The 144,179-nt window shown below is 37.8% G+C and overlaps 2 protein-coding genes across 2 annotated transcripts; both read left to right on the top strand.

Annotated features, from left to right (window-relative positions):
- The first annotated feature begins 51,420 nt into the window (after positions 1–51,420).
- On the top strand, positions 51,421–128,260 carry LOC140231031 (E3 ubiquitin-protein ligase arih1-like). Its single transcript, XM_072311184.1, has 14 exons — positions 51,421–51,834; positions 54,438–54,590; positions 60,125–60,193; positions 66,595–66,687; positions 84,108–84,163; positions 88,709–88,882; positions 91,773–91,815; positions 92,409–92,558; positions 93,367–93,419; positions 117,158–117,215; positions 117,895–117,978; positions 118,447–118,623; positions 119,249–119,361; positions 121,036–128,260. The coding sequence occupies exons 1-14, from the start codon at positions 51,604–51,606 to the stop codon at positions 121,118–121,120; spliced, it is 1,539 nt and encodes a 512-aa protein (XP_072167285.1). The 5' UTR covers positions 51,421–51,603; the 3' UTR covers positions 121,121–128,260.
- Positions 128,261–129,838: 1,578 nt separating this feature from the next.
- Positions 129,839–139,940, top strand: LOC140230488 (cytochrome c oxidase subunit 5A, mitochondrial-like). The gene is made up of 4 exons (XM_072310643.1): positions 129,839–130,024; positions 136,673–136,911; positions 137,397–137,528; positions 139,376–139,940. Exons 1-3 carry the CDS (start codon positions 129,946–129,948, stop codon positions 137,526–137,528), a joined length of 450 nt encoding a protein of 149 aa, XP_072166744.1. The 5' UTR covers positions 129,839–129,945; the 3' UTR covers positions 139,376–139,940.
- The last annotated feature ends 4,239 nt before the right edge of the window (positions 139,941–144,179 follow it).

Raw genomic sequence — 144,179 nt, 5'->3', positions numbered from 1 at the left:
ATCTCGCTTGTGAATGTTGTTAGGCAAAGCTAGTTCCATTGGGAAATTACATGGCGCCCTATAGGTTACAAGTATCAAAACAATTACTGTCGTGGTAGGTGGGAAATGATTAGAAAACATTAGAACGTTACTCTTAGATATAGGTGCATATCACAACCGTCTGAGCATCTATTCTCAAAAAAAAACTTCAAAGAGATAAAAGACAACACCTGATGATGGCAGCTCTCTCCGAGTTTGAGATCAAACTTTTGAAAATGCGAGATCACTATAGCTGCTAAAGCTAGAGGCCATGGAATCAGACCCATCCTATGTAGAGCGTGTAATTCCCTCCCTCTAAAACATCACACCCGAAATGTTGTCTGTATCGCCAGCCTTCTAATCATAACACATCAAGTGCTATCTTGGATTTGGCGTGAAGAGAGCGGTGGCAGAGTGCGTAATGGTAGTCGACAATTAAAACCCCCGAGGAAGCTGATCACACACGAGCCATCTCGGTCAATGAAAGACGATGCAGTCCCATATAGGAGAAAGAGAGAGCTGCTTTCTTTTAAAATCCCGCTCAGCAATTGCTCAGCTAGATTAGCTCTACTTTGGTGGCAGTTGTTGGATCGTGGTCCTGAAAGGGTTAATAAAAACCAATTTGGTTGTGTACGCCATTGACCTAATCACGCCTTAAGCGACCACGATTGAAGAGATCGCTGACCGTTTGTTGCCGATGTGTATCCTCCCACAGCCCCTTTATTCATTAGTCTTTAGCATTAGTCTGGTTCCAAGACATTGCTTGCTTCTGTCGTTATTACGACAACAACAACAACAATAACAAGAAACTTAATGAAGCATTTTCTGGCTCTCCCCTCCCCCCCCCCCCCCTCAAAAGTGTAATAGTATAGCCTTTGTAATTAACTCCTGACAGGGAATAGCCTATACGATACAGGCGACGCAGATATTGAAAGATCATCATTGGATTTAAACTGTGTTCCGTCGTTCACCGTTCTCATTATGAAAGGTCTCCTTATGGAAGAGTTACTGCATAAGCACCGGGATAATTTTATGGAGGCTTGTACGCGGCAATGAGATGTGTCGATCTCATATTCATATCTGCCGGATAAGCTCTCTATGCTGATATCATTGTGATCAAATTTGTACTCAAAAACAGTGGAAAAGACTCATGGTACAAGCGTTGAATTACTCACATCCCACGGTCAGACGGTTTGACAAAATTCAAATGCTTTGTGAGTTGTTGGTTTGTTTGGTTTTTTTTTTTTCATGATGACGTAGATTTAACGTATCCATGGAGTGACGTTAACGACAAGCAAACTTCCTGTCTTTATATCAGTCCCTTTACACATGCCTTCGTGTTATTTTTTTCACAGAATTTACCACTAACCTAGCTCGAATAGAATTAAGTATATAATATGAGTTTTGGCTTGGCTTGGTTTATTTCTACATTCAATCCAGAACAAATTCAGCATCATTTCAAAGATACAAAGAATAACAAATGCAATGATCAAAATGATTTTCAAACATTACACAAAAGATAAGCATGTGCAATAGTATAAACTGTGCAATTAACATATACAAAACATGTAAATAAGATCAATATACAGTAGATATTTTTGCAGTGAACATAACAGATGATTGAAAGCAGGAGACCGCCATCGCGAGCAGATAAGATGGAAATGGATGGGGCCTCGTAACAAGAATATTCGGCGCGACTCAAATCTCTTGAGAGAAATTCAGTAATCAAGTGGAACAATGCATTTGCAGGTGTGTGTGCAAAATACAGTTGATTGAAAACAAAGATAAAGAATGACTGGTACAGGCCTTTTATGTACATTATATATATATATATATATATATATATATATATATACATACATACATACATAAAAGTCAAAAGCTCGGTATCATTAAAGGCAATAGGTGTGAACGACTGCAACGACCGCTAGCTGTCCCTTCCTGTCAAGACCCCCATTATATATATATATATATATATATATATATATATATATATATATATATATACTGCACAATTCTGGTTCCGGTATATCAAATGGTGGGGAATTATGTGCTGACTTGTCCATATGCTGACGAATCAGCGCTCTCCGTACATGTGACGACAGCCTTGTGTCCTTGGAGGCGGTGAACGCGGGTCGTTTGGAGAATGTGTCGGAACGCCCTTCGGCGCGGCGACGCGAAGTCCGGCCAACCGCGGTTCAGTGAAGGCGACGGATCCAGCCCTGTGTAACCGGCGTTGTTGTAGATGGGGGTGTGTCCGGGCACAGGCTCCGACGGCGGCTTTAATAACAAGAGACACCTGTGGAGTCTCGGCCCGGTGAATGTGCGAGCTTCCAGACTTTACCCATGTGGACGAAGCTCCACCATACCCTAAACAGCCGTCTGGAAGGGCATGTTATGAACGACATCTTACAGGACAACATTACTGTCTTGCAATATCAATCTTTATAACACAATTATCTTATTACTATCACCAAATCACTAAAATTATAAATGCCTTATAAACGCACTCAAACACCCTACTTAAGCCACTTATATAACAAATACAATAAACCTCACAGAAACTTCTCAAATGCACCCTAATCTCAGGATATACAACAAACAACTGAATCTAAAACACCCTCATCATTACAATTCACGACGAGGAAACATGCTTCCACATACACTCTACACTTCAACTTCAACTTCAACTATCAAAATGACTCTTTCACAACATATATATCTTCAACTTTCAGCATATCGGGTTCCAATGCAAAACAGGTGACCCTATATCAACTTTCTCAAATCAAATTATACTATATCCCTATCACAACCGCAATTAATGAGTGAGGATTTCTAAACTGTCCTGATTCCAGATTGGGTATGGCTTGACGCCAGAATAAAACAGTGCAATAGCAATTAATTTATGGGCAAACTCAAACTGTTATTGACATTACAAAATTATAAATAAAACCTGGAACTAAATTTGGGCCTTGGACACATCAGCTCAGCCATCATTGCTTGGCGAGGGTTCTGTATTCTGGTAAGACAGGGTGTGGCAGCTTCACTGTCTTGTGGGTCTGCCTATATACACTGACTTAGCTTAACAACTGTGCATCTCTAGCTCGCACTCTGTGCTAAGAACAATAGTTGTCGAACACCTGTGGGATTCCATCCACCTTACAAATTAATTCCTATTCAAATCAACTCGCTCTCCGACTGAAGGGGTATTTAAATAAGATTTTAATTATATATATATATATATATATATATATATATATATATATGTGTGTGTGTGTGTGTGTATGTGTGTGTGTGTGTGTGTGTGTAAAGAATGGGGAGCATAAGTTTATTGAATGCCAATTAAGTGTATTAAGGCATAAATAGTTGGACAAGACTATGTTATAGGGAAAACAGAGTTTTCACTACATAAAAGACAAGTTGAAAAAAAAAAACATACCGACCCGCACGCCAAGAATAGGACTTCGGAACGATACAGAGACGTTACAATAAATTGCCCTAATACAGCTTACTAGTACATGCACATTTCTTTACAGTATTACTTAAATTGCCCGCACTTTATCTGAATGACGGGAACTACTAATCTCAATAAATGAAATCAAGAGGAAGAAAGACAGAAACAATAAAATTAATCCTGGTCTCGTAGTCAATGAACTAATGAACTGACTGGCAATTATACTAATGTGAAACCAATTGACGGACTTGTAAGCTGTGACACAAGTGTACAAATACAGACTTGTTGGAGAGCTTTATGTGGAACGTGTGTGTTGTACTTCATACGTGCTAGGTAGTTTAATCATCTAATTGATGGCTAAAGTAAGACATGGTCGCAGCGCGTAATCACGATATTCCGCCAGAAATCACAGCAACGCTGAAAATAAAGATGACTTATAGCACAGCAGTCGCCGTAATGAACTACACTTGCATCTCATCAGAATAAAGAAGACACGATATCAAGCTAAAGTTAAGCAAAGACTAACTGTTGGTCATCTGTGATACGTAAAGTTAATGATTGTTGCCAATTTGAAACGAAGAGTTCATACACCTTCCTGGATGGAACATCAATATATAAATTACATTTCCCCCCCCCCCCAAAAAAAAAAAATAAAAAATAAAAAATCAACGAAATATTATTATATTCCTGTTCCGCCAGAAGAACAGTTATCATACATATGTCCCTAAAATTTCCCGCTCCCCTATATTCCACATTTTGATTATATTTTCACTATCTTATCCTAAATTATGAAAACATATGTTACTGCTCTTTGTTTTTTGTTTTTTTTTTTATTTCCTTCACTAAATATTTTTTTTTATACCAATCTTCGCAAAAAAATTTCCCTTTACACAAGTAATACTTATTATCAAAAGATAATTTGATTAATCTTCCCGTCCTATTGCAATTCTCAATTTCTTACCATGCCCTCAAATTTTCTAAATGAAACAATGATGTTTTAAGCTTTGATAATTTGATATCATAATCACACCCCAAAAATAAAGAAATATTCCTACAACTGTTCAAAATATGTAATAATAAAAGAGTCTCCATCCCATTCGATTCGCACATGCGTGTAAAAGTCACTTTAACCATATATTTCTGTTGGTTTTAACAAGTAATTCAAAATTAGTCATTCTGAGGCCACCCTCACTAAAATCCTGATAACAAATAACCCTTTTAATTCAATCTTTACCATTCCATATAATTTCAGTATATTATATATATATACATTATATATATATATATATGTATATATATATATATATATATATATATATATATATATATATATATATATATATTAATCTCCGCCACTACCCACTTTGGAACCTCTAAAGACGAAGATACATAAGTCAGTTTAGACAAAGCATATGTCTTTGACAAGCAAATGTACTTTTCCCACGACGGTTAAATCTCTTTGCCTCCACCGTTGCAAAAGTCCTTGAATTGTGAATTTTACGCAATATCTATTCATAATTAAATTCTTCTCTGATCTTAGTATCCAATGAACAATACACCCTAAAAATCTTTACTTTAGTAACACATTTCCATGGGTAATTTTATAGAGCCCCACCCCTTTCCTTCCCTATCCTCAATACATTTTTTTTTCAATATATATCTTAATACCACTTAACTCATAAAAATCCATAAATATTTCCTGTGTTCCAATAATCGACGACTTATTTCTAATAAATAAAATTATGTTTTCAGCGATATCAAACTTTCCGAACCTCAAAATTATCAAAATGAAGTCCTCTAATTACATCATCCCTTCTCACAACCTGTGTCAGAATTTCGATTACCAACAAAAAACAAATATGGTTACAGTGGGTCACCCTGCCTCACCCTTCGTTTGATATCAAAATAACCTGTCGAAACCCCTTCATTTATAACACAACTACTAATTACATTGTACAGAGTTTTCACCGAGGAATAAAACGACTTATTATACCAAACCCAGATAATTTTGATGCCTTGAATAGAAATTTGTGCTAAACTGAATCAAATACTTTTTCATAATCAACTGCTATCAAACACGCCTCTTACTCATGGTAATTATTACAAAGGAAAAAAAAATCATGCTATCTATAAGAAACGCAAAGCCTCTAAGTTTGGTTTAACTTTACGCCCACTTACATGGTATGTAATAGACCTGTTATTTATATAACCCACCTGATCTACATGAACAATTTCATATGAAAATCCCTTTATTCACTTTGCCGTTATTTAAGAAAGCATCTTGCAATTAGTATTCAACAAAGTAATCGACCTAGAATTTTTATGCTAAAATGGATCTTTTGCCTTCTTTTTCAACCAATGGTGTTACACCTTGTTTTGAGACGCTGGGCGGCTGCTAAGTAATATTTTTCTCAAACGCTTCATTAAAAACTTGAACCAATAAACTTCCTATCTGGGGCCAAAATGTAAGATAAAATTCAGCAGTGAAACCGTCCCTAGCAGGTTTATCTAATTTCATCCTTTTTAACGATTCCCTACATTTTCCTTAACTTTCCTTTCACAATGAATCTTACTTTTTCATTTGATGGAGGGATATCTTATGAAAAAAAATAATCATACACTTTCTCTAAACTCATTACACAAAATACATTTTCGAAATGCAAATTTCTGTAATCAATCGCAATTTTACGCCGTTATCTTTGATTGCTTTTTCTATTTAATCACTTCTCCTTTATCATCACACATTTCCCCGTATAACTATTTTTGTTTATCTAACTTATTCTGTTCACCCTCTCCATGCCAAATCTCTACTAAGCTGTTACATGAATGAACTTGGATTTGCAATTCAAAAGCTAACCTTTGTTATATTTTAATATGTTGCCGTTTGAACAATGTAACCATGGTTTTGCATGGTATACTATGCATTCTGTTGTCTTGGGCCTCCCTTTTTCTTTTGTTTTTTCTTTTTTTACTGAGTTGAGGATTCATTGCTATTGCCTTTGACGTATGAATTCGCAAAATTTCTATAATCAGAATCTGAATAAAGGGCTTAGATCTAATGCTTATAGTTGATTGTATTCATTCGCTACCCCCGTTGACGTTTTCTAATTGTAATTAATTAAGATGAAACGGGGGCGTAATGGGCGTCATCAAGTATCAATGTCGTCTATATCATTGAATCAGTTTTGGTACAGATAGTTTGCAATTACGTCGTTAGTCCTTCTATTGGACGCCATTCCTACCCATGCCTAATAACTATAATGTCGGCAATGTGGCATATTGCTCATTATCACGGATGACATTCCTCAGTACTTAAACAAATCCAGTCAGCGCAGATGTCTTCATTGTGTCACTGATGTTCCCGACAACAACAACAATAACAACAAAAATGCACACATTTTGATCTAATGTTGATGGTAACCGAACTTATTTCATATTTCTGTTCACATGTTCCGAAAAAAAAAATAAAACTACAATGGACCGGTCTAATATTGGGTATTCATATTTTATGCATGCCTCTGTCACTAATGTTACCCGGGGTTACGGGGTAATTATTATGCTTAGAATGATGGTAAAGTATAATTATGTATATTGTCCCCCACCTGAGGATGTGTAAGCATTCATATTGTCTTCTAGTATTTTCATTTCTTAATATAATAGCCTCTTTATCTGTATACACAGAATATTCCAGCATTTCCGTAAACATACAATATTTGGTAAACTTAACCTTAATGTTGTATTATGATGAAATTTATGCATTCAATTCTGTAATGTATTTACATGTTTCTGTTGGAAATAGAAAAATAGATGAATGAATGAATGAATGAATGAATGAATGAATGAATGAATGAATGAATGAATATTCACCTCTCCTATGCGTATTTATGCAAGAATTAAGCGCATGACTGTATTCTGCAGGTTACACGCTCAACGACAGAACTTGAAAGTTGATAGTCGATAATTACCATGATGCGCGTATATTGTAAGTGGGACGAGTGTCGGTGCAGATCGTGCCACAGAACATACTTTGCGCATCTATCATAACAGAACCCGTTTGCGACTTGATGTTTACAAACGTCGCCACGAAATGTCTCTCAATATTATGGTGTAAGCGTTACGGTTTTTATTTCGTCCATAATGCATTGCTGTATCACTTTCAGATGGCAGACACCTCTTCCTTTCTCTCTCTCTCTCTCTCTCTCTCTCTCTCTTACTACTGTATCTCTCGCTATCTATATTTATCTGTATATGTTTCTTTTCTCTCTTACAACCAGTTGGTATATGTTTTCCGTTCGTGTTATATCGCCAATTAAGAAGCAGTGCTCAGAAACAGGACGCGCGATAAGGGTCCATTACAAACCCGCCGTGTTGCTCCCCCCGGGACAGGGGATACATTTCCGTTCAGGTGTGACGCTGTCATTACACATTTTGCCGCAACGTGGAAGAAATTTGCGTGATATTTACGTTCGATATCTCCACTGTCCCCTCCCCAATCAGTCCACCCTACTCCCTACCCAATCATCCAAATAATACAAAACAATACAAATCTAACAAACTGCGAGTAGGGATACGTGTATCCGGGATAACTAAGGTCCGTGAATATACACTCAAAACAACGTCACAGGGATAACCCCCAACCTATGTGTTGTCCCCAAAACGGCTTGAATGAACGACAGACTTGAGAAAAACGGAACAGGTTGGACATCTTTCTAGGAAAGGAATGAGGCTGAAGAGAGACCTAACGCTCGGTGACTTAATGGCCTAATGGTTTCGTTGGTTAGATCGACAAGCAAATGCGTAATCACTGTCGCAGTATACCCTCGCTATCGTCTGAGCTGCTTCCTATGTTTCGGTTAACATCACTCGGGAATCAGAATTCTAATTTATGGGAATTATCGGAGCTTCCGTTTCCTCGTTTTATCGCTCTTCAAACATCGGTGCACGTGTCAAGTCAAATATCAAGTTGTCAAATTATACTTCCATTTTTCATGTACGGTCATATATAAGTTTCCCATAGACTAGAAGCGCAAAGATGGTCGTAAAGTTCCTTTTTGATTGGAAGTCCTGTATACATACTCCATTGTAAGTGCACATTACTACAATTGTCTGATTCGAACAAGATATTTCCTGGAATCCTGTGATGTTGGATGAATATAAGACTAACATAAAAACAAAACCTACAATAATGACAACAGCGATAAAAACAGAGTATATCAGTTCCCTACGGACAACTTTTGTTGTTGAAATTTGACATTCAAAACAACAAAGGATAATGATAAATATTAAGTGAGGTCCGAAAAGAAAGTTCATGAAACAGAACTTAAATTTTAATGTTATGAAATGGATGTGTCTATTAATTCATATGTTCATGGATTTATATTAACGCATAAATGTTTTGTCATTGAATAGCGACACTCAGTCTGTAATATCATATAAAATTATAACAATTGTTAAAAAAATATCTGGTGGTATGACATTAACTTATCGAACGTGGCCTCTTCTTCCCATTGGAGACTGTCCTGACGTTGCTTTCGTTGAAATTCACATTAGGTTTGTTTTGGACACTTTTGCACACAAAGCGGGCCAAAAGAAATGCACCAAAAAAGAAAAGAAAATCTATCCGTTAATTTATTTCAATTTAGAGATAAGCTTTCCATGTTTCAAATACTGGAGACTGTCCTACTGTTGCTTTCGTTGAAATTCACATTAGTTTTGTTTTGGTCACTTTTGTACTCAAAGTGTGCCAAAAAATATACAAAAAAAGAAGAAAATCTATCCGTTAATTTATTTCACTTTAGAGATAACCTTTCCATGTTTCAAATACCTGATGTAATTCACTCTTATACTTGTTGAGCTGGGTTGTGAAAAGATACAGTCCATTATCTTTTGAGAACATGTGAAAGTTATTTAAACTTTCTCGCGTAAAGGAAATGATAAATATTGAGGTTGCACCTCAGACACACAAGGTAGAATATGCTGTATGTCTTTCATTCTACTGACGTTTTTTGAGTTCATAAAGAAGAAAATTCATACACCTACAGACACGCTAACACCCATATACACACACATACAGAGGTAAACAAACAGGCATACACATCCATGTTTATAGATACATACGTATTCGCGTACAACCGGAAACTCATGGTTCCCTACGCGTTGCATTAACTCCGACGCCAAGCGTCGGCTGAGAATGAGAAGGGCGTTAAGTTGCCACTAAACCCATAGGTGTTCGAGGCAACTTAACGCCCTTCTCATTCCTAGCCGACTCGGTCCCTATCGTAAATGGTTTCAAACGAAAAAGAGAAGAATTCAATTGAAAACAATGATTCATGACTCGATACAAACATATTGATACAATAGAAGTGCTTTCCAAGCAATGTTTCCTCACTATTCACCCTCCCCCCACAAAAAGGAAAAGAAAAGACAACCTGGAAAGTATCTTAAATAAACAAGATGCAGCGAGACGTAAAGAAGAAAAAAGGACTATAGGCCTACAATAAAGTGACTGATGCAAAGACGGAATAAGGTTCACCAAAAGCAGGTTTGCAAGAAAATGGAGAGAGATCAGAGAGACAGAACAATTTGGTCCATAATATTACGTGATCTGTTTTATTGTTCTTACATTATAGGCTGGATGCGAAGTACATCCGGTATTCTGTACCCTGCTGTCAACTCATCTTGTGAAGAGTGTCTCTGCTCACTTTGAAATTGATTCTTAAAGGGGAAAATCCAGTCAAAATATAAGTTTGTCTGATAAGAAAGAGTAAAATATTACGAGTGAAACGGTGTAATTTTTATCGAAATCGGATGAAAAATAAGGAAGTTATGACATTCTCAAGTTTCGCTATTTTTTCGGAAAACAGTTCTTGAACGGTCGATATGAATGTGTAATTTGCAAAGTGAGCATGTCATCCCCTCACAACTTACCATAAAAGTTTGTACAGAAAATTTTGAAATTTCCAGTTTTTCATTCAAATGCAATTATACCCGAGGCTCAAATTCTCGTATGTCTAACTGATCACTATTCTGAAGTTATTCAACCAGGAATGACATCATGTTTCAGACAATGATAGAAACATTGAGTTTTTGTCATTTTTTTTACACGATCAGTGGAAAATTATGAGGTTATGACATGGTTAGCTCACTCCTTTACATATTCATATCCACTGTACAAGAACTGTTTTGCAGAAATTAGCAAAACTTCGAAATGTCATAACTTCTGTTGCGACACGGATTGTCGCCCCTACACGGATTGTCGCCTCCTGCTCGGGGCGACAATCCGTGACGGGCGCTGGCGGCACGGATTGTCGCCCCCTACACGGATTGTCGCCTGGCGACAATCCGTGACGCTTGTGCAGTTCCCAGTTTTTGACCTCGAAGGCGACAATCCGTGTCGGCAAAAAAAATTGTTGCGACACGGATTGTCGCCCCGTCACAGATTGTCGCCCCGGGCTCGGGGTGGTTCCTCCGGTGTTAAGCTTTGGTGGGATGGGTATCACTGGTAAGTTATGCGTATGTGTGTGTGTGTGTGTGTGTCTGCGTGTGGGTGTGTGTGCGTGTGTGTGTGTGTGTGTGTGTGTATTGTGAGCTGCATGATATGTGATGTGTATGATTTGTTGTGTGTGTGTGTGTAAGTGTGTGTATGTGTGTGTGTTTGGAGTATAATAATACAATATGTAGAAACTGTGCATGTGTGGTGGTCATAGTGGTAGTGGTTTGTTTGTCTGTGTGTATACGTGTGCCTGTATGCTTACGTGTGTATGTGGAATATAGCGGCGCTACTCTGGCAATACAAACGCCTTCAGAGTGTATGAGCACGTGTTTAAAAAATTCACACCAGCGTTGATCTAAAAATAGTAAGTAACCAATATCAGCGGTGAGGCAGGCTGGGCGAGAGAGAGACCGAGAGAAAATACATACGAGGGAGGTACCCTCCCCAAATGTTATTGTCTTTGTTCATTTTTCACTGCAGTCATTTTCTTCCATCAGTCTTATAAACTAGAACGTCCATACCACTATTCTTTGTCCCAGAATAGGTTTGGCATGCTTTATGCATGAGCGAATAATTTCCACACGCCGTAAAAAATTTGTCAATCGTTAGTTGATTTTAGCACAAACGAACTGCCATTGCACACCGCTAATACATACGTAATACAAACAAACACCAACAAACACTCAAACAAATCCTCATAATGCAATGAACCAACTCAACACTTTTTTCCTTGATATTCATTGATTTCATTCATATCATTCATAAATCGACTCATTCTGGGTGTAACATGAAAAAAAAAGTTACAAATGGCAATTCGAAACAGAAACAAATCCATTTGTCAATTTATACCACAAATAATCTCACTTCAACATAGATAACTCGATTATAGACCAACCCTACTAACAATTTCTTCACGAAAAAGTTTTGACATGTAGGGCCCTACCAAACCTATATTCCTTGAATACATTGGTTTGGATCATGTAACACCTTCTTACTTACAAGGGCTTTTATACATAAAAAAAAAACCACACAAATACGTTACACGAATCTAGAATGAAATCAGTCATAAAAAACCCGACCACCCCCTCCCCTCCCCATCCGAAACAAATCTAGGGCCTACATCTATCCTAAATATTAAATCCTACCAATATCTGTCATACCATTTATAACTATCCTTCTTCAAATCCAATCCCCAACCCACCAACCCCTGATTAAACAAAACCTACATCATCCCACACCCACATTCACCAACCCAAATACATACACACACACACACACACACACACACACACACACACACAAACGGACACTAAATTATCATGTGCACGCGCACATACACACTTCCTTGAAACCTCACCATGACTTTTTACATGGCATGTTTGCATGGATGTAGCCATGTAAGTTATGTGTTAGTATTTCAATGATTATGTCCAAAACGATATTACCCAGTAAAATGTGCTTCGAGGGCGGGCGACAATCCGTGCCGCCAGCCCCCTACACGGATTGTCGCCAGGCGACAATCCGTGTAGGGGGCGACAATCCGTGCCGCCAACGCCCGTCACGGATTGTCGCCCCGAGCAGGAGGCGACAATCCGTGTAGGGGCGACAATCCGTGTCGCAACAACTTCCTTGTTTTTCATCCGATTTCAGCCAAATTTTTACCATTGAACTAGTAAGAAAATGACTGAAAAGACTCCTGTTCTAAGAATTCTTACATTCAAATTTAGTGCTCTTGACTAAGAGCATGTGCAATGAAAGGGACAGGTTTATGTATAAATTACTTGTAGTGAACAGACATAAAGCATTATTCCATTTTTTATATATATTTTCATTTTTGTCGCGTTTTATGTATAAGTGTTCTAATATTGAGGTTAAGTTCCTTTTGATTTATAAAATGTCGCTTCGAAAGAACAGTTTGTGTGTGGAAAATGTTATCAAAAAGATATCACCCTAATAACCGTTTGTAGGACCATGTCACATTGGAAGTTTATGTATAGTATTGCATTGTATTGCATTGTATTGTATTGCATTGTACTGTATTGTATTGTATTGTATTGTATTGTATTGTATTGTATTGCACTGTATTGTATTGTACTGTATTGTATTGTATTGCATTTATTGTATTTCCCATCATAAACAGACACACAATCAAACAAAAATGTAATACTTTAACGGAGGGATGATAATACTCAACGCAGTTTTCGTAACAGCGTTGTTTTACAGAGGGGTCCCTCTAAAAAAAAAAAAAGATAAAATAAACAAATAAACAAATCAGATTTAGAGTTACACACCAAAAAAAATATAAACGTTTTCATTCAGATTTATATTTCAGTTGGGAATTATTTTCAATTACAAACTTTGACGAAGAAAAGTAACATACAAAAAAAAGAAAGATCTATTTTCAAGTCAAAAAGAGAAGGGCATATTATATAGTTTATAAGGAAACGGAAATAGATATAAATATGATGTATCTTTAAGTATGTTTGTTTCGAGATATGTATATTCGAAAACTGTAAACAACACAAATTTTATACACAATTTTCCCAGGGTTTCATAGAGTAATTTATGCAGCAGATTAAGTGATAGTTCCACCTTAGAGTTTTGCTGTTGACAGATGTTGATTATGAAGATGAAATACCACAATATGTTTAATTGTGTCCGACTAGACATGAGACATGGAAAGAGTTTGTATATGAGAACATGGAGATTAGATGTGATAGATTCCTGAGGAGATGAAATCGCAGTCCGTCATTCTTCAAGCCTGTAATACATTGTATACGGAATTCATGGCCTAGAAAAAGCAACAAACAAACAAACAAACAAACAAAGCAAAACAAAACATGATTAACCGAGCTAAAAGGCAACTGTCGAATTGTGTGCTACGCCTTCTTTTGCAAACATTACGAACGATAAATCACATCGATAATGCACTTTATGAGGCACAACATCGCTACGAGATGAGTATAACAATGTGCCATGGAATGTAAACTGTCGATTGTAATGGGTAAGCAAATATATTTCAACTATGGACAGCACTATATAGTGCGTATCAAAAAAAAAAAAAAAAAAAAAGGTAATCCAACTTTGGAGGGCTATTATTTTATAATTGTCAGCTATGGAGAGCACAATGTTAGTTGTGAGGAAAGGGGAACTCTTCCTCTTTCCATCGATACCCAATTATGTTGACAAATAAAACATCATGCATGACTGAGCACATGAACTTTAAAGACAACAATGACAAATTGCACTTTTTCCAAGTTTGCGTGTTATTGCGAAGGAACAATGCATGTCTCACTGCATATGGATGAGATCTGTCAATGAAAGTGGTCAAATCATCAGCCCAGCCTGCATGACTGCAGATTCGTGTTTTAGGGTTTCTTCTTATGTTTCATGGCTCATAACCGCTCATAACCTTCAACATGGCCACGTTATGGATAACATGGTCCTTCCTATTAAGGCAAAACCATTATCCATTTTACTTTCTCCATATTCAAGACACGGTTTGTCACTGGGAGCTATGTGTTGAATATGAACAGAGAAAATGGACTGTGTGGGTTGGCCCCAGTGGGAGCGACTAAGTTATTGGGACAAAAGGCCATGTTAAAGGTTACGGACCATAAAATATTAGGAGTAAACCTAAACACAAACCCTAAACACAAACCTGCATTCGTGCAGGTTATCCATGCAGTGTCAGCTATGGAGAGCACAATGTTATCCATGCAGTGAGACATGCATTGTCCCTTCACAACAACACGCAAATTTGGAAAAATTGCAATTTGTCATTGTTGTCTTTAAAGTTCATGTGCTCAGTCATGCATGACAATTGTCAACATAATTAGGTATCAATGAAAAGAGGAAGAGTTCCCCTTTCCTCACAAGCAATAATGTGCTCTTCATAGCTGACAATTAAGAAATGGTGACCCTCCAAAGTTGGATTACCTTTTTTTTTTGATACGCTCTTATGTGCCATATCACTCAAGGAAAAAAAAAATCTTCCTGGTTTTGTCGTGCATTCGGCGATATAAAGCACTTTTTACTATTTCAGATAAAGCATTACAAGACAGTGATGTCAAAAAAAAAACCAATCCCATAAGGCACATTTTCTGTTTGTTCTTGGCACTAAGAACATTGTATAACATAAGATCGTGGCGCGAAGACATAATATTAAGTAATGAAGGTGCTTATACGGCGCAGGTCTCCCCTCCCCCGCACACACACACAAAATAATGATATTGATAGTCATTCTACTGTGGCCCTTGAATACCGGAACTTGAGATACGACAATCTTTGTGATTGTAATAGCTCTGATGTTCTCCCTTCCGCTACTCACTACTTTTCGGGGTTTTCACGGGAAGTCTTTCCTTTTGTGCATCACGAAATCGAGCATGTAACGAATTCGAATGAGACAAAATGCTGAAACAAGTCCTTTCAATCGACATAGCGTGTTATTTTAAGAAGTGCATAAATTGGACACAATAAAGGGAGCAAATCTTAAAAGCAGTCCCTTCTATAAAGAGGTTCTAGAGAGAACGGAAGACAATTTAGTCCACTTGTTCTTAACAGCCTGATTCGGCACCGACGACTTGCCAGAAACGTGTAGTTCATTTCAAACCGCCACCAGCCTTCCGGAAGCAGTTCAAACGCAACAGGAAGAAACAGCGCTCTTCCTTGAGAAACTTGCATACCAAACAAAAGATATTCGGCATGTGATACTTTCACTTGTTTTCGTTCTTATTCGATTCCAATTCCAATTCCAATCCCATTTCCATGTCCAATATATCCAAAACAAAACAAAACAAAAACACTAAACAATAATACATTAATGTGACACAAATGTTACAGGGCCAGTATACTCGTGGTTCCGTTACACACAAGAAATTAAAGGAATACAACAGCAAATTCAAAAGAAAGCCGTGATCAAAATTTGAATTACGTAGGAACCGTTACACAAGAAATGAAACTAAAAAGCTGTTAATGTTTTGGACCTTCCTTTTTGAATTTAGAAAGTGGAAGACGGGACAAACAAAAAGTTGGGAAATGCATAGACCGTCATGGACGCCCAAATTTTGCATTTTGAAGGCTCCTAAAAAGAACACACACATACGCACCCGTACACACACGCATTGTCAAAAGTGGTACTTTTAATATTGTCTTAATCTGTATGAATATCAAAGGTTTTGGGCAAGTGAACAATACTTTGGCTTATTGTCATTTTGTCAAAGATTGTGACCAAAATTCCGTTGGACATTGGAAGTACCGGATGGTTGGATGTCGGAAAATTTGGCTGCAATACAAATCAAATCCTTGGAGACAGGTGGGATGTTAAATTCTCGTCGACTTTGACCTTTCAGCAAATTTCAGAGCGTTCAATGGGCAAAGGTAAAGCGCTGGAATGTGGTGGGTGGGATGAGTCCACTGAAGTGGCTATCCTATTTGACCAAGCAAGCCAGGTCTCTCATGAGACCGTATGGAACACGAAGGCACCATTTATTCTGGCGGTCGCGGCCGGATATTGGCTCTGAAGACGGCAATCGCATGTTGTCTTGATTAAAATGAAAGGATCGGTAATATGTCAAAATAATGACCGATCATTCAACTCAAAATCAAATCAAAATCAAAAAGAAGACATACGTTACATCTGGGCACAACAATGCTATAAAGAAAAAATAGTAACGAATATCGGTATACATAGTTCTGCATAGGTCGATTTGATGGTGTTGTTGTTGCTGTTGTTGTTGTTGTTGTTCAACGAGAAATGTCACCTTTCGTCTCTTAATTGTATTTTTTCGAAGTCAGCAGCTCCTTCATTACATCCGACAAGGGTTTGCATTGGCAGACGACACTTTGACTTTTGCTCTCCAGATTCTTTGCTAGTACCTTTATAATATTCTAGACAACGGCATGTGTTATTGCGAGAGCAAACAGAGAACTCAGAAATTGGAAGGGAGAAAGGTATATAGTGTTACAAAGAAAAATTTATATGCTTGAGTGTAATATCTATCGGTATGTACCATATGAGAATGTATTATTTCTCATAGAGGAAAAAACGACTTTTATATTCTCGTGGAAATGCATTTGTTGCAAATATTGGCTTCTGTCTAGCAAAAACATTTACATTTTCATGTCTGCTTGATTATGTCTCACTTTAGTTCGATATCAGCTTCCTGTAATGAAGTAAAAAGACTTTTAAGGTCTCTTTGAAGCACTTTTCGACACATCGCTTCTTCTAAAAAACACGTATTGTTTATGATAAATTAAACCCAAAAATGCACCACAATTCTGATTGTTCCCACTATCAACATGTGTATAAGTGCCAGACGTAATAATGTTCGTCATACTGTATGGACCTGGAAATAATGTATGATGTCGTTGTTTAACACTGGGGCTTTGTAACCTGTTTTCTGCGTCACCCAACCTCATTTCCCGGTGTATGTAGCTCACTGTTAGCACAGCCCACATGCAGAAATATTGATTGGCGTTCCGTCAATATGGAGGCATAGAAGATATACATGTCGTCATCGTTCGTGAGATACTAGAAATATTCGATGTTGTCGTAAGCGATATCCACTTCGGGATCTTTTTCCATCCTAGTGGGGCTACGGTACTGTATTTTCAAGGTGGGATTATGATACAGCAGAGATATGACATTGGAACTAAAACGCAGTGGTATAAACACTCGAGGTAGTGTAAGAACCCCGGTCTGTGTGACTGTGATCATAGTCGTTATACTCTCCCTCTATTTCAGTATACCTCTCTACTCCCCCCCCCCCCCTCTCTCTCTCTCTCATATATATGTATATATATATATATATGTACATATATATATCACAGTCTTCTCCACTGTTTCCTTGTGTTTTACTTTGTAATACCTTTCTTCGGGTTTTGTACACTTATTTGGAGCCTATTAGGCAGCACAAGTTAAATATTCTTTATTAGCCTTTATGAAGTTGAAAATCTATGGCTTTATGGGTTGAGGAGCAGGATATAAAAAGACGTAAGATATTAGACCGGTGATTGGTTAGAAGTGGTCATGGGTAGGGCCTATAGACAGCGCGTGTGTAAGTAACTATCATGTTTGAGCCGTATCACGTCCCGAAAGAGAGTTATGTACACATGCATGATGCCACAATGTAATTTTGATCATGGAGGTCATATCTCCTTTAGTCCATGTGATAGCAGCAAGAAATAAGGAACAATCTCGCTTTACAGTTCTTTATATGAGACTTTTTTTCCTTTTCTGATGGAAGTGCAAAACTGCTTCACAATGTTCAACTCGTCTCTAATGAATGGAGCAAAATTAGATTTTTTTTATATTTTCTTTCCTAATTGGACAGACATAAGAAAAATAAGGAAAGGGGTTTTCATGTTTAATAATAATGTCGATCCATGCAGAAGTGATGACAATGAGCCAGTTCCACTTTGCGTATGAGCAGACAATGAATCAATTAGCCAGAAAATGAGGTGGAATCACTCAGTTATAGCATACAATGGACTGGAATCACTCTTGAAAATTTGAGTTGCAGAAATGGTGCTGGTGAGATCTGCGACGGTAATGTGATGCGCCTCCTCCCCGTTTGGACAATGGAAACAGCTGTCACACGCGTGTGCAGAATACAATTTCTGTGCCTAATAGCGACGTCTTAGCGTTCGCGTCGCAGATACAAAGCTCGGCTGTGCGTCATCGTGTTGGGCTTTATTTTCTTCATGGGAAACTTGTCAAAATCTGTGTATTATACGTACCACCGTGTGCTTAAATCGTGGACAACCACGAGTACACAAAGACATTCTTAATGGAACAATTAAGATTATGGCACTCATTGGTTTATGAAGGCACATCAAAGACGATAAAATTTGTCTTACACAGTTCCTTGGCGTCACTGCAGTCTTGTTTCACCATCCTACGCACAATCACTGTCCATGCGATTTGGAAAACGTAAATGTATCTATAGATAAGCTTTGTCGTCCCTGGTTACATTATATTCATCCCTCATATTGCCTTACTAGATTATGGTATTCTTGTGTGGGGAAATACATATTAAACACTCTTAGATAAATTACTTCTGTTACAAAAGAAGTCACTCCGTATTATTATGTCACACTGCATTTTTGTCTCATACTGACCCGTTATTTTTTGAAAACAAAATGATAAAAATCAAAGATTTATATTTGTTTAATTTAGGACAATATAATTTATGTATAGTTATAATAAAAATAATCTCCAAATATATTTGAAACGATGTTTCCAAGAAATCAATCCGTTCACAATTATCCAACAAGGCAATCGAATGAATTCCATTTGTTATTTTTTAGAACTTTGATGGCTCTGAACACCTTCATCTACGATGAGCCAAAGTACTGGAACTTACTTCCCAACGATATAGTATCAGCAAAAAACTTTGAATTCTTTCAAGAACAAATTAAAATCATTTCTATTGAAATATTTTGATATACAACCGAATAAGTTCGTTTTTATTGTCTCAATCAAGTCATCTTTTTTTACAAGCATTAAGCAATTATACAGAAATCTTTTTTATAGGTTTTCCCGGCCAATTTCGCACTTTTTTCATTCCAATTCCTAATTGCTGCATTCAATTTAGCACAATTTAGACTAGACGGCATGTTCGGTATTTCAATTTTATAATCTTTTCATTCAAATTCATTTTGGAGCATTCAAATTACCTTTTACATCATTCGAATCAGCACTTTTTCAGTTCAAATTCGTAAGACAAGCACCATTTCGCAAATCGTTCATTCAATTTAGCACGATATAGTCACGTGATCACGTAAACGCTGCGCTCGTTCATTCGAATTCATTCTTGGGCATCCAATTTCGCATTTGCTGCAGTCAATTTAGCAGACACGTTTATGCTTTTATTCTGATATCACCTTTGCAACAGTACTTTCAAAATAAGTGTATGTGTTTATAATGTTCGATAGCATTATTTTCATTCACAGATACATTGATCTTAAGTTTGTTTTGTCAATAATTGGGAGAAGGAGGTTTCAATTTACATGATTATTTCTTTCATCTGCATGTTTCATTATTTTCATTTGGTGGGTGCTAGATTGCGTTAATTATCATTAGGAATAAATAAAAGTTCTTGGATCAGCTCTAGCCATCAATTTGTCAAGGTTATTACCCTCAGATGCTTCTATGATTCTTTCCCTGTTTTCTTGAGAGATACGCCTGTATCTAACTCGTGCTGCCATGACTGGACATAAGAAAGTGAAGTGAATCTATGGTACTGGTGCAAGCATGGCATGTATAGTTCTGATAACATGTATGGAAGAAGAGGGGCGTTACAGAACAACAAACTTGAGTTATTTAGGGTCAAAGATACCTTTACTATATACTTAACAGTGTGTGGATGAAACAAAAATTCACATATAAATACGTATAAATCACGGTTCTCACCTTTTCAAAATAGAAATAACATTACGCCAATTTGAATGAATATGTTTGGAATTTGACTGCCCATACGCGAAATTGATTGACTGAAATACCATTTTCCGCCAGTGCCGGCGAATTTGAATGACTGAAGAGCACGTGCCAATTTGAATGCCCGTTTTACGAATTCGAAAGGCACATGTGCGAATTTCATTAACCGAAATGCTAAATTGAACAAACAAGTTGCAATTTTGAATGACAGAATGTGCAGTGACGAGGATTTTCGCTAAATTGAATGAACGTTTTATCAAATGGACTGACAAAAGTGCGAAATTGGCCGGGAAAACCTATATTAGAGAAAATAATCTGTCAAATATAAGTCCTCCTTTTTTTTTTGTATGTCCGCTCTTCTGTATTTGAAGAGTTTGTTTGCAAAAAACCGATAAGTCCATATTTGCCAAATGGAGATATTTGCGATTAAAGGTCAAGAAAAATAAAGAGAATAATAAGAAAAAATTTGCTTCTTTTGACCATAACTAAAAAAATGTACCTTTATATGTAGTGACCAATATATCATTTAAAAGGTATTATTTTGTACTTTATGACAGAGACCGTACTTCAAAATCTTCAAAAATGGACTTATCGGTTTTTGCGAACAAACTCTTCATTTATACCGGTATAATGTATACCCAATCCTTCGTAATATCAATCCAGGGGGCGTCTTATCATTACACTTACATCATGAACTCCAGTCTGCTTGTGTCAACGATGGCACGTGTTGTAGTTTCATTGTTTCCCCTTTTTTCTTCTTTTTCTTTTTTTTTTCTTTTTTCCTTCCAAAGTGGATTTCATGTCAGTTGACATTGGTTTCTTTGATTTTGTTTCATTAAGTCATTATTTTGTTCTGTTATGTATTTTCCTAGGGTCCCATAACCTACAAGCTTTGCATTTTTTAGTGGGACCCTCCATTTCCATTCAATCCTTGTATCATGCATATGTATATACCTTAGAAAATGAATTTATGTTGCTATACTCGTGATCACATGTACGTTTTTGAAATTGTTACAAAAAAAAAATTCCCTGTTTATTTAATGGAAATGAAAAAAAAAAAAGCTATCATTTTCAATTGATTTGCTTTGTTTGTTTGTTGCTTTTTTTTATTTTGAACACATAACTACTCAAAGTCCCCTATGGACTCAATCGATATAGAAAGAAAGAGGGAAATAGAGGGAAGAGATTCTAACAGATATCTACTCACCTTTTGTATCATTTTTGAACGTGTTTAACATTTTTTTTTCTCGAACGGTGATTGAGCAGCAGCATTTTTTTTTTATTAGTAGTGTTTTATCTCCATATCATCTTTGTAAATTATAATCGCATATTATATTCTGAAGCCCGCATACTCTTTCAAGGTGCAAGTTCCAATATCCAACTTTATGATATGCACTATATTGTGTTGTGCCTCCTTGGTTGAACGTGTTCCATTTCCTAAGGGTGGGATTTCACGGAGCACGCGAACGATTTGCGAAGGACGCGAATGACAAAATCCAACATTCGGAAAAGTTTTTCTCCGAATGTTTTCCGACAATGAAGCCGGAAACTATTCTTGCGCAATTTGTGCGAAGTTCCCACGACGTATGTGCGATTGTCGTGTGTATCATTGCTAAAGTACAGCATGTTACGTACACGAAGAACACGCGACGGAAATGCGAACAACGAAAAATTTTCAATAATCATGGGAGAAAATGTAGCAAGGAGAGGTGGAAGCAATAAAAAAAAAATCAACTCAAATCAGCTTTCTTGAGTTGATTTTTTTTTTCTTTCCTCTATTTCTCTTTTCGTTTTCTCTCATTTCTCTATCGTGTGTTTGCCTACATTTTTTTCCCCTAGGACGTATCTCCACTAGTAAAGCATTTGATCTTTTTTTTTTTTTTGCAGTTCCTCCAACACATAATCTCTATAGTTCAAATGAAATTTACATACTTAACATTGATTTTAAGTATATTCTGCGATTTTTTTTTTGTATATCAAATATTCTTTCTCTTTGCTAGTCTATAATTTCTTTTGTTACTATAGTTGTTAATAATTGTTTGATGTTTAGATGTATGCTACGATTTCTATTTGCAGAAAACGTACAGGGCATACATCCCCCAAACGTGCGCTAAACGTTCGCGAGAATGTCTCAAAAGGTACGCGAACAGTTTGCGATTACGTCGTAAAATGATCGGAAAAACTTCGCAGATTTCGCGTAACATACGCGAGACATTCTCAGAAGTTTCGGAGTCTGTTTGGGGTTTCACGAACATTTTGCGAACATCGCGCGTGTCTTGCGAAGGTCTTGCGCATATGACGAAGCTTTAAAGACACTTTCGAGAACAATTCACGAGCAAATCCCGACTAAGTGTGCGGAAAAGGTTCGCGAAAAATTTCAAACTTTTTTGAAATTCTCGCCGAAGTAAAAACGACATTCGCGAACAATTGACGACGCTTCCGAACCCTCACGTTTGTTTGGCGATCTTTTGCAGACTAAAATGCGAATGCTGGATTTTGCCATTCGCGTCATTCGCAAATCGTTCGCGTGCTCCGTGAAATCCCACCCTTAGGCTCTCATGTCAGTACTCCAAAGTCATTGCTCCGTGCTCCGAGTCTAATGATGCCGCCCTCCACGGCAGGGCACTCTACAATGACTATGTCACAGATGGTGCAATACTTAGTACAGGTGTAATTCATTGTGCGATATAAAATGCCAGTGGATATTAATTTCTATCGGGGTGAGCCGTGGTGTAGCGGATCATTCACTTGAGCCCACAGCAAATGATCTCAAACCCACTCAAACATTGCATGACTTGCGATGTTGGGTTGTCCGCTGCACTGTATTCGACACTCATCCTTTTGCCATTTTTCTTTCACGTCATGAAAATTTAACAAAAATACAAACCCTAAGTTTTCTCTTAATTTACTGTGCATTAAGTTAGGTAATATACACAAAATAGTTACAAAGGTCTTATATACAGTGAAAGAAGGAATAATGACAGTTCATTGAATCCTATCTTCCACTTCTTTACCTGAACATTTACCTTAACATTTGTGGGGTTTTTTTTTTCTGGAATTACATTCATGGTGATGGACCTAATGATCGTTTTTCCATTATTTTCCCCCTTCTTTTCTTTTTTTTATGTTCTACATAAATAACAAAAGCTAGGAGACTCTATAGATTCAGTTCCTTTTACTTAAATAAGAGTAGAATTTAACATAAAAAATATTATGACCTAACTCATGAATATCTCAGAGAGCGTCGTGAGAGAGAAAGAGAGATAGAGAGGGAGGGATGACAATATAATTATCTTATCTTATCCTTTTGTAAAACGTTTTCCCGAAATATACAAATATTTTCCATTCAAAATCGAAATTTTAAAAAAAAAAAGTCCTTTCTTTTATTTCCGCAATAGTCAAGGGAGAGGTATTCCTATACAATGTGTTTCTTTATCAGTAGATTTCGAAAGGGATGTAACAAACGAGAAATAAAGGGAGAGGGGGAGAGAGAGAGGGATAATCATCTTGCCTTCTTAAGTTAATAGTCCCATCTTTCGTTTACATCAAAATGTCTATTTCTGGTCCATATTCAATTTCACAGTATGTCACATTGTCTAAAAAAAAACAACAATAATAATACGCTTATAGCGATATATTACCAGTAATAATATGTTTTAAGTATGTCTCTACATCAACTGCATATACGCCTTAAACTTATATTGTGGTGCTTTGACACCCTTTGTTCCAAACAGCCAATTTTATGTACTGGTACTCCTGCAGAACATGTTCCACAGAAAGGTTCGTATGATGCGTTCGTACGAATTCATGAATTCGTAGAGATCCGATTCCTAAATGGGGCATAATACCTTAATTAAGGGCCTTCTTACGAAGTTCGCACCTACGCCATTTCATTCGCAAAAACAACCTTCTTGAGAAACAATGCACAAATTGTGTACTTACGAGCAGCTTACGAACGTCTTATGAACGCTATATACGAGTCGTTCGTATGAACCCCGTTCATAAGGTTTTCTTCCGAACGCCGTAAGAGCCCACTGTCAATAACTTAAGGGGTTTTTTAGATCACCTTAAAAATTTGAGGCTTCTAGAATTGTCTCGTGACTCTACGCAATCTACAAACATCTTGTGTGGTTCTTACATTGTTCTTACGATCACGCGTTCGCACGTCCTCCATACGAAAAGGGGGTGTCGTAGACGATGTGAGAAAAATATTGGACAAGGCCATCAACCAGGCTGTGAACTTGCAACAGTATAAGAAAGGTCTACGAACGCTGGTTTAGTACGGCTTTCTTGACAAGATCTTACGAAATGGTCTAAAGGTCGTTCTTACGGCGTTCGTATAGCAGTTCGTAAAGACATTCGTTACTGAACCTTCAGCCAAATCAGAACCCTTTATTATGGAGGGCTCTGAATAAAAACGATTATTATGCCCTCTACGGCAGCACATCTTACAATAATTAACGTGTCACTGATGGTGCAATAATTCATGGTTGTATAAAACGCCAGTTGATAATAATTTCTATCGGGTTGTTTACATCAAAATGTTTATTTTCTTGTAGATGATTTCCGAGCATTATTAATGCAATAATGTCCAAATTCGATAATGGTGATGGAGCAACATCAATATGTTTGTATAATATGCTGCTCGAAAATTACCTGTATGTATGTCTTTAATGCGATAAATGTCTTATGTTAGTTTGGAACACGTTGTTCCAAAAAGCCAAGTTTATGTATTCCTGCAGAACGCGTCCCCGATATACAGCACTTACTAACCACAACCAAGTACAATCATGTCGCCCTCTACGGCAGCCAACACTAAATTGACAACAATGTCGATGGTGCAATAATGGAATGGGTGTGATAAAATGCCAGTTGATAATAATTTCTATCGGGGTGAGCCGCGGTGTAGCGGATCATTCACTTGAGCCCACAGCAAATGATCTCAAACCCACTCAAACATTGCATGACTTGCGATGTTGGGTTGTCCGCTGCACTGTATTCGACACTCATCCTTTTGCCAATTTTTTCCTTTTATTTAACCTTTTTTTAATTAGAAAAAAAGATTAACTTTATTGAGAGTCAGTTTCTTTTATAGATAGATAGATAGATAGATAGATAGATAGATAGATAGATAGATAGATAGATAGACAGATATAGATAGATAGATAGATAGATAGATAGATAGATAGATAGATGAAAAGAGAGAATAAGAAATCTTCTCGCCTTCTCAAATCAAATAGTGTCTTTTATTTACATCAAAATGTCTATTTCTGGTCGATGATTTCCTAGCATTAATGCTTTTGATGATGTAGCAACATCAATATGTTTCATGTAGTATGCTGTTTAAACATTATTGTATGCAGGGCTCGACACTAACTTTTTGGTTTGGTGACCCGATGGGGCCACCAAAATCCTCAATTTCAAATTTTTGGTGGCCCGAGAGAAAAATTTGGTGGCCCCGAAAAAAAAAAACAATAAAAAAACATTAAAGTCCTGGTTTTTTTTTTTGAATGAGTCAAATATCTAAGTTTTCCCGTCATAGAGTAAGAATTGGAAGTTGGACATACATCTACTCATAAAATAACCTCAACAAACTCGCAACACTCACTTTCAGGCACTCATTCAGTCCTTTTCATCCATCCTTTAAACAAATATAACTGCTAATTTCCGGCGCAAAAAGTTACGAATTAATTGACGTACTATTCCCAAAATTTTGGTGGCCCGAGGCGGGCCACCAAATTTGCCCTTTTTTGGAAATTTGGTGGCCCGACTTTCAATTTTGGTGGCCCCGGACCACCGGGCCACCGTTAGTGTCGAGCCCTGCTGTATGTATGCCTTTATTACCATAAATGTTTACACTGTTGTTTGAAACATGTTGTTCCAAAAAGGCCAAGTTTACTTGCAAAACGCGTTACTATAATGATTATGCAGCACTAAGTTTAGTCGTGGTTCAGCCAAGTACAATCATGTCGCCCTCTACGGCAGCCACCACTAAACATTGACAACAATGTCGATGGTGCAATAATGGAATGGGTGTGATAAAATGCCAGTTGAGAATAATTTCTATCGGGGTGAGCCATGGTGTAGCGGATCATTCACTTGAGCCCACAGCAAATGATCTCAAACCCACTCAAACATTGCAAGAGCGATGTTGGGTTGTCCGCTGCACTGTATTCGACACTCATCCTTTTGCCATTTTTTTCTTTCACATAAAACTGAACAAAAATAGAAATCCTCAGTTTTCTCTTAATTTACCGTGCACAGACATTGTAATACACACAAAAAAAAAGTTACAAAAAGTCTTAAGAGAATGAAATATGACAGTACATATTTTCATCTTCCACTTACTTACCGGGACATGATTGTATTCTACCTAAACGTTATTTTAGAGATATCAATTTCTGGAATTACATTCATGGTGCTGAACCTGATGATGATCATTTTGCCATGATTTTCCTTCCTTCTTTCCTTCCTCCCTTCCTTCCTTGCCGAAACAACCCATTAATTCCCTTCAAATTCGAAAGAAAAAACACTTTTCTTCCATTTGTTTCCACATTGTTCAAGGGAGAAGTGATCCTAAACTAAATCTTGACCATTAAAGTTCTGGTAAGGGTTTGAGAATCCGTCTTGCATCATTTCATATTTGCTTGTTTCATATCGAAAGAATCTACCACTAAGAAACTTACCCGGCTGACGCGATTTGCCGGGATGATGAGTTGTTTTGGAGTATTTTGAGATCAAAAATGAAAGCCGGTATACAGACTTATTATATTCCAGAAGGATCCAAGCTAGCTCGGTCTCCGGGACAACTCGGCCGCATTACAGACCATTATTTACACGCAGTTCGTGAGCGCCTTGACTGTGACCAGTCAGAACGCGAAGCGCTCTCATAGTACAACACTGTACAATCCAGAGAGACAACTCGGCCCAGCCGTCAAAGCGAGGCCGAGCTGTCCCCGAATCCGAGTTAGCTTGACCCCGCTCTGAGATTGCGACTCCGGCAAACATTTTTTTTTTTTTGGTTAATGTTTCTCATTTTCATCTTTACCCAACGAATATCTTGTTATTACAGCGTTATTCTACACATTTCTTAGGCATACGTGTACATTCTGGAGCGAAATTCGACAATTCTGCAGGCGTACCAGAACTATGTTTTATCTTTAAAAGAAAACTGTACTGACATTTTCTAATTGTCTGATAATTCTAATCTACATTTTTTGATGCCTACTACCGGAAAGAGAGGATTGTAAAACCCAGGATAAGCCTGTAATGATTTTTTGAAAAAAAATGAAAACGAGCAAGCCATGGAACGATCCACACAGGTGCTCTTGGTGAACAACCACCGAACTAAAGCATATGTGCCTTAACATGAAGCCAAAATTGCCAAACAGGCATTCATGCATTCATACTACATAAAACAGTGTATACTCTTTGGTATGGGAGTACTGATTTCACATAATATACGTCACTTAGAAACATCAGACACACATTCAACACACACTCCCACACGCATACAGCACACACTCCCACACACACACACACCCACAACAAACACACACACAACAAACACACACATAGTACGCACACACACGTACACACCAAACCACATTTTTTTCCAAATTCCAACACACATACACACACACACACACAACACACAGTGTATTGTGTGTGTGTGTGTGTGTGTGCGTGTGTGTGTGTGTGTGTGTGTAGGAATTTGAAAAAAAAAAGTGGTTTGGTGTGTACATGTGTGTGGGTATGTGTGTGGGTGTATGTGGGAATGTGTGTTGTATGTGTGTGGGAGTGTGTGTTGTATGTGTGTCTGATGTTTCTAAGTGACATATATTATGTGAAATCAGTACTCCCATACCAAAGAGCATACACTGTACCTTTCTGCAATCTTAAGGAATGCATGAATGCCTGTTTGGCAATTTTGGCTTCATGTTAAGGCACATATTTGACACATTAGAGCAAGTCCTTTTTTCATCAAAACACATATGGACAAATATTGATTTTCCTTAAAATTAGAATGATTTTTCCAGCCCAACCCCATCTTCGAAACTGTACTTTACGTGTATTACTATAGGCACTTCCGGGTTCAGTCTTCTGGTAGTCGACCTCTTTGAAAATGGCGGCGGGTCGTTCAATTGGCCCCGCTTCTGTATGCGAGCGCGCGCTCTATTACATATATACAACCTCTTTGGCCAGACCCTACCTACCTGCTGCGCACGCACAGACTGAAGTTAGCCATTTAATATCATGCGACAAATCTTTCAAGTAATCTGGGGCAATAAATAAATTTACAAATCATTTGTGGTAAGTTGAATGAAAAATGTAGTTCCTATATCACACAAGTCGCAAAAATCATTACACTTTTGAGTTTAGTTCTCGCGTAAATTCCCCGTTCGCACAGTACTAGCCGGCTAACTTCAGTTCTAGATTGTGCATCTTGCGTTCGCCAAGATCTCTTGCGAAGAGTGAGTTTTTTTTAGTGACGACTTGAAAGTTGACGTCAATATTGAAATTTGAGATATCTACATGGATAGAACAGTACACAAGCGCCGCCTGCTAGCTAAATTAGGCCTAAGCGTCGTCTGCTACTCGATACGAATTAACGCACGCGTATGCGAGCACTTGTAATCAGTAATAGTGAGAGCACCTGTGACATCATAACATCCGGGCTCGTCAGCTCATTAGCATAATTCTCACCTAAAAAGTTCCATTTTTAACATTAAATTACGGACTTAATCGTTATGAAATTTTGATTCTGTTTGCACCGCTGGGTCTTTTAGAATTAAAAGAACAACATATAAAAAAATAAAAAACGGGTAAAATGCCCTTTTAATGCAATAATGTCTAAATGTACACACGTCTATGATGATAGAGTTATGCAAGGCTGACACTTGCACGACTTTTGGCCACGATTTTGTCGTGGCATTTTGGGGCACGAACTGGGAGGCTCCCGTACTGTTCACGACTAGTTCACGCATAGTTCACGACGAGTTCACGACGAGTTGACGAATAGTTCACGAATGCGTGCCCATCAGTGTCCACATTGACACGAACTGGCACAACGAGTTCACGCATAGTTTGCGCATAGTTTGCGCATAGTTTACGCACTTCCCGCATTGGCACGACGAGTTTGCGCAATTCGGACGGTGTCGTGCCGACTTGGGCACGCTATATAAAAAGCTGGCCTCCTCTGCTTTGCTCTTCCTCGTGTCTGCTTTGTTTTAGGCATGTTGTCTCTCTATGTGATATAAGTTGTCTCTTGGCTGGCGATCTCTGGAATGGCGAGCATTGTCCAAGAAGCCCTATATAATACCCCCGCACCGACGCGAGCGCCACTGTCGCGCAGTAGTCGTGAACTGCTCGTGAACTGTTCGTGAACTGCTCGTGCGCAAACTGTTGGTGAAGTGCGTAAACTATAAGTCGTGAACTGCTCGTGCCATCAATGCGTGAAGTACACGTGACCGTGTCAGTGGGAAGGCACGGCCACGCTGCGACGTGCGTGAACATGTTCACCAATTCGTGAACATGTCGTGAATTACTCGTGAACTCGACGTGAGCTGTTCGTGAACTATTCGTGGCAGTTCATGACAATCGTGGCATGGCGCGCACTGCCACGCACTGGCACGCATCCTCCCGCATCTTCCCGCGAGTTCACGAACAGTTCGCGAACAGTTTGCGCATAGTTCACGACCCGGTCGCGAAATTTTGTCGTGACCAAAATTTTGAACATTCCCAAATTCTCGTCCCGACATGGCACGCAGTCACGACGGGCTTACACGCACTTCACGGCAGTCTTGACTAGTTTGCGCACTGGCAAGACTCGAGTCGTGCCAATGCGTGCCACAGAATCGTGCAAGTGTCAGGTATGTCTCAACATCAACTGCATGTAGGACCTACGTCTTTGTGACGATGAACGTGTGTTGCTTTCAAACTTTTTGTTCCAAACAGCGTATTTGATGTACTCAGGACCTGCAGACCGTGTTCCAGTATTCCACGTCCTTTGCAGAGCAGTTCATAATGGAGGGCTCCGAACAAAAACGATCATTGCGCCCTCTACGGTAGAGCGTGTTACAATAACCGTGTCACTGATGGTGCAATAATTCACGGTTCTATAAAACGCCAGTTGATAATGCTTTCTAACGGGGTGAGCCGTGGTGTAGTGGATCATTCACTTGAGCCCACAGCAAATGATCTCAAACCCACTCAAACATTGCAAGACTTGCGATGTTGGGTTGTCCGCTGCGCTATATTCGACACTCATCCTTTTGCCATTTTTTCTTTTATTCTATCTTTTTTAATAAAAAAAAATACGGGTTATTTAGATTCAGTTCCTTTCATTGATAGATAGATAGATAGATAGATAGATAGATAGATAGATAGATAGATAGATAGATAGATAGATTCAGACATACATACACACATACATGCATACACACGTCACGTAAACATATACATACATGTATACATAGTTACTATACATAGATGAATAGATGGATAGATAGAGAGATAGATAGATAAAAAGAGGGCATGAGAAATCTTCTCGCCTTCTTAACTCAATTCCTGTCTTTTGTTTACATCAAAATGTCTATTAAACTGGTCGATGATTTCCGAGCTTTAATGCAATAATGTCTAAATTCTAAAAGTCTAAATGGTGGTGTAGCAACATCAATAATAGTTTCATGTAAGTATGCTTTTTGATCATAACCTGTATGTATGCCTTTATTGCAATAACAATGTGTACAATGTTGTTTGAAACACGTTGTTCCAAAAAGCCAAGCTTTCCTGCAGAACGCATTACTATTACTAGAGATTGTAATTTGTAATCACTGACAAATTAAGGTGATCCGATTTTTTTTTTTTTACTCAATGATTCAAGTCCTGATCGCAATAGGCATGACCATGCAGGTTTCATCTGTGTTCAGAGACATTGGCCGTGTGATGTTTGGATTCTCATTTAGAAAAGGGAGTCATATCTGCCATCTTTGGTACCAAATCTGTATACACTATAACGAAGATACAGCAACAAGTACATATGACCTTTGACCCCACTTTGCACAACCTAGATGGCATCTGAGCAAAAATTGGTTATTTTGTGAAATGATTCTTGTAACATGATCTTTGCGTGTGCAAAATATGGGAAAAGATAAGACATGTATCACCAAGATACAGGATGAAACATTTGTGACCTTTGACCCTAATTTACATACCCAAGATGTTGTCCGATCAAGTAGTTGTTATTTTATGAAATAATGTACGTGACATGAACTAAACATGTGCAAAATATGGGAGTGATAGGGGCTGTTTTTCTTGAGTTATTGCAAAGAAAGTTGCAGAAATATAGAAATATCTCAGTATATCAAAGATAAGCTTTATTTTCAACCAAGTACTTTAACAGGATCCCGACATCATATGAAAAAACAAAGGGCACGTAACGATAGCGCAAAATGTCACAGTAGTCGTTTCAGCCAAGTACAATCATGTCGCCCTCTACGGCAGCCAATACTCCATTGACAACAACGCCGAAGGTGCAATAATCGAAAGGGTGTGATAAAATGCCAGTTGATAATAATTTCTATCGGGGTGAGCCGCGGTGTAGCGGATCATTCACTTGAGCCCACAGCAAATGATCTCAAACCCACTCAAACATTGCATGACTTGCGATGTTGGGTTGTCCGCTGCACTGTATTCGACACTCATCCTTTTGCCAATTTTTGTCTTTTACATCAAAGCTTAACAGAAATATACAGATACTCAGTTTTCTTTCAATTTACTGTTCGCAAACGTTGTAAAACGCAACAAGAAAAGAAAAAGGGTTACAAAAGTCTTAAGAGAAGGAATTTTGACAGTACATGTATCTTTCCCTGTTTGAACATGTATTCTACCTATTTTTTTTTTTTTTTATTAAGATATATCAATTTCTGGAATTACACTCATGGTGATGGACCTTCTGATAATCTTTTTGCCATTATTTTCCTTCTTTTCTTCCTTGCCGAAACACTCCCTTCAAATTTGAAATAAGAAATACTCATTTTCCATGCTAGAATTAACGTCAAAATGTCGTTTCTGGCCGATTTTCAATATCAGAGCATTCATAACAATGCAAAGGTACGTTTAATGGTGATACAGTACCAGCAATAATGTTTTAAGTGTGTCTCAACATCAACTGCACGTAGGGCCTACGTCTTTATGACGATGAATGTGTGTTGCTTTCAAACTTTTTGGTCCAACAGTGAATTTGATGTGCTCGGGACCTGCAGACCGTGTTCCAGTATTCCACGTCCTTTGCAGAGCAGTTCATAATGGAGGGCTCTGAACAAAAACGATCATTGCGCCCTCTACGGTAGAGCGTGTTACAATAACCGTGTCACTGATGGTGCAATAATTCACGGTTCTATAAAACGCCAGTTGATAATGCTTTCTAACGGGGTGAGCCGTGGTGTAGTGGATCATTCACTTGAGCCCACAGCAAATGATCTCAAACCCACTCAAACATTGCAAGACTTGCGATGTTGGGTTGTCCGCTGCACTATATTCGACACTCATCCTTTTGCCATTTTTTTAATTCTATCTTTTTTAATTAAAAAAAAAATACGGGCTATTTAGATTCAGTTCCATTCATTGATAGATAGATAGATAGATAGATAGATAGATAGATAGATAGATAGATAGATAGATAGATTGATAGATAGATAGATAGATAGATAGATAGATAGATTCAGACATACATACACACATACATGCATACACACGTCACGTAAACATATACATACATGTATACATAGTGACTATACATAGATGAATAGATGGATAGATAGATAGATAGATAGATAGATAGATAGATAGATAAAAAGAGGGGATGAGAAATCTTCTCGCCTTCGTAACTTAAATCCTGTCTTTTGTTTACATCAAAATGTCTATTAAACTGGTCGATGATTTCCGAGTTTTAATGCAATAATGTCTAAATTCTAAAAGTCTAAAATGGTGATGTAGCAACATCAATATGTTTCATGTAAGTATGCTGTTTGAGCATAACCTGTATGTATGCCTTTATTGCAATAAATGCGTACAATGTTGTTTGAAACACGTTGTTCCAAAAAGCCAAGTTTTCCTGCAGAACGCATTACTATTACTAGTACAATTTACTGTCACAGTAGTCGTTTCAGCCAAGTACAATCATGTCGCCCTCTATGGCAGCCAATACTCCACTGACAACAACGCCGATGGTGCAATAATCGAATGGGTGTGATAAAATGCCAGTTGATAATAATTTCTATCGGGGTGAGCCGCGGTGTAGCGGATCATTCACTTGAGCCCACAGCAAATGATCTCAAACCCACTCAAACATTGCATGACTTGCGATGTTGGGTTGTCCGCTGCACTGTATTCGACACTCATCCTTTTGCCAATTTTTGTCTTTTACATCAAAGCTTAACAGAAATATACAGATACTCAGTTTTCTTTCAATTTACTGTTCGCAAACGTTGTAAAACGCAACAAGAAAATAAAAAGGGTTACAAAAGTCTTAAGAGAAGGAATTTTGACAGTATATGTATCTTTCCCTGTTTGAACATGTATTCTACCTATTTTTTTTTTTTTTTTATTAAGATATATCAATTTCTGGAATTACACTCATGGTGATGGACCTTCTGATAATCTTTTTGCCATTATTTTCCTTCTTTTCTTCCTTGCCGAAACACTCCCTTCAAATTTGAAATAAGAAATACTCATTTTCCATGCTAGAATTAACGTCAAAATGTCGTTTCTGGCCGATTTTCAATATCAGAGCATTCATAACAATGCAAAGGTACGTTTAATGGTGATACAGTACCAGCAATAATGTTTTAAGTGTGTCTCAACATCAACTGCACGTAGGGCCTACGTCTTTATGACGATGAATGTGTGTTGCTTTCAAACTTTTTGGTCCAACAGTGAATTTGATGTGCTCGGGACCTGCAGACCGTGTTCCAGTATTCCACGTCCTTTGCAGAGCAGTTCATAATGGAGGGCTCTGAACAAAAACGATCATTGCGCCCTCTACGGTAGAGCGTGTTACAATAACCGTGTCACTGATGGTGCAATAATTCACGGTTCTATAAAACGCCAGTTGATAATGCTTTCTAACGGGGTGAGCCGTGGTGTAGTGGATCATTCACTTGAGCCCACAGCAAATGATCTCAAACCCACTCAAACATTGCAAGACTTGCGATGTTGGGTTGTCCGCTGCACTATATTCGACACTCATCCTTTTGCCATTTTTTTAATTCTATCTTTTTTAATTAAAAAAAAATACGGGCTATTTAGATTCAGTTCCATTCATTGATAGATAGATAGATAGATAGATAGATAGATAGATAGATAGATAGATAGATAGATAGATAGATAGATAGATAGATAGATTGATAGATAGATAGATAGATAGATAGATAGGTAGATTCAGACATACATACACACATACATGCATACACACGTCACGTAAACATATACATACATGTATACATAGTGACTATACATAGATGAATAGATGGATAGATAGATAGATAGATAGATAGATAGATAGATAGATAAAAAGAGGGGATGAGAAATCTTCTCGCCTTCGTAACTTAAATCCTGTCTTTTGTTTACATCAAAATGTCTATTAAACTGGTCGATGATTTCCGAGTTTTAATGCAATAATGTCTAAATTCTAAAAGTCTAAAATGGTGATGTAGCAACATCAATATGTTTCATGTAAGTATGCTGTTTGAGCATAACCTGTATGTATGCCTTTATTGCAATAAATGCGTACAATGTTGTTTGAAACACGTTGTTCCAAAAAGCCAAGTTTTCCTGCAGAACGCATTACTATTACTAGTACAATTTACTGTCACAGTAGTCGTTTCAGCCAAGTACAATCATGTCGCCCTCTATGGCAGCCAATACTCCACTGACAACAACGCCGATGGTGCAATAATCGAATGGGTGTGATAAAATGCCAGTTGATAATAATTTCTATCGGGGTGAGCCGCGGTGTAGCGGATCATTCACTTGAGCCCACAGCAAATGATCTCAAACCCACTCAAACATTGCATGACTTGCGATGTTGGGTTGTCCGCTGCACTGTATTCGACACTCATCCTTTTGCCAATTTTGTCTTTTACATCAAAGATTGACAGAAATATACAGATACTCAGTTTTCTTTTAATTTACTGTGCGCAAACGTTGTAAAACGCAACAAGAAAAGAAAAAGGGTTACAAAAGTCTTAAGAGAAGGAATTTTGACAGTACATGTATCTTTCCCTGTCTGAACATGTATTCTACCTATTTTTTCTTTTTTTTTAAGATATATCAATTTCTGGAATTACACTCATGGTGATGGACCTTCTGATAATCTTTTTGCCATTATTTCCCTTCTTTTCGTCCTTGCAGAAACACTCCCTTCAAATTTGAAAAGAGAAATACTTTCTTTCCATTTATTTCCACATTGGTCAAGGGACAAGTAATCCTACCAAACGCTAGAATTAACGTCAAAATGTCGTTTCTGGCCGATTTTCAATATCAGAGCATTCATAACAATGCAATAGTTCTCAATGCACATACGTTTAATGGTGATACAGTACCAGCAATAACGTTTTAAGTGTGTCTCAACATCAACTGCACGTAGGGCCTACGCCTTTATGACGATGAATGTGTGTTGCTTTCAAACTTTTTGGTCCAACAGCGAATTTGATGTACTCAGGACCTGCAGACCGTGTTCCAGTATTCCACGTCCTTAGCAGAGCTGCGGCACTTCATAATGGAGGGCTCTGAACAAAAACGATCATTGCGCCCTCTACGGTAGAGCGTGTTACAATAACCGTGTCACTGATGGTGCAATAATTCACGGTTCTATAAAACGCCAGTTGATAATTCTTTCTAACGGGGTGAGCCGTGGTGTAGTGGATCATTCACTTGAGCCCACAGCAAATGATCTCAAACCCACTCAAACATTGTAAGACTTGCGATGTTGGGTTGTCCACTGCACTGTATTCGACACTCATCCTTTTGCCATTTTTTTCTTTTATTCTATCTTTTTTAATAAAAAAAAATACGGGCTATTTAGATTCAGTTCCTTTCATTGATAGATAGATAGATAGATAGATAGATAGATAGATAGATAGATAGATAGATAGATAGATAGATTCAGACATACATACACACATACATGCATACACACGTCACGTAAACATATACATACATGTATACATAGTGACTATACATAGATGAATAGATGGATAGATAGATAGATAGATAGATAGATAGATAGATAGATAGATAGATAGATAAAAAGAGGGGATGAGAAATCTTCTCGCCTTCGTAACTCAAATCTTGTCTTTTGTTTACATCAAAATGTCTATTAAACTGGTCGATGATTTCCGAGCTTTAATGCAATAATGTCTAAATTCTAAAAGTCTAAAATGGTGATGTAGCAACATCAATATGTTTCATGTACGTATGCTTTTTGAGCATAACCTGTATGTATGCCTTTATTGCAATAAATGTGTACAATGTTGTTTGAAACACGTTGTTCCAAAAAGCCAAGTTTTCCTGCAGAACGCATTTACTAGTACAACTGTCACTGTGTGTGTGCTCTATCTAAATACCGTATATTACATTGGGTTGAACCATGATATTGGTATGTGTGTGCGTGGTTGGAGGTGTATGTGTGTGTGTTTGAGTGTGTGTACGTGGATGAGTTAGTGTGCGGTACAGGCGCGCGTGTATTGTGTAGTTATTTGAGTTTGTTTGAAGAATATGAGGTATTCATCAATATCATATGAGCTCCCTCGTGGAGACGTAATGAGCTCCTTTGTGAAGATTATGAGCTCCCTCGTGGAGACAATATGAGCAAGGGCGCCGGAAGCGGGGGGGCAGGGGTGGCACTTGCCCCCCCAAACAAAATGTTGGGGGGGCAAAACGAGTTTTTGCCCCCCAAAGTGCCCCCTGTAACAAATAATTAATCACTGATTTAAAGACCAAAATGAACAATAAAGGCATATTTCTTGTCTAAATGTTGTAATTTCGTAACTGAAAATGTAAAAATTTTCGCCCCTAACGGGGCGAAAATTATAATACACTAACAACAAACATTATTGTATCTATACACTAATAGTAACTTATAAGTAAATTTAATGTATAGCCTCGTGTCCTCGAGTGTGCCCGCTGAAACATACCTTTAGTACATTTTTCATTTTCTTCTTTGCTTTCTAGCAGTATAAGAATATTTTTTTATTGTTCGAACGATGCGATCATGTTTAAGCTTTTAATGAGTACATTTCAGATAAATTGCAAAGTGAAAGTAGCTCGCTCGTTCTGCCCGTACTTATAGTAAAATGAAAAGTCTTCATAAGTTATTATCATAGTCCTTCGCAGTGATTTCTTTTACTGGGTTTAATGCCTCAGAAATTTAATTTAAAATGCTGTATAAAAGCGACTTTTATACTCTGTTTTTACAAAAAGTCCCTACCGTGGGAGGGGGTATCCCCCTCCCACACCCTCCCCCGCTCGGTCGCTTCGCTCCCTCGACGAGGATCTCACACCATCACATAATATACCCCCGTATTTTAAGATCATAGTCCTTCCAACTGTTTTTTTTTTTCAATATGTTAATTCCCTAGAAATTTGCTTTTAAATGTTCTATAAACGCGACTTTTATACTCTGTTTTTACAAAAAGTCCCTACCGTGGGAGGGGGTGTCCCCCCTCCCACACCCTCCCCCCGGGCCGCTCGGTCGCTTCGCTCCCTCGACGAGGATCTCGCACCATCACAGTATTAATGTACTCCCGTATGTTATGATCGTAGTCCTTCCAACTGATTTTTTTCAATATGTTAATTATCTAGAAATTTGCTTTAAATTCTCTGTAAACGCGACTTTTATGCTCTGTTTTTACAAAAAGTCCCTACCGTGGGAGGGGGTATCCCCCCTCCCACACACTCCCCGCGCTCGGTCGCTTCGCTCCCTCGCCGAGGATCTCACACCATCACATTATTATGTACTCCCGTACGTAATAATCATAGCCCTTCGCACTGATTATTTTTCACTATGTTTAATTCCTTAGAAATTTGCTTTTAAATGGTCTATAAACGCGACTTTTATACCCTGTTTTACAAAACCTCCCTACAAGGGGGGGGGGTATCCCCCTTTCCACCCCCCCCCCCCGCTCGCTTCGCTCCCGCGCCGAGGATCTCACATCGTCACATAATGTGCCCCCGTTGAGATTTTGCCCCCCCAAAACCAGAAGTGTTCCGGCGCGCTTGAATATGAGCTCCCTCGTGGAGACAATATGAGCTCCCTCGTGGAGACTTGGTATATATTTAATATTCTTGTTTATATCTCTATAAGATTTATAATGTTTGTTTTATGTTAAGTGCTGTCTGGGGCAAATTATTTGTATAGGGCCCCATTTTCTCTCTCTCTCCTTTCGTTCTTTAAAACAACAACAACAACAACTGTCACAGTAGTCGTTTCAGCCAAGTACAATCATGTCGCCCTCTACGGCAGCCAATACTCCATTGACAACAACGCCGATGGTGCAATAATCGAATGGGTGTGATAAAATGCCAGTTGATAATAATTTCTATCGGGGTGAGCCGCGGTGTAGCGGATCATTCACTTGAGCCCACAGCAAATGATCTCAAACCCACTCAAACATTGCATGACTAGCGATGTTGGGTTGTCCGCTGCACTGTATTCGACACTCATCCTTTTGCCAATTTTTGTCTTTTACATCAAAGCTTAACAGAAATATACAGATACTCACTTTTCTTTTAATTTACTGTGCGCAAACGTTTTAAAACGCAACAAGAAAATAAAAAGGGTTACAAAAGTCTTAAGAGAAGGAATTTTGACAGTACATGTATCTTTCCCTGTTTGAACATGTATTCTACCTATTTTTTTTTTTAAGATATATCAATTTCTGGAATTACACTCATGGTGATGGACCTTCTGATAATATTTTTGCCATTATTTCCCTTCTTTTCTTCCTTGCCGAAAAACTCCCTTCAAATTCGAAATGAGAAATACTTTCTTTCCATTTATTTCCACATTGGTCAAGGGACAAGTAATCCTACCAAATGATATAATTAACGTCAAAATGTTGTTTCTGGCCGAGTTTTCAATATCAGAGCATTCATAACAATGCAATATGTCTCAATGCACATATTACGTTTAATGGTGACACAGTGCCAGCAATAATTATGTTTTAAGTATACATGTCTCAACATCAACTGCAAGTAGGGCCTACGTCTTTATGACGATGAATGTGTGTTGCTTTCAAACTTTTTGGTCCAACAGTGAATTTGATGTGCTCGGGACCTGCAGACCGTGTTCCAGTATTCCACGTCCTTTGCAGAGCACTTCATAATGGAGGGCTCTGAACAAAAACGATCATTGCGCCCTCTACGGTAGAGCGTGTTACAATAACCGTGTCACTGATGGTGCAACAATTCACGGTTCTATAAAACGCCAGTTGATAATGCTTTCTAACGGGGTGAGCCGTGGTGTAGTGGATCATTCACTTGAGCCCACAGCAAATGATCTCAAACCCACTCAAACATTGCAAGACTTGCGATGTTGGGTTGTCCGCTGCACTATATTCGACACTCATCCTTTTGCCATTTTTTTTTAAGTTTATCTTTTTTAATTAAAAATGAATACGATAGATAGATAGATAGATAGATAGATAGATAGATAGATAGATAGATAGATAGATAGATTCAGACATGCATACACACGTCACGTAAACATATACATACATGTATACATAGTTACTATACATAGATGAATAGATGGATAGATAGATAGATAGATAGATAAAAAGAGGGGATGAGAAATCTTCTCGCCTTCGTAACTCAAATCTTGTCTTTTGTTTACATCAAAATGTCTATTAAACTGGTCGATGATTTCCGAGCTTTAATGCAATAATGTCTAAAAGTCTAAAATGGTGATGTAGCAACATCAATATGTTTCATGTAAGTATGCTGTTTGAGCATAACATGTATGTATGCCTTTATTGCAATAAATATGTACAATGTTGTTTGGAACACGTTGTTCCAAAAAGCCAAGTTTTCCTGCAGAACGCATTACTATTACTAGTACAATTTACTGTCACAGTAGTCGTTTCAGCCAAGTACAATCATGTCGCCCTCTACGGCAGCCAATACTCCACTGACAACAACGCCGATGGTGCAATAATCGAATGGGTGTGATAAAATGCCAGTTGATAATAATTTCTATCGGGGTGAGCCGCGGTGGAGCGGATCATTCACTTGAGCCCACAGCAAATGATCTCAAACCCACTCAAACATTGCATGACTTGCGATGTTGGGTTGTCCGCCGCACTGTATTCGACACTCATCCTTTTGCCAATTTTTGTCTTTTACATCAAAGATTGACAGAAATATACAGATACTCAGTTTTCTTTTAATTTACTGCGCGCAAACGTTGTAAAACGCAACAAGAAAAGAAAAAGGGTTACAAAAGTCTTAAGAGAAGGAATTTTGACAGTACATGTATCTTTCCCTGTCTGAACATGTATTCTACCTATTTTTTTTTTTTTTAAGATATATCAATTTCTGGAATTACACTCATGGTGATGGACCTTCTGATAATCTTTTTGCCATTATTTCCCTCCTTTTCTTCCTTGCAGAAACACACCCTTCAAATTTGAAATGAGAAATACTTTCTTTCCATTTATTTCCACATTGGTCAAGGGACAAGTAATCCTACCAAACGCTAGAATTAACGTCAAAATGTCGTTTCTGGCCAATTTTCAATATCAGAGCATTCATAACAATGCAATATGTCTAAATGCACATACGTTTAATAATACAGTACCAGCAATATGTTTTAAAGAAGAAATTTATAGGAAATAATATTATATAAATTTACTGTTTTCCATCATTTAATGTTATTTTGATTAATTTCTGACATAAATCATGCAATATTACAAGTTGTCTCTGCTTTGAATATAAGAATCTTTATTTTTATCAAATTTGAGCTCTGGAAGAAGTTCGATGCGGCTACGAAAAGTGCCAAATCTGTGACGTCACCACGTGTGTATGCAACCCAGTAGGATTTACGTATCTACAGGCAAACTGTATGCACTTTTCAGGGAATTGGTGTGAAATTTGTTGTCAATCTAGAATAAATCGGCCGCCAAAACTATCACGTCGTGAAATTGTTTGTTTGTTTGTGTTCATTGGAATCATATTTTACACCCATAAATTTACGGAAAAACAAAGTTTTAAAAGCACAAAACCTATCGTCAGCTCAAGATTCACGATTGCCGTGATCAGCTGTTCCTTCGTACAGCCACAACTTGCTGTTATTATTGACAGTCTAACAAAACGGGAAACTGCAACATTTCCGTGCTGAGCAGCAGTCACGATACACGTGTTGCATGCAAGCATGCACCGCTGCTGCAGCGATCCCCATAGCATAACACGTAGGTTGCTTGTAAACAAGGGGGTCCTCGGCGCAGTTGACCAATCGTGAACACGTATTTCGATCACGTGTCTTGGTAAGCAACAAGGCTGTTTACGCGTCTGGGAGACGATTTGCATAAACTCACGCATGTTTCAGACGAATTTATGAATGAAAGTGAGTAGCATGACATCTTGTCATGACCATACAATTTGGAATAAGCAGAGGTAGAGCTTTCTGTAGGTACCAAATGTGTCAGGGTTCAACGCAGAATATCTATAATTACGATCGCCAAAAGGACAGTCATTTTCGCCGTAAGCGAAGGCGATTTGGTCTTTAGACGTATATTTCGGCCAACATTTGAGATTGACATCCCACTTTTCTCTTCAAAATTCCACATTTTGTAGGTTTTATTTCGAAATGTTGTTGATATCAATCAGAAACTAGAAAATTTCCCCTACAACGTGATATCAAAATATCAATTTGGTCCCTGAGGGAGTTTTTGACCTTTTTCGGGCTGTAACGCGAAATCACATTTGCCGAGAAGTTTCGGTTTTTGCCAGAGCGGGTCTCATACGATAGCCGTAACGGCAAAATTCAGCTCATACACATTAGGTGACGTCGCTCAAATCCGATGTTTCTTGTAGCGAACGGAGCTACGTGGTCATGGAAATTGGGTGTTTTTTCAATCTCAAAAACAGTTTGGGGGTAAAGTTACATCGTCTAAAAGACTATCCAGTTTTGTTAACTATAGCTTCTTAGCTTTCCGTAGATATCAAACTTGTCATATTTCTAGATTCTCTATATAAATTTCTGCTTTAAGTATACATGTCTCAACATCAACTGCATGTAGGGCCTACGCCTTTATGACGATGAATGTGTGTTGCTTTCAAACTTTTTGTTCCAAACAGCGAAGTTTATGTACTAGGGACCTGCAGAGCGTGTTCCAGTATTCCACGTTGTAATCATTGAACTAGTTCTGTGGTTATGATGGAGGACTTTGAACAAAAACGACCATTACGCCCTCTACGGTAGCACATGTGACAATGACCGTGTCACTGATGGTGCAATAATTCATGGCGCAATAAAGTGCCAGTTGACGGTGAATTCTATCGGGGTGAGCCGTGGTGTAGTGGATCATTCACTTGAGCCCACAGCAAATGATCTCAAACCCACTCACACATTGCAAGACTTGCGGTGTAGGGTTGTCCGCTGCACTGAATTCGACACTCATCCCTCTTGTCATATATTTTTTTTTTTTTGATAAGAAAAAAAAAAAGGTACGGACTATTCAGTCAGTTCCTTTTATTGAAAGAGCCGCTGCCGCAGCGATAGATAGATAGATCATAGATACAGATTATATACATACTTGCATACACACGTACGCATATACATAGATGAAATGGGTGGATAGATAGGCAGATAGATGGATAGATAGATGGATAGATAGATAGATAGATAGATAGATTAAAAGAAAGGATAACAAATCTTCTCGCCTTCTTAACTCAAATCCTGTCTTTCGTTTACAGCAAAATGTCTATTTCTTGTTGATGATTTCCGAGCATATTTTATATATGACTTAGTAAGAGGGAAAGAGAAAAAAAAACCAGGAGATTGAGACAAAATCGTATTATTAAAGATAGAAATGTATGTTTTAGAATCAAATACTGTATTGTATATTTTAATTCGTTTGTGTGTGTGTTTGTTTGTTTGTTTTTTTTGTCAATTTGTTCGTGATTGCGTAACTAGTTGTTGAGTGTGTCTTTTATTATGTAAGATGACTGTATTTGCATGTTATCCTGTATTGTCCTTTGTCTTATGTCTCTTGTTTAATCCACGCTGGAGGCAAGCTAGGTCTGTTATGTCACATTGTTCATTCATATAATAAAAAAAGAACGTTGAACAACAACAATGCAATAACAGGGGCGGATCCAGGAATTCCATAAAGGGGAGGCGCCTTCGCAAAATTAAAGGGGGCGCACGCACCCCCTCCCACATTTATTTATTTTTATTTCTTTTGTTTTAATCAAAAATAAAGAGGGGGCGCGCGCCCGGTGCCCCACTCCCACCCCTGGATCCGACACTGCAATAAATTGGTGATGGAGCGACAGCAATAATACAAATGTATATGTTTCATTTATTGTATGCTGTTCGACCATTGCCAGTATGTACGCCTTCACTATAAATAATGTCTTGTTAGTTTGAAACACGTTGCTCCAAAAAGTCAAGTTTATATACTCCTGCACGTAACTATTTTTATGCAACGCGTTACCTCATTATGCAACACTTTTCAGTCGCTTATGTCGGCCTCTACATAAGGCAGCCGACATTCCATTAACAATCACGCCGATGGTGCAATAAAAAAAGTGTGATAAAATGCCAGTTGATTTTAGATCGCGCTGGGGTGAGCCGTGGTATAGTGGATCATTCACTTGAGCCCACAGCAAATGAACTCAAACGCACTCTAACATTGCAAGAGCGATGTTGGGTTGTCCGCTGCACTATATTCGACACTCATCCTTTTGCTTTTTTTTTTGTCCATGTTCTATTATAACAAAAGCTAGGGACTACTTAGCTTCAGCTCATTTTAGTTTATGAAATAAGGAGAATTTTAGAGTTATGACATGATTTAAAAAGTAAGGAGAATTGTAACAATCCATATCGTCCAGAGGCCGTTGGCCAAGTGATGCTCACTGCTTATCTATTACAGTGTTATATCCTTCACCTGAGCGTATGGTATTAGATACAATGAAATACAAGTTTAATATTATACACGTAGTTATCCATTTCTTTTGAGTATCCTTGTTTGTAATTTGATGTAAAAGTTGTTGATTTTATCATAATGATTTCATATGAACAACTTCGGTGGAGAAATAAAACAAATTGAAACTTTTGAAGATCTTTAGAGAGAGACTTGTGGAAGAGAGGAGATATTATCTCATCTTCTCTTTTCTTGCTAGGAAATACGTTTTTCTTTACCGAAACATACCAATCTTTTCCCTTCAAAATCAAAATCAAAATTACTTCCACATTATTGTCAAAGGACAAGTAACCCTGCAACATGTAACTCTTGTAGGGTCAAGAGCGTTTGAACGGAGCGTTTATGTAGTACATAAATCGACAGATCCTTGTGTAGATTTGTGGAATATAGTATTGTGGTCCTTGGGCAGAGATTATAGTTTGAAAAACGTCAAACAAATTACACTGAACAATGATGATGACAGTATTATCAGGGAGGTGGGAAGAGATATCCACCTCCCATGGTATAATATAGGAGCCTCACATATTTCAGAAATGCAGCAGGGTAATTGCCATAGTGCTAGCTTGCAAGTTCACCTGTGTGTAATCTATGCATGCCTTCTTCTTTTGTTCTGCTTAATTCCTTGACCCCAAACTCATGCATTCTTATGGTGAGGCTGCCATGTCATCATCTTTGTTCATTGCAATTATTTTTGTTATAAAACATTCTTTTTCTTCATCCTAATCATTATAAATCCTGAAACTCTGTCCTCAGTATAACTAATTTAAAGTTGTTCAAATGTAAAAATCTGAAAATCATCCGGAGGTCTCCTTTAATGATCTCAAACCGCGCTCAAAATAATTATTTGCTCGCAATACCCTTTACGTTGTTTTACAATAAAAATTTATCGGCCGATTTCGTGCAAACTATGGATGAAATGATAATATCATGGCCTCACAAATCCTCAAATTGATATTAATTGATATTAAGAGTTACAAATTGATATGAAATAAGTTTCATAAAATTTTTTGTCCACATTTTTTTTTTTTTTTGTTCAAAAGGGAAAACTCTCAAACTGAATACCTGCATTTTGAGAAGTGATTTTTGTCATTAGAAGGGCCGACTGTGAAAGTTGCTATGGTTCGAAGAAAATGAAAATGTGAATTCATAGGATATTAATTTTGTTTTATTAATATAGAACTTTTAATAACCTATCCGGTGATGACATCACTTTTTGTCAAATTTGCACGTGTGATCCTCGCCAATATTACTGTTGTTGCAGACGTAAGGGCCTATCATACGGTAGAGCTACAATATGCATGTACTCGTATTATTAGTATCTCCTCACTTCTGTGTTGAAATCAACATAACCCAGAGAGGTAAGACCAATACTAGAACGTATATTCCTCGTTTGCTTGCGTGACTTACAGCAAAGGTTGCACGTACGTGCACGTCATCGCGTGACGTGGGACCATGGGTATTCAATTCAGGGCAAGCTCCTAATTATAGCAACCACGGACATGGAGGTACCTCAAGCACAGAAGGAGATCCCATACTAGTAGTATTCATCTCTATGCAGCGGGTCAGCAATAACGTGTGTGCATAGACGAGCAATGTTCGAGCGGGTTTGTGTGTCTGTATGTACAGTACCTTGCCTAAGTCGAAATCGCATAAGTCGCGACACAATAAAAAAGTCCCGATATTTGCCTTTGTTATTCCTTGAAAATTTCCCCGTCTTATCTATAAGTCGACAACTCGCGTAAGTCGACCTGATTTTCAGTGCCAACTGAGCTGAAATACGTGTTAATTCCCTCGTCTAAGTCGACATAACTTTTCGCTCAAAATCTTATCGCCATTCTCTGAAAAAGAATTGTTTTCCCGCTCCGATTCGCTGCGTTTCTACTCGGTAATTCGCTAGTGTACGGCGCGGTAGCGTTCGCGCCATGCGTCCATTGTCTTGTATGCCAGAATATAGGAAGGACATACACTCATTTACACTGGAGCATTACATGTAGTACCCAAGACAGTTCACTTTACCCCTTTTCTCCCTCTCGTTTTTCTCAAAACGCACACAAATTTTGTACACTTATATGTCCCGGTATAGGTATTCATTATCCGAACATGAAATATAGGTGTTTTTGTAAATCCGAATATTCTATGAACGTTGATTATTCCGAAGCGGTATTAATAATCATATGAAACTAGAACATAATTGTTACGAACCTGAAACTCATTTGCGTTTAAACGCAACATTACAAATCAAATGCAAGTCCATCAAATCACACGCAACGATGTATTTAAACGCAAGAGCGTCGCAGAGAAGACTTGCGGTTTTTGTACGAAACTAGAAACTGCGTTTAAATAAATCTTTATACATCTACGGAAGTGCCTTATTGTTGAAAAGACTTGCATTACTTTTTTCATTTCGTAAGCAAAATTAAAAATTAAACGCAACTCTGAAAATCAATTTAAGTCCACCAAATCACATGGCACGCTTAAAAGACTTGCGTTTGATAATCACACGAAACTAGAAAATTGTAGGAAACTTAAACTCAATTGCGTTTAAACGCAACACTAAAAATCAAATGCAAGTCCATCAATAATCACACGGAACGCTGAAAGACTTGCGTTTGACAATCATACGAAACTAGAAAATTGTAGGGAACTTTTTTTTTAACTCAATTGTGTTTAAACGCAACTCTAAAAATCAAATGCAAGTCCATCATATCACACGTAACGCTGTATTTAAACGTAAGTGCGTTGCAGAGAAGACTTGCGGTTTTTGTACGAAACTATAAGAAACTATGTTTAAACGCATCTCTAAACATCTACGGAAGTGTGTTATTGTTTAAAAGACTTGCATTATTTCTTATTTCGTAAACAAAATTACAAATTAAATGCAACTCTAAAAATCAAATGGAAATCCATCATATCAAACGGAACGCTGAAAGACTTGCATTTGATAATCACACGATACTAGAAAATTGTAGGGAACTTATTTTAAAACTCAATTGCGTTTAAACGTAACTCTAAAAATCAAATGCAAGTCCATCAAATCACGTAACGCTTTATTTAAACGTAAGAGCGTTGCAGAGAAGACTTGCGGTTTTTGTACACGAAATTATAAGAAATTGCGTTTAAATGCATCTCTAATCGTACGGAAGTGTGTTATTGTTTAAAAGACTTATCGTAAGCAAAATTAAAAATTAAATGCAATTCTGAAAATCAACAAGTCCATCAAATCACACGCCCCAGAACACTGAAAAGACTTGCGTTTGATAATAACATGAAACTAACTAGAAAATAACTAGAAAATTGTATGAAATTTAAACTCAATTGCGTTTAAACGCAACTCTAAAAATCAAATGCAAGTCCGTCAAATCACAAGCAACGCTGTTCTTAAAACGCGAGAGCGTTGCAGAAAAGACTGGCGGTTCTTGTCCGAAACTAGAAACTGCGTTTAAACGCATAAAATTGTACGGAAGTGCGTTATTGTTGAAAAGGAACGGAACTTTCGCCGTGACCGAGCTTAGTCTGCACTTGCAGGGGAAAGACATCGCAACATTTACACGTTTCAAACTACCGAAACGCATGCTGCTTCACAAAATGTCAATGAAAAAATGATAACGAATTATTGTTAAAGTTCGCTATGCCGAAGTTTTAAATCTCAGTCCAAAGTTAAATTAGTCCGACAATGGTAAGAGGTTTATTTTTACGAAGGTTATAGTAGTCCGAAAGATGTCGTTTTCGGATGAACAAACTTTTCTTCTTCTTTTTATTTCAGACAGGCCCGCGCCGTTCAGAGCGGTAATGTTGCGAATCGGAGCGCGAGAACAATTTATTTTCAGAGTATGGCAATACAAATTTAAGCAGAACAAATATGGCAACTTAAGAAAGGAAAATCACACATATTTCAACTCAGTCGGCACTGAAAAATAATCTCGACAGAATCATGCGAAATCACACGCATATCTTTCCAGCAACGCACTTGAATTTAAATCGCAAAGTTTAATGCAATTTTGGGGAATTTGCCTTTGATATTTCAAATCAAGTTTAAAACGTTAAGTGTCTAGCAACGGGCCTAGATTTCCGATCCCGCTCTCTCAAAATCTCTCTAGAGATTTGGGAATTGTGCGTTGTCGTTACTAACTCGCGCAATATTTATGCATGAACTAAAACATTATTGTTGCTCATGTCAGTAGGCATGTTTTGGCGGCAAAAGGAGTAAGATATGGGTAGCGATCCGCATCGTGATCCAAATCTTACTCTGAACAGGAAAAATTAATTTTCATTTATAAGTCGACAAAATGTCGACTTACGCATAAGTCGACATTCGCGTAAGTCGACGTGTTTTGCTCAGTCCCGATTATGTCGACTTACGCGAGGTTGACTGTACTGTACGTGTGTAGTTCTGTGGTGCACATCAGAGGAGCATAGCTAGCACCATAGAGCTGTATTATACGTACTAGAGTGCGGACTCGTCATACGCGCGCACGTTAAGGCTCTGTGATCGCATGGAGCCCGATCCGCCATTAAAGAGTGGCAAAACTTCAGTACAGTGCGAATCGCTTGTGTATTAGCAATGTACCGTTGCGTTGACAACCGGGGTTGACAACGCCGGATTTGCTCCTTTTCAAGACGTACACGCGATGAAAATCAACGATTTGAGTGATAATTTGATAATCTCATTCACAAAAACCACGCGTTACGCAATATAATTGCTATTTTTGATGTAAATTCAAGCTAAATAATCTCCTCAGTAGTGTATCAATTTTCATACGCTGAGCGCTGATTGTTCATCGCGGACACAAGTGCAGCTACGCAGCTAATTAGCTCGGATTGATCGAGTGGTGAACGCGACTCGGGAGATTATTCGTAACCCCGGGGGCGGTAATCAGTGGCATAGCTAGGATTTTTCCAGTAGGGGGCACTGGGGGCCTCGCAATTTTGTTCTAGGGGGCACCCTGAACTGCTACTGTGATTATTCGTTTATTCAGCATATTTTTTTTTTCAGGGGGTGGGGGTGGGAGGCACACGGTGGCATACAATTTTTTTTTTTGGGGGGGGGGGTGGTGGGGGCAGATCCCCCATACCTACAGCCCTGGGGACGCTGCCATTACAAGTCCTGTATAAACAATGCGTGTAAAAGGGGTTGTTTCTACGGACGGGCGATGTACGCGCGTATAGTGAAAAGGGTAGCAAAATCGCTGAAATCAAAGGAAAAGGCCATACTTTTACAAAAGTATCTAGGCTACTTGGAAAAAAGGTAGCTTCAGAGTGAATTTGGTGTATTTTGAGATCAAAGGATCATCACTTTTACACACACACGCACACACGCGCGCACACACACACACATACCTAACAAACATAAATACACACATGCTCGTCCATAACAAACACAAGTAGGCCTACACACACACACACACACACATACACATCCATAACAAACACAAATACATGCACACACACACACACACACACACACACACTTGAAGGCCCCCACCTCAACCTTAATTAGGAATACAATAATTTGAATGGGACAGTAGTGAATTATATTCCTGCACACACAAACACACACGCACACACTCTCTCTCTAGCTCTCTCTCTCTCTCATACACACACACAAAGTCCTGAACATAATATTGGATCACACAAATGAATACATGTACTACAGAGCATAATATATTCTATGCATTTAATCCTGTCATTGGATATTAATTCTCAAATTATTCGACATACATCATAAATGGTTATCAGAAAATCTGTAATACAAAATACAGAATTATTTTAAGCCCAAACGCACTGGCGATATCGTCTGCATGCACAATTTTGGCAGATGCAGTGCGTGTGCATATCAATGGACTTGCCACTCTCACTTGCCACTCTTAGTAATGGCGGCGAGCTCTCCATGCAATCATAGCGATTTAAATGAGTACGCCCTCTAGCTCTATGTAAATGCAGCTCTATGTAAATGCAGCTCTATGGCTAGCACCGATAACTACACAGGCAGTCAGACGCACGTACGTTGACGTGACAGTAAACCCGAGTAGTGCAACAATAGAACTACACCGACATACAAACGTACACAGAGGCGCTATCATACAACATACTACTACTAGTACTGTAGGCAGCAGCATACAGTAGATAGCAGCACGCAGCTAGCTGGATACAACAGCCTAGTCACAGCAGATGTATTTGCATTGTGTATAGCTGCGGAGCTGGAGGAAGGGGCATCCCTCAAAGATAATGTCGGGTGAAATGTCGGGTATTCTGACTCAAATCAACTTGTGTCAAAACAGCTCAAAATTTTCCGGCGGAGTCGTGTGCTTCTACTAGATCAAGAAAGAAGTAAAACAGACAACGAACTGTATGTTAGCCCCTCTCAGCTCAGATTTCTTCAGGAGCCTAGAACATAACAATGCACTAACTAGTCACTGTACGTAGGCTATATGTTCTCCAGTCACGATCGGTGTGTATCCAGACTCCCGAGCGAGTGCTAACCGTTTAGAGATGGATGTGTGATATTGAATTTATGCGGATGGACATTTGCATTTTCTCCTGCTTCCAAGACCCTGCCTGCTCTCTGGATAGTTCCAGAAACCAGAAGAGAACTGATAACTTCATGCTAGAAGCTGATGTTGTGTGTGCAGATACTGGTAGTCTAACACTAATAACACTTAACAGTAACAGAACAATGCAACCATAATAAAGTTGATAAACTACACCACGCCACACCAGTCCAGTGCAGTGCCAGTGGACTTTTGCTTGTTGGGTCCACCGACCGAACTGCAGTCAAACAAAGTGTCGTACGGCTTGGGTTTAATAGATATAGAAACATCTCAAGACGAGACCAGCAGTGCCGGCAGTGGGCATTTTGGAGTGAGTGAACTGAAGGTATAAAAGAAAGCACCTCCAAAAACAGCACAAAGAAAATTCGGTCAGATCCAGCCAGGTAATTTGCACCACACCTTGATCACTCTCTACTAGCTAGCCAAGCCAGTCCAGTGCAAATATGGATGAAGACGAAGGCTTCATGATGGGTGAGGAAGATGAGCTGGAATACGATGATGATGATGATGCAGGATCCAGTGACTTTGGTGACCACTTTGAAATGGAAGAGGATGATGCCTCCTACAGCAGAGAGAGAGAAGAGGATGATGATTTTCAGTATCAGGTTTTAACACCAGATGACATTGTGCAGCTGATGGTAGACACTATACGTGAAGTCAACAATGTAGTGAAGGTAATAATATGTGGGCACTGATAATGTACGTTTGTATTCATGGAGATGTCTCAAATTCTACAAGACAAAATGGCACCAAAAGCACAGGAAATACTTCAGAGCTTATTTCCAGTTGCTCTGGTAAATCTTACCAAAATTATCACCAGGACTAAAGAAAGCATGCCAATTGCCATTGATATATTGATGTTGACTTGCGTATCATTACTCAAAACGACTCGCTCTTTTGGAGCTATCTATGCTGTGTGCGCTCACTGCTGCTGGAAATAAGCTCTTGTATTTTCTGTGCTTTGGATGCAATTTCTCGCTGCAGAATTCAAGATATCTATTATACAAAAGTACATTCATAGCACCAAAATGTATGGAATTACGCCATTTACTAGATTAGGTGGTCCCTCACTGTATATTCCCTGTATTCCCAAAGTACCATCTATGAATAGTGTGATATAGATCTAGTACCCGAGAATTATTGCAGGTACAGTAATGTACAATGTGATATACAACTGTACAATTTGTAATTGGTTACTTCAACAGGAAAGATAGAAAATCTGTACTTAGAATCTACATGCCTACTTTTTTTCTTTTTTTTTTAAATAAAGAGCCGATTGAAAATACACTAAAGGTAGGTATTGATTCAGTCTCTATTATTAGATTATGAAAATACACAGGTTTATAATTTACTACAAATGTACATTGTTGTATGTGTATGTACTATAGCAAAGGAATGCATGATATGTGTATGCACAGTGTACATACAGACTGTATGTAATGTTGTACAGTCATTATCATATGGAGCCAAAAAGAGGTTTATACATTGTATTGTATGATCCAAATGTATACATGTAGTATGACAGTTTTTTCAGGATGTATTTCAAATTGAGACTTGTTATTGAATGTCAATTCAGTAAAGGAAGGAAAAGCTTAGAAATATGCTGAAAAACAGATAGGACTTACACTGTACTGGTACTGGGCTACATGTGCATGCATACCAAAAGGGTACTGAAACCAAAATAGAATACTATAGGACGGTACTAGTAAAAAAAAAAAATAAATAAATAAATAAAATAAAAAATTATAGAAGGCAGTGTGGTACAATGTGCAGTAGATCTACGCGTGCACTTGCATACAAAAATCAAATGAATGCTGTATGCATTGCCACAGGGGGTCAATTCCAGAGTTCAGTACCATGAAGTAGACTGTTGACCTCTTGTTGATTCTGATGTATGTTATGCAATGTACATTGTACACGTTGTACATTGTACATATGTACATGGTGTATGTGATGGGCATGTTACAATGTACAGATGTACAATGCCTGTGTTTACAGTGTACAACGTTTGTATACCTTCATGACTCATCAACGGTACCAGTATTATTAGAGCTGGTTATGTACACATTTTGTACATTGTATGGTAGATTTACAGTATTAAATGCAGACTAGTTAGATCTGGTGTAGGCCCTACAAGTGTACACTTTTTACACTGTATGCAATTTTACATGGACTTTATACTGCATGATGAACATCTCCATCTTTCAATCACACATTGTAGCCATGAACATAATTGTACTGTTGCATTTTTGTCTGTCCATGTTGCTTACAGTGTACATTACACACTGAGTCTATGCTATAAAACATAATGTACAATAGAATTTTAGAGTTGTTATATCTTTTCTCATCAATATTACGCCGTTCAGTTGAAAAAAGAGCAAAGTTTCAATGAGAATTCATTGCTTGACCGTCAGATGTTAGTACATCAATGTCTGTCTAGAATTTATTGTTGTGCTAAAAATTTTCTTTTTGGCAAATATACATTATTCTAATAAATTGCTTCTTTGAAGCAATTTGGGGGCATAACTATCTCTCATTAAAGTGTTCTAAAAGATGGTACCGTATGTACAGTTTGTATTGGGGGTTAATGCACATTGGAAACAGAACATAAAGTGATATCCCTGAAATGTACATTGTTTTGTACGCTGTACTCTTTTAATGTGGAATTAGACTCATGAAGCATTTAAACTGTTCTCATGCACAGTTTGTTGTTTACAATGCTTGAATGAATTGTAAATGAGGGCACTTTATTTGCTTTTATGTCTATGAGAATGTACAACTCACAATATACATGACTTGATGTGGGTTTAACAACTTGAAGACATGTCCATAAATACAACTGATCCCTGCAAAATGTAGCCTATTTAAATATAATGTATTCTGTAACATCTCAAATGACCTGTAAAGCAAAGCTGTTGTTGGCAGATGTACCAGCACTTTTGAGTTAGACAATTTTAAACTTCAATGTACACTGTATGCTCCAGAATGGGCATTGCAGAAATTTATGGTCATTTGAGATTTTAACAGAAAAGTCGTTAATCAAGTATGTATGTAAATTTTGAAAGGAGGAATCTTTAGTACCAAAGTGAAGGTGATATGATTACTGAAAACCTGTCGACACGAAAGAACTACCACATAGGAATACAATGTACATTTGTAGTACATTATATAATATGAACTGTACGTGCACAACGTATGTCACAGAATGGTGTGCATGTTCTGATGTTCCAACGGACATTGTAACTGTTTTGTGGTTTTCTTTCATTTCTTCACAAAGATCCCAGCCACTGTCACACGGATACTCCTCAACCACTTCAAATGGGACAAGGAGAAGCTAATGGATAGACTGTATGGAGGCGACCCAGATGCGGTATTCACTGAGGCTCATGTCATCAGCCCATACAGGAAAAACTATGCCAGACAACCCAAGGTATCACAATGCATGGCAGTTATTACGATCCTGTACTACTTGAGGGGAACCTGCCCCAAATGTCTAGTAAATTTAAAGATTTTTTTTTCTGAATAAAAGAAAAGAAAAGAAGAAATTTTGTGTGTGTACATGTAGTCATGAGCTAACTTCTTTTTCTTTATTTTTATGCGAAAATAGTGAAAATTTGATGTGCAAAAACAGATGAAGACCTTTGTTCTAAAAATTACTTCTCAGTCACATGGCCCAAAACATTAATGTTGAAATGCATTGTACATTGTACCCAAAGAAAAGAACTGCAGAGCAGATGTAAATCCTTTCTCATTAAAATTGTCTTGTCTGTTTTGATATAATTTGTTACAATTTTCTCTGATGTAGTAATGTTGCTTCTTTTTTTTTCCTTTCTATTTTTGCCTGTCTGCTAGTACGACAATACAATGTACTGTATAAATGTATGTTACATGTACATTGTATTTGTGGTTAAATCCTGTCACTCATCATGTGAACTACGTAATGTACACAAAACATTGTTTACTTTCATAGTGAGCTTATATAATATGCATGTTGTAGTACAGTTATAGTTAATCCCCTTAATTTTTCAGTCCATGCAGAAAAAGGGTAATAGTTCATCAACATTTTTCAAAGTTTTACACAAGCAGTCATCACAGATTGTATTCATTAAAGGACAAGTCCACCTTCATATACATACAGTTGAACCTCTCGTATCCGGACAAGGCGGGACCGGGGCTCATCCGGATAAGGGATTTGGCCGGATACGGGAGACTCAATGCTTTGTACATATACATACACATGTACTGATGTAGCCCATTGTATAGTACCACATGTAGTAATGTGTATGCTGCAACCTTTTCATAATTGTTACACTCAGTAACAGACCCCAAAATAGAGGTGTACAGTGTATGTTAATGTTGGAAGTAATATGTAATTCATGTGTGTTTGTGTAGGAGTTCTCAAGGAGTTGGGAATCCCCCTTTCCTCCTGTAATTATAAAAAAAAAAACAAAAAAAAAAATCATGGCGAGATTGCGTCCATATAATAGAGAGATCCGGATAAAGGGAGGCCGGATAAGAGAGGTTCAACTGTATATGGATTGAGTGAATGCAACAATATTAGTAAAACACATCAGTGAAAGTTTGGGGAAAATCCGACAATCCATTCAGAATTCAAATTTATGAAATTCTTCCGTCGAGATGTTTTCATTGCAACTGATTGACAAATTGCCCTACATCGACGTAAATAAGCACTGAATTGATCAGTGTTTTAGTAGTAGCCATGATAAAAAATCATGGGCTTACATACTCGAGCAGGATTCGAACCTACGACCTCCTGATCACCGGACAGGCGTCATCTCCACTAGACCACCGAGCTTTCGCCCGACAGCAAGTGTTGGTTCTAATCCTTATAGCATGCAGCGGGTACTGCTTTGAACTGCTAAGAATTTCATAAATTTGAATAACAAAGCAGTACCCGCTGCATGCTATAAGGATTAGAACCAACACTTGCTGTCGGGCGAAAGCTCGGTGGTCTAGTGGAGATGACGCCTGTCCGGTGATCAGGAGGTCGTAGGTTCGAATCCTGCTCGAGTATGTAAGCCCATGATTTTTTATCATGGCTACTACTAAAACACTGATCAATTCAGTGCTTATTTACGTCGATGTAGGGCAATTTGTCAATCAGTTGCAATGAAAACATCTCGACGGAAGAATTTCATAAATTTGAATAACAAAGCAGTACCCGCTGCATGCTATAAGGATTAGAACCAACACTTGCTGTCGGGCGAAAGCTCGGTGGTCTAGTGGAGATGACGCCTGTCCGGTGATCAGGAGGTCGTAGGTTCGAATCCTGCTCGAGTATGTAAGCCCATGATTTTTTATCATGGCTACTACTAAAACACTGATCAATTCAGTGCTTATTTACGTCGATGTAGGGCAATTTGTCAATCAGTTGAAATTGAAAAACACCTCGACGGAAGAATTTCATGAATTTGAATAATTACGCAGTACCCGCTGCATGCTATAAGGATTAGAACCAACACTTGCTGTCGGGCGAAAGCTCGGTGGTCTAGTGGAGATGACGCCTGTCCGGTGATCAGGAGGTCGTAGGTTCGAATCCTGCTCGAGTATGTAAGCCCATGATTTTTTATCATGGCTACTACTAAAACACTGATCAATTCAGTGCTTATTTACGTCGATGTAGGGCAATTTGTCAATCAGTTGCAATGAAAACATCTCGACGGAAGAATTTCATAAATTTGAATAACAAAGCAGTACCCGCTGCATGCTATAAGGATTAGAACCAACACTTGCTGTCGGGCGAAAGCTCGGTGGTTTAGTGGAGATGACGCCTGTCCGGTGATCAGGAGGTCGTAGGTTCGAATCCTGCTCGAGTATGTAAGCCCATGATTTTTTATCATGGCTACTACTAAAACACTGATCAATTCAGTGCTTATTTACGTCGATGTAGGGCAATTTGTCAATCAGTTGCAAAATCCATTCAGAAGTTATGAATTTTTAAAGAATCTGCGCAATCACTGCTGAATGAGGAGACTACTACAGTGTATGATGTCACATGCGTACAACGGTATAAGGAAAATAAAAAGAGAATTTCACAAAACTTTTTTTTTTTTTAATAAAGTGCACATTTCTTCGACTCGTTACTGACGTATGTTAAGGGAAACATCATTCCCCTTGCCTTCTGAAAGAGAGAAGTCAAGTGTTCTTTTGTTATGCGAGAAAAGTGAAAATATGTTGAATTTTCTTTATGCTTTCTTTATATCGTTGTACTTATGTGACATCATAAGCTATAGTAGTCTTCTCATCCAGCTGTGACTGAGCAGAAACTTCAAAAATTCATAACTTTTGAACGGATTGTCCGATTTTCCTCAAACTCTCAGTGATGTGCTCTACTAATATTGCTGCATTCACTCAACCCACATGTCTATGAAGGTGAACTTGTCCTTTAAGGATAAAACATGAAATGTTTTACTATAGATTAGATCTGCAGAGAAGAAATGTACACTGTATACACATGGAGTCTAGAAGCACATGTTTGCCTTGTGCTCGATACAAGTTCTGCAAGAATTAAATGTACATAATGCATGCAGGTACAAACTGTATGTAATGTCACACTGGTTCTGTTACAGCTGTATTTGAGAACACACAGAATGTTGTTGTAAGAGCATGAAAATAACGGTTCACTCTTCTCTGTATTACGCTGTAACTGTTGCAATGAGAAAATTACAGAGCCACTAGAGAGAAGACCAGTGAAATACTGTACACTATACATTGTATCACTACGATGTATGTGTAGATATCAATGTTGTATAGTACTCTACATGTATGCCTATTTCAGTACAAGTACAGTACCCAAGTGTCAACATAAATGATTGTACAGTGAATTGAAAGTACCTATTTTCACCAGCAGACTTCATACATGTAGCCTTAACCAAATGCTCGTTTTATATTTGGCTGGCATGCTTTGAGTTTGTGTGGTTTGTGTTTGGATTATGTTACTTGTTCTGATTCCCATTTCCAGTATCATGCTCCTGTAGCTTTGCCACCTTTGATAGCGAATACCACTTTCGTATGTTATCCATTTTCAAGAAATAGTGGCGCCATTATGATCTTTGTACGTAATTGTGTGTAATTCACTGTGACATTCCATAATCGCAAAAATTATTATACACTGTACACTACATGTACACAAGTACTCATGTGTAGAGGTTTGATGAAATTGGTCAATAATTACACTGTTTATAGTGTATGTCAGATATAGTGTACATTACTGTATATACGTCAAAATGTAAAGGGATCATGTTATCAAGTACCAATCTATACAATACAGAGTGGGAATTAAGCAGGATGTGATACACAGTAAATTGCTTTTGAAATTTTATATTGGCTAATAACGTTCCACTCCGTAAATATTCTTGAAATATTTATGTCCGTTGTCAATGCAGAGTGGAACACTATTAGACAAAGCTTTATACAAAGTGACAACAGACATTAAAGGGATGGTACAGTACATGATTGGTGGAGATGAGAATTGGGCTTTTAACTTTTTGCGAGATACCAAGAAAACACTTACAATATATAGTACAGAGCATACCATTTTAAGAGGAATTCAAAGTTTATTTTATGAAAATCGGGTTTGGAATGACTGAAACATCCAAAAACAAAGTAAAATAAAGCCACTGTAATAAAGTGTGGGTCCCACACTTTATTAGAATCGCTCTTTTTGGATATCTCAGCCATTTCAAAACCAATTTTCATCAAATAAACCTTCAATTCCTCATAGAATTACATGCTCTTTCATATTTCATAAGCGGTTTCTCATTATTTCGTAAAAAAATGTTAGATACCTGAAATTAGGTCTTAACCAAAACTGTACATTACAAGAATATTTGCAAGCATGTACACTGTACAGTAGATGTCTCTATTATCCTGCTTTAGTGGTCAATAGTGATCAAATTGTAATGTATCCAATATGCAAAGTGAAGAACATTAGGGACAACATAAACCATTCCCGCTGTTGTACTGTACGGTGCAACATAAAGCATACAGTTGTAGCTGCATCCCTGGAGCATCTGAGAATAAAAGATGGAGGTGTTTGGGGTGGTGTTTGTTGTTATTGTTGTTGTTGCACTGAAAGTTACCACGAATGCATTTTATTTGTTTGCAGTTACAGTATTAATATTACATAAGTGCATTCGACAGCTTTCTGTCATAAACCCCAAAGGCTACATAACCCGTGTACAATGTAGGTGTGGCTTGATTGATGAACAACTAATGTACCAGGTACATGTACATGAAGCCTATTGTACTTGTGAATCCATCTTTCTTCAAGGGGAATGACATCGAGGGGATGAATATCTACAACATGTATCTTCTTGTATGTAAATTTTCATCTCTGTTGATATTGGTGGTTTCCATTTACAACATGTACTAGTAATTGGTGTTGAGTGATATACAGTTGATTTTTACTATGTATTTATGCAAGCTGTGGGTATAAAATGATATGCATGTACACATAATTTCACCTTTCACTTCCATTAATAGTGCCAGATCACAGGTATTCGTTTACATGTCAATCATGTACAATTATAAATGATATGCATGTTTTATACACATAATTTCACCTTTCACTTTCATCAATAGTGCCAGATCTCAGATATTCGTGTACATGTCAATCATGTACATTCATTGTACCTAAGTTACCTGATATTCAGCGTGCACAGCCATTTCCAGTGTACCTGTACAATATATATAGGTGGTATGGGAAAATTTGCAGCATGTGTACTGGGTGCAATATACTGTACAGTACACACACACACAGGCACAACACAGGAGCTGCAAATGCAATGCAATGCACGCATAATGTCCTTCAAGCTGAATGATTAAATTTTACATATTCCCTCTAAGTGTTATGATGCTGAAAGTATGTCAATCACAGGCTTCATTATGGTTGCACTTTGTAAGCATTCTGCATAATGTTTCTGTTCTGTCTCCCGTATGCAGGCATCTACAAGATCATCACAAGCAGTGATGGATTACTGTGAAATCTGCTTCAGGACCGTTCTAGGAACGGTAAGTGTTTTTATTAGCGAAAGCTAGGCAGAGAGGGGCCAGGGTAGATGCAGCTTTTATACAATATACAGTCATTCAAAATGGCAGAAATCATTCACAGCATAGAAAGGAACCGAGGAGAAAGCACTGCAAATATCAAATGCAAGTGTTGTGCCTTCATCCTTGGAATGCTTTGTGAATACAGTATCAGTGTGATCTATGATTATGACAAGGTGATGTTGGATAGTGTGATTCCCTTGCATTTGTTATGGTATGACTGTAAGTTTAGGAAATTGATGTCATGAAAAGAAATTAAGATTTAGCTGCCTTTGGATATTCAATCAAGATAGAATTACACAGGCTGGATGCCCTTTTTACCCACACATAGGTTGCTACACATAATCTCTCCATTTCTCTAACTCTCTCTCTACAGTACTATCTATATCTCTGCTCATGTACAATGTACGTGTATGTATCCATCTCCCTCTCTCTGTATCAACATAAAAGATGAGATTACTGCAGTAGAAATGATAAGAAAGAGACAGAAGTATGACACAATGCACTGCGGTGCCCAGTAGATGTACTGTAAGAATTCTTTTATTCTCCATGCATTTCAAGTGATTAGATACCTTTGTGATATCAGCAGGCCTCCACATTTTGATAACAATCTCTGGTAAATGTGCTATGCTCTTCTGATATGTTTGGCCAAACAAACAGCTGAGTACATTGTTAAATAAGACCTAGATCATTGACTTACATTATCATGCAGCTTTGCATCTCATGTGTAGCACTTTTGTACATTTTGTGGAGTGAATTCCACCAGCATTATTTTTGTTGCCATTTGTGGAATACCACTAGCCCGGTTGGGCAAGCAGATTTTCAAATTGTTACCCGAACTTGCCGGAATATGAATTTTACTTGCCTAAAAGAAAGTCTGAAAAGTATAAGAAAATGATAAAAAAGGCTCTCATAAGTCAAGAGCTTACAAGAAACAATTATTTGAATTTGATAGCATCATATGTAACCATTGATTCAAAAGCTTCAGTTGCTAAAATGAAATTTAAGTATGTTGCATCACTAAATAGTCATTATCTGTGGGCTTCTGTATTGTTGACTTCATGGATTTGAAGGGGGCTTCAAAAAGGTGGCTTCAAAACTGTTTTGCTTTCTCAGTTCAGGCAAGCATTTTTTTTTTTCTCATTGTTCCAAAACACTGGCCCGACTTTGACTTTCACCTGCCCCAGGCAATCCTATCTGCATGTACAACTGTATGGATACAATGTCTAATCCTTTGTTCATACACATACTGTAAAAGTGGAAATTTTCGCGGTGTTGAAATTTTCGCGCATTTCGCGCAACCAGAAACTAGCGCGAAAATAAAAACACGCAAATATTTTTGCTTGCCATACGTTCCTGTGTGTGATGTCTTGATTCCGCGGAATTAAAAACACGAAAAACTCTTCTGACCCGTCCTAGCGCGAAAAATTAGTCGCGCGAAAATATCCACTTTTACAGTAGTTTGTGGAGGATCATGGGGCATTTACAGTGTACAATGTTTTCAACAAAAATATTTCAACAGAATCATGTTTATAGTAATGATTTCATCCTCATTGTGATGCATTGTTCTTAATTTCCTGGTTTTGATCATCAGAAATTGCTGCATTTTATCATTTGGGTTGTTTTACAATCAGGGTACGCACTTCTGTCTCACGGGGGTGAAAAAAAAAGTTTTTTCGTATTCCCTGATTTTTTGTCGCTGCATTGTAGGATAGTTAAATTTAAATAATCTAAAAAATTGGAGCTTAAAGTCTTCAACTTTTCTTTTTATTGCATGAAACATGCCAGTGGTGATAAAAATCTAGCCCTCAGACCTCTGATACCATCTTACCACACCCTGACTAGAAATTACAACTTCAGGTGAAAAATTAACACATTTTTTGATAATTGAAGGATGGTGAATATGAAAGCAAGTCATGTTTTTAAGTTTTAAACACTTTTGTTCTTGAAAATTCATGATTTTCATGGAAAAATCCCCAAGGCAGTCACCATGACATTGAAGAATTAATAATCCTAAACTCCACAAATCAGTTATACCAGATTTGTTGTATATCCCCGATAGGCATATCAAGGGTGCTTTTACAGGCAAAGTTTGAATGCCCTGTGGTTAATGGTTGCCGAGATAAGTAGTGTCAAAAAAATCATTCGGAGAGGACATTTCTTTTTCGGAGAGGACATATTTTTTTGACATATAGATAACAACATAACAAATACTTTTAAAATGTTTAGCCCTTTAAATGATTGATGAAAATTATGATTGTCAAGTTCAAAAAGAACATTTCCTTTGATACATTTTATCGAAATGTAGAGCAATTTCACATCATGTGATAAACAAGCCATACCAACACCCCCATAAAGGTTGTGACAAAGAAAAAGAAAAGAAAAGAAAAGAGAAGCGCAACCCATAATTTAGACATGCAGTTGTGCCAGATTTATTGGACTTCACAACACTTTTAAAGAGTTGTTTTGCATGTAATCTTTGAATGTCCTTTGATAAGTGGTAAATGAGATATTAGAAGACCAATGTACATTGTGTATACGTGTACATCATTCGGAGAGGACTTTTTTGACACATAAAGATACTGTATGAAAACATGATACTCTTTCCCCTTTTCAATTTATGAAAAGTAGCATTATTTATTCAACAACAAGGACATATTTTCAATATTTTTTTGCTATGAATTTCAAAAAAAAATCAAAGAATTTGATGATACTGAGAATCCCTGAAGAATACTTAGATTGGGCTACATAAATTACAAGTCCTGTAAATCCTCAAAGAGGCGAAAGTTTTAAAAAGTTTGTATCTCAGGTAAAGTATAATAATGTTGTGTAGCACCAGAGGTGTTTTTGTATGCAAATCTTAAATGCACTGTGGCATAATGTTTACTAAAAGCATTTAAAATGTCACTTTGGAGAGTATACCTCTTCTCAAAGAGGACATATTATTGACATTCACAAAAATTGCGCTCAAGATAGATGTATACATAGAGAATGGGTGCAGGTGTGGCTCTTCATTGTTATCTGCAGTTTACAAAGTGTCAGTAAAAAGTGATGCTTATGACTTTCTTGATTATCATATTGCATCACATTACAAATTAAAACCTATCGTGGTAAAACATGTTCACATAGTTTAAATTAACATTGTATGGTGTGTTCCAAGCTGACTTCTCTTATACTTTTTGAAATCCAAACAGTTTTTTACATGAACAAGCAACTTGTAATACTCTTGATGTATCAATTATTTGAGATGCCTGCATGAACAAGTAAAAGGGGAAGGCATTTTTGTTTCATTATCTAGGCATTCTTTGTGTGTGCGTGTGTGATAAAAGCATTCTTTATTATGTCTAATTACACATGTAGTAAGTCTTTGAATTAAATCAACATGTATTACAAATAAGAATAATCAAATAGGCCCAAAATCCAAAATGTTTTGGACCAGTTTCCACAGAATAACATTTTGCTTCTAATATTTATATGGTTGTTAAGGCAGAAGGGCTCCTAATGCACTATGAGGGCAGAATTCTCAATTCAAGTTGTTTGCAATGTGAAATAATGTAACCTATTACAGGAGCTTTTCTTTCAGATTTTATATCGCATGGATCATACCCAGTACATTTTCGTTTTTGGGAGCACACTACATTGTGCTGCAATGCAGAGTATTATGCATTTACACATGTGGAGTTTATTTATGATTCATCTATTTTGTTGGGGGGATAGGGTAATTAAACCATAACCATAGTAATGTGTTTTCTGTGTGCTTGTACATAAATCTTGGTGACTGTGTGTTTTCATTCATTTTTCTTGTTTATATTCCATTCATATGGTGAATGTGTCAAAGCAATTGTCCTCTCCGAAATGATTGATTCTGTGAATATAAATGTCTGTACAGCAAACCGAAGGACTCTGGTTATGTTCAGTGTGTGATGAACATCATTAAATATGATATACATACTAATAGAAAACAAAGAATGCTGAATGTTCCTCACTTCTTCTTTTTTTATTTGCAGTTTCATCAATGGGAGTTTAAAATGATATTATAAGTCAAAGGGGCATTTTCATTCAAAAGCATTCATATTATGAAATATGGGGGCAATATGATTGTAAAATGTTTTCAATAAATCATAACTCACTTTTTAGCAATATTTTGTAAGTTTGTTACATTTAATTCTCATTTTCATTCATGTGTAACTACCATTCGGAGAGGACATTTTTTGTTTGACATGAGTTAAATAAATGAAGAAAAGCATATGAATAAGTCTTGATACATGTAAATGATAGACAACTATTAGCACTGATAATAACACAACTAGGATTTAAAACGTACATATTCCTGTGGAGTACTGAACAAATATGTCATTTTTCGGAGAGGACGCTTTTGGACGGAATTGAAACCATCAAAATTCAAATGTGCACTGCCTGAAAATTAAATGAGTGTGGGTTACACAAATACCCTGTATGTGTAGGGTATGAGTGAGACTCTGCAGAGGGTATGTAATTGTTTGAGTTCTGAAGTCTTCAAAAAAGTTATTAAACTGTTTTCGGAGAGGACATTTTTGGACGGAATATGCATATCAATCATGCTTCAAACCCAAATTTTTAAACTGTGTCGTAGATATCATGACACACACAGTTTTTAATATCCACATTTCATTTGCTCATTCTGATATTCTATTTCTGTGTTATGGTCATTGGTTTCATAGATGTTCATTCTCAAATTTTGAAAAAATCAAATGAGACTGTAAAAACTGCCCAAATTGGCTCATTTTGACATATTTTGAAAATTTTGTAAGCTTTATCAAAATTTTTTTCGCTGTTTAAGGTTGAGGTAACTAGGCCTAATAACATGCCATACCAGATTTTGTATTAATGTACACTGTTTTTTTGCTGGACGCTGATAATGTCCAAATCTGAAGTGCGTACCCTGATTGTAAAACAACCCATTTCTCCTTCGGTGTTTCTCAATCTTTTCCTCTCTTGCTGAGCTTTTCCTCTCTCCCTGTATTTAATACTGAACCCAGCATTTGATGCATCACGCGTTACCCTGGGGTACCGTAGTACCCCGGGTAACCGCATTGTGTAGCGCCACCTCACGTCCCCTCGATGACAGCCAGAGAAAAATGCATGCACTGTGTGTGCGTGTACATAGTCATTGCCATGCCACTGCATGTTATACTATGCGTGCATGGAAGCTGCGATACCACTAGCGTGTGCTTTAGTGCAGTGCAGTGCGGTGGCTAGCGCGCGCTAGCTCCAGCACGAAAATAATTACCTCTTTTTGGCACCCAGGGTACAACCTTTTTATTAAAAAAAATAATAATAATTCAACAAAATGGCTGATTTTTGTTTGGTACCCTGGGATACCATTTATGTCATCATTTGTGTTAAACAAGTATACTGCAGGGAAATGTGTTTTCTGTAAATGTCATGATTTATATTTTGTACAGGTAGTCCTCGAACAAGGTATCCAGTGAGCACAGAAATGTTCCTGGTGATCATGCAAACTACAGTACATATTGTGTGTTGTCACTCAATGTAAAACTCCTTTCTCTAGCTGCATGTAAACTGACAATGATGTGAAAATTTCGTGGTAGACATGCAACTTTGTATGTTCTTCATTAATCTGCACAAGAAATGCTTCAAATATTACACTTCATGTTGAATTGTAGGTTTTTGAGAATCTGTTGAAATTGATTCCTTTCAACAGTTTCAAGAGGGATCATATATTTGTCTCTTTAATGCACGATATAAAAAAAGGGAATAAAAGAAAAGAAACCTGTCCAAGCAAAACCATTGTTATGTATGTGACCAAGACAGCAAATTTGAGGGTGCCATATGCCATTCTATCAGTTGGCTTCCTACACATGTGTGTACCTTTAACACTGTCTTACCTTTTATTTATACAATATAGTCCGATTCCACTCATTATATCGCAGATCTGTAGCCTCAATTCAACTGAATTCATTGGAGCAACTCTCATTTGGATGATTTCCTATGCAATGGAGAGAGGGTGTTTTGGATTTCTCCCTACAGCCACACACAAAACGTGCTGCTAACTGCCCAAACAATGTCATGGCAAAGCTGTGGGTTACGATAACAGACTGCAGTGCCAAATTTGCATGCAAATTATGGTAGTAATCACTCGCAATATTTCTACCTTGATTATTTCCCAATGCTGTGCGAATGGTTACAATTTTTTGTAATGTTGCAATATTTTGCAATGAAAGTGGGCGCGGGGACAAGCAGGCAGTCTGTATTTTACTTAAGGTGCTAGACGTAAAGCATCTGTTTAAATGTGCCCCATTGATATGGTCTGTGAAGGATGCCCTGCTGTACTGTCATTTCTCTCTGCCTTTTTCCCCCCACAGTCCATGACGGGTATTGAGTGCAACCACAAATTTTGCGCCGACTGCTGGACGGAATATCTCACCACCAAGATAATGGAGGAGGGCATGGGTCAGGTACGACATAGAGCAAAAATATTCCAAGTCTTCTCTGTCACATGAGAACATGTACACATACACTAACATTGTAGATATTCTTGCATGATTTGGGGCAGTTTATGATTGTTGTGAATATGATTCGGTTGTGTTAATTCATATTGTGATTATTTAATCTTTTCTTTCTTCTTGTCTCATTATTTGTTCATTCATTTGTTCCTATGTGTACTTTCAGAGGTCTGTTTCGAAAGGCCGATATCAGTGTTAGAATTTTAACTGATTCTATTTACATACAAATTACAATCATCTGTCAAATTAGATGATGGCTTGAGCTCAGGAGTGATATACCATTGTCATCTATACCAATAGAAACTTGAATACTGACTGAGAATCTATTTATAGAAATGAATTAGAGATCATGTTCTTATTCCTACATCATGCCTGACAGTTTAGGCTCTTGTATTCAAAATCTCTCACAGTCTCTGTTGCATTCCAAGTTGATCTAACTGAAAATTGATACATGTTTACATTCGTTTGTGTAGATGAGGATTTTACCTTTCGGTAAACTTCGCCTGGATATCATATTCATACATATTTTCTCTTGTTAGCTTTTGCTGCATTATCTACAGCTGCATTGACACTAACAGTGTACAATGAAGCAATGTTAAACCTCTCCTTGTCCATGTATCCAAGTCATAGGTTTATAGGCTCAGTAGACAACACTAAAAATACAAAGTTCTGTCTGAGTTTAAAGGTAGGGGATACCTTTTACAGACCTCCCAAAATGCAGCAAAACATTAAATATGAACCTCAGGGGACTTGTTTAGGCCACTGCTGAGAAATTTGGAAGTCAACAGTTATCTACAATTTGAATAATGCACAAAACTCAACTACTCAGTAGTTCTGTGTGTCAGCCACACTTAAGCCTTTTTGTTGCAGTCTTCTGTATTCTTTTATCTATAAACACAAATCTAAAAGTATAAGAGCTGATGTAATAACATATGAGAGTGTGTGGCAAGAATGTATATAGAAATGTTTGTAAGTTTTGATGAACTTTCTTCACAAAATATACATGATGGACACACATGCAGTGCATGGGTCTGCAAAGGTAGCCTAGTAATGTACTGGAATTTACGGTGAGCCCCGAAAAAAATTCAATTCAAAATCTAACGGTCAATAAAATGTACTAAATGTTACCTTCCACTCTCAATACTTTATGGGAGTTTCTAAAATGACACTCTCTTCAACATACCACTGTATTTATACAACTCTTCATTTAAGGCATGCAAATGGGATTCCCTACCTTTAAGTAAACATACAAAATACAAATTGTATGCTGCACAGTGACAGAGCTAATGAAAACTCTGCCCAGAAGCAATACACTAGACATGTTAATGAAGACCTTCAAACATGCTGCAAACATTTAATAAAGGGACTGTACAGTACTGGTTGAGGTGGGGATTCATGTTTTTTACATTCCTAAGTGAGATAATGAGAAACCTCTTATGAAATATGAAAGAGCATGTAAATTTTAGAAGGATTCAGCATTTATTTGATGAAAATTGGTTTTCAAATGGATGAGATATCCAAAAAAGTGATAATAAAAGACTACAGGCCACGCTTTATTAGGATCTCTTTGTTTCACCTTGTTTTTGGATATCTCAGCCATTTCAAAACCGATTTTCATCAAATAAACTTTTGATACCCCTTAGAATTGCATGCTCTTTGACATCTCATAGAGTGGTTTCTGAATATCTCGCAAAACGTTAAAAGCTAAATCCTCACCTCGACCAAAACTGTACATACCCTTTAAATTGTATTAAAAACTTTACCAAAATCAGAAGGCAAAATATTCAACCTGAGATGATATTACCTCACACGCTGTACACAAGACTGTTTACCATGGTAGTCACATTCTTTACTTATGGGCCATTCTCAGATTAAGTGTTCAATTCCATGTGAGTAAAACCGAAAAATCAACCACAAAGTAATACATTCAAAGATGTGTTTTCGGTAACTTCAATACCGGTCAAATACGAAACAAAAAGTGGAACATGCTAAATGATGGCCATTCATTGAGTAAAAATGAATTGAAATAGAGCATCATATATGATTTTTGATCACCAATCAGATACGTTACCGCAAATTTACATGTTGTAATGGACTCCTAACTTTGAATTAAATTCATTGTTTTGATCCAATTTCTGTTCAGGAAAAGACATCTGTCCCCCCTAAAGATATTGGGGGTTTTCAAGAGGTAAAGATGTTGTCATCCCTTGCTAATTGGTAGAAATTATTTCTGTGTGGAATGTTGAAATATGTTTTTTGCTGAAATGAAATATAACCTTAAGATTCACTTTGTATTTTTAACAAATTTCGCTTACAAATAAAGTTTCGAATCCCACAAATCATGCAAAGGGAACGATCCGATCTGGAATTTCCACAGGAAATAAATATGAATTGCTTTCCTGGGGAAATAACTATTGAAAAACATCGAATCGCCTTTGGTAACGTATCTGGTAAAATATAAGTAATAATTTTAGTTGTGTATGAATTAATAAATATCACCTGTTTAATTATTTACCTTATGAATTGATGTGAAAATGAATGATGTAAGCCCAAATTAACCATTTCAAACATTGTAGGTAATATTTAAACTATGAAATGTAGTGGAAAAGAGGCCTAAATGTGAAAGCTGAGTTCTTCATTCACAGAATATTCTCATCTTACGTCTAAATGTATTTATCCATCTGACTATAAATATTCATTAAGTTTTGATGGATAATGCAAACAAGGTTTAAAAAATATATTTTTGCAGGCACTTAGAAGGAAGCAGGTACAGTCTCTATGAACTCGATATACTAAAAAGGTGTTTGGCCTATGGTAACGTATTTGGCTCACCCCTTTTAATGAAAATGAATAAATAATTGTTCAACTTATCAATGAATCTTGAGTAGTTCTTCATATGTTGAAAAACACTAGAATAAATATGCAACAGAACACTGAATTTTTTCTCGGAAGCTTTTCATAAACTACTTTTTACTCTTTCAAAGTTTGGTAACGTATCTGGCATACCGTAAATGAATCTGTCGGTGAAGTTACAGAGCAATTTCTACTGAATATTCTTCATTTGTTCATATGGAAGCGTGATTCTATGCAGAATTGTTTTATGAACACTTTGTTTTACATAACATTATTTGTCACCGTGGGTGGCCTGAATTATACGTAACGTATCTGCTAAATCTGAAAAGCAAAAAACTGATATGCTGAATCATAGCTTCGTCTTGTAGAATAAACGTTCAAAGTTGTTGCATAGAATATGAAAGTGGCTGGGTTTTATAGAATAGAACTTTGGAGTTTGTGAGCACACAACGATTTGTTTGTCAAAACATTTACATTTTTTTTCAGTATTTTGATTATGTGGTAACGTATCTGTCGGAAAACTTGGCATTAAGTTGTGAGACACTGACGCAGAAAGAAAAATCATGTGGAAGCGTTGCTCTTTTTCACCTATCTGTCCTTTTGGTGTAAGAATATAATCCTGAGGTCCAACAAAACGAAGCATGTAATGTGTAGGGATGAATTTTGACCAGATTTGATCCTCTGAAAGCACAAGACCAATAAGCAAAATTCGGTCACGTATCTGCTGTAACGTATCTGTGGTAACGTATATGGTCGATCATGTTATTATGAGAGCGATATCTACCAAATATTTCTCACTTGTACTAAATTTTAATGTTGAATCGATGCGTCATTCCGAGGAGTAATGTATAACATACAATTTGTCTGACATTGCAATATCTGTCGCAGTGGGTGGCGTGAAATGTATGTAACGTATCTGTCCAAATAAAAATGTAGAAAACCGATATTTCAAACATTGTACCGTATTCTCAATAAAAAGCTGTTGCACAAAAAATCTAAGTACTTGCAATGTACGAAGTATATCCTCAGGGTTTCATATACACAGGGTCATTGCATAGTCTTGTTATTTTCGCAATGCTGTAACACTAAAGAAACTGGTAACGTATCTGGCGGTGAATTTGGCGACAGGTTTCAAAAGGCTATAAAAAAGAAGTCAATAAAAATGTTGGAACTTTTCGAGTATTGTGATTAGCACATATGATATGCTCATCGTCCATGAAAATGATATTTGGAAAGTGTGTTTGTGGACGGAGAGGAGCAATAAAACATAATTCTAAAATAGCCGGCGACACTGCGTTTTGGGGGTCTTAACGAAGTTTAACAGCAAAATTTTATACAAAAAGGCAGACAACCGCATTTGATCGTGTTTATTTTTAACAAATTAAGTCCTCGTGATATATTATAAACATTTAAATAGTATCTAATAGGTTTCAGGGAACCGCAAACTGTCATGGAATGTCGGCGACACCAAAATTCCGTATTTGAATGCTTTTACTGAGAATGGGCCTTATACGTACCCCCTTCAAGCAGTCAAGCATTCTACCTGACTCAAATACCTTCTTTTGTTTTTTGTTGTGTGTTTTTTTTTTGTGTGTGTATGTGTGTGTACGTGATTCTTGGATAATCTCAGCCCTTTGTGCATGAACAGTGAAGGACATCCATGGTTCATGTGTGTCCATGGTTACCTCCTTGAATACTTTGCGTACATACAAATTTAGGGGCATTTCTACTTATAGTACAGTGGTCACCACGTAATCCAGAGGGATCTCGATTAAATTTTCTCCCATTTAAAGTGGTGCTCCCACTTGATATTGACCTCTGCAAACCACACAACATGAATCCCAATATGTGGGTATTACACTAAAGTATGCTCAGTTATCAAACCTACTGATAACCACAGCAACAAGTACACACATGCTATGACACGCAGGCACAAAATGGCGATAATTTTGGCAGAGGCGTCTTTGGAACAAACATTCAGTCATTGAATTCACGATATAACCTTAATAGTAGAGTTCTCAGTAGACCTACATATCAAGTCACGATGCCTATCAACCTATCAATGGCAGAGAAAGAGACAGCACTGATAACTTTAAGATGTTAAAAGCATGCACATTACGACACCGATTGCGACGAACACATATTTGTGGAGCCCAACGGCGATGTGGGGAGACTAAATGGGATCGCCTGCGGCGTCTGTCCGTCCGTCGTCCGTCCGTGACGCTACAAGAACTTGAATAAATCTCTACTGAGGACTTCAATTTCAATCAAACTTGGAGGGAAGAGTGGTTAAACAAAGTTACACAATTTACAAAACATGAAGGTCACCACAAGGTCAAAGGTCACAGATGGGTCAACGAACTTTTAGGGCCCAATGTTAAGTTTTTACGGCGCGTTTCGATTATGACTCATAACTTTTGAAGTATATGTCCGTTTGTGACCAAACTTGGATGGTATATGTCCCTTAGGGAGTCAAAGGTCACCACAAGGTCAAAGGTCACAGACGGGTCAACGAACTTTTAGGGCCCAATGTTAAGTTTTTACAGCGCGTTTCGATTATGGCTCTTAACTTTTGATCCCTATGTCCGTTTGTGACCAAACTTGGATGGTAAATATCCCTTGGGGATTTGAAGGTCACCACATGGTCAAAGGTCATAGGCAGGTCAATGAACTTCCGGGAGTTAGAAAAACATTAATTTCTTCTACGCGAATGGGCAAGACACAATTTGGCACTTGCCTTGTTCTCATATCCTTGCCTCTTTCTTATGCTGTCTGTCATACACAAACACACACACACTACATGTGTACTATGCACTGAAGGGGTGGTAAAGTGCATGAATAGAAACTGGCGATACTCATTATGACCACCTCCTCTACATCCTACTGCGTAACAGCAAATGTTGTGACTGTGCAATCGGCATAATCTACCTGGAATTGATTAGAAAATATCCCTTCTGGTGGGGAAATGAAATCCCCGTGATTATTTAAGGATTTTCTTATCATTTTTAGGCATCAGTAGTGAACACTGGAAGTGTTTCAGCCAGAATTTGCCTGATAAAGTGCTTTATGACGTGAAAAATTGGTAGAGCTCATCAAGTTTTGTTGCATTTACTTGAAGTGAAGTTCCCGCGAAAGCGGGTCTCGATTAATGGGTGAGCGCTGTATACTTAATGTGTGTGCTATGGAATTCACCATCTGACACATTTGTACCAAGGACATGAATGAGTGAAGGAACAGCATTACAGCATAGTACATTCTGTAGCTCACAAGAATGTGAGGATGAATACATTCAGAACATGCCCTCTGACAAGTGTCTTCACCTACACAGTGGAAGTGAACATTTTCTGTCTTTTTTTTTTTTTTTTTTTTTTTTGGCCTCTTTTCCTCATGGCGTAAAGGGATGGTAAAGTATTGGTGGAGATGAGAACTGGGCTTTTAACTTTTTGTGAGATACTAAGAAAACACTTATGATATACAATAGTGTAGTACAGAGCATACCATTTTAAGAGGAATTCAAAGTTTATTTGATGAAAATCAGGTTTGGAATGACTGAAACATCCAAAAACAAAGTAAAACTAAGCGATCGTAATAAAGTGTGGGTCCCACACTTTATTAGAATCGCTCTTTTTTGGATGTCTCAGCCATTTCAAAACCAGTTTTCATCAAATGTTGAATTTCTCATAGAATTACATGCCCTTTCATATTTCATAAGAGGTTTCTCATTATCTCACCAAAAAATATTAGAAACCTGAAATTAGGTATCAACCAAAGCTGTACGATCCCTTTAAATTATTAGATGTGAAACAAGCAAGTCATCAAACATTCAAAGTCTCTTTTGTACACAATAAGCAGATTAAAAAAACAAAACAAAAACAAAAACAAAAACCTATCAACCCCTCAAGTGCCAGTCACAGGAACCCAGAGCATCAATGTGAATCACATTTGGATGCAGGGTATAAAGAAACAGGGTTATGTATTAGGTGCAAATTTGATGTTTGCTGAAAGCAGGTCGTAGAGTACAGTAGGTCATGATTGCTTTGTGTGCAGTCTATCAAGCAGAGAGAAAAAAAAAAGGAAGATGACTGTGCTACATACACACATCCCTGTCATTACTCATAGTTAACCTTTGTTCATTAGCAGACAATATGCATATTAAGGTGTGTGTGCGTGTGTGCGTGCATGCGTGCGTGTGATGGTAATGGTGTGGGTGTGTAGTGTGGTAGTGTGAGCAGGTTGTAGGGAGATAATGATCTCGTCACATTGCCCAGTTTATCCTACAATATGTTTCTCCCTGCATAAATGTCTATGGGCAGTGTCCGTACATGTAGGACGGTGTTGGAGTATGATAACCAGTATTCTCTCCAGTAACGACTCCCTGCCATCAGGTAGGGGGTATGCAGGCTCGAGTTTATGCTTCAACACGTCTCCCTAACCCTTCGAATCTTGATCCTGTGGCACAGCTCTTTGTTTAATTGATATCCGTAGGGAGTCTGTCAATGTCAGCATCAGAAAAGGCAGGTTTAGATGTGTGAGGGCAAGCCACAAAGACAAAAGAATGGCCCTCTCCCCCCCCCCCCCCCCCCCCATGTCAGACACGCAAATGGGTCACCCTTGAGCCAGACAAATATGGATGTCAGTGAGAGAACACGATCATAATGGCTCATGTTTAGTCATATTAGTGTAGACTAGTATCCTTTTGCTGTCAGCACTCATACATTGTATGCACAGGTACAGCTGTACTTGGCAGATGTGTGATTATGGGTTCTATGGTTCTTGCATTGTAGTGCTGAATGAAAAGGAGCAACTCAAAACATTTGCAATCTGTTTTCATTCATGAAGTACCAGTACTATACTTGTACATGTTGTCAGAATGGGTTTTTAGTTTAGGTCTACATAGTAGTGTTTATTAGTTGTAGGTTAAAGTGGTACAAGTGTATAATCAGGATATGTGATCACAGTGGCATATCTTTATCAGGATATGTTACGATCCTCAGCAATCCAAACGCTTGTACAAGACTTGTGTAAGATTTGCATATTACCAATTGGTTTCTGATAAATAGGGTTCTGTACCACATGTTACTTTTTCTTTTTTCTTTTGTGCTGTAAGTTTTGTGCTTTACAAATATGTTAGTGTCTGCTCAACTAGCCCAACTACGCAGTAGCTGTACAAGCTCTACTCAACCTGTGTAATCGGGAAGTATACCAGTACTGTTTAAATGTAACTTATTGTATCTGTATGATGTCTTATTACATCTGTGTGTGGGATTACCTCTTGTATTTTGTTTATTCTGCATTGTATTCATTGTATTCATTGTATTCACCAGTTTATAGTACATGTAGCTATCAAAGAAGATAGCATAAAGCTGTCAAGCCATCTTGGTGCTATCTGAAATTACAAATTAGAAAAAAAAGCATTCGAAAATGTTGGCAGTAATTAGCCAATTTAATGTCAGCACATATTTAGTTCTGAAGATATGAGCCTGTGGCCCTTGGATGAAGTCTTGCCGTCACGATATTTTCTATAGTGCTTATTTACTTGTGTGTGCACAGAGAAGAGTTATCATTTTTACATTACACTGTACCTTGTATGCCTCATACAGCTCGTTTTTGTTATTCTTCGAAAGAGCATACTGCATGTTAAAAACTTTCTATCAGATAAGATACATGTATGTACACATAGACGTCACAGTCAGCACTCTGCCCAGACTCTTAAGGGTCTCAGGGTATACAATATCATATCAACAGTGAGTGAGCACTTGTGTAGTAACCTCAGTATGATTCATTAGGATTCAAACTACAAGGTCACAGTGTAACATGTACACTTGTAATTCACAATGTAGGTACAACTTTGTCCCTTCACAGTGATGACAACTTGAATTTGTTGAATTGAAGCAGAATCCAGAAATGCCTCTACTTATATTTCTTACAGCAGGACTAAAGGTTGGTAATAGCTCAAATGCCACACAGTAATTTTTGCTATTTTCATACCGCTTGCTATCTTTACATTAAACTTTGTCAGAATGGGAGACGGCAAAAGTCTTGACCTTATACCCCTACTGTTTATGAAAATCATTGTCTTTATTCATATTTTTAATGGTAACATCACTACTTGATGTGCCTAGATGAAGTACAGCTGTAGTTGCTGAAAAGTATAACCTTTCACCTTGAGGGATTTGCCAAAGTCTTTTAAACCAGACCATCTACACTTCGTGTAGCATATTTGGGACAGGTACTCTTCCAAGAAATTCTATGGAGCAGTTTTCTTCAACAGAGATAACAAAATTTAGAACAGATGGTTAGACTACCCAAAAACAGTTATGCCTCCAGCACCCTTCAGAGTGGAAGCATATCGGGAATAATATAAACATATACAGTAGGCCTATAGTTGAATAACTTCATCCTCTATGGCTGTCACATTTTTAGAGCTGATTTCATATTTGCAAAAATGTGCATATGGCCATTTTTACAATCAGTGGTGTAAAACACGGTTTTGGCACTAATTGGTGTATAACTTTCTTATACACTGACAGATATGCATTATTTTTTCTCATAAACTTACCACCCACGGTGTCTACCTTGGGTACCTTAATGAACTTTCCTCTCTTTTTCTTTCAGATGTGGCATGCACTTACATGCTTGAAATCCAACACTTTTGGTGTATGCACTCTGACATGGTTTTTTTTGTCAGACCTAGCATATTAAATTGTTTATTCCTTTTCATTATTTTTGTTGTTGTGGTGATAGACAGGTATACAAACTTAAGAACTATTATGTTTACCAGGTTCTGCTTTGTCTTCTTTAAAGACTGAAATTGTCCAAACTTTATGTTTCGGAGGTGACATTTTCCGTTAACAATTAACCCCTCTTTTGAGTTAGCTCTTGCTCACAATTATAAAATTCAACTTTGCTAATTTCCATCAAAACAGAATAGTAATCAATCTGACTTAACTTCGATCCAAAGATTATTTGATTCAAATAGCTTATCATTTTTTGGTGAGTGTTTATAAATTTATGCAACTTTTCCGTTAACTTTTCTGTCACCTCCGAGACAACAGATTTATGTATTTGATTTTTTTATTCTCGACATCAGTTATACATTACATTTACAAAAATGTAACATATCCCCTCACATTATCTCTGAAGGAAGGTAGTAGAAATATAGCCTGTTGTTTTCATTTCGGAGCAATTTACAATTTTCCGTTAACACTTGTCACCTCTGAAACAATCGTCACCTCCGAAACAACAAGCGTATTATATTTGATAATTTCTCGAAGACAAAGCAATTTTGTTTGATTCTGTCCAATTGACAGGAATCTCTTTTGGATGAAAATAGTAATATGGCAACAGGAAGTGAGAATTTTCTAGAGATTAATAAAAGATCTAATAAAAACTAAGAATTACTGTTTCGGAGGTGACAAAACACTGTTAACAAGAGTTTTTGCTCATTTCTATTGAAGAGAAACCATATCATGTACACCAATGGTTTCATTTATTTTAGTAACATAAGTCTCAAAGTGGAGAAATCAACTAACACACTCTCACTCTTATTTTTATTACTATACTGTACGTTTTAGGGCAAATTTACATTTTTTCACTTTTTTTAACAAAGAGAATGCACAAAATACACCCATCTGTTGTATATATAATATTGTAATCAAAATCAATTCTCCTGCTTTAATTAAGTAAACATATAGATGCTTTCATCTTAGAAGCTTGATTTCCAATTTAAGCAATTTAGTTGTGAAGATTTACCGATCACAGCTTTCCATGTAGGTTGCTTTTTCTTGTGTTTCGGAGGTGACATTGTTTGTTAACACCATATTGTTATGTGATAGTGAAAGGCAAAACTTCAGTTCCCTTTCACTATCTATTAAAATTTTCAAATACATTTAATATCTACAAAATCATCACAATAGAAGTGACTTTTGTATACCTAGCTCACCAGAATTCCCTTGATACCAAAGTGATACATGTGGCAGTTCATGCATGCCCTAGTCCACAATCTAAAAAAAATCATAAAATAATCAAACTCCACAAAAAGTCCACATGCCTATAGCTGGTGCACAACTTGTTCTTGAATTCTTAGTTGTTGTTTTTCCATGTACAACGTGGTAATCATAAACAAAATTATGTGATTTTTTTTTTTTAATATGACAATAATTATTACATTTTCCAAGTTGAACCAACTGTTTATGACATTGTATTTTTTAAGATTATTGAAGTTATCTGACAACTAAAGTGAACAGAGGAACAAGTCCCCAAGACTGGAAAGGGAAAGATCCAAAAACAAGATTTGTAGTTCTATCTCAATATAATTTTGATGACGTGTTTACCTTGTTTTGTTATTATGTTTTATCTTAGAATTTGGCTTTAAGTACTGGAATTTCAAGGAAAAGAAAATGGTTTCTTGAAGGACAAGTCCACCTTCATATATACATGTGGATTGAGTGAATGCAACAACATTAGTAGAACACATCATTGAAAGTTTGGGAAATTGGACAATCCATTCAAAAGTTATATATTTTTTTTTTAAATATCTATGCAATCATTGCTGGATGAGACGACTACGACAATGTATGATGTCACATGCATACAACGATATAAAGAAAATATAAGTGAATTTCACAAAACTTTACTTTTTGAAAAAAGTGCACATTTCTTCAAATTGCTACTGGTGTATGTTAGGGCAATATTATTCACCTTGCCTTCCAAAAGAGAGAAGTCAAGTGTTCTTTTGTTATGCAAGAAAAGTGAAAATATGTTGAATTTTCTTGATACTTTCTCTATATCCTTGTACATGTGTGACACCACAAGCTATAGAAGTCTTCTCATTCAGCTTTGACTGAGCAGAAACTTCAAAAATTCATAACTCTGGAACGGATTGCCTTATTTTCCTTAAACTCTCACTGATGTGTTTTACTAATATTGCTGTATTTACTCAACCCTCGTGTCTATTGAGGTGAACTTGTCCTTTTTTGGTCCCTTATAGGGTTATTTGAGACCAGTTTGTGTCCGGGACCTTCTGTGAAGTTGATGGGTAAAATTACTGAACTAAAAAAATTTTCCCCATAAGTTCACACAAAAGCATTATGCTGCTCTCTTCAGCTGGGAAACACAAACTGTTGTCTTAACCAAACTGTGAAAACTTGCTGAAGATTAGTATGAATTATAATCCAAAACAAAATATGAGCTGGTATCCACTATCATGAAAGACAATAACTAAACAAAATAACAAGTAAGAACTGAAAGAAAGAGCTTATATTTGAAAATTAAAGCCATGAGGAAAGACATGAATGTTCACAATTGTATTACAGTGTAGTTAACACCTGAGAAGTTGGGTTGTCTCTGTGTTGTGTCACCTCCAAAACAATAAAATGATTTTTTCTTATCTTATACTTTTTACTCTCAAAAGTGACTAATATATATGATTTGCTGGTAATTTTCAAGCAATTCAGAAAGATACATAAAATATATTTTAGTAATGTCAACAGTTTAAATGAATCTGGTATATAGAAAATATATCCCAGATGAACCAAACACCTTTCACCAGTATTATAACATTTGTATGGTGGCTATCAAGAATGATGAAGAATTCATGTACATCCTTGAATTAATCTATTTATAATACTATGTGCAAACAAAAACATAATACAAGTCAAATAAGAATTTTTGCTTTTGGCATTCATAACCTATGTCTCCACCAAAAAATTACAATGGTACCCTCCGATAACTTTAAAGATAGTGAATCAATCTAAAATACAATTTGAGGGATTGAAACTATAACTCATTGCCCACACCTTACAGAAAACCCCATTCAATTTGCTTCAGAGGTCAAAGACAAATGAGGATTTTTGTAGAGCATGTCAGGAATCCCTTCCCTCCAAGTTCTGTATATTGTGTTTACATATTAATATGCAGTTCCAAGAGCATCCAAGTGCTAAACTTGGAAGAATCAGACTCCTGACATCCTTTATAACAATACACATTTCTTTGAGACCACTTAACCAAATTGACTAGGGCTTTCTGCAAAATAGAGCTAAGATGTTATAATTTAAGACCCCAAAGTAGATTTTAGCTGATTTAATCATATTGGGTGCTATCAATGCAAAAGTCTAATTGTATTTTTTTTTTTTTTTTTTGGGGGGGGGGACATACTATATGAATACTTGAACACAATGTTAACATTGAATGTCACCTCCAAAACAAAGTTATTCTTCCCTGGTGTTGTGGAAAAAAATGTTCTGAGAGCAAAGAAACATTACTAAAATGGTCTTACACACTCATTTCAATTTAAGGTAGAAAATGGAATGCCATGTTTCTTCAGATTACAATATCTAGCTTTAAATATGTCCGTCTTATTCTTACTGTAAATGAATATTTCAACACAATGTTAACATTGAATGCCACCTCCGAAACGAAGTGATTCTTCCCTGGTGTTGTGGAATAAAATGTTCTGAGAGCAAAGAAACATTACTAAAATGATCTCACACCCTCATCTCAATTTAAGGTAGAAAATGGAATGCCACGTTTCTTCAGATTACAATATTTAGCTTACAACCTTCGTCCAAATGGAAGGCAAACTACCGGTGCCCATGCTAATTAATGAAGTGTACAAAATCACTTGTTCTGTGTGGTTTATCTGCTTGAAACAGGAGTTAATTTCTTGTTCTCGAATTATAATTATTAAAAACATTGATAAAAAGAAGAAGCTTTGTGTTATTGTCACTTATTCTCAAAAAAACTGAGTGTTAATATTAATGTCACCTCCGAAACATTCTATTATGTTAACTGTCCCCTCCGAAACATCCATGTGTGAAAAATCCAAGATTTAAAGAAATGATTGGAATTTCATTTAACCTACATAGGAAGGTAGCCCTTCTTAAAGACTTGTTAGAGTATAGAGTTTGACCTGGTTTGCCCTCCATTAAATAGTTAAAATCTTAAAAATTGCATGTCAATTGGTATTTTTACCAAAAATTTATAAATCTCATGTATTTTTTTTTAATTCACTTTATATTCAACCCCCAAATAGTTTTGATTCACAAACTATATATTGTTGTTAACCATATAAACTTTGCATGGTGAAGTTTGACTACAGAGTTTTGTCATTATGGTGCAATTCATGAAAACAAAATTTTGCTTAAATTTACTCCAGGTGCCAGGGTTTTCCTTAAATTACACCAATAACTCTTCAGCTTTAAGGTCTGAAATGTTATTTTTTCAAAAATTTGAATACTTTCCAACAGGAATCAAACAGAATAATGAAAAAATATTTTGTTTGAAATTTTGACCCTCTGAGTACAAAAGTTACACCACTGATCGTAAAAAAGGCCATATACACTGTACGTATTTAGATTTTCAGTTTAAAGTGACCTTCACATCCCTAATTTAGGAATTATTCCTTGTAGTTTTCCCTTCAAAGAAGAAAATAAAAAGTTTCAAAAGATAAGGGGATCTATTGTCTGAAAGGAAAATATTGCATATTTCCAACTTATGACCCAGATAAAACCTTTGCTGTATGTTCAATGTGTAAAAGCATACTTTAAATGATATACACTAGTACATGTACGTATAGCAGTAAGTTCTTAGTGTACCAGTTGCAGTTGTGTACTCTTGCAGAGTGCTGGTAAACATGTTATACACTGTAGGTGCCTTCACTGCAATGCTATACACAATGACTGAAATGTAGCGTATTTTGGAGTTGTGCTCAGTTTCGTTTTGTTTTTGTTTTTGTACATGGTATATGGACCTCAAAACATATCCTGTACAAAACTTGGCAAGGGGTCTCATGATTTCATAAGAGGCAAGTAGGCCACTTTATGAGGTTTGAAGTGTGAATTCAGTAGCATGAATATACCTCACAGGTTTGCTTGCGTGACACGGCAACACTTTCTGTTCACCCGCATAAAGTTGCATTTCAAGGCACATACGAGCCACTCATTGCCACCGGTCGTTTGCCGTGCTCCACTCACAATGAGGAAATTTGTGCAGCAAGCTCAAGAAGGGCAGAACGAGTCCTCTGCACAAGCACAGTAATGTGTACATGAGCAAGGAGCAAGTGGGTAGGACAACAAAAGAGTAGATTCTCATCCGTTTAATTCATGGGGCATTTATAAGCAAGAAAAGGCATTTTGAGTTAAGCCCACAATCCTGTGCATTGAAGTGAAGAGTCGCAACTCGTGGATATCGCTTCAGATTATCTAGAGTGCAGCTCCACTCCATGTAGGGGTCAGTTTCAGACAGAGTGAAATCTAACAAACAGAAAAGTGGAACAATCATTGAGATTGGACATGACAGAGGTGAGACTTCAAAGTTTCACATGATTCCAGAAAACTCCCAGATTGTAGTCTCACCCACATCTAAGAAAGTCAAATGAGGTGAACTGATGAAGTCATTGCCTCATAAGTATCCTGCATGAAGAAAAATACAACATTTCCTGTTTTATAATGAATTCATATATAAAGCTGACAATAATTTAAATATTATATGAAGAAGGGGTTGTAGTTGCTGATTTATTGAGCAAAATCAATATTTAAAGAAGAAGAAGAAGGTAATTATGCACAAGCCATTGTGAGAGTTGTAAAAGGCACCAGTAATTGCATCATCACCTAACATAACTTGTACATTAAAAGTATGATCATAAAATGTAGCTGCAGCCAAAGGTAAACACATGATCTACCATTCTAGAGATTTGATGTCCCTTTCTATATATATGAAATTCAATATGAACAAGGAGAATGTCTCTGCACTTGCATCACTTCTCAAAATAATATGCCAGGCAAGTACTGTACATATTGGGAGAAAAAAGAAAAACACCCGTGAAGTTTTTTTTAATTCATTTATTTAAGTATTACATGTAAGTGGCAAATGTGTATTATTGTAGTAATATTGTGGAAGATAATTACACCAGCTGTTGTTAATTGTAACGCAGAAATAGTATACAACATATGTATTGATATTTGATTGAGTGATAACCGGTAATATTTGATATTTTATATATGTGATATGATAGGCATATTTTGGGTTGCTGTAATGTAAACTCTAATATTGTTGTTTTGGTGTGTTTTTTTGTACCCCATGTACGTGTCTAAACCTGCCATTCGTTTTGAATGAAACGGTTAGACCTGGTTCTTTTGTATACATGTCATTCTAACACTTTCTTGAACTTGAATAAAGTCATGATTAAACAAAAAATGCATTTTATCCTCAAAACCAAGCCAGTGTATTGTCCATATTTGGCAGGGAGGATTTTGACAATTCCTGTTAGTCACCTCTCATTAAAGGGATGGTACAGTATTGGTGGAGATGAGAATTGAGCTTTTCACTTTTTGCGAGATACCAAGAAAACACTTATGATGTAGTACAGAACATACCATTTTAAGAGCAATTCAAAGTTTATTTGATGAAAATCGGGTTTGGAATTACTGAAACATCCAAAAACAAAGTAAAACAAAGCGATGGCAGTAAAGTGTGGGTCCCACACTTTATTAGAATCGCTCTTTTTTGGATATCTCAGCCATTTCCAAACCAATTTTCATCAGATAAATGTTGAATTCCTCATAGAATTACATGCTCTTTCATATTTCATAAGAGGTTTCTCATTATCTCGCCAAAAAATGTTAGAAACCTGAAATTAGGTCTCAACCAAAACTATACGATCCCTTTAATCATATTCTTTACCACCAGTGAACAAACAACACTCATTCTATCGCGACTTCTTCATGGAATTAAAGGGGAACTTATCCCATTGAAACAGATGTGGATTTAGTGAGTGCAGAAATATTAGTATACACATTTAATAGTAAAGTTGGTGGACAATCCCTTCAAAAGTTATGAAATCTTGAATTATTTGGTGCGGTCATCGCTAGAGAAGAAGACTGCAATAATTTATGATGTCACAGTAGGGCAACAATTCTACTAGAGCAAATATAAAGAGAATTTAACATATTTTCATTTTTCTTGCATAATGAAAGAACACTCCACTTTTACCTCTTTAAGAAGGCAAAGGGAGTTGGATACCCTGAACATTATATCAGTAACGAGCTGAAAGAATACATGTATATATGCTTTTCACTAAAAAAAACAGGTGATAATAATAATTATTAATATTGATGATAATGACACGGCATCCTTAAGTTTTAATCTTCTCACGAGCAATGACAGCGCAAGGATTTATTTTATCCGGAAATTCGAACATTCATAACTTTTCAATGGACTGTCCCAGTTTCCACAGACTTCATCTACAAATGTGTACTACTAGTACTTCTGCATTCACCATACCTTCACATGTATATTCATGGTAAATTACCCTCTAATTCAATATGGGTGGATCCTACATTTTTGGTATTATCTGCTCTAGAAGTTGTGCAATGTGTGGAAGTAACAGGTCACCTTTTTTGCTCTTTCAGGCACAAGCTCTGACACAAAACCAAACACAGGCACACAAACAGACAACGGACGGTCGCAGACTCAATGGCATTAGCATCTAACCACAAAATGTTTCCTCTTTCTCCCTTCAGACCATCACATGTGCAGCCCATGGGTGTGATATCCTGGTTGATGACATCACTGTGATGTAAGTATTTCTTAAGACTGGCCTGGAGTTTCATTGCTGTGAATCACCCCTTCTTGTGTTGTTTGTTGGTGTTTTTTTCCCCCATTTTTGTTTTGATTTGTCTCTTTCTTTCTGTCTTTCTCTCCCCCCCCCCCCCCCACTGGAGGAGAAAGGGGAAGAGGATTTATTTTGTTTTGAAAGAAGAAATTGTATCTTTCTTTCACTTTAGTACGCAAATGAAGTGAGGAGACACTACTCAAACTTAGTGAATTGTTACTGAAATAGAAGTTGTTTTCCGTCACTTGTATTTGACTGCTTGACTTGTTTGCGTTCCACATGGAAATAAACAGGCATAGCTTTTGTAGACACAGTTGTGCAGTGGTGTCATTTACAGGAGGTAACTGTATGCATTGAGTATACACTTTTCAAGCGCAGATTCAATGAAGGATATGTTTTGCTAGTTTGAGAGATGAACATGTAGATGTTTTCATAACAACTTTGTGATGTAAATATGAGTATCAGGTAAGAGCCGTATACTGGATGAAGCATGCACATATCAAATATTTCAGGGCATACATGTACACAACTCCATTCAGTGCTGTGAATTTACCTCTGGTTGTTCAATAACAAATCTGCATCATTCATTTGTTTGTTTGTTTGTTTGTTTGTTTGTTTGTTTAATGCCTGAATTACATGAATTCAATCTTACTTTGATACTCTATTTAATAAAGTTTTTGCATTGAAAGAATTAGACATTTTGACTAAGTTTGATTGAATTTCTATAGCAATAAGAGTATCATCTTTTCAACTTTTGTCAACTCAAAATGGAAACAAGTGATTGATTCAAGTGTTTATTGCCATGAAATGAACAACATGACTTCTTTGCCACATTAGTGACTATTTGTCTCTTCAATGAACCTGCTCTATTTAACCCTATTCTAACTGGGGGGGGGGGGGGGGGGGGGGGTGACAAATTGACCCCCCCCCCAACGTTTCGCGCCACCATTCCGCGACGCGCAAAGATTTTGCCGCGTCGTTTCATGACTTTTTTCATTTAAGTCTCCCGCATATTTTGAGACCAAATTTGCGACGTCCGGGTACACCGTTCTGAAGTTATGCAATGTTTTGCATATGCATGTCAACCCGAAAACCGCTCGAAATCATGATTTCGTGTGCAAATCCAATGCAAACTGTGTTTTTTTGTTTAATTGATATAAATTAGATTATTTCAACTTTTAACCATTGAAATAAATCAATTCTATTGTAGATAAGCTTGAAAAAGTGTCTCCAACAAATTTTGGCAAAAAAACAATAGAAAACAAAAGATCGAAAAAACATTAAATTACATAATAAATTAACAAAACAATAAAAAACAAAAGAAAATGATTTTGATTGCGCTATTTTTTTACAAGAAAATTGTTTGATGTGTCTTGAGAAACTCTGACACAAAAATTTAATAATCCTTCAGTCTTTTTGATGGAGTTACAGGTGAAAATATGATTTCATGCATTAATTTGCATAATTATTTATTAAAAAATATGAAATCAACATTTTTCTGTTGTATGACCATGTAATCTTGTAGTTGACATCCGGCTCTATGTTCAGGTAAAATTTTGCGGCGATCGCGCGATCGGCGGCCGAGATCTGAAGGGGGGGTCAAATTGACCCCCCCAGTAAAAACTTGGTCTCAAATAGCCCAGTTAGAATAGGGCTAATGCCTCTCAAAATGATTTTAGAGCAAGCAAGGACTGGCATGGGACATGCTGCTACTTTGCAGTTTTAGGGTGACCAATAAAAGTGGTGCAATGTACAGTCTTTTTGTTCCCACAGAGTATTTGTTTGTACAGGACATGACTCAGAGGTCGCACATAGCCTACACCATTGATAGGGAGAAAGACACGTTGCTCCATCTGTGTTGTTGCAAATATAGTCATTGTCCTCTGTAATACATTCATCAGAGAGAGTTGCATCATGTTCTTTTGTCTCTGTTATGAGTTTAGTTTGTTTGTTTGTTTGTTTGCTTGTTTGTTTTTTCTCTATAGTTGTTCAGGTTGTAAATAATTTGGGTCAGTAATTAATTGTACCATTCAATTGGTACTCAGAGCAATGAAATAATTTTCAAGCTTTGATGCAGGCCTCAACTTAATAGTCATGCATGGTGTTCATGGACTGGCAGTCTGTAAATGGACAGGTTGATAGACATTCTCTTAATGGAAACAAAAAGCATTCAGTGGACAGGTGGTCATTAAGGACAACTGGTTATATACACAATGTACATCTAATAATGTGGTATTAAAATGATCAAGTGGAGTGGTAGTTGGCTAGTAAATTACCAATAAAAGCAGTACCATTTATGGTTTCCCAGTTGATAGAGATGATTAGAGATGTCATAGAAGGTTCCGTTTGCCAAGAACAGACCTAGTTTTGTAGTACATGTAGAAGCAGTAAAAGCAGTAAAAAAGCAGTAAAAATGACAAGTGTGAAGGTGTTCTTTTAATAGATTCACTGGCAGTACATGGAGTAGCAAGGCAATGACATTGAACTGAGTTGGACTTATGTACTTTACATGTAGTTTTATCTGTTTACAAGAGCTTGCTATTAAGGCTAAATTAGGTAGATTACCCACATTGTATAAGCGCTCCAAAGTAAACTTAATGTTGAACTTTATCATAGAATTTGTGAAAGGCAAGTCAACAAGAATCTCAATACATTTGTGTATCACACCACTTTCATCGCTCAGAAGTAGCCTCTAGTCCATCAGCCGGTACAAAACCCCCAAATTCCAACTTGAACTCAAGTGATGCCAATAAATTCAATTTCTTCTAGTTTCAACACACTTAAAGGGACTGTACAGTACTTGTTGAGGTGAGGATTCAGCTTGTACATTTGTGAGATATTTAGAAACCACTCTATGAACTGTTAAAGAGCATACAATTCTAGGGGATTCAAAAGTTTATTTGATGAAAATCGGTTTTAAAATGACTGAGATATCTAAAAACAAGTTGAAACAAAGAGATCCTCATAAAAGTCGTGGCCTGACCTGTTAATTTTATTAGGATCACTTTTTTTTTTTTTATATCTCAACCATTTTGATTCCAATTTTCATCAAATAAACGTTGAATCCTTTTCGAAATTACATGCTCTTTCATATTTCATAAGAGTTTTCTCATTATCTCACCAAAAAAAGTTATAAACCTGAGTCCTTCACCTCAACCAATACTGTACAGCCCTTTAATCTGCCTCCTGGGCAAATATGCAAATTGTTCAACCAACATCTGCAAGTACAGTATTCTATTATTGCACTGTCTCAACATCTCAACATCTCAACATTGTCAGTCCCCTGCCAACATATCAGCATCATTACCTTAAAACACATTGTCATTTACATTCTTTTAGGTATTAACATACTTGCTGGGTAATGTATTTTCTGAAGGGTTATTAACTCCATGTTTTTACAGCAATTTGTGTTTGTGCCAAAATTTGGATATAAGTTAATAATGTCCTGCTGTATGGATATTGAACTAAGTATATTTTCTGAACTTATGTTGCTTTTACAGAACTTGTGTTTGTGCCAAAATTTAGGATACTAACATAACAATGTCTTGCTGTACGGATATTGAACTAAATTAGGAAAGAATGGGAAAAAACAAAACAATCCCTGTACACTGGTGGCAAACTTGCATAGATTGCTACTTAAAACCAGGATTGCTTGATTTGAAAGTAACATTGATGAAAGTTATAAGATATTATGAAATATTTCTCCAAGGTAATAAAGATGCTATTAAATGTTAAAAACACAAGAAGTTGTTACACTGTATGTGGATAGTTGTGTATAAGTGAATTTGTGAAAAGTTAATGTTGTCATGACATTTTGGCATTATACATTTAATTAGCAACTGAACAACAGGCAAAATTATATGGTTCATCAAAATCGAGGTGAACTTATTAGATTCCTTTGATGATGTTGTGATGACTTCTTTTCTGGGGGGGGGGGGGAGGGCAGTTTGTGTCGTGTGCTAGTTCTGTTGAAATGATATACTGGTACAGACTACGGTCCACACAATTCAGGCTATGAGTTTTCAAACTTCTTTTTTTTTATGACAGTAGCTTTTTTGCTCAGCAAATTTTTTGTGAATTTTCTGATGTCCTTAAACTTACAAAAAAATGATACTCTAGATAAAAAAAAGAATGTTTTGTGAATCCATATTTTAAAGATCTCTTTTTTTAAAATATATTTAAGCATAAGGTAATACACCATGTCTGTGTTCATGGCTAATTGTGGAAAGCTTATTTGATATGAGTATGATCAGGATTTAAATATAGAAAATTTAGTTTGTATGATTCAGATGAAATAATGCACCTGCCACGCAACATGGCACAGCAAGATGAATAAAGGGGACAGTAGCATTCTGTCAAATCAGGGCAGGCAGATAGTACGGAGGCTCACAGGAAGCCATGCCAGAAGAGCGTCGCCTTGAATTTTACAGTATGTTTTCAAGGAAATACCTCCAAAACTCATCCTTTCCGATATCTCTGCGTCCCTCCTGTTGCTGCCGCACATTGCAGGAAGCTGGTGAAAGAGGCCAAAGTGAAGCTGAAATACCAGCATCTGATCACCAACAGCTTTGTGGAATGCAATCGACTCATGCGGTGGTGCCCCGCCCCGGATTGCCCCAACGCATTCAAGGCTAACCATGTAGAACCTCGTCCCGTTACCTGCATCTGTTCAAATACATGCTGGTAAGTACCATTTCAAACTGTAGGTTTGGAATTCATCGATTTACAAAATACAGTACATCATCAACCATTCTTGGCACCTGTAATACCATCTTTACTACAAATTGTCTTCTTTAGATTTCTGCCATTTTTGGTTTATTATTTACTGGGTAAGTGTATTAGAAGGTGATTAAAGAAAACAGAAATTGTGCTTACAAGACTGTGTTTGCAGAGATTTGATGTTTTTATCTTATTTTATTTGAAGTTTTTATCCTGTAAATGTATATCATGATATTTTGTTTCATTTTTAAAGATGAAATACTATGAAATAGGAAGCTATTCAGTTTTATTGTAGTGAAAAAAAGAAAATTTGTGTGATATTGTAATGGTATCCAATGTACTGAAAGCATAACAATTTTCTCCAAGTGCCATTTAGGATTTGTGATGTCAGAAAGGGTTCTTCCTTTTAAGTTTTTTGTTTTCATCCTTTTGAGTTGTATATTGCCACTGTAATTCCTGGATTCTCTCACTGCTTTTTAGTTTTTTTCTTTTTTCTTTTTTTTTTTTCAAGAAAATGTTTTTCCAGGAAATATCTGCATACCCGGATCTTGAGAAATTACCACACATTTCTGGTTGTCGTTTCTTTCTTACGGAGACCACTGATCTCTAAACAGTCGTAAAAGTCTCCCTCTTTCCCTCAATTTGATGGATCTACAGCTTGGTGCAGACCCTGTGTAGCAAGCTAGAAGCAAGGAGTTTCAAGCTCCTTGCTGTAAGAGTCAATGAATGGCAGCCTTGTATGGATGTTGTGTGATCACTCTGATGGCTGCACCACAAAATGGCCTGTTGGATGCACTGCCAAATTTAGTGGTTTATTGTACAATCTACCACATGCCCTATCAGTGTGAGGTAGGATGTACTGTGAAACACAATATATTCGCGGCATGAAATTTTTGCATTTGGAGCGGATGGCCTTTTTTGTGGCATGAAATTTTCATGAGTTGCCTCTAACATTCAATGCGTATAGTGTAGACAAGAACTTTCACATGCATTTTGATATCGTGAATTTTGGCTCTCATGAAATTTGTGATATTAAAATGCGCACGAACATTCCTTGTTTTACTGTATTCTCTTCAAGAACAGAAAACAAATGTAATTCAGAGATTCATTTTTGCAAAAGGGTAAACAGGACGATGCATTATGGACATCACAGCACTTGTGATCACTCGGCCTGTAGTCTTATAATACTCACCTGTGTTACAGTATACTTTGCTGGACTTTTGGAAGTAGGGAGTAGTGCACTATGTTTTCAACCAGATACACTGGCATTGAATGCAATGCTGTGTTCTCTAAGTGGAACTGTACTATAGTTTTGTTTCGAAAGTATAGACCGATTCAGGTTCGTTGAGGGCAGCAGACAATTTGAAGCACTGGGCGCAGCCATGAGCTCATTTTGCGGTGTCCCAGCCGACCCCCCCTCCTCTCTCCCACCCCACGGGCAACATGTTTATCGCGCACTTGTAACAAAGGTTCGCGCACTAAGTAAGCATTCGCGCACTCAGTACGAGACGCCTATTGGCTAAAACAACCATGCATTAGTTTTTCATCCTGCGCGCGTGCTAATGTAGGGAGAGGGGTGGGGGAGTGGGAGGGGGGGTCAGCTGGGACACCGCAGTAATGGCGCTGCCCATGCCAAAAATACACATAGCGCGTCACAGAATCGGTCTATACCTTGTGATCTAAAACTCAATGAAATCCTACTATCTCTGGGTTTGTCGTCTTGCCACAGAGTTCAGTTTTGCCACAAAGTTCGTGTCAGTATTGATGTGGTTTCCCACACTCTGCAGTGTCGCCTGTTCTTTGCTTTGCTGTGGCATTGTGCCAAGTTGTGAATCCATCACAGTGTTTGCCCTCAAATTTCCAGCGATGGACTTTTGTCGAGAGAGTGCTAATTGTTGTACTTGAAACAAAATGTGTCACTAGAGCTCTTATTGATTAAAATAGGGGAGAGTTGCAGAAACAAGAGTAACAAGTTTCACTGAAATTAGATATTATACATATGAGAAAGGGGTGTTATTCTAAAGTCCAGCATGTTTTGAGAACAATGATGTTGGTCACAGTCACATGCATATTTTACGAGATAATGATTTCCTGGCCTCACAAATTGCCCTTTGATTGGCACAGTGATTTTCACAGAATTTCCTGTTTTGTAATTAAATAAAAGGGAGTAAAATACCTCATTTGCAGCATCTTTTTTTTAGCATTGAAAAGTAACTTAGCACCGATGACTTTTAAAGGAGGAGCAGAATTGCTAGATTTTTTATGAAAGATAAGATTCATCATATTTTCATGTAAAAAACAGTTTGAGTGTCATTTCACAAAGTCATCATCACTTTTATACTTTGCATTTCTTATATCTTACACAATATGGTCATTGGGAACTTTGACATTCCAAGACTAAGTGTATATTGGCTTATATGTTTTTGATAGTGATTTTTTTTTTTCATTTTGTTTTTACTTTCAGTTGTTATATCAAAGTGGACTTGAACATGGAGTGGTAGAGCTACATCAAGTTGAAACATGGAGTTCAGGCTGTAGTGCTTTGAAAACCAAATTGATGTATTTCCTCAAGAGCAATCTACATTGTATGAAGATATTTGTCTCACAGATCTCAGCTCTCCACTCAAAAGTGAATCTTCCTGCTAACAAACCTCAAACAACATATGTACCCAGAGTGTCATCTAGGAAATCGTGGAAGTTTCAGTTGCTCTGTGACATTACAAATTGATTCTTTCACGCTCATGGCTTACAAACACATCATTTCTATGAACTTCTTGTGTATTTTTTATGAATGACTAAAAAAAGATTAGTTTTTGTGCGTTTGTTTATATTTTATTTTTCTTTCCTCAAACAGCTTTGTCTGTGGCGAGAACTGGCATGATCCAGTGAAATGCATGGTGAGTCTCTTTTATCTTTCTTCGTTGGACTTTGGGAGCTGGTTGCATAAAGTCTGTGAAATGCAAGGGTGTTTGTTTCTTGTATTATCTTTTCTGTTTTGGTAAAGGGTTATGGATGCAATACTAACTTTGTCACAATCCTTCCAGAGTGTACTACCCCATCCCCAGGTATTCAACCATTTTATATGTCTTTATTCACAAAGATGCAGGTGACATTTAGCTTGCTGACTTCAGTAGTGTTTGTGTGATACCTTACTTTGAAGTACACTGTCTCCTACAAGTTGTACTTTGATAAACTGTGTCAGTTTGTACAAGTGCAGGGAAAAAAAAAAACTGCTGAAAACTGCCTTTAATGACCACTTATTGTTAGTCAGTAGAATTAAATTGGGTCAAAAGAGGCCTAAGCTCAGGCACATCATACATGTACCACAGAATAATTAAGTTTGATAATGACCAAAATGCGTCAAAACTTCAAACCAGCCCTCTTTCAGACTACGACCTTGATTATAACAATACATAGAACACCGTCTTCGTATCTCATCAGTGATTAGTTGTCTAATATTAAGCGGCATGGGTTCTTATTTTCTACACAGTGGCTCAAGAAGTGGATCAAGAAATGTGATGACGACAGTGAAACATCGAACTGGATAGCTGCCAACACGAAGGAATGTCCCAAGTGTCACGTGACCATTGAGAAAGATGGCGGGTGCAATCATATGGTCTGCCGCAACCAGAACTGTAAGGTAGGGTAGTCCCACCCCTTCTTCAGCCACTTGGCAGGAGCTTGACCACCAGGCTGGTGTCCGTAGTGTTCTTACACACAGACAATAGCTGACCTTCAGTATTATCACCGAGAAAAGAAAAACAGGAACAGTGTCTTGTCAGACAGAATGATATTTCTGCCGCTGACATGCATATTATCATTTTTTGACTGTGCTAGTCCAATGATATGTCTTTAAGGGACTCCCCTTTCTTTGCACTGTCTACAGTTAAGTGTGAGTTTGTTTGCCTTTCCCATGATTGGTATTATCAGGTCATGGTAGCTTCTGCTGTGGTTTTGGCAGTGTCAGTATTATCGTTGGATGCTATGAATGTTTGGATTGAGGAAGACAGAAAATAACAGGATATTGAAGGAAAAGCATGACCACTCTTGTCAATATATTATTTCCCTTATTACTTGCAGCATAAGTCATAGCACAACTATTCTTAGGTAAAGCTTGCGGTGTATGCCACGTCATTTTGTGATTTATTAGTTTGCAGTTTTGATTTCGTCTTGATTCCTTTGTTCACAAGGATTCTGCGTCTCTACTCGCCATAGATTCCATTCTGTTTTCTCTGTTTTCTCTGCTTTTAGGGGCTTACTTTTGTATTCTGAAATATATGTAGAGTGCTGCATATGGTCTGTGCAAGGTACGACGCTCTGTAAATGCGGAGTGTCGGGATGCCTTTATTGCTACGTGGTAGAATAATGGTTTATATGATGTGATACAGTGTGAGTAAGTCCAGAGTTGAACATCCCTATATAATTAACATTTTTCTCACTTGTTTCAGGCTGACTTCTGCTGGGTGTGCTTAGGTCCGTGGGAGCCCCATGGGTCTTCATGGTAAGTCATGTTACCATGCTAGAATGAGAAAACAATTGTTCAAGTTGTATTGTTTGTTACAGAAGTTTACAAGACAGGTCAGGAATGGGGCCATTAGCCAGTGTGTATTCAGATCACACATTATGCCATATGCATTACTTTTCAAAATGTGCACTTACTGCAGGTATTATGCAAATATGCGAGGCAGCCATGAATACCATGTACGGTGCCGACCGCGGGAAACGTCACACTTTTCCGAGATCTGGACGAGGCCACTCACGCGTATCCCCGCGGGTACCCGCGGGTATACGCGTTCAGTGGACGAGTCCATCCGCCCGCACGGGAAATCCATCCTAGGGACTTTGCGTCTCGATAGACGTGTGTTGGACGAGGGTGGACGAGGGTGGACGAGGGTATTCAAGGGCACATTCCCGTTATATTTAACCAAGTTCTATTCTGACCGCTCAATCAAAATACATTTCATGGAGTTCCAACTTTCACCATTTTCATCAAATTCCGATTTTCGATTATCGATTTGATCACACTCTGATGACCACTGCCTTGATTGTTCGTTTCTTTCTAAAGAAGTACACCTGCGGAAGTTGTGCACATGCGTTCATCACTCGAGTATCAATAATTATTAGAACATATCGACATCGGTTACGATCATCTAGCCTCGTGGATCCGACACCGCGTCTGCTATTCACGACTTTTAACGACCTGCGCCAACATAATTTCATTGCTGAAATTTTGGTGGCCCAATCGGGCCACACAAAAGTCGGATGTTTGCCTTTACTTTTGGTAATGATCAGCGGTAACAATCGGCTCCATAAGATGCAAAAATAGATGTCGCATGTTTGCTTTAGATCTTGGAAATGAATCACGGTAACATTTGACTCCGTATATGATACTAGAATAACCGAATGTTTGCTTTGGCGTTCGGAAGTGAATAATAATAATATTCAACTCCGTACGATGATAAGATAAATGTCGGATGTTTGCTCTTACGTTTGAAAGTAAATAGCAATAACATTCAGCTCCCGAAGATGCTTAAGTAAATGTCGAATGATCCCTTTGACGTTTGGAAATGAATAACAAAAATATTCAACTCCGTACGATGATAAAATAAAAGACGGATGTTTGTTTTTTATACTTTCGGAAGTAAATAGCAATAACATTCGGCTCCGGAAGATGCTAAAATAGATGTCAAAATGATGGCTTTTACGCTCGCAAGTGAATAGCAGTAATATTCTGCTCCATACGATGCTAAAATAACGGTTGGATGTTTGCTTTTAAATTTAGAAATGAATAACATTAACATTCAGCAGCGTTCGATGGTAAAATTAATGTTCAATGATTGCTTTGATGTTCGGAAATGAATTACAATAATATTCAACTCCGTATATACGATGATAAAATATACAATGTATGTCTGATGTTTGCTTTTACGTTCGGAAGTAAAAATCAATAATATTCAGCTCCCAAAGATGCTAAAGTAAATGTCGAATGATCCCTTAGACGTTCGGAAATGAATAACAATAATATTCAAGTCCGTACGATAATAAATAAATGACGGTTGATTGCTTTTACTTTCGAAAGTAAATAGCAATAGCATTCGGCTCCGGAATATGCTATAATAAAATAATGTCAGATGATTGATTTTACGTTCGGAAGAGAATATCAGTAATATTCTGCTCCATACGATGCTAAAATAACTGTTGGATGTTTGCTTTTAAATTTCGAAATGAATAACAGTAACATTCAGCTGCATCCGATGGTAAAATTAATGTTTAATGAGTGCTTTGATGTTCGGAAATGAACAACAATAGTATTCAACTCCGTACGATGATAAAATATACAATATATTATGTCTGTTATTTGTTTTTACGTTCGAAAGTAGATAGCCATAACATTCAGCTCCCGAAGATGCTAAGGTAAATGTCAAAATAAGAGCCCTTTAACGTTCGGAAATGAATAACAATAATATTCAAGTCCGTACGATAATAAAATAAATGACGGATGATTGCTTTTACTTTCGAAAGTAAATAGCAATAGCATTCGGCTCCGGAAGATGCTAAAGTAAATGTCAGATTATTGTTTTTACGTTCGGAAGTGAATAGCATTAATATTCTGCTCCATAAGATGCTAAAATAACTGTCGGATGTTTGCTTTTAAATTTCGAAATGAATGACAGTAACATTCAGCTGCGTTCGATGGTTTGGAAATGAATACAATTATATTCAACTCCGTATACGATGATAACATAAATGTCTGATGATTGCTTTTATGTTCAAGAGTAAATAGCAATAACATTCAGCTCCGGAAGATGCTAAAATAAATAACGCATGTTTGTTGTGACGTTCGGAAATGATTAACCAAAATAACTCCGTATATACGATGATAAAATAAATGTCTGATATTCGGTTTTACGTTCGAAATATAATAATAACAATCAGCTCCCTTCGACGTTCGGAAATGAATGATAATAATATTCAACTCCGTACGATGTTTAAATAAATGTCGGATGCTTGCTTGTAATTTATATTGCTATGTACTTTCGCAAATAAATAGCGATAACATTCGGCTCCGGAAGATGCCAAAATGATTAATGTCACATGATTGCTTTTACGTTTGGAAGTGAATATCAGTTACATTCTGCTCCGTACTATGCTAAAATAAATGTCGGATATTTGCTACATGTGTTTTACATTTCGAAATGAATAGTAACATTCGGCTGCGTTTGATGGTAAAAAACAAAACAAAAACAAAACAAAACAAAACACACACACACACACACAAAAACAACTGTCTGATGTCTGCCTTGACGTTCAAAATTCGGCCCCGTACGATATGATTAAATAATTGTCAGTGATGACTCATTTCACTTTCGCAAGTGGACAGCAGTGACATTCGGCTCCGTACGATGATAAAATAGATGTCGGATGTTTGCTTTTATATTTGGAAATGACTAACTGTTAAATTCTGCTCCGTATACGACAGAGCTGCCAACCTTTGGAAGCACAAATTAGTACTCAGCAGCTCCAAAATTCGTATTTTCCACCAGAATTCGTATTTTTTCAATCTCCCTCTTTTTGCTATGAGGCCTACAGGCTTTAAACATAACGTTATGACACATGCCGAAGCATCCAGCTGGTCACCAGCACGATAAAGATTCTGAACTACGCAATGTTCAGCGTTGATTGATTGCTTTCTCGCAATGTGTACAAGTGCAAGTTTGTACCTCCAGAAACTTTCTGGGCTGATTATGGAAGCTTCCACTTTCTAGCAGGGGACGGGGAATGCTTGATCTTCTCAAGAGAGCTTCTGTGTGAGCGGATGCAAAACTCTGTTCTGTGTTTCCAATTATGTACTATCAAAACATAATCATGCGTTGTTTTCAGGCTTTTTTCATTTTATTGGATTTTAAACATCAGTATTTTTCGAAGTATTCCAATTCCTTTTCCCCTGACTGGAATCGGAAAGTCTGACACTATAACGATGATCGCAAAATGCCGCGCTGTGTGTGGGAAGCGCCGATGTGGTGCAAACACGTGGCTTCATTTTCAAGTTTAAATGAATGCGCCATGTGCTCCTGCCTATAAGAGGTTACTGCAAGTTCGATGGATCGAATGCGCCATAGCTGAGCTGAGCTGAATGGCTTGTTTACGGTAAACATGCAGTTTACGTTCGATATGAAGAAATCATTACGTCTTTCACGAGGGAAAAACACATAAAACAAACAAATAAAACAAACAAATAAAACAAACAAACAAAATACACCCACGAACGAATGTTGATAGTCAAAACTTTGAAAAGTAATATAAAGCAGTTTTGATGCGCGTGAACTGAAATTAATTGTCATTACACGTTGTATTTTGCTGTCTAACCAGGTGATGACTGCATCTCATTGGACCTACTCGTAGTGAATTTGTCTGGGCATACGAGACCTTTCATGTATTTCTGTGATTGCATTTTTAATTGACTGAATAATCAATCCTTTTTTATTGTTCAGGGAACATTAGATATTCGATCAAGTACACTATAATCGACTGTTCGATGTTCCCTACTATGCGCCAAAAGAAAGGCTATAGACATAGAATCATGATATCTTTGGAATTATTCCTTTAATTCAACTAATGAGCTCGTTCTTCGATCGATATTTCCAGGATATTTACACGCTGTTTATTCCAATGCGCGCATTCTTTCGTCTGGCACGCACCTGGGTGTGGCACCTGCTTTTGTGGAAATTTCCACAAGGGAGAGGGGTGGGGTGTCAAGTTTCTTCGAGCCGAAGAGACTGCATACACAATCTCTTCGCTTTTATTTGTTGTCATTCGTGTTTTCGCCTTATTCTTTGCTGATATTCAACAGTTAGATTTAACTTTACGAAAGTTGCTATAGCACATGGTTCGTTTTGTTGTGAGGTGTACGTAATTTCTTTTTTTTTAAATCATTCTTGAGAGGGGAAAGAAGAGTAAGGGGGAAAGAAGACTAGAGGGAAAGGGAAAAAACGTCACGTACGCTAAGCATTCACAGGAAGCCGTCTTTTTACACCAGTCACCAGCATAGTTATCATCACTATCAGACATCACTCAAGATCATTTTAGCCTTTTCCTATATATGATCAACATTAAGAAACACGTATAATCCCCCGAGATAAATACCTAAGAAACTCAATAACAAATACAAGGTAAATAACAAATACAAGGTATCAACACTTCCCAACAACACAAACATTTAGAAAACAACAAATAGCACATCGAAGCGGCTGGGATCAAACTCCGTCGCTTCGATTGCAGCGAAGCGGAGAAATCGCCGTTACGAAAATAACAGTGCGAGACACTAAGAGAATTACGTTTAAATACTTCGAAGTATAAAGGGAACGGATAAAGTGATATAAAATGGAAGAAATCGTACTAAACGAGGTGTGAGAAACGACGGAAATAAAACGAAGTTTAGTAGTAAGCTTAGGCCCTAGCAAAAGTTTTGCAGCACCGAAAGCTACGCGAAAATAAACACACATATGAAACTCGGTATTGCGACGAGATCCTATGGGATCAAGTCAATAAACGATAAAAAACAAAGGAAATTGATTCATTTTGACCGGAAAATAGTTATAAGTATTCTGTTATATGAGATCTCCTTTAATAGGCCTAGAAATATTCGAGTTTCCACGATACTCGGGAAAGAAAGTTCGAACGCTTTTCACCCGCACATATACTGCAGAGGGCAGTGCACATCAGTCATCAATACACGAACAGAAACTCACCTCTACAACTTCCTTGCAGAAAATGATGCAATAGCGTTATAAAAAAACACACAACACTCTAAAAATCATTTCGTACTTGGGAGGAAAGGGACAAGAGGATGAAAAGAAGAGTAAAAGAAGCAGACATTGCACAACGGGACGCTTTCACCCCACCTCATACGGTACTGTAGTGGCAGCTGGCTACAGTGTGTAGACACTCCCCAGCCGGCCGGCCGGCCACACATGGGGATACCACGGCGATCCATGTAAACAGGGAGGTAAACATCCAGGGTCCGTAGGCGACAGGGATTTACGCGCGCGAAGTTCTGTTCGGTGTACACAGTACGCAAGCAGCGATATGCGTGTGCGCACATTTTTCTATTCAGCGCTTTCCACATACGGTGCGTACGCGTTGCATCGATATCCCAGCTGAATACAGATAACATGGCACATGCGACGTGCGTTTGCTATATTTTTACCCATTATTTTTCCCCACTGTGAATTCGTACTTTCTAAGGACGTTTTCATATTGTCGTATTCCCTTCGATTTTTCGTATACGAATTTTTCGGAACGGTTGGCAGCTCTGGTACAATGCTAACATAAATAACAGATTATTGCTTTCACATTTGAAAATGATTAATGGTATAAATAGGCTCAGTATGATGCTTAAATAAATAGAGGATGTTTGCTTCACATTCGGAAATCAATAAGGGTAACATTCAGCTCCATAAGATGCTAAAATGAATGTCGGTTGTTTGCTTTTATACAGTGTATTTGAAAATGATTAACGGTAATATTCGGCTCCGTGAGGTTCTAACATACTATAGTGAATGTTGGATGATTGCTTTTACAATCAGAAATGAATAGCGGTAACTTTCGGCTCTTTACAATGCTAAAACAAACAATCTGGAAATGCTCCCACTTTCTCATCCCAAAAGTAAGTTATGACCACCTAATAGGCATCAACTTTTATAATCATCTATAAGCCTATTTGCTAAATCTTAGAATTCAGAATAATGGTGATAAGATGATCTACGTTTGTATTCATTTATTTTAGACATGGGTACCTGTCACGTCAGTAATGCTTAATAATTGTTTTTAGTAGGACCGATTTAGTTTTTCCTATGTTTTTCTTGATTTTTTTGGCCACCAAAAAAAAAAAAAATAGAAATCAATGATTTTGGTGGTCAAAAAATAAAAATTAGTTTGGAGCCCTGCGATATCATTGGGCTCATCATTACTTAATCTTTCCCATGATACGCTAATATTTATATCATCAACCTGTCGACGTCATCCGACAATTCATGATTCAAACCTTTTTTTTTCATCGTCCGCTATTCCTCATTTTTATCAATACACGGACAAATTACTATTTCATCTTGCTGACATTATACTCCTTTCAAGAACTTCATAAGCAAGCAAACATTGTAAACATTAGCAAGTGAGAACATGCATCTATCGCCGTCATACATAGAATATAAGAATACATCGAACACTTACAGATCAAAAGATAAAAAAGTGGCGATATTGCATGTTATAATAGAGACGAGATTAATTATGAAAATTGAAATGATGTTACAAGATTGCAATATAGGACCCCTATAATAGAGAATCAACGATTAACATAAAAAAAAAAATCAAGTTTCTATATATGCATAATACTGTATAAACATAATGATTATACCGTGTGTGTGTGTATGATATAACTATGTGCCAACTTCTAAACTGGTAAACTGGAAATATATTGCTCGGGTGATTGACGCACTCACTTATGAGTGATTGACGCGTCCTCCCTACTTAGCGAGATCGTTGAAGCTCACCGACAATGAAACAATATTCTTCATGTTTGTATATAAAGGTAACTGCTTCCCGCCCAAGCCTACTTTGAACACAGACAGGGTATTCTTTCTCATTCTAGAGTAATGAAGGAGCGCACTTTCGGCTGTGATCTAAGTCCCTATTATCATCATGAGTTCATGTCGCCGTTTAGTGATCTAAACTTCAGCTTTGCTGAACTGTTCAATGTCTTGAGCAGGAAGCGAAAACAATGGCTGGACTGAGGAACCTTCGTTTTTAAAAGGGGGAAATAGAAACAAAAAACAACAATGAAACCGAACAAGCCGGCCGAGCATTGTTTAGGTTAACCACGCGTGGTGATAATCGCGCCCATTGATCGCTCTGTCCAGCTGGCTTAACCCTATTCTAACTGCGAGGAGTTTTTACTGGGGGTGACCCCCCCCCCCCCCCTTCAGATCTCGGCCACCGATCGCGCGATCGCTGCGAAATTTTTCCTGAAGATAGAGCTGGATGTCAACTACAAGATTAGATGGTCATACAATAGAAAAACATTGCCTTTCTATTTTTAATAAATTAATTATGCAAAGTTATGCATGAAATCATATTTTCACCTATAACTCCATAAAAAAGACTGAAGTATTGCTAAATTTTTGTGTCAAAATTCCTCAAGACATAATTATGAATCAATTTTCATTTAAAAATAAAGCACAGTCAAAATCAATTTCTTTTGTTTTTTATTGTTTTGTTAATTTCTTATGTATTTTATTGTTTTTTCGACCTTTTGTTTTGTGTTGTTTTTCAAAATTTGTTGCAGGCACTTTTTCAGGCTTATCTACACTAGAATTGATTAATTTCAATGGTTCAAAGATGAAATACTCTAATTTATATCAATTTAACCAAAAAACACAATTTGCATTCAATTTGCACACGATATCATGAATTTGAGCTGTTTTCCGGTTGACATGCATTTGCATAACATTACGTTACTTCAGAACGGTGTACTCGGACGTCGCAAATTTAGTCTCAAAATATGCGGAAGACTTCAATGAAAAAAGTTGTGAAACGACGCGGCAAAATCTTTGCGCGTTGCAGAATCGTGGCGCGAAACGTGTGGGGGGGGGTCAATTTGACCCCCCCCCCCCCCCCAGTTAGAATAGGGTTAAGAGTATGCATATTGACCAAAAATAGTCAGAGAGATGCTAATTTACTCTTACATGCTATCGCTACTATTTAAGTTGAAAACTGGAACTTTCTGAAAGGTTAAAGATGATCGTAAAATCAGTTCTGGCTACAGGATTTTATAATAATTATAATAGCATACAACATGTACCAAGTTTTCATCGTTTACCTGTCTAGAAAAGGCGGGAATACACCCTTTCGCAATTACCCGTACTTCATATAACACATCAAGTGGTACACTTATTTTTTTTTTTCATCTTCCCATTGACCAAGTCCAAGTTCATTAAAAAAGAACAGATCCTTTTTTTTTTTTTAGGGTTCTTCAATTTTAAAGAAAGTATAGCTTATAGAAATCAAATAACATAAAATGAAGCATAATACATCGCCGTGTGACTGATTGTGAGATTTTGCTTTAGATATTGAGCATGATCATCTGCATTTATTCATTTCTTAAACTTTGCCTCATCGTTTTATTTATTTTTTTATTAACAGTTGATCGTAATCTTTACAAATTGTAAAGCAGTCTGCTATAATACAGTAATAGTGTTACATTCGTCACTTGAAATTGGTCGGGTGACGCTCACAAAAATGTTTGAAAATCGCGCGATTATGTGGCATTTTGTTCGTTAGTTGGCGTCTTATCACTCCAAAGCAGTTCAGCTTAACTGTTGGCTTATAGAAGTGATCATCAATCGGTAAGGATTAGTCAGATGAATTCATGAATTCACTTTATGCATCACAGCTAATCGAACTATTCAACATCGTTGAAGTAACCATACCTTTTTATTTTCATAGTTCAAACTATTTCTTAACAATTATATGCAAAACGAAAGTACTCTACACGTTTTTCAAAATGCTCAGATGTAATGAGTCAATTCAACAAAGATTGCATTACGGCAACCTTTACTGACCTAAACAAGTTTTCTATAGAGCTATCAGTTCTGTTATAATGGCATTCTGATAACTTCGACTGCGTTTTGAATTCGTACCGAGCACAGCATTCAAAACAACGGGTTCCTCAGGTCCTCTTTAGGTACTGGTATACTTGCTAAAATCATTCTCTTTAGCTTCCATTGACAACAACATAGGAGGAGAATGGAAGCGATCAACTTTCTCGGTAAATGAGGCTTTTCGTATATAGCACACATTGCGTGCCTCTTTCTTTTTTTTTTTCTGTTTCTGTTGTTTCAAACTACACCGCAGCCGACACACACACAAACACACCAAAGTTTACATTCAGGCAACCGTATTTTGGTATTGGTTAGAATCGAATTATATCTGTCTTGTGATTGGCTAATTATCTGTAGCAAAAACAAAACAAAACAAAACAAAACAAAAACAAAAACAAACACAAAAATGCTGAAAACTGCTTAACGAATATCGGTGGCGTGCCAAAGGAGTAAAATGGAGTCTATACTCTAAAGGGGCCTGAGCTTTTGATTCCAGCAGAATCTTCGTCAGAGGCAAAATGATAATCAGGCAGGGAAAGCAATCACATTATTAAGAAGTTCACACAACACGAACAGTCAGGGACACGGAACAAAGAAAACAAAAGGAGAGGGTGGGAGGTCATGGGCAAGGAGGCCAACAGGTGAAGGGAGGGGGATTAAAGCAGGAGGGTGGATAGACAAAAGGCATAGGAGGGTCAGTGATAATCCTGAGTGCCATGGGGGCATCCATTTAAGAGTGAATTTTCTCACACACCCAAGCTGTCGCCATGTATGTGTGTGCGATGAAGCGTTAACGCCGTCGCTAAGCGGGACTGTTGCATCATATTATGGGGGGGGGGGGAACGGGTTGTGAGCTTGAACATAACCTGAACTTTGAGGGCGATTTTCTTTTTTTTTTTCTTTTATGACTTCTAGGGATGCGGAAAGGGGTTGTTTTATATATTATTGTAAAGATAAAACTATAAAATGTATGTAGAATTCAAGTATTTATATATACATGTGTAGACATGCCTAAAATTTCGTTTACTGCGACATACGCATTTCGACCGAGCGCATCACGACCTGTATGGACTACGCACATGTATTCTTTTATCTTGCGCTCTACTTTTGTGGGAATTTCTTCAAGCATAGGTGTCAGGTTTTCCTACGTTACGTCTGCGGTCATTAATTCCACATTTGTTAGTTTGTCTGCTTTCTTATTCTGTGTTTTCTGCATTTTACTTGAACTTAAAGGAGGTCTAGACATTTCGTTTGCTAAATGCACGCGAGTCACGTTGCATTGTATGATGTATTTTGTTTCGTTGACCATTCATGAGAAGCGTTTCTTTGAGCAAACTCTCTTTTCACACCAAAATCACTTATAGAAGGTAGTCATCCACATTGGTTATCAAAATAATAATTCCGTCATTTTCCTTTCGTTCAGAAACAGGAATCAGAATTCTCAACACGTCATCCACATTGGTTATCAAAACAATAATTCCGTCATTTTCCTTTCGTTCAGAAACAAAAATCAGTTATTCTCAACACGTTATTACAAAAATTACATCTCACAGCGATAATAGGGCCTACTAGAACCAACCCATCGCCGCAAAATGACACATTACGGTTACGAGGACATACACAATGCTTGAACAAATTACTTTGCTTCAAAATGTAGAAACAGATGAAGTGACATAACAAGAGAAAGGGCGCACCGAAAGAGGTACACTGTATCAAGATCAACTAAGATAAACTCTAACAAAAAAAAAGAAGAAGAAGGAAACTATTTCCCCCCCCCACACACACACACACGCACACACATACACACAAACGAGTAGATACACAAAGGTCATATGTTTACCTTTGGGAGCAGTGATTTAAAAGATATTTTAGATATCACATGTGATGCATAATATGTCCGTTGTGCAAAGCATCCTACATAATTTTTTGTAATAAAGCCTAGAATATAAGGAGATATCAGTATTTCTCTTATAGATTGTAAAGAACCTTCGGAATTAGGACATTGTTTCATTTTCGGATTAACGAACATTCGGCATAACGAACCTTATTTCATTTTTTGATAAATGAACCTTTGGAATAACAAGTTACAAACCTCATATTTTCGGATTAACGAACCTTCGGAATAGCGAACTGTAACCGTACACATTGTGTACTGTATTTTCGATCATACTTATTCATTTTTTTTTTCCAGCGGTTGTTTCTATCCCTATAACTCACATTTCAGAACTATGGGGGTTTTGTTTCATGTACGTGGTGAATTAATACGCCTTTAATGCAAGAGCAAAAACGTGGGAAAGTTTGAATGCTTTTCACGTGCACATCGTCACATAAAGAGAATCAGGTGCTGACGGACCATAGAAGTGTCTCAAAATCAATACTGCCATGCAGCTTGCACCAAAATCACAAGAAATACTACATGAAGATTCTGATAGGTTATATCCCGTAACAGGGGCGGATCCAGGAATTCCGTAAAGTGGGGGCGCGTTTACAAAATTAAAGGGGGCGCACGCACCCCTCCCCCCTTTTTTTTTTTTTTTTTTTTTTTTTTTTTTACATTTCTTTTGTTTCAACAAAAAAAAAAGGGGGGCGGGCGCCGGTTGCGGTCCTCCCTGGATCCGCCCCTGCGTAACCAAGTAAGTTTGAGGGAGAAAAGTTTGAGCCAAAAACACAGCGTTGACAAGTACTACCACAAATTGCATTTTAAATATGGTATAGTACACAGTACGAGATCTCTAGTTTGATTTTCATTTCGCTTCGAATAGTAGACGAGCAGTGACAATCCGTCAAAGTGCAAACTACAGCTAGGGCCTAGCGGCACAGTTTACAGGTCTACCTTCTGTTCACTGCATGGTACACATAAACAAGAACAAAAGCGTTTTCTTCTTTTGCATGTTAGCATGGGGACGATAGTGAATTAAGTTCACCAAGATTCAATGTTTCTAAACAAGAAAGCAGCGCGGAGCAAAGACCTCAGATCGTTGTATAGCACATGTGCATCTATTGTGGTAGCATTTTAATCAACGCACTAACACCATCTGAACATACTCAACGATCATGCCACACAATCACTGTGAAGGGGAAATGTTCAGCAACAACAAGAGCACGAGTATGTAGCCTATACCATACTGTACGCGCATTCCTTGAGTGCCAAAATATAATACAAGCTAGAAACACACGCAATAAAGAAACATCGCAAGTTCATGAACTGAGGGCCGTGGGAACAGCAACGAAATCGGGGCAACAGCGTCTCGTAAAGAATGTTTGACACTGCCATATAAAGACCTTTTTTCTTTTTTTTTGTCTTATATCTTGACAAGATAAAGACGGTGTGATTTCGGGTGCTGTTCGTTATTCTGAAGGTTCGTTTATCCGAAACACACAAATTCCCTAAACCATAGAGGTTCGTTAATCCGAAAACGAAAAAAGGTTCGTTGATTCGAACATTTGTGGCGTTATTCCGAAGGTTCGTTAATCCAAAAATGACATAGGGTTCGTCATTCCGAAGGTTCGTTAATCCGAAAATGAAATAGGGTTCGTTATCTCGAAGGTTCGTTGATCCGAAATGATATAGGATCCGAAATGATATAGGGTCCGTAACGAACCTTCGAAGTAAGTCGAGCTTTGTTTCATTTTCGGATTAACGAACCTTCGGAATAACGAACCTTATTTCATTTTCGGATTAACAAACCTTCGGACTAAAGAACCTTACTAACGAACCTTCGGAATAAAGAGCTGTAACCGTGATTTCATATCCGATTTGTTTAATTGGACCTTTTATAAGCTATGATTGTATCGAATCATTGAGAGCAATGAAATTTAACGGCCTTCTGTCCGCCGTATCAAAAGTGTGATGATAAAGGGGATCTGCGCATTGTCATTCGAAATACATGTAACTACATGTAACTCTACATTTAAGAAATTAGTCTGATTATTATAGCAACTGATTTGGGGATTGATAGTCACTACTGACAGTTTTTATTCTCATAAACGGCACCTGTCAATCTCACAGGCGTCAAGTCGAAGCAATCACACGTCATGAATTGACCATAACGTAAAAACGACAGAACTCTACACACAAGAGTTCTGTGATAAAAACGGTTAACAGCTCGTTATTCCGAAGGTTCGTTATTCCGAAGGCTCTTTATTCCTAAGATTTGTTATTCCGAAGGTTCATTGTTCCGAATTTCATTTTCGGATCAAGCGATCTTCGGAATAACGAACCTTCGGAATAACGCCACAAATTTTCGGATTAACGAACCCCTTTTCATTTTCGAATTAACGAACCTCTATACGGTATAGGGAATTTGCGTGTTTCGGATTAACGACCCTTCGGAACAACGAACCTTCGGAATAGCGAACCTTCGGAATAACGAACAGCACCCGATAAGAACACGCTGGGCACACAAGATGAGTATGTTTGAACCACATGGCGCACTCACTGCTGGCAGGGCAAGCACGTGCTTTGCTCATCGAACTGATCGTTTTTATAGCGATCATAATATCGCTGCACAGCAGAGATTCGTATTCCAATGCACAGTAGGCCTACTCGCTCTCTTAAAAAAAAATAATAATAAAAAAAAATGAAAACATTCACACTTGAAGGGGTGGATACATTTAAAACGGAGTCAATTTAGAGTGAAATTGGAGTGAATTTTGAGTGAAAATGTTCATTTTCACTCGGAGTGACCTCCGGGATCACTCGAAGATTTTGGAGTGCTCTTGATGTAGCGCGATTCCGCTGCTTAAATGCATTCAATTTTGCTCATAATCATTAATTTCATCCTTCTTTTTTTTTTTTTTCTTGGAAAGCAAGCACTCCTTCAAAAAAGGGAAAACCCCGATTGGACAAATTGCGACGTAAACATGCATTGATATAGTTATGTGATACGTATAAACAATTATCATGAAAGGAGAGAAGGGTACCTACAGTACATGTATCCAAGATAAACATTATGCATGCACGTGTAGTACCACTTCTCGGGGACTCGAGTAAAGTTAAACGCAGCTTTGTTGATTACATAATGCCACTCTGGTGGTTTCGCCATACCCTTCTCTCTCTCCTATGTTTTCTTTGTTTTCTCCCTCTCTTTGTCTTTTTCTTTTTTCCCTACAAATCGTGTACTTTAAGAATAGACAGACGGTGTTAAACTTCAACTCAAGTGGCTTCTTAAGATCCGCGCCTCTTTCATCCATCTTAGGGACCGTGACACTATTGTGAATGACACAATTAAAAGCATCACACAAGGACTTTCACGCCTCGTTAGACCTTTAAGACTCAGATCTTTTTCTTTTTGTGTGTGTGTGTGTGTGGACGTGGACGCCATTGGGAAATATCAAGCTCGAGACAATAAGTGGCCACTTACAATATAATGACCGACCGATGTTGAAGGTAGATTAAATCAGTAACTAAGTCAGATATTGGGGAACCAGTAAATAAATAGGCAGCGATCGACACTTCGACGGTTTGCCAATCTAATGCGCAGCGATCGACGTCGAAAGTGTCGATCAAATACGTTATTTACGGTCGACGTCGAAGGTTGATAAAATCAGTAAGCAGCGATCGATGTCGAAGGTTGATAATCGGATGGGTGCTGTTCGTAATATTCCGAAGGTTCGTAATTCCGAAGGGTCGTTAAATTCGAAACACACAAATTCCCTAAACCTACAGGTTCGTTAATTCGAACGTTTGTGGCGTTATTCCGAAGGTTCGTTATTCCTAAGATTCATGAATCCGAAAATTAAATTAACGGAACAATATACCTTCTGAATAACGAATCTTCGGACTAGAGAGCCTTCGGAATAACGAACATCGGAATAATAGCTACCGATGTGTAAGGTTGATAAAATTATTAAATAGCGACCAATGTCCAAAGTTGATTAGGTCATACCGTCCGACGTCAGTGATCGAGAAAACTATAAAGTAGCGGCTGATGTCGAAGGTTGATAAAATGAGGACAATTAAATCAAATAGGTATAGCGTCCATAATGTCGAGATCAAATAAAATTGAGCAGCAACGAAGTGTCGAAGGTTTATGCAATCAACTTGGTATCGCACGACGTCGAATGTTAAGCAAAATTATCTGATTTTATCCGATTGTTTTAGCATTGTAAAGAGGCTAAAGTTACCGTTATTCATTTCTGATCGTAAAAGCAATCATCCAACATTTACTAGTATTTTGACACCTTACGGAGCCGAATGTTACCGTTAATCATTTTCAACTGTTAAAGCGAACAACCGACATTCATTTTAGCATCTTACGGAGCTGAATGTTATCCTTTTTCATTTCCAAACGTGAAAGCAAACATCCGCTATTTATTTTAGCATCTAACTGAGCCGATTGATACCGTTAATCATTTCCAAATGTAAAAGCAACAATCTGTTATTTATTTTAGCATCGTTCGGAGCAGAACATTACCGTTATTCATTTCCAAATTTAAAAGCAAACATCCGACAATCATTTTAGCATCGTACGGAGCCGAATGTTACTGTTTTTCATTTTGAACGTCAAGGCAGACATCATACATTTACTTTACCATCAAACGCAGCTGAATGTTACCGTTCTTCATTTCGAAATGTAATAGCAAATATCCGACATTTATTTCATTATATGGAGCAGACTGTTACTGCTATTCCCTTCCAAACGTAAAAAGCAATCATCTGCCATTTTTGGGGCATCTTTCGGAGCCAAATGTTATTGCTATTTACTTTCGGAAGTAAAAGCAAACACCCGACATCTGTTTAATCATCATACGGAGTTGAATATTAGTGTTATTAATTTCCGAACATCAAAGGGATCATTCGACATTTATTTTAGCATCTTCCGGAGCTGAATGTTATTGTTATTTACTTTTGAACGTAAAAGCAAACATCCGGCATTTATTTTTATCATCGTACAGAGTTGAATATTATTGTTATTCATTTCCGAACGTCAAAGCAAAGATCCGACATTTATTTTAGCATCTTCCGGAGATGAATGTTATTGCTATTTACTTCCGAAAGTAAAAGCAAACATCCGACATTGATTTAATCATCGTACGGAGTATTATTGTTATTCATTTCCAAACGTCAAAGGGATCATTCGACATTTACTTTAGCATATTCGGGAGCTGAATGTTACGGTTATTATTTTACTTTCGAACGTAAAAGCAAACATCCGGCAAATTACTGATACTTTTCAAATGATTTTCGCGGATCGATTTCAGCTAATTTCCTTCATGTAGCCGATGGTTGACGGGAGAGTTTGATTTTCATATCATTAATTCCGCGCTGGAGCGCTCGGGCAAATGCGGGTGTTTAGACGAGCGTGAAAGTGCGGGCGACTTCCCTCGTCTGTACGCGTCCAAACGCCCGCGTATAACCTAGTACGCCCGGACGAAAGGGCTTCCCGCATTTGCCCTAGGGGTTTGCGTGACGTTTCCCGCGGTCGGCACTGTACAGTGGAGGGCCTGATTCAATCACAACATGTTGCATTGCACAAGATGTTGTGTTCAATTTTCTCCTGTGTAATCTTGCTGCTATTGGTGGATATACACTGTAGACCACAATGTTACAGTGCATGAAATTGGACATTTTTGTGCATTTCGGTCAACCAAAAGCTAGTGCCTAAAGAAGCATGCAAGTGATTTTGCTTGTCATACATTCCAGAAGTTAATGTCTTATTTCTGTGGAATTAGAAACACACAAAATTTATCTTACCTGGCCAAGTGAAAAATTATGCATGCGCAAGTATCAACTTTTAGAGTACTCGATATTGGTGCATTAAATGTACAGCAAAATCTGATTGATTGATTGATTGATTGACGAGGATCGCATTTTAAAGCTAAGTGAAATTCTAATAGGCAGACCTGTCTTGATACATCAAATAATCCACAGCTTTGTGTTCATGGTGTCAAGGCGATTCAGTGCACTATGAGATTATGTGCATTGATGCAAGGCACAGTGTGCGGAGTGATTTTTTGCACCAGCCAGTTGTAAATAGCTCTACACATGGGCAGTGTAACCCCAACACACTCACAGTGAGACATAATTTGCATGACAATGCACCATCGCCATCACATGAAGGTCATGAAGTACAGCAGAATATGAATAAATGCAGGCTATAAAAAAAAAATTACAGAGCTGCTACTGCTGCCCCTATTTATACCGCAAATAGAAAACTGGCTTCTGACACAAAAACAAAGACATATGTACAGACATACAACCCATGTACAAGTGTAGGTGGTACGTACAGTTCGACCTTGATTATCCGGCCATGTTGGGACTGGCGCTCATCCGGATACGCGAATTGGCCGGATATGGGAGACACAATGTAGCTGCCGTCCAAACTGCCGTCCCAGTGCACTGGCAGCTAGGCAGGTAGCATACCCCGCAACGGTGGTGTAATCTATGCTTGCCTGTGCAAAATTGTAGTCCCTTCTTCACAAAAATAAAGTATATCTTTAGGCGCAACAGATTTAATATCACGAGCGTTCGCCCGCGTCCGGCATGCCTTCTTATCTGTTAAGTAGCCAGCTTGGCTCGAGCTTGGCATGCGCCCATGCCGTCCGCGTTCGGGAACGCCAGCTTAAAAGTCTTTTGTTTAGTGCCTTTGTTTCGAACACAATAGCGTCAACTTCACTGCACCCAATCGACCACGAAGCCATCGCTCCATGTAGCCAGCGTTCGGGAACGCCCGGATTAAGTCTTCCCTTTGTCTTGTGCTGAACACTTACACAGTTGATTTCATGGAAGCTTAAAAAACGGACAAATTAGCAAACAAATGAAACCACCAAAGGCATCGCACTATTACGCGTTAGTAACGCTGTGATTACCTTAATTTGCGTCGACGAGAGGCGTAATCAAAAAGTATATCCGAAAGAGTATTTATTCCCCTTACATGAGCGTGAGACCACTCTTGTAAGCAGCTTCTCAGGTGAAGCAAAATGTGTGTAATGAAGTGACAAGTGTATTAAGAAAAACATTCACAATAGCTAGGTAGATTGACGGAAACTTGACACCCATGGCCGTGCCAGCCAGGCAACAGGCTGGTGGAAATTTCCAGGAACTTCAAAGCAGGTTTGCCGCCAGGCAAAACCGCAGGGTAAAGGAATTTGCGTACGCGCTGAATGGGTCGTAAACATCGTGTCAATTGCATGGGGCCTGGGAACAGGGGCTATGTATAGTAACCCTGTGCTGTATAATACGAGCATGTTGATGGAGACACGTGCTGGAGTTGGCGAGAGCTAGCTGATGAGAGCTGCCTGCCTGAAACAAGGGAGGTGCATACACGATCTGGCTCTGCTGAAACTATGGAGCTACAGTACAGTAAAGTCGACACGATAAAAAAGTCCCGATTTTTGCCTTTGTTATTCCTTGAAATTTCTTCGTCTTAGTCGACATTTAGAAGTCGACAACTCGCGTATAAAGTCGACCTGATTTTTTAGTGCCAACTGAGCTGAAATACGTGTTTATTCCCTCGTCTAAGTCGAATTTTTTTTTCGCTCAAAATCTTATCGCCATTCTCTGAAAAAGAATTGTTTTCCCGCGAGTCGGTAATTCGCTAGTGTACGGCGTGGTAGCATTCGCGCCATGCGTCCATTGTCTTGTACGCCAGAAATGAAAGGGCATACATTCATTATTTGGAGAATTACATGTAGTTGCCTACCCAAAGCAGTTCACTTTCCCCCTTTTCTCCTGCTCGTTATTCTCAAAACGCACAAACTGTGTACACATAAAGGTCCTAGTAGAAAATCATTATCAGAACATGATACACGTGTAGGTGTTTCTGTTTAACCGTATATTCTAACGTTAATTATTCCGAAGCGTTAATAGAAACCTGGGCCCTTTTTTAGAAAAGTAATCAAATGCAACTACATGTAATTAAATGCAACTGAAAACTAAATGCAGGTGTATCAAATCACGAGCAACTTTGCACATAAACGAAAGTGCGTTGCTGAAAAGGCTTGCGTTTGATAATCATATGAAACTAGAAAATAGTTGTACAAACCTGAAACTCAATTGCGTTGAAACGCAACTCTTAAAGTCAAATGAAGTCCATCAAATCACGCGCAACGCTGTATTCAAACGCAAGAGCGTTGCAGAGAAGACTTGTGGTTTTCGTAAGAAACTAGAAACTGTGGTTAAAAGCATCTCTTAACATCTACGGAGGTGCGTTATTGTTGAAAAGTCTTGCATTATTTTGTTTGTTTTTTTCGTACGCAAAATTAAAAATTAAACGCAGCTCTGAAAATCAAATGCAATTGCAAGTCCTTGTGATCACGCGGAACGCTGAATAGACTTGCGTTTGATAATCGTACGAAACTTGAAAATTGTAGGGAACTTCTTTAAAACTCAGTTGCGTTTCAACGCGATTCTATAAATCAAATGCAAGTCCATCAAATCACACGCGACGCTGTATTTAAACGCAAGAGCATTGCCGAGAAGACATGCAGTTTTTGTACGAAATTATACGAAACTGCGTTTAAACGCATCTCTAAACATCTACGGAAGTGAGTTATTGTTGAAAAGACCTGTATTATTTTTTACTTCGTACGCAAAATTAAAAATTAAACGCAACCCCAAAAATCAAATGCAAGTCCATCAAATCACACGGAACGCTGAAAAGACTTGCGTTTGATAATCATCCGACACTAGAAAATTGTAAGAAACTTAAACTCAATTGCGTTTAAACGCAATTCTAAAAGTCAAATGCAAGTCCATCAAATCACAAGCAACGCTGTATTTAAAACGCAAGAGCGTTGCAGAAAAGACTTGCGGTTTCTGTACGAAACTAGAAACTGCGTTTAAACGCATAAAAATCTATACCGAAGCGTGCTATTGTTGAAAAGACTTTAAGAATCATATTTTTTTATTTCGTAACGGAACTTTCGCCGTGACCGAACTTAGTCTGCACTAGCAGGGGAAAGACATCGCAACATTTACACGTTTCAAACTACCGAAACGCATCGTGCTTCACGAAATGTCAGTGAAAAAATAGTAGCAAATTATTGTTACTGCAGTTCGCTGTTCCGAAGGTTTAAATCTCAGTCCAAAGTTAAATAAGTCCGACGATGGAAAGATATTCATCTTTACGAAGGTTAGTAATCCGAAAGATGTCGTTTCCGGATTAACAAATTTTTCTTCTTCTTTTTATTTCAGACTGGCCCGCGCCGTACAGAGCGGTAATGTTGCGAATCGGAGCGCGAGAACAATTCATTTTCAGAGTATGGCAATAGAAATTTAAACAAAACAAAATCACATGGCGACTTAGGGAAGGAAAATCACACATCCTATTTCAACTCAGTCGGCACTGAAAAATTATCTCGACAGAATCATACGAAATCACACGCATATCTTCACAGCAACGCACTTGCATTTAAATCGCAAGTTGCATGCACTTTGGGGAATATGCGTTTGTTTTTTCAAATCAAATTTAAAACGTACAGTGTCTAGAAATGGGTCCAGGTTTCGGATCCCGCTCTTTCAAAATCTCTCAAGAGATTTGGGTTTTGTGCAATGCCGTTACTAATCCGCGTGTGCTTGTTTCGCAATAAAACTCGAATGAAGATGTACACAGCGATAGAGGCTCAGCTCAGTAGATACCTGCCTCCAGTGACAATATTCATGTATACAACAAAAGAGTTTGTGAGCCCATTTAATAGCGCAATGTCTATTCATGACTATGTGTAGCTGGTGCCCGATCGATACTTTCATTGTTTGATGGCACATGACTAGTTGACCATGGAAAGGGGATACATGTATAGGCCTACAGCTTGACTGCTTCCGCACAGGAGGACTACCAACCCGTCCATTCTCAAGTCGACCTGCAAAGAGAATCTCGCTTTTGAGCATTTCAGGCTCTTGGAGATGTGGAATTGGGTTGTGTAAAGCTAAAAGCCGCGTTTACACCATGTTCCCGGCAACCACGGCAGTCACATTTCAGGCCATCAAGGACAAAACGGGACGGACGTGAAACAACGCTGTGAGACGAGATAGGCAAATGTGACAGGCCGTGATTGCCGTGATTGATATACGTTGATGAGACAAATAAATACGATTCATTAATCCGAAACCGCACGAATTTTGTGATTCTAAAGGTGCATTTATCGGGATATGAAATTAATTACGTTACTCTGAAAACGAATAACACAACTTGTTCCTTTTAATTTCTGGGATTAACAAAACATCAGAAAGCAAAGCTTATTTAATTTTCGGATTTTTAGTCTGACATTGGGGGTTAGTAGTTCGGAAAATAAGTATTGAAAGTCTTTGAGGCAAGAAAATACGTTGAATTCTTATTATGGCATCGTTATTTCCTTTGCCTTATGTTCATTATTCCGAAAGAAGAATAAGGTTCGTAAATCCGGTGGTTCTTTTTGCAGAACCCGCAAAACACGCAAATTTGATATGCCTTAACTAATAAATTTGTTAATCCAAAATTGTATTAGGGCTCGTTAATACAATTTGTGGCATTATTCCGAAGGTTCGTAAATGTGAGAATGAATTACGTGCATGGTACGAAACTTACATCATTTTTGGCTAAAGAAAATTAGAAACGCCGAATCTTTTCCTGTGACGGGAATATGGGTTTATTTCTGAACGTGACATCGTTTACTTCTTTGCACGATATTCATCATTCCAGAAAAAAAAAATTCAGATGGTTCATTCATCCGAAAAAGGAAAAAAGGTGGGTCGTTTATCTGTAAAGGAATTATCATAATTCGTGGTAAGAAACTTCGTTTTCGAATCAGCTATATAACGTCCGAAATTTCGAAACTTATAAGAAAAGCGAACCTTCAGCATATTAAAATAGCGAATCGTAACAGTTTTTTTTTTTTGTTTTTTTTTTAATCGAGCAGTGTGGAATAACAAATATCCGACATTTATTTTAGCATGGTATGGAGCAGAATGTTACTGCTATTCACTTCCAAAAGTAAAAGCAATCATCTGACATTTATTCTGGCATCTTCTGAATGTTATTGCTATTTACTTTCGAAAGTAAAGCAAATATCCGACATTTATTTAATCACCGTATGGAATTGAATATTACTCTGATTCATTTCCGAACGTCAGAGGAAACATTCGACATTTATTTTAGCATCTTCCGGAGCTGAATGTTATTGCTATTTATTTTCGAACATAAAAGCAAACATCAGACATTTATTTTATCATCATATGGAGTTGAATATTATTATTATTCATTTCCGAACGTCAAAGCAAACATTCGACATTTATTTCAGCATCTTCCGGAGCCGAATGTTATCCTTATTCATTTCCGAATGCAAAATCAATATTATCTGACATTAATCTAAGCACCGTACGGAGCTGACTCTTACCGTTATTCATTTCCAAAAGTATAAGCAAACATCCGACATTTGATATTTTAGTATCATACGGAGTCGAATATTACCGTTATTCATTTCCAAAATTAAGAGCAAACATATGACATTTATTTTAGCATCTTACGGAGCCGATTGTTACCGCAGTTCATTTTCGAAAGTAAAGGCAAACATCCGACTTTTTTAGTGGCCCGATCGGGCCACCAAAATCTTCATTTCTGAAATTTTGGTGGCCCGACGTGCGTTTTTGCGTAAGTGTCGAGCCTTGACTAATGTCATCGAAAAGTAAACCAGAATGCAACTTCTCGCTTGTGAATTATTGCTTGTGAATAATCGCAAAACTTTGGCAAAACTTTTGGAATACCAGCATTGTTCATGACGCTTGGAAACTGCGAGTCGAGAGAATTTTGCGAACTGGTGCAATGTTACTCCGTAGCGTAGGCGACTGTACTTGACGATTAAAAATGCATGTGGAGTCGCAATCGTTTGTAAACTGTCTGAAGTGCGCGATTTCTCTCACCCTGTTTTTTGCCACGCGATTTATTTTTAACTGGCAAGAACGATGTGGAATTCTGGCGTCCACCGTAAATTGTGCACTTGCCGGCGCAAATTGTTCTTTTCATAGGTGAAGCCGTGCGCGGAAGGCACGTGGTTGGGATAATCCTTGCGTTCCTAAAGCGGAAAGGAACGCCATGAATGCGACTTGTGAGCAAGTCCGTTCTGTTGCGTCCAAGGAACGCCCTCATTAGGCTGATGAATAGAGGGATTAAGCCCCCCATTCTGCACTCAGGAGGAATAGGGGCGTCCCCTAACAAAAGGAGGAACGCGAGCGTTCCCCATGCGGCCGAACGCTCGTGAAATTAAATCTGTCACGCCTTATGTGAAAATCATACTTGTTTTACCCCATTAGATATTGAGAAACCTATCATGCACATCTTATGAAATTAGTGAAATAGATCCATGAAAGTCACTGTTTTTTCTCAATTTTTGAATGAAAAAAAAAAGTCCTTCACTGCGTGAACGCGTCCGGATAATAGAGATTTCCGGATAAAAGGAGGCCGGATAATCGAGGTCAAACTGTATGTCTGTCTCCCTTGTGAGTAGAATTTTTTTCATTTGTTTGTCTGTCTGTTTTTTCCTTAAGCTCTTCATTAGTGACTAAAGCAGAAAATCATAATTGTAATGATAATCCTTCTGTACTGTGTATTTGTTTGTAGTGCTCTCTGCATGTTTTTATTTGATTGCTGGCTTTACTTGCATTCTACAGGTATAACTGCAATAGGTATGATGAGGATGATGCAAGGAAAGCGAGAAACAACCAAGCGGTAAGCTGCAAATATTTTTGGAGAATGAACAAGAATTGCTGCAAATTCCAGATTTTATGCAATGAAGAGAATAACCAGATCTTTTATTTTTTTTTTTTTATATGTTCTCAGTTTTATGTTTTTTGTGTTGTTTTTTTGTTTCTTATCATCTTGAAGGTAGATTCTGCAGAGATTTTTTTGTAATTGTCTACATTATATTTAAGTCAAGGGGGAGGAGAATGGGCAGTTTTTTAGTTAGTTTTGTTTTTTATTTGTTTTGTTTTGTTTTATTTTTTCAGGAATAAGACTGGCTAGGATTTAGGCAGCTCATAATTGATTTCTTTGAATTGACCAGGGGTGTAACGTTACTTGAAAATGCATGTAGTACATGTAGTTTTCATGATATGGAAAAGGATTTGTGTCATTCAAATACTAAGGGGTACATTTAGTTGTACATTATCAACTCTTCTTCCTTGAGTAATCAGTGTTATACAAAGTGTCCATTTGCACTTGCATCATAGAGTCTACAGCTTCTGCTTCTTTTCTTCCCATTGATTTTGGCAGAGGGGGGTAACCTTTATGTATCTTTGTGTGCATACATTCTATACACACATAGTACAGTGTTGTGTGACTGCTAGCAGGTATATGATATCAAACATTTGTCTGATAGTGTGTTCCAATGTCTCAACTCTGTCCGCAGAGATCGAGACAGGCTCTGGAAAGGTACCTGTTCTACTGCAACCGCTACATGAACCACATGCAGAGTTTACGCTTTGAAAATAAGGTGAGTCTCTCTGGCCGTACCATCTTGGCCAGCCAGTGTTCTCATTAGAGGCAAATGTAACCGCCCAGCTCAAAACCCACAAAAAGTCACAGATAAGGACCCTCTGTAATGGACCAAATTATGTCATTTGGTTTAACCAACTCAATTTCCAAGTTTGTCCTACCTGAGAGAGTAATCTTTTCTATACCTACTGTCAAGAGACAAAGAGAACTAAATGTGCTGGAAGTTATTTTGTTTTTGTTTTGTTTTGTTTTGTTTTGTTTTTGTTTTGTTTTGTTTTGTTTGTGTGTGTGTGTGTGTGTGTGTGTGTACGGTTGGGGTTGAATATGTTGTTGCTGAGATTTGTGAGTCATGCTAACATGTGGACACCACCCTCACTCTTACATCCTGGCAACTCATCACTTAAAACCATTCTCCCCGTGTACGATTTTCTTCCCCCACCCCCCCCCCCACCCCCCACACACCCAGCTGTACGCCCAGATCAAGCGCAAGATGGAGGAGATGCAGCAGCACAACATGTCGTGGATCGAGGTGCAGTTCCTGAAGAAGGCTGTCGACGTGCTCTGCCAGTGCCGCAGCACCCTGATGTACACCTACGTCTTTGCCTTCTACCTGAAGAAGAACAACCAGTCCCTCATCTTTGAGGTGGGCGTGGCAGCTTCTCGGAGCCTTCGTAGGAGCATTGATGCTCAGTACTGGTGTCAGTCCGCACTCTTCCATTGCGGACCTTAATAGTTTCTCCATTACCGTTGATAGTATTGTTATTCCTCACCCAAAATGATGCTCAGTGCTGCCTTGTCCTTTGATGTGAAAATGCTGATTGTTCTGTAAATGGGAGAAAGCAATACTGTACTTAGTAAGAACAACAGATATGACATGTATTGTGAAAAGGAGAAAATTCTTTTTAGACACAGTATTTTTTATCTTTAAGAAAAGGAACATGGCTGCAAACAAGGAATGTCACAGATTTTAGAAACTGTTAAAATCTTCTCGTTCAGTTTTTCTGTTGTGCCTTAATGAATTATCTCGGTTTCTTGCATATTATTATTGAATCATAGATTGAGTTGTCTGTTAGATTTATTTGGGGGTGGGAAGGGGGGAGGGGAGATGAAGATATCTTTAGCATTCACTTTTGTTGATATCTGACATGCTATAAAAAGTCCAAGCCATGATTAATGACAGGCTTCAGGGCAAATTACAGCTGCAGCTGTCTGTTGTTTAAAAACTGTCTGTTTATGAGATTGCCCATCTCAATTTCATCCATCTACAGGAGAATCAGAAGGACTTGGAAAATGCCACCGAAACCCTCTCCGAGTACCTGGAACGAGATATCACCTCAGACGCCCTAGCCGAGATCAAACAGAAGGTGCAGGATAAGTCAAGGTGTGTTGAAGTCTGTGTGTGCTTCTATTTAAATTTTCTATGAGCAAGCATTGTTTCCCTGAACTTCTGACTCACTGAATCACCAGTACTTAGTATCAGGGTAACATATCAGGATTTCACAGTGCTCTATAAAATGTTTCTAAGCACTTTGATTTTGAAAGGGAAATTCTCCTTCTTTTTAAGAAGTCGACTGACATGAAAAGAATAAAATGTATTAAGAACTTAATACGGGTGTGGACTATCATTGAAACAGAAGTTCTACGGAACAGTACAGTTTCATTTGTCCTTTTCACTAAAGAGCAATATCAGTGACAATTGCGCTTGCATTATAGATGGAGCCGTGATGTCATGACCTTACAACTCTCACAAAAGGTTGTATATGAAGAAAATGTACGACTACATTGTATCTCTTTTTTTTTGAAATTGCCTATTATAGCTACATCGATTCTGATGCAGAATAATTTGACACAAAAGCTGTAATTCTTTCCGAAATCATCTTTAAAAAAAAAAAAAAAAAAAAAAAAAAAGAAGGAAATATAGTGAAGACTAGCATTCAATACAGGGCAATGAAGAAATTGTATGTGACCATCCAGCTCAAAACCCACAAAAAGTTGGATATTAGGATTCTCTGTAAAGGACCAAAATAGTCATTTGTGTTGATCAACTCAAATTTGTAAAGTTTGTGTTAGCTTGGAGAATAATCTCTTGTCTACCTACTGTCAAAATTTGGCAGCTTAGGACAAGACCACAGTTTAGATATTAGTTTTTCTGGACCATACTTTTTCAGACATGTGCTGCTTTCACTGTGATTTTGAGTGATACTTCTGCACAGCATGCCTGAGTGACCCTAATCTTAAAGGGATCATACAGTTTTGGTTGAGACCTAATTTCAGGTTTCTAACATATTTTGGTGAGATAATGAGAAACCTGTTATGAAATATGAAAGAGCATGTATGACAAATTCAACGTTTATTTGATGAAAATTGGTTTTCAAATGGCTGAGATATCCAAAAAAGAGCGATTCTAATAAAGTGTGGGACCCACACTTTATTACGATTGCTTTGTTTTACTTTGTTTTTGGATGTTTCAGTAATTCCAAACCTGATTTTCATCAAATAAACTTTGAATTCCTTTTAAAATGGTATGCTCTGTACTATATCATAAATGCTTTCTTGGTATCTCGCAAAAAGTTTAAAGCCCAGTTCTCATCTCCACCAATACTGTACCATCCCTTTAAAATCCTCTTTTCTCCCATTTCTATAAAACCACACCTCCCCACTTTCTCTTATATAAATTACTTTTTGAATGGGTTAGGATATGCCAATTTTAACAAGTTATATTCTATTTTAAGCGTAAAGGTTACTCTTTCAAATTATGTAGAAATGTGAAAAATCATTTTGGCCTTCTATTTGTGGGTTTTTTGAGCCAGGCAGTCACATTTTTTTTTTAAGTATTAGCAATGTAATGTACATTCATATGTAGGTCTTCCTGATAGCAATTGAATGGGCTTACTACAATGTATCCAAAGCAGAATGGTGAGTAGCTGCTGGTAGTGGGGGGGGGGGGGGGGGGAGGGGAGGGGAGGGGTGGAAGAGAAAAAAAGAAAACATATGCTTGTCTCAGTACAAGACAAATGAGGATAGAATTCTTCATCTTGTTTCATTTGTCACGCAGGTACTGCGAGAGCCGGAGGAAAGTGCTACTAGCGCATGTCCACGAGGGCTACGAAAAGGACCTGTGGGAGTACTACGATCAATGAACTACAAGAAGGAGCAGGATGCAGTCACCGGTGGCTAATCTAGACAGTAGAAGCAGCAAAAAAAAAAAAGGAAAAGAAGAAGAAGAAGAAGAAGATGACAACTTTTGATAACTTCCATCTAAACTTTCCAAACAGTGTTTTGTTTTTGTCCTAAACACTCACCTTCTCTTATTCATTTAGATAATTACCTGTTTATATTGTCCTCTCATGTTTTTGTTTCTAATCAAGTTTCATGCTAATGTTTTAATATTTGTGTCTGTATTATTCTTAGAAGCAAAAGAGGAAAAAAAAAGGAAGACTGTGTTTATTTTGGCAGAATGGACACATATTTATGAATCATGATGATGATATATATATGAATATATATACATATATAAACTTATGAACAGTGAAAAGATCAACATTTTCTTTTTTTGATGTGTTCTCATGTATGTACAAATAAGGTCGTGAAACACCTGCCCTATACTGCTGTTTTTGTGATAATGGATTGGACATGTGGTTGGCATAATCCTAGAACATTAGCAAGACTGAATGGGGAATAGACTGTGTTTGTAAACAAGTATACTTGTATGAAATTGGGGGGGGGGGAAGAGAGAAAATGTAGGGAAGTTTGGGAAGGGGTATGAAATGTGACTACATTTAAAGCTGGATGGCACGAGGGAATTATCTTTCCATGATATGTCACTTTCAAACTCAAGGCAAAGACATACTGATGTGTTTCCAATAGTGAAGTCACATTTTATAGATCTCCCTGGATCTAATGGATGTAAATCTTCTTTATCGTCATGCAGTTTTGTGATAAGATCAGAGAAGAATTGATCGCTACAAACATTTCATGGCATTACTTGTGCATGTATCAGTGTAGTAGGGAATCCGTATAAAGAAACACTTGGGACTGCATGACTTCTTGTTATAACCAAATATTTTTTAATCGAATGGAGGTGTGTTTGCCTACATAGAGGACTGGGAATCAATGGCTATATGGTAAGCCCCACTTGAAAAAGCGGAATTATCGTGTTTTCCTATTACTAAGTAGTATCTTACCCATAAAATTTGTAATTTTGTGTATTGGATTTACTCACATTTGAGAAACTCATATCTAAGTCAACCAACTTTACATTGTCAAAAATCTGTGTGTATGCCTTCCACGTGGGATGCAAGGCACAGCCTGTCCACATGCTCTTTTTCACATCTGAGCAATGCCGTGATGCGCCGATTGTAGCCAAATTAATGACTGGTCACATACAACTGTGCTTGATAATGGTAGACACACTCTCTTGTCCACGCTACTGTAGTGAAGCTAGCACCCTGGTACAGTACACTGCCAGTGTCTCATTCCAGCCTCTCCATGTGTGGTGAACACCCAGGAAACACACACCACATATTTGTGGTCATGCAATCAATGTGTACGAGATCTGTGCCTCATGGTGAATCCTCAAAGGATGGTTACGAAATCAGGCATTTGCAATGTACATCTTGTGGCAGTTTCTTGTGATGGTAGCAGAATTTTCTGACTCGTGTGTGGAAGGTTAGCATTATTTTCTCTCCTTTTTCACAGAAAATTGTGACTGTCCCTACCATTAAATACCCAAGCAGTCACGGCATCTCTCTATGTGTTTCGTAAATAAGGCCATATGGTTAGGCGTGTTAAAAAGTCTGAATAATGGAATGCTTCTTGCAACATCTGAATCTTTTTTTAACTGTATTCTTTCTAACAGGGTTCCCCTGTAACAATAACAACAGGAAAATGATGATAATTGTGATGGTAATGATGATCTTGATTATATTGTGACAATGATGATGATTATAATGAAGACAGTAATTTGGAAGTAGAATGTAATATATTAAACTTATTAAGGTAGTATGACTGAATGGGATGTGATGCACCCTTCCCAAGATGCGCTTGATGACGGGAACCAGTCTCACAAACTGGGCATGGGAAAAGCTTGATTATGAATCTAGAGTTACGTACAAGCAGACCTCATTGTTATGCTTACGACACAATGCATGTTTGCATGGCTCAAATGATTGTGATATCTGTTAATAAGAAAATGAGACACTTTCACTGATCCAGGTCTTGTACTGTACTAGCTGATTTGTGCCTCACTAGTGGAGCTACCTTTCACAGAGAAACCTACTGACTGTATGTATGAAACAGGCTGAGATAATGTCTTCGGCATAGTTGCAATAATTCATCTAATCTGTAGTGACAAAAGTTTGTTGTGTAACTTTGTTTGTGATGTTCGACAAATGGCTCTACTTTTAAACCTTTTTGTTAGCCTGGAGAAAGGGAATCGTGGCTGCTTTTGTGCACTGCAATCGTTGTGGTTGGTGCACCTGGAGCGTATGTTAGGGGACATGTAAGTGAAGAGACTGCACTCTGCAAGCATACAGTAGGCATAGTCAACACAGGTGAATAGATTGTCACAGCTCTGATGCCTATGCTTCTGCTGATAGGTATGTTGGAGAGAACATGACAACATTTTTCATGTATGCTTCAAAGAATTTTATCTCCTATGTGAATGAGGCAACACTTTGTGAAACCCATTGGGTATGCAAGGCCTTACTGGTCTCGTAGGAGGTAGTCCAAAGTTGTGCTGGCAAAGCTGTGTGAGGGAGCTTGGTCGTAGTACTCAGCAGAATTACTGTGGACTGGTATTTGTGTAGACTCGGTATGGCACAGGGGCGGAGCTGTTGTAAAAGTCTTTTCCCTCTGTGGGTAGATGCTCAGTGGGCGACAGGAATGGACACAAGATCTTAAAACAGCGAGTAGTCTCTGCAGATAATAATAAGAATAGCTATCAGATTTGCAATTATCAGCGAGTCAAAGTGCTGCAGTGTTACACTGTTCACAAGCTGGAGAAAGAATCTGGATTCACTATTGTGTTTACACGCATGCACAGCGAGGAGCCGAGATGAAGAACTTGTACATCAGCTGGCATGTTTCACAAATGGATGTATTGACGGAATAGGAAGTCCACTGCCCTTTTCATTGGCATTTCTTGACCGTCAATATGTGATTTGAAGTTACATATCTGTGGCATGTGACTTCTAGACAGTGTCGTGACAAATAAAGGAAATGGAACTTTGGTTTTTATGGCTTTTGAGTCAGGAAAGGAAGTTTGAAAGTGATTTTGCTGCATTTTACAATCATTTCTAACATAGTCCCACCTTACCCATTATCATACGGTATCTGCATATTGTCCTCAGAGTAGAGAAATTTTGGAGCATGGCAAATATATTTCTCTTCAGCAAACACTGTAAAACATATCACTGACTGCTGTGATGGTCGTACGTTGCAGGGCTTATGCAGACACTTTCACTTTAATCCCCAATGTACTGCAATATTTAGCTTTGATGTGGGCATTGCGCCTGGTTGCGAATCCACCGAATTGTACATATTGTTAGCCGAGGAATAGCCATTTTCTTATATGGTCAGTTAGTGTGCAGGTTTTGAAGTCGTTGCTTTTTTCCTCTCAAAGGGGATCAAAGGAGGTCTCGTGATTTTATTAGCATATATTGCTGCAGAAAGAGACAAAGGTACACTTGTAATTATTTTTGTGTAAATTGCCCAAAAGCTAGACGATAATGTAACAAAAGGATTTTGATGGTGCTTGCAGGTGTGGTAAATTCAGATGGTCGATTACGGTGACTGCCAAACTTCAGTTCTTCACCTGTACAATAGAATAGACCTGTAGGTGTAACCTTTCACTGTTCTGTTTCGTCTCCTCTTTTGTGCTCTCCAACTACTCATGTAGATTCATTCCTAATTCTTTGTCTGTTAATGAGCAAACATTCATCTTCATTTTTCACTGAGCTGGAAAGGGAAGATGGTTAACATTCTAAATTTTAGAAATGAAGAAAAGAGAGTAAAAAATGTGTTGCCCATTTTATAATATCAAAATCTTGGGAGATTTAAGAGTTTTCTGATTTAATACAGACTTGAAAGGAACAGATATGAAGATTGTGTTGTTGCTTTATTTTTCAATGCCTTGAACTCATCTTTCCCATATCAGAGAACTCTTCATGTCTTCATGTAGGCATTCTTGTAGAGAGAGAGAGAAAGAGACGGAGAGTGGGAAGGAAGAAAAGTAGCAAAACATGGACAGACTTTGACAAATGCATGTACATGTATAGACACATCCACATGTATACACACACATCCATTCAAATGTGTCCTGCGTTTACTCTCAGCACTAAAATCAGAAACAAACATATAGATGCGAACTTTTGGATGCAAATGTGATCTGAAATAACTGTGTAAAATGAAGAGCTGAATTCTCCACAAAGTATCTGTATTCTTTGCCACTGAACTGGTACTGAAAAAAAAAAAAAAAAAAAAGATAAAAGAAAATGGGGGAGGTGGAAATAAAGACAAGTTCCTGGTAAACTGTGCATGTTGTCAAATAAATGTGCATATTCTCTCATGTCATGTGTTCCTAATCAGGGATGAAACACTGTACAGGATAATCAGAGCATTAAACAAATGTGCCATATTATTTCTGCCTCTTATCACTGTTCTTCCATTCACAGGAGGTGAATGTCAAACTGGAAGGTCCCACTTTGCAAAGGTAGTCCAAGTCCAGTCTATGCACGAGGCAAAATTTTTACCACATTATTATGCTGAATATGCATGTAATGTGCAAACGAGAGGTCCAATTATGAATGCATGTGCACAGGTACATTAGGGAGGTACGCTCATTTCACTCCTGCTTTTAATAGTCCATTGACTAAATTTTTACCATGGATTTGATTTATACAATCTTGGTACATTTTGGCCAAAGCTTCATGGGTTCTGGGTGTTGATTGCTGCATCTTTAATATTTGAGCATAAGTCAAGGGTGATTCCAGTTCATATACTCGCTGCTTGTTATGAAGGTACCTAAATAACTCTTGGGGGGGGGAGGAGATAAATAGATGCAAAATTACGATTTCATGCATCCTTTGGAAGGATAACTGAAACTTTACACAGGTTTGCAAGCTATTTCAATAAAACTGGTACAGAATATATCATGCGTACATTATTAATCAAAATGTTTAATAAACATGCAAAACGAACAACTATTTAGATCAATTTTTTTGTTGTTGTCACAACAAGATTTCAAATGATCATCATAAAAAGTGCACCAATGGTATTGGGCCTATCTCTCCTTTCTGCACAAACTTGAACTTCTCATTGTCTATTTGCTGCGTATGCTACATGGGGAAAATATATTGTGTAATTGAAGTGTAGAGGGAATATAGAGGGAAATTTTCAGCCGGGAAAAAATAAAAGATTGATTTATTGTGTGTTTCCTGTGACAATATCACATGCATGTGAGCATTATATGGTTCATACCCTACCAGTGATGCCCCCTTCATCCACAGACAAGAATGAATACATTGCTTTAGAGGCAGACAGGCCCTGTATCCTTCCCACTCGATTATGGCACAGACAAATATTGTACTCTGTATAGTGCAGTGCAAGGATATATGTACTGTTATACTTCTGGAATCTTGGAAAGAGACTACATTGAGAGACCCGCTTTGTACTGTTACCTTTTAGTGATGGTGAATTCTGTAATCTGATTGGTCAGTCAACCACAAAATATTTCTTATATTTCTTGAAAGAAATCATTGCCCCCGTTGTATTTCATGCTTCGCATTGTTCATTTGCGCACATCAAAGCTGTGCACACTTGAATTGTATGCTTTGCTACTAGCTACTAGTACTTGTGGCTAGCAACACTGGATGCTGTATTGCAGCAAGCAGTTAGTTGTTTTTTTATGAGAGAAAGACAAGAAAGCACAAGTGGTGGGTACACTAAAGTTTCTAAAGTGTGAAGAAGGGGTCCATCTTGATCATTTTGTGGTTTCATGAATATTATTGCATTCTAATGAATGGTAACCCGTTTCTCTTTGGTCACGTCATAGCAGTTCATTCGAAAGGAGTAAATATAAATATTATAACTGCTATTCCGATTAACCAACAGTTAAGTCAGTATGTGAATGGTTTCACTGACTGAATTGCTCAGACACCAAAAATTGAAGGATGTATGGGGACAGAAAATTGAATGTGACCAACATTTAAAGGTGAAGACCAGTGTCCTGTGCTGTTGCTTTCTCTTCTAAACACAAAGTGACTTTGTGCGGCACTCTCTGCTGATTATAACGCAAGTAATGATGGCATTTTTCCATTGGTCAGCCGGTCATAGTGATTGTTTCTTGAGTCAGGATGTATGTTTTGTCATTAGTTCTGTCAACCGTAATTAGTGGTCTTCTGAAAAGTAATTCCAGATAGTTTGACACGTTTTAGGTAAATGTGTAATTAGCGTGGAACCAGAAAGATATTAGCACCGTGCTCTTCAAGTGATGATATTCAGTATGTGAGACTAACTGCCATCCTACAACTGTACAACTGTACATCCTTTGTCTGCATACTTACTGGTAGATAGAAAACCAAGTTAGTCCTATTTCACATTTTGAATTCAATTGATGAAATCTGAAATGTTTATGGGTTTTTTTTTCTTTTATGTCATATCTCATGCCAGTTTTGCTGTCTGAAGAACTGAATGTCTTTGGATTTCCTGTGTATCGCAGAAATTTACACATACCTTTTTTCTTTTTTTTTTAAGTGTGTGACCCTGTGGTGATTGGAAGGCAGTGAACATATTGACCAATGACTTTGGAATGTTTTGTGGAAGCCGTGTTCCAAAAGGAGTTGTGTGAGATAATTGTTTATGTAGAAAGCGAGGTCACATGTACGCAACAGGCCAAAGTTTTACTGTCGTGTCATTTTTGTCTCTATAGGATCAGGTTAGCCTGTGTTTCAGACATGTTTTCATCACTGACGTAGCAGTTAGACTACAGTGAAAAATCTGTTAGGGGAAATTACCTGCATGAGTTGAGTTATTTGGCAGAGTTTTCCACTTGCCTGCAAGATGCTGTTAAAAGAAAAGAGAGGAAAACAAATGTATAAATCACCAGCTGTAGAGATAGCCAATCTTAGCAAATAATAGACTTCTAGTGTGTGCATACGTTTATGGGCTCTGTTTACTACCAAATTTGTGTTGCGTGCGTGTGTGCACATGTGTTTTGCAAGATAAACCACGTTGCAGATTCATGCATTGTAATAAAAATGAAACTTAGACATTTCAACCGATCATTTGTGTTGTGTTGTGAGTTATTTCTTTGTAGACCCATGTGTGATTGCATTGTAGCTGTCAGCCAGCTTGGATGTAGTGAAAGTATTACTTTTTAAACAATAAACAACATTGTTTTATTTAAACTAAATGTTATCAAGATGTGATATGAAATCAAATGTCATTTTAAAAAAGAACATGTAAAAGCAGTTGTAGTAACGAACATATCAATGCAGACATTTCTAAGTGAAGGATGACTTGCTGTATCATTAACTACAGAGGGATTTTTTAATCATTTTTCATTTTAATGGAACCCAGTGGGAGAGTAGGTTAGATAATATGAGTACCTGGTCTTAGTTTGCATGCATGTGATGCATTATTTTAATTAGCTTTTTACAATATTTTTAAAGTGCAAACCAATGAGACAGAAGGCGATGAGATCTACAGTTCATATGATCTGCATATTGGTTTGTGGTTTTGTCTCATTTTGGAAACCCAGTTTCAAGAAGAAGAAATGTAAAATGATGATGGTGATGATGGTGGAGATGGTGGTGATGATGGGCTGATGATGGCGATGATGGTGATGATGGTGGTGATGATGGTGATGATGGTGATGATGGTGATGATGGTGGTGATGATAATGAAACCACTACGCCTATAGTACTTGCTACTAAATAGTAACAACTAACAACAATAAAAAGAAGGAGGGAGAGAAGGGGAAGTCAGGCAGTCTTAAGCATGTGCTTTAACTTTATAAGTACTGCCAAGAATGAATTAATTAAAGGTCCAGTTTACCTTTGGGAGCAGTGATTTCAAAAATGTTCAAGATATCACATTTAATGCATATGTGTAGGTCTGTTGTATCATAAAACATCCTACCATATGAAATATTTGCCATAAAACCTAAAATATAAGGAGATATCAGGATTTTTCTCAGTAAACCGTAACTGTATACGGTTTAGTCTGGAAACATTTTTATTATAACTATTGTTCACATTTTGTGTATTTAACAACACTTAACATCCATTATACGGATTCAAATTTTGACAGTGGTTGTTTCTATCCCTAACTCACATTTTAGAATTATTTTAAAGCACTAATGCTTTCATCTGCAAATGGTAAATTATGCCTTTAATACGAGGTGTATAAATTTGAATACACCAGTATGAGACGGGTACTGCAGAACATAGACCTACCCAAACATCAGCATTAGTTAATGTTCATAATGATTTCATTGATCAAATCAATCTACCTTGAAAAAGTTTTGTTTTGAGTTTTTGGTGGTAATTTTTTTTTTCTTCATTAGGGATATTCTCATATCTCTGTTATAACCAGCTCACTCGGGTAACAAGACTTACACCACATAATCCCCTCCCTTCACAACTTTGTGATAATTGTCGCTGCATTACTATTCTTAAGCCATGACTACGTTGCATGCTGCAGATTCTTCTACCTAAATAAAATACAAGAATGTCTTATTTACTTCTCATTCTTGTCCCATTTCTTCTACCTCCTCTAACTAAAGGGCTCGATCACACTTGAAACACTATCGATCATTAGTTGTTTGATATCGATCAAAGAACCGTGGATTATAGGTGAGGTCAAAGGTTGTGTTCTTCCATGTCCAGAAAATCTGTTTGCACGTCGGTGCCAGCATAAAATTGCCGTCGGTTTTAGTGACCCTGTTTCATTGTTTTCTGCAACTATGTTTCGTCAAATCACATGCAGAATAGCTGGCGCAGCAAGATCTGCAGTGCTACCGAAGCAGATGCACCAACCTCTCGGTAAGTTGACGAAAAATGGGGATTGTTTTACATGTTCTGCATCAAAAAATGCCGGTAGCCGGAATCTTCCATTGGCCTCCGAAAGTAGCGTACTGCACATTTCGCAGCGGCGTGCGGTGGCAATGAGACTCGCGCAGTCAGAGCAACAATGGTCCCAGCATGTAGATTTTTGTGTAGTGGAATTTGTTGAGACGGTCGTTCGCCGGGGCGGGTGTCGGTCGATCGTTTTTCAATCAAATCAATGTAGATTTCTATCTTTTAGTCTTATGAATATATGATCTTAATGAAAGTAGCCTAGAGGGTTAGACCTACTTACTTGAATTTATTATGAATATTGCTATTGAACTCATAAGCCCAGGTGCAGTCCCAGGATTGCCAAAGATTCCTCCAGACCATCATGACTCTCACCATGTCACTGAGACAGACAGACAGATTTTTTCTGTCAAAAGACTAGTGTAGATGTAGGCCTAGATCTGGTGTAGTAGGCCTATATAATAGTATTGCATTGGTTACTCTAGACCCTCTAGATACGTACGAACAGTTGATTCTTAATGTAACATTATCGTTAGGTCTAACTCTAGGATCTAACTTAATATTACAACACATAAAACCACTTAACTATACACAGCCCAGTCGCTGTACATGGTACGTCGCGACAGGGCTGTACGCGCGCGACCACCAATCACTAGGAGAGGCGACGTAATCGTACACGATAGCTTTGACTTTTGATACTTACGATCATTTTTGTCACCTCAAACTCATCGAGTATACTCTTCAATATTTACTCTACATCTGATGCTATATATATTCAAATGTACGTAATGAAACTTACCGAAATTGATCATCATATCCAGCATGTCCACACCGTACACAATCTTTCACGCCAGGCCAAGCTCAGATATCGGGTGGTCACGTGATGTGAATGCCCTTTCAAGCAGCGTACGCACGGTTACTAGTATAAGGTATACAGCTATAAACTGTACTGGGTTATTGTGTCGCAGACGCCAAGGTTTGTTCGACACTTTCAACGCACACGCGCTCGCTCTGGAGCACATCCGGTCACGCATGCGCATAAGTCAAGGCGCCATTTTGAATCCTGCAACGACGAAGCCCGGCGGTCAGGAATTGCGCCAGAAAGTGTCATTTATTTGTTCCACGGACTTATCGCAAGTGGTCTCCATGGACCCAGTGTGGCGAACTATTCTTCTGTAGCATTTAACGTGAGTAAAGTATTCTGTTTAAAGGAGAAAAGTATACATGTTCCTAAGTTTTGTAGTTGTGTTGAGGTTCCTCACTTCGAGGCTGCATGCCGTGCGTGTCAGACGCTGTTTTCGCATAGCGTAACAGTGTCTGGTCGGGCTAAAAACCACTATACCCTGATCAATCATCATACTGTAGAAAAAATTGGTCATCTGTTAGTGGATGCTAATTAAGTCACAGACACAGTGTACTTTTGCACCTCCTCGTCAATTGATCTCAAAACATGCACAAAGTCACTCTAAAAATATCCAACAAACATGAATGAATATTCGCATCTGAGAGACCGAAGTCCAATACTATAGAAATGGAATTTTTGCCATTATGACACTTTTACATTTGTCATAATATGTCAATCACACTCGCAGCTAGTTTGCTCTGCAATAATTGCGTTGCACAGTGCACAGGAGCAGATGGCGCAGCATGGTATCCAAAAATAAGTTCACGGCACAGTAGCGAGTACAGCAATTTAAATGTAGCGATCTCATACTTCAAGTTCAAAGCAATCGATATCACAGCAAGTTCTTGTATGGTATCTTTAAAAAAAAAATAAAACTGTTTTACCGCCTTTATTCAGCTTGTACCTAGTCTTGCAGTTTGAGTAGCGATTGATTTGGGTTGTCGTTCATGCTGTGTGTGTATGTGTGTGTGTGGGTGTTGGCGTGTGTGAGGGTGCATGTGTGAATCAAATCTGGATTGTGAAAAATGTGGTTATACGACAAGGATGAAAGAATATGAAGAGGAAGAATAAGAAAAGAGGGACCAGGAAATGAATGAAAAGATACTAAAAAGGTAAACCAGGAAAAAATGAAACAAAAGGTTTACTAAATAGAAAGTACACTTAAAATTTATTAAAAACAAAAAATAATGGAAGGAAAGAAAGACAAGAAACTTTCTTTATAAAGGAAAGCAAGGGAAAGATGGATATGTTTGGAAAGAAAAGCAGAAAGAGAATTAAAGATTGGAAACGAAAAGCACTAAGTACAATAATAAAATTAGAGATGAATCCAAAACTGGATGAAAGCAAAGATGAACAGGAAGGAATGAAAGAATTATTTAGGTTGAAAAGGATATAAGGAAAAGGATATTGTACATCAGAATGAAACATAAGGATATGGGAGAGTAAAAAAGGAAAGGTAGATGGAAGAAAAGATAACCCATGAAGGAAACAATGAATAATAGGCAGAAAGTAAGGTTGCATAGGAAATTGAGAAAGTTAGACAAGAGGAGACCCACAAAGAAATGATTAATAGGAAGTAAAGGGAAAGTTAGGAGTACCTGAAAGTGAAGAAGAAAAGATAGAAAAGAAAGAGCAAGATAAGAGGCTGCACGCATGCACGCTCAACTGTTTTGTATAGAAGCTACAACCACTACCGCAAGACTAGGCTGACGAAAAGGGAAAAATATTGTAAGCTTTTCAAAGACACCATAGAAAAAGCCACTGTGATTGCTACATTCAGGTCAAATGATGAGCATATTGGTACTGTTCTGATTGCTTGTGTACAGAGCAGAATGTCAAGTGATCACCAAGATTTTCTGACACTTGTAAAAGTGTTAAAAATTAACTTCTATTCGACTTTGGAGATACTCAGAGGCAATTTGTTTAGGTTACTGAATAATTATGGTGAGTTTGTGCATGTTTCAAAATGATTTGACGAGGAGGTGCAAAAGTACACTAGCGCTAATTAGTGTAGCAGCTCAACTTTTCTCTGTTTCTCTCCATCGCTCTCTCCCTCACTCTCTTACTCTTTCTCTGGGTCACTAACCATCTCTGCTTGTTTCGCTTTGTCCTCGATCACTTTCCTTATCATGTAATATTATGTCAGCAAACTGTAATTTTGCGAGCCCCCACTCGCCAAAGTGTCCGGCTGCAATATTATGGTGGACATGGCAATTCCTAGTATTTTAAGCCAGGGGACATGACAAATTCTCTCTCTCTCGGGTTTGTCAACAGACACCGCGCACCGCCTGATACTCACTCGACTTCTGAGGCTGCCACTGTATAAATAAGGCAGCCTATGAATAATCTGCAAAGAGGGTGATTGCTCTCAGCACTGATTTTTTTTTCTTTTCTGTTTTTCCTGTGTTTGATTGACAAAGGCACCCTCTTGTATTAAACTGCATACAGAGGGGTGAGCCACATCATATATCCCTGCTAATATTGTACACATACAGTATATTATGATATTCATGTAAATACCGACTGCTGAGTTTTGTAAAACAGTTACCGGTACTTACTCAATGACTCGCCCAATTTCCAAGTGAACAGCTTCAAATAAAACCTCCGAATTGCAATGTACAACTTTCGTTTCTTATGTACGTATACAAGTATGTAGGTTTCCTCTGACTTTGAGTCGGAAGAAGGTTTTGCTGTTGAGTGTGTACCTGCAGTACAAGAACAATATACCACACACACATTGTTCATCACTAAAAAAGATGTCTAACAGAGGTTCTATTACTTCTACCGTATTCACCAGTGATATGGCCGCAACAGCGGATAAGCCGCCCGCATCCCAATTTTGGTGATGAAAAGCAGGGGAAAAAAATAAATCTGAGGGATTTGTTCTTATCAAAAGCTTCATTACTTTTCTACATTATTTTTATAAGGAAACCTTGTTATTTCAACATGTTTCCAGAAGTTTCCCAACAATACTTTTTCATGTTTGTTTCATCTTAAGTTTTTCCCACTGCTGCAAACCGTGTGTCAGGATTTTGAATGACATTTCTGTGTGTAGGACCCTAATGTGAAGAATGACTGAGCATGTGTCTTTAAATTCGCGAATAGCACCTGACTCGCGAAATTCGCGAAAATAAAAATGTCAGGAATTATTCGGCGTATACAGTATTCAATAGCCAAGTATTGCATGAGGTAGTGGCTGGATTGTGCTATTGTGTGATATGTGCAGGATTGCAATCACCAATTGGGCTATGCACATCAACTTGCAATTGCTGTTCTTTCTTTTTGAGACTTTTTTTATGCCTCCGCCAACGAAGTGGCTGGAGGCATTATGTTTTCGGGTCGTCCGTCCGTCCGTACGTCCGTACGTCCATCCCATTTTGTTTTTGTCGATATCTCAAGAACCGTGAGGTGGTTTTGCATCAAACTTGGTATGAGGGTATATCCTGGGGGATGATACTTTGTTTGGATTTTAGGGTCACAGGGTCAAAGGTCAAAGGTCACAGGTTATTTTGTGAAAAAAAGGTTGAAATTTCATGTTTTTCTCCATATCTCGCAAATGGTTCAAGGTATCTTCATGGAACTTAGTATATATGCATGTACCGATGGGCAGTGATTATCTAGGGAAGTTGGGGGTCATGGGTCAGAGGTCAAGGGGTCAAAGGTCAAGGTCAACTCCTCAAAATATCACTGCTTTCCTTATATTTATGCAATGCCTGAAGGATTTTTTTTTTTTAACTTGATGTATGCATGTATAACCCAATATATATTATGTGGGAAGTTTCTTGCCAAAAGGTAAAAGGTCAAAGGTCAAGTGAAAGTGCTAAATTGCACTTCTTCCTCCATATCTCAAAAGTAACTCAAGGTACATGAAACTTACATATTTATGCATGTTCTACCTAACAGTGATTCTCTTTGGAACTGTGAGGTCAAAGGTCAAAGGCCAGGTTTAGATAATACTATTTTACCATTTGATACTGAAATTATACTTTTTCTCAATACCTTGAAAATTACTCAATGCATAAACTTATAAAAGGGTCAAAAGTCAAGTAAAAATCATCAGTTCCCCCAAATACCTGAACTCTGACGTTTTAATCATTCATCCAATTAAACCTAGTTCTAGGAAAGTGAACATTCAGCACATTTGTGGCAAACCTGTCATTTTAATATTTTGCCAATTGTGTGAAACTTTCATCACACATTGTCAAGACATTGTACTATAGACCTATTAGGAGAACCATGCATTATGGCGGAGGCATACACCAGTCGCCGAAGCGACATTTCTAGTTTTTTAATGTCATCAGATAAGAATTGGCATCAGTGACATTTGTAAGTAGGTAATGAAAAAAAAAAAAATATTGTCACTTGATTGCAGAACATAGAATTGTTGTTAAGATTGATTAATTCAGTGGTTGATATCGCATTACTCATTGGCACATTGCATAGTCCCATACATGATTATGTGTGTTGGTTAGGCAGGTGATTCTCTTAGAAGACAATAATTTGCTTGTGCTGGCGTATAGGCCTCACCCCAACTTTACTACTTTATTTTTGTTACAAATAGTGCAGCCTCATCACCAGCGAATACAGCAAATAATATTTCAAAATTTGTATCCTACCCCACTTCCATAGAGCTGTGTAGATGGGATCGACTGCTGACATTTATTAGTAGTCTAGAGCCGAGGCATGGCAAGACTCCAAAGCCCTTTTTACACTTGTGTTTCTTAACCCGGACTTTCTCTGACCAAGGACTATCATTAGTCCCGTACCAATTTTTTCAGCTTTTTACACTGGCCAATTAGTCCCGTACTATCTCTTGTCCGGGGCTAAGGAGAAAACTGACCTTTTTACACTCGTATTTCTTAGCCCCAGACTTTCCAAACCACATGAATATTCATGATTATGCTGTGCACTGTACACGTACACGCACGCACCGGCAGCACTTGATTACCTCGTTTCTGATTGGTCAGTGGGGGTCGGACTTCGTCTCCGTCGCTTAGCCCCGGATTATTTTTTCGTTCTGTTTACACTCACTTGCTTGGCACCGCAATTGCGGTGCTAACCCTGCCATTTTGCAGGGCCAGATAGTACGGGATTATCGGTAGGGCTAGCCCACTTTGGCAAAAACGAGTGTAAACAGAAAGTGGGCTAAGGATAGTCCCGTACCAACGGTGGGGCTAAGGCCCCCCCCCCCCCCCCTTAGCCCCACCGTTGGTACGGGACTAAGCAAAAATTCACAAGTGTAAAAAGCCCTTGAGATGCCAGAGGTCACTACACTCACTAGTCTGGTCACTTTAGATTCTTGTGGATGCAAAGAAAAAAAAAAAAAAAAAAAAAAAAAAACTTCGCCAAGGATACTAAAGGAGGTTATGTTTTTGTCAGCATTGATACATCTGTCTGTCTGTTTGCAAATTCAAAATAACTCAAAATGTTGTAAATGGATTTGGTTGAAACTCACAGGAAAACTTGATAATGACACAATTAACAAATGATCTTAACTTAGTATTTTACAGTTCACATCAGATTTTCTTTTTTCTTTTTTTTTACGCATATACAGGATATATGTATGGAGGAAGGCTGCACTATAAACAAAATCATGAACTGCCCCAATATTTTTCCTTCACTTGTGCGATACCATCCCTGCAAATTTCAAAACAAGATATTTTGTATATTTCCCTATCTACTTCAATTTATTGAAATGTATTATTTTGCAGCTGCCACACAAGTCAGGGGTTACTCTGCCAAAGTTGAAGAAACCGACGAACAGTTTGATGCCAGATGGGAGGCCTACTTTGAACGAGCAGACATCGATGACTGGGAACTGCGCCGGGGTCTCAATGAGCTCCATGGTCATGACTTAGTGCCAGAACCAAAGATCGTGGCAGCCGCCCTGAGGGCGTGTCGCCGACTGAATGACCACGCCATGGCAATCCGTATCCTTGAAGCAGTCAAGGTTGGTTTACTCTGTGCTGTGACGCTGGCCACAGCAAAGCCATTGCAGAAAGAGACGAGAAATTATTTTTTTATGTAGTGTCTTGTGGACTAATAACTTATAGGCAATAAAGGTAAAGACAACATGATCGTTAATGACAGTGCCAGTTTATTTGATTTAGAATAGAATTGTAGATGTTTAATGGCAAAGTATGCTTATTCATATGTGAAGTTTCAATATTCATGCCTCTAGGTTTGGTGTGTACACAGTGATTTGGCTTTCAAATACCTGAAAATGATGTGTTCACCTCTGCAAGTTCATCTCTTACAGTAATTTAACAATTTCCAATGCAGGTTGCCATTAACAAACTCTCACTTGAGTATTTAAAGACAAGAAGGCAATTGTATGTTCATTACTTTGGCTGCTTACCTTTAAGTTTGAAGTTTGAAAGTGGGAAACCATACATAGCATGTTGTTTTCTAATGTCCTGCTTCATTATTTCACAGGACAAAGCTGGAGGCCACAAAAACATCTATCCATACGTCTTGCAGGAGATCGCACCCACACTCAAGGAGCTAGGCATCAGCACGCCAGAAGAGTTGGGCCTTGACAAACCAGAGGAAGACAAGATTCTATAGGTAAGGAGCTGATGAATATCAGACAGGTGTTCAAATGCTTCATTTAAACAAAAAGATCATTTGCTGTTCAAAACATAACTAAAGGACAAAGTAACGGAAGAAAACAAGCAATAATGTACTGCAGTATTGAATTGTATCACCATGAAAACATGCATTCTAGTGAGTAAGTTATGGGTACATGAGTATTTTGTGACCGTTATTTTGAATTTGACTTCTTTTTGTGTGTGTTTATTCTGTATTCTCTCAACAACAGTTAATAATGAAATTGCTCGGGGTCTCTCAAGTAACCGTCCTTGTCAAAATTCCGTAATTCCTTCAATTGATTTTATAAAGTTGGATGCAAGTGTGTATTGTAGTATCTGTGGAGAGCAAGAGTACTAGTAATTTCTCTCCTTTACGCCAGTACTCTTCAAAAATCTCTTTGCTAAAAGCTCTGTGTGTATCATGTGTTGTGTTTATTTCTTATACATGTAGTGTTGAGGGAAGTGAGAAGAGAAGTGAGGGCAAAGAATTCAAACTTCTTGTGGCATCCTGCATTAGTTGATACATTGTAGTAACATCATCATCCCAAGATTAAAGGACAAGTTCACCTTCATAGACTTGTGGATTGAGTGAATGCAGCAATATTAATAGAACACATCAGCAAAAGTTTGAGGAAAATCTGACAATCCGTTCAAAAGTTATGAATTCTTAAAGTTTCTGCTTAGTCACTGCTGGATGAGAAGGCTACTACAGTTTGTGATGTCACATGTGTACAACGATATAAAGAAAGTATAAGGAAAATACCAGATTTTTTCACTTTACTCACATAATAAAAGAACACTTGACTTCCCTCTTTCCGAAGGCAAGGGGGAATAATATTACCCTTAAAGGTACATGGTCCCAGTGGTTTAGTCAAATGCGTACGCGGGCGCACGGCGCAAGTTTCCTATAGAGACCTACGCTATCGACTCCTCTTTAGCGCTTACGCTGTGGGCCACTTCCCCGAGTCCAAAGAAGTCCGATTCACTGTAGTCAGTGGTCCGATCACAGTTTGGCTCATGATTCGGCTGAGGGGGATGACAGCTTTAGCAAACTTCTTTTGTGATGTTATAATAACAAGCTCATAATGCATGCACCCTGGCATTACTACAGACTGTGCAATGCACAGAGAAGACAACGAAGGCAACGTTACTTAGCAACACCTACGCACTTTACTCTTGATGACAGCTCAACTTCGGTAATTTTCGTATCAATGCTAACGGTGATCGGCAGTATCAACAGCGCCCTCTACACTACTGGGACTATGCACCTCTAACTTACGTCAGTGACGAGTCAAGGAAATATGCACTTTTCTCAAAAAGTAAAATTTTTTGAAATTCTCTTTATATTTTCCTTATATCGTTGTACGCATGTAACATCATACACTCTAGTAGTCTTGACATCCAGCAGTGACTGTGCAGATACTTAAAAAATTCATAACTTTTGAACGGATTGTCCGATTTTCCCCAAACTTTCACTGATGTGTTCTACAAATATTGCTGCATTCACTCAATCCACATGTATATGAAGGTGGACTTGTCCTTTTTTTGTTATTTTCATATTACAAAAACGATGCCCTCCAGTATTCACAATGCAGATCTCTGACACAAGAAGAATAGAAGATTTGTGTAACCTGGTGCTTTTTTAAAGTGCCTTTTGCCCTGTCATCCTCGATTTCTGCCGAAGTGCTGATGCCAACTTGTCACCCTTTATCTGTTAACATGAGAATTGTTCAGTGATAAAGAGAGTCTAAACAACTCTCCTCTCCCACTCTTCCTTCCTATTTCTTTCTGACCGTTTCTCTCTTTCCTCCACCTTCCCCACAGATACCCACCGAGCTTCAATGTTGCTGATATCTCTCAGGACTTGCAGCTCCGGCAAGATTATTTGAGATGTGTTTCATAGTGAAATAGAATTCACAGTGTGTTTTATGTATACAAGATTACAATCCAAGCATAATTATTCTTGTATTGTACAGCAGAAATTGATTCCAGGCAATTCCTGACAAAGTGATTGTGCAGGGAGTTGAATCTTTCAAATTTGATGGAAAGCGGGAATAGATATTTATGAAATTGTAAAAGGAAATATATGTGTGCAACTTTGAGTTACAACACTGCAGACTGCAAGTATACCAAACAGATTCTGTGTCACAAAACAGACTGAAGAGGCATGGGGAACAACCATGTACGGTTGTAAATTATCCAAAGTTTTAAATCCGAGAGTCAAGAAATGCACATATTTCGGTTTGTTTGTGTAGTGATGAACTGAACTTGATTTGATCTGTTTCTCTGTATAAATGTTTGCTCTTTTCTTGTGAAGACTGATGTGTCAGATACTGCAAGAAATTGTTGCCGTCAGAAAATACATTGAAATAAATGTGTGAAAAATAAACAGTGCCGCTGATGTCTTATTTCATATTGGTTCAAGTTATGAAGGGATAATTTGGTACATGAAATAGTAGCATGAAGGATTTATTAGGAAGAATGTATCAGGGAGAGAGAGTCACCAGGCATTGTATTGAAAAATCAGTAAAAGAAGAATCAGTATAATTTTGGCGATATTATGGAAGTACGTGTGATGTCCAAAGTTAATGTAATTACAGCATGTACATTATTATAGGGCACAACACAACTACATCGTTCGCCTCCATTATGTAGGCTCTGTGGTCAAGTGCCCGTGAATACTCTTGATCAGTACTCTGCACAAGTACCGAACAGCTAGTCTCCCATATTGATCTCAGAAGAAACAGATTATTCAAGAACCTGTTCCAAGATATTTGTAAGTTTTCTTTTCAAGACAGAAAGTCATGTCCTTCCAGCAAACAATAGACGTATCCTATTTTAATTCTGTGTTTACCCAACGCTGAACACTGGCACTGGACCGACGGTCCAAGACCGGTAAAAATCACTGTCGGACCAGCAAATTTTCAGATACTGCTAAATTTACTGGTTGGACATGGCAAGTAAAATGACAAAAATTACATTGTAGGGGTAAGTTGAAATTAAAGTACAGAACAAATGGAGTAAGGTTTTGACAAGTAGGGAAAATGTGTAATTGCACAGCGCCAACCTGCCAAAAAGGTAAGACTTGAAAGACATTAATGATTTTCAGAACAGAACCTTTTCATCTGAAGTGACAGTGCACCTAATTGACTAGTCTGGCATGAATTTGATAGCTTCAAATTGCGAGGCATAATAACACAGAGCATAAAAATTGCTTTACCAAACTTAAAAGTTGAGAGAGTGGTTTATGAAGCTGTTAAAAAAGTGTGGAACTGAGGGGTTGTGCATTTTTTTTTTATTGTGTGTATGTTATTGTTTCCATTCAATTAGCCAGCATTGTCAATCTTCATTACTTCATGAAATAACATTTCAGATGCCCTCATCTAGCAGACCTCCCAACCATACTGAATTTGGAGGAAAGAATCTGAATTTTGACCATTTCCAGCTCTTCTTTCAACAGGAGTTTCATATTTTTCTGGATAATTTTACTACACACTCCTCTGGGAACTGCTCTTTCTTTCCTACTTTTGAGCCAAAAGTTTCAGTCAGAAAGGTTGGGAGGTCTGCATCTAGGCTGAAAACATTCTGCACACAGATGGGACTGTGTTTGAAATGATTGCACAACATTCATCAAGTTCAATATCACTCTGCACATCTGTTGAGAAGAAAGTGGCAGAACACTCAGTCTTCATTCCACAACATTGCATCCAACAGTGATACTGTATAAGCTGTTATTTTCGCGTACAGATATTTTTGCGAATGAGGAGGTTATAGACATTTTTGCGAGATGTTGTTTCCGCGAATTGGTAATGACACTAACATTAATGCACCAAGGGCATTGAGACATATTCGCGTGTTGTTAAATATGCGATCCAACTGTGATTCGCGAAATTCGCAACAATTAAACCCTCGCAAAAATAAGAGCTTGTACAGTATTTAACATTACTTATAACTATGTGGCGATACAGTTTGTACCAGCTTTCTTTCCAACGTGTTGCCAACTTAACTGGGTGCAAAGACCTTACCTCTCTGTGCTTTATGGCATGTGCCCAGGAGTTTTGTATCCACCATACTCTGAAAGGACTACATAACAAAGAAGCAGATAATGAAGAAAAAAACAGGATTGTTTGTTGCTGGTGGTCTTTGCTTGTATTGATCATTTCATAATGCATGATGCAGATAGGTGTTGACAACCCCAGAATTCAAATTATCTATTGCAGAGATGTGATGGTTATGCATCATGTATAAGAGTATGTGGATTAGACACACCATAGTAGACAGAGGCCTCTGACTCAGCAGCGTTACAGTAAGTCAAATTGGCTTTGTGTAGCACAATTTCTCAAACAAACAAATATGTTCAGTGTACCGAAAAATATTTGGAAAACATACTGTTCGCTTTCCTCTGCCTAGACAGTGCGGTGCATAGACAAAATTTGTGTGTACAGTGTATTTCCATCGTAACCCACATGGTTACATAAGGAAATTTCCAATACATTATACAATGAAGTAAAATTCAGTGTCCAAAATTATCATCTAGATATCTTTATACCCATTATGTGTACTGATATGATGAAATTCCCATATAGCCAAAGAAAACTGCCGGTCCTGGTGACTTCATTATAACGGGAGTGACCTGTATTTACAACAAAAATACTTTTAGAACTCCTATCATTTCAGTACATTAAAGGACATATCCTCAAAGTCAGTTAAACAGTGATTAAGTCACGATGTGTGCAAGTACAACAACAAAATGTCTAGTGTCCATCAGTATTTTATTCTCCTTCCCCCTCTCACATCACCAAACACACACAAAGTGTGTATGAATTCACAATGCATGCAGCGCATTGATATTGAACTTTTATACCACTAATTATGATGCTCTGTGGATACTGCCGACCTTTGAAGTAACAAAGTAATCTTAAATGCACAAGTCAGTACCCCTCTTCAATCGCAACAATCTGTGCTTCCCAGTGCACATGCATTTTCAAAGCCTAACAAAGCCATAAACATGCACAGAGTCAACTGTCATTGTTTGAAACATATTCAGCAGCAAGCACACAGCATACTTAAATGTGTACATGTATGTACTGTCCAGATTTAGCAGTGCCATGGATTTTCTAGAGATGGGACAAAGTTACAATTTGATGCAAATTTCTTCCAGCAACGGGGCCTGAAAACTGGAGAATTTTGTAGATATCTATTCGTGTGTGTGTGTGTGTGTGTGTGTGTGTGTGTGTACACTTACCCATGGTGGAAGACGAGGACATACACATGAACTTTACATTTAAACTGAGGACACCCAGCAAACCGAGGACGTCCACGGTTCGCAGACCATTCCAAACGGTCTGCTTTTGCATTTAGGGGTACATGTACCTGTTTGTAGGTCCTCAATTAACATTACTGTAGTAAGTCCTCAGTTGTATGATAATACATGTATATGAACGAGTCCTTGGTTGACCAGATTCCTACTTACACACAGGTCCTCGGTTATGTGGTAAAATTCTTGTGGGTAAAACATGTCCTCGATTTCCACCATAGACGAGTATGTGTGTGTGTGTGTGTGCGTGTGTAAGTCTCCATGACTGTGCCCATGTTCATTTTTCATGATTTGCTGCATGTCCACTCACATACGTGAAATACATGAATTGCTTATCACTGCATTCATGTGTGGAGGTAGTCTTCCTTGTTCTATCACGGATCTCTCAGAGAAACTGCTTATACCCCCCCCCCCCAACACACACACACACACACACACTCACAAACAAACACATATACTCACATACACAGACAAGGTGCCTACTTTCTCTGACCGTTTTCTGTTGTGAATACAGCACAAGTAACACATATTCATCCCCAACATAACAAACATGAACCTCCTCCTGCGAGTTCCCTTTTGAATACCACATTCACTCTGCCTGTGGAATGTTGGTATATATTGTAATGCCTGGAATCCAGTTTGTATGGAATAGTTGTTGCCTTGGTCTGTCATGTCTTGAGCAATCCTCACGGCTATTGGGAACAACAGTCCTCTTAAAGGTATACATCACTTATGGTCCTACTAAGCTGCCATATTTTACTTTATCACAATTTAAACATAAAAAAATAACTGACATTGAAATACTGCTTTTTAGCTCACCTGAGCCAAAGGCTCAAGTGAGCTATTGCGATCGCCCTTCGTCCGGCGTCCGGCGTGCGTCGTCCGTCGTGCGTAAACTTTTACATTTTTATCTTCTTCTTGAAAACCCCAAGACCGATTTTCATCAAACTTGGCAGGTAGCATCCCTAGGGGGTTAGGAACTCAATTTGTTAAAATGGGCACCATGCCCCACCCAGGGGGCCCCCAGGGGGGCCCAAACCCCCCAAAATTAAGGAATCTGTAAAAATCTTCTTCTCTAGAACCAGAAGTGATAGAGCTAAGTTAATACTATGAGTTAGTACATTGATGACTGTAGTTTCAAGTTTGTTCATGGCAGAATCAGGGGTGCCCCCCTTGGGACCCAGGGGAGGGGGGTGGGGAGGGGTCCTAATGGGGCCTAAATTATACATTTTCATCTTCTTCTTGAGAACCCCATGACCAATTTTCACCAAACTTGGCAGGTAGCATCCCTAGGGGGTTAGGATCTCAATT

This window comes from Diadema setosum, chromosome 7, assembly GCF_964275005.1.
Source record: "Diadema setosum chromosome 7, eeDiaSeto1, whole genome shotgun sequence".
Lineage (NCBI taxonomy): Eukaryota > Metazoa > Echinodermata > Echinoidea > Diadematoida > Diadematidae > Diadema > Diadema setosum.
This window is presented reverse-complemented; position numbering and strand designations above follow the sequence as displayed.

Bases quoted from the DNA above. Each gene is read 5' to 3' on its own strand.
- LOC140231031 (XM_072311184.1), top strand. From the start codon at position 51,604: ATGGATGAAGACGAAGGCTTCATGATGGGTGAGGAAGATGAGCTGGAA. The intron at 51,835-54,437 runs GTAATAATATGT...TTCTTCACAAAG, and splicing joins AAGTCAACAATGTAGTGAAG to ATCCCAGCCACTGTCACACG. The intron at 66,688-84,107 runs GTACGACATAGA...TTCTCCCTTCAG, and splicing joins TGGAGGAGGGCATGGGTCAG to ACCATCACATGTGCAGCCCA.
- LOC140230488 (XM_072310643.1), top strand. From the start codon at position 129,946: ATGTTTCGTCAAATCACATGCAGAATAGCTGGCGCAGCAAGATCTGCA. The intron at 130,025-136,672 runs GTAAGTTGACGA...ATTATTTTGCAG, and splicing joins GCAGATGCACCAACCTCTCG to CTGCCACACAAGTCAGGGGT. The intron at 136,912-137,396 runs GTTGGTTTACTC...ATTATTTCACAG, and splicing joins GTATCCTTGAAGCAGTCAAG to GACAAAGCTGGAGGCCACAA.